The sequence below is a fragment of the Canis aureus genome, chromosome 18 (genome assembly GCF_053574225.1).
Source record: "Canis aureus isolate CA01 chromosome 18, VMU_Caureus_v.1.0, whole genome shotgun sequence".
NCBI classification, from domain to species: domain Eukaryota; kingdom Metazoa; phylum Chordata; class Mammalia; order Carnivora; family Canidae; genus Canis; species Canis aureus.
In genome coordinates, this window is record NC_135628.1 from 41279562 (window position 1) to 41380812 (window position 101251).

General features: G+C 37.1%; 2 long non-coding RNA genes across 2 annotated transcripts; one reads left to right on the forward strand and one right to left on the reverse strand.

Moving 5' to 3' along the window:
- Positions 1–9297: 9297 nt before the first annotated feature.
- LOC144288903 (uncharacterized) lies at positions 9298–78826 on the forward strand. Its single transcript, XR_013356965.1, has 3 exons — positions 9298–9419; positions 10738–10880; positions 76753–78826. It is a non-coding gene; the product is annotated as an uncharacterized LOC144288903 (long non-coding RNA).
- LOC144288902 (uncharacterized) lies at positions 25363–53373 on the reverse strand. Its single transcript, XR_013356964.1, has 3 exons — positions 53242–53373; positions 52644–52817; positions 25363–25435 (listed from the first exon to the last, which is right to left on the reverse strand). It is a non-coding gene; the product is annotated as an uncharacterized LOC144288902 (long non-coding RNA).
- Positions 78827–101251: the final 22425 nt, after the last annotated feature.

The following is a 101251-nucleotide window of genomic DNA, read 5'->3' on the forward strand; positions in this document are numbered from 1 at the left end:
AATAGCACAGACAATAGCTCCTGAAGTCAATCCGTTTTTCAAATGACATTAGTAAAATGACTTGCCGTGACAATTCTGTGTGCTGTGTGAGAGTATTTATAAAAGAAAACGCTGGCATTTTTCTGCAATCTATCTATGTGGTGCAAGGATGCACCGTCCCGAGAATTATCTGAACGAATAGTAAACAATTTAAATAACACCGGTCAGAGTTATCAGGGGTGCAGAGACAATATAAACTTGCCTCGTTTTCAGAAATGAATTTACCACACTGGTTAGGATTATCTGACTCTATTCACAGACTTTTTGGGTCATACAAAGAGGAGAAGAGATCTCCTGCATCTTTTTTTTTTTTTTACATTCTTTTCCTGATGCTCCCTGATGTTCAATAAAAGGAGTATGCTATCCTCATGTTTTTCTTTGACATTTTCTTCTACATTCAGACATTTATTAAACAACTATTCTATTCCAGTCACTGAAGATAACAAAAATGATAAGATAGAGTCACTTTCCTCAATAAACTACGTAATCTCACTAGTAGACAGCCTCTTAAACAACAACAGTAAGGATGTAGACAAAGCACCTGAGACTCATGGAAAGCAGTATTAATTATTAGTAGTAGTAAGGAGGATGAGATATTTAAACTGAGTTTTGAAGAAGGAGCAGGATTTAGGATCCTCACATTGCAAGCAGTTCATGGTTCATTGGTCTTTGATTGACCCCCCCAATTCACTCGTGATTTACAAGGAAAGCCACAGCACACTAGGCAGCTAGTCCTTGGAGCTGTGCAATCATAGTTTCTTGTGCAAATCGCCTCTAGGTTAGTCCAGTTTCTGTTCTGGTGGCTCCCATTCTTCCCATTAAACAAAAAGAGCTATGCCACAGGAATGCTAGCTATCAATTTAAAGAACAAGAAATACAATTTGAAGCATCAAAAGGGTAGGTATTCGGACTGCTGCTATTGCTCTGGATTCTTTTTTTTTTAAGATTTTTAAATTTATTTATGATAGACATAGACATAGAGAGAGAGAGAGAGAGAGAGAGGCAGAGAGAGAAGCAGGCCCCTTGCTGGGAGCCTGACGTGGGACTGGATCCCGGGCCTCCAGGATGGCGCCCTAGACCAAAGGCAGGCGCCAAACCGCTGAGCCACCCAGGGATCCCTATCTCTGGATTCTGAGCAGGAAGAGGTACTGCAGAAGCAGAGCCAAGTGAAATACTGAGGGTAGGACCAGATCCATTGTGTGTCTAGAAACAGGTCCCAATTGAGGAAGTTTGGCTATACTAGATGATCTCTAAGAGCCTTTCCCGTTGTAAGAGCCCATGAATCAATTTTCAGAATTATTATCAAAAGGGCTGATTGCCCCAGAGAGTCTAGGTAACCGCATAGCCACTCGAGGCCCTACTACAATGATATTTGCATCAGACATTGTCTAACAAGTTCTTCTGTAAAAGGGCCCCCAACTGACAAGATGGTATTAACAGTGATGTTGATAAGAAAGTTCACTGGCTGGAAAATACTGAGGTAGTTTTCAAACATTTTTGACTTTCTTGGCCTGTAGAGATCATTTGATTCACTACATAGAACGTATGATCTGCAGTCATTGTATTTACATTTTATGTATACAGTTAAAATGAAATCATAGTCATAGAGCTAAAGGCATATTGAGGGTCTTAAGAAATTGTACAATGCAAAATTGTGCTGTAATTCAATATGAATGTCACTATAGTAAGCAAATTGTATTTTACAAGCAGTTAAAGTAACAGTATTATTATTTTGTAAAGAATGAACTCTAGTATTTCAGTAGTTCCCTAATATTATAACAACACTATGGTGTCAGAGTATGCATGTGTGTGTGTTTATATATATATATATATAATATTTTTAATATATATGTGTATATATATATATATATATATATATAATAAAATTACTCAAGTGTAAAATGCCATGAGAGGCAGTGTTGAACCACAAACTAAATAGGAGAATTGAAAACTATAGATTTAAGCCAGGCATGCTTATTTCTAGTAGTCCTTAGAACATAGAGTGTTTCTTTTTTTTTTTTTTTTTTAGGATCGTATTTATTTATTCATGAGAGACACACAGAGAGAGAGAGAGGCAGAGACATAGGCAGAGGGAGAAGCAGGCTCCCTGATAGGAACCCTATGTGGAATTCAATCCCAGGACCCCAGGATCATGATCTGAGCCAAAGGTAGACACTCAACCACTGAGCCACCCAGGCACCCAGTGTGTTTCTCTTATAAAACCTTTTTTCTAGATTCTGAGTTGACATTGGTATATTGAGATTATCCCTATGTCTTCAGCCTTTTTATTCCTGCATTTATCACAATGCACATTGTTCCATTCATCCTGCCAGTGTAAGATAATTTTCATATATGCTCTCAGAAGAAATGGAGTCCCAAATTAATTTGGGAACCAAAACGCAAATATTTAGGAAGAAATATGTGTTTTGTAGTGAACAAATCCATTAATTACAGAAGGGGTGTGGCAAATGGAGAACACAATTACTAAATTGGGCACAAATATATTAGGCCCTTGAAATCTAAGAATATCTAAACACCTGACATTCCCTGGGCTCTATAACACTTTGCAGATGAATGAGGTCATATCAGTGGTCATGGCTCAAATTTCATAGGTTCATTTTATTTATATGAGTGATACTGGATTCGAGCAGTTCAGTATGTTCATTCTTCTACCAAATATTTGAAAAGTATCTCAAAGGGATTTTTCGTATGTGTGCAGGGATACGCAACTTCCCTTGAAGCTGCTACACTTCTGTACACCACAGCCTCTGTTTTGCCTGGCATTACATTTCCCCATCCAGAGATGCTTATGTTATCCCAGGTGCATTAGCTACTGTGTCTGGCGTGGCTAATTTTTAGTGGGCACTGACACAGGTTCTAGGCATGCCAAATTTGGGTAGGGAAGGAAGGGAGGGAGGGAGGATGAAAGGAAGACAACATTTTTCTCTCTGATTTTGTTTTAGGGTTAAAAGTCCTGCTTCCACCTCGGTGTGTCACAAAGCAAAGCAGCCATTGAAGAAGGCTTTAGTTAGAGCTCTTTCTCCTTGAGATTCAGGCATATCTATATACATAGGGGAAAAGATCCACAGGTAGGAAATCTGGGAGTCTAAGTTATTTTTTCTTCCCAATACTTGATATTTTTCTTTAAAAAAATTGGATAGGTGTTAATTTTACTTAAGAAAGAAAGAGAAACATCTATAACTCAGGGTTCTAGGCTTTAGCATTATGTCCAAAGACTGCAATGCAGCAAGGAAAACCGGAGTCCACAATTTTATCAATTATTTATTGATTCATATCCCGTTTATGTATAAAGAAGATTTGATGGCACCTCAGATAATTAGAGAAAAGCCAAGGTTAAAAATGAAAGACGAAATCCAAAGAAAAAGATGGTAGAGAGAGTGCTTGGAGAAGAAATGAAGGAAATTTACTCTGATAAAAAGGAATTTAAAAAGACTAATTGAAAAAGACCTTGCCACTGAGGAGAATAAGGAGGGAGGGACTGTTTATATCAATAGGTAGTTCTCTGTCTTTATTTTCCATGGCACTAGACTGTTAAATCCTGCTAGCTCTTTGATAGCTCACCTCGAGGGCTAAACTAAGAAATCCAATTACTTTTCTAGAATCTGTAGTGATGACCAACTAAACTGTGGCCCTTGGGGACAGTATTTGTATCCTTTGACAGCAATTAATGAAACCAATAAATCAATTAGTTAAATTAAATTAAGGTCCACCCAGCTGTTTCCACAGCCCATCCATGTGTAACTAAATGTGATTATAAGGGTGCCCTTGACGTGAAACGGATACAATTCAAGTGATCTTTGCTGTCTTTATGTCCTTAACGTCTCCCCTTTACAAAATTATAGTTATTCTACCTTTGTCTTGACTCTATATTGGATGAACTTTGCTTGGGGGAGAGTTCTTGATAGAAGCAACGGAAATACTCTTTGTACTGCTGAGTGAAAATGAATAACACTGGGGACTGCAGTTCTTTCTATTTATTCTTTTCTTGGATTTAAGAAATCTCATTTTTCTTCCAAAATAATCGTTCTATCCAGACCTATTTCCTATTTCTCTTTCTTGACAATTCTAACCCCTCCAACTTCCGCCTTCTTCTGTAGGACCATTCTGATTTCACTTCTTGCCTTACTGGACTAGACTGTTCCTTGCGGTCAACCTCATCTCATTTTCCTACTACCCAAAGAAGTAAACTGTTTCTCTGTCTTCTGCTTCATTCCCTCCTCCTCACATAGCAGCATTTTAACCTCTCTAGCCACTCTTCTTCACATTATGAATATATCATAACAATTGCATCATTATTGAATTCAATGAGGTTTCCCCACCCTTGATTCTTTTTCTTTCTTTCTTTCTTTCTTTCTTTCTTTCTTTCTTTCTTTCTTTCTTTCTTTCTTTCTTTCTTTCTTTCTTTCTTTTTCTTTCTTTCTTTTTTTTCTTCACTTCTGTCCAGTCTTGGATACTGTTGACCAAATCCTCCTTCTTGGAATGTTTTGAGATTAACCATGTTACATACCAGGTCCTCTCTATACCTCTCACTCAATGTCTTCTTTATTGTTTTCAGTAATTCTTACATTCACCAAATCCTCTGCATATTAATTAAATATTTACCAAGTATCCACTTTTGGAAGGCACTGTATTAGGTCTTAAATATTAAGATAAAGAAATAAGACATAATCTTGAGTAGCTTATAGAATAGAAGGGAAGTAGAGGTGAGCAAATAGCTATACTGTGTTGAAATGTAATAGAAGGCTCTGCTGCAAGAAAACAGGATGGAGAGAGCAGTTTTGCCTGGATAGAGCAGGGAAGGACAACAGATGATACCTATGTTGAATGATCAGAGTAAAAAGAAAAAAAATATATCATTTCAAACAAAGAGGGCAATGTGTGTAAAGACCTGGAGTCCAAGACATGATCTGAAATGGAGTCTGGTCACTTTGAGTGTATTATCTGTGATTGATAATGTTGGAAAGGTAGATTGTGGTCAGACTCTGAAAAGCTTTGAATGCTGGACTGGAGAGTTTAGATTTTTTCACTAGAAATGTGTGCGCTATGAGTTTTGAGCTGATGCATATGATCTTATACAAGTTGCAAATGATGCTTGTCAGCCATGTGAGGAATGGATTAGAGGCTGAAGTTAGCTCATTTCAGTGGTCATGAGAAGAACGATTAAGACCTGAATGGCTTCAGTGGGAATGACTTCAGTGGGAATGGATACTAGACATCCTGGGCAGATAAAATGGATAAATTTTGATTTAATGTCGAAGACTAGAGATAGAGAAAAAATGTAAAGACAACTCTGATGTTTCTGAAATAAATTTTAGATAACGTCATGTTTCTGTGCAAACATTTCAAGACTTTCGCACTGCCTCATTTCAGTGTTTGAAATACAGTTTCTATATCAAGGTTCTTTCAGTTACAATGAATGAAATCAACTCTGGCTAGCCAATCAAAAAAAAGAGAAAAAAGGGTATTGTAAGGATACTGAGGTTTATCTCACAGAATTCAAGAAAAATTTGAACAATTTAGCGCCATGAAAAGCAGAAATCAAAGTAGTGATAGATACCTGAAAATAAGGAATTCATGAATATTTTGTCTAGAGTTCTAATTCCCATACCCCTGCCTCTGGTTTTCTCAGTTCACATCTGTATACTCTTCCGATCTGATTGTGTCAGCCTGGATCAGTTGTTTGCCTAGCTTCCTTCAACTGTGACCATTGTGGCAAGGTCAGATTATATAGCTCTGGCCACTAGAGGCCATATCCTTGTATGTCAAGGTCAGTATCCAGAAAAAGAGAAGACTTTGTAAGCTGGGCAGATACCCTAATAGAGATGTCTTCTCTATGTTCTCAGTTGTTTTGAGCTATGGATTCACTTGAGAATCCGATTTAAAAAACAAACACAAACAAACAAACAAACACCAAAACACCAAGAAAACTAATGCCTCTCTTCATACACACAAAAAGCACAAACAGCGTGATACAAATGGAGTTTTGTGGGCCTCCTTAAAAGTTATGCACAAACCCAGATTTAAGAACTTTTGTTTGTAAAACAAAGTCTACACCTCTTAGCCTGACTTTCCAAGGCCTCCATGATTTGGTTTCTAAGAGCCTCTCACCAGTCAGACATCCTACTCCTTCTCTCCTCAAGCACTCACAGTAAAAACAAATTATTTTCCCAACTCTGAACCTTTAATCATGTCATTTCTTCTTTCTATGAAGAATGCCCAAATCCTTTTATTGAAATCCTACTCATCCTTTAAGGGTCAAACTGAAAATCTGTCCCTCTTATGAGGTCTTCCTTGATATATCCATCAACACAGGTACAACTCCCCTTCTTCTTGTCATGTGTAATACTTGATACCCATTTCTGTCACAACATTTATTACTTTCTTCTCTACATTATAATTTCCATATGGTGTATTTCTGCTCTTAGATATGAAGATTCCTGGAAAACGGACCTGGTGCCATTCAGCTCTGTGCCTGTACTTCTAGTGCTCTCTGTAAGTGCAAGGCGCTCAAGAAAAGCTTGTCAAATGACTGAAAGGCTACTTACTGGGTGAGAAAGGGTCCCTGTATAATTTTATCCTGCTTGTATTTTTACAAGCACTTCTTTTCGGCGGAACGAGTCCTTTCCTTATTTTCCTTTTTATTATACTCATTTTCTTAGGCTTTATGTTCTATCTCTGCTTCCCTCCTGGCACATTCCATCTCCTTTTTCTTTTTTTTCATTTTCCCTTGGAGATAGATTTTCCCCTTCAGCTTTTTATTATTATTGTTGTTGTTAATTTGAATGACTGTCTTGTTTCCATTTGTTCTCAGCCCCTAGTCTTTACTTTGGCCTCATTATTCACCAGAGGAAAAGTTCTGATCAAGTCAAGAAGCACCCTCCCTTCATTGAGATGCATTGTTTTCAGATTCACTAATGGGAGCTAGAAATTCACAGAAGAGAAAACAGTGGCTGATATTTATATTTTAGGCAGCCGCATTTACTTCATTTCCACTTCCCTCCATTATTTTCATTTTCTTACGAATGACAGATATAGAAATCACCGCTAAAATATTTAAATTAACTTTAGCAGAGTGAAAGATTCTCTTCTCTTTGTTTGAAGTGCAAAACCACAGTTACAAAATGGCAGGCTAGGAATCTCTTCCTGTGTGGAAGGTTTTCCAGATGGAATTGGGATGAAGAATGGGGGGGCTTGCTTTGTATGGAAGAACAGCATCCTCTACTGGTGAGAGGGCCTCTGAGGCTTAAGAAGCCTTCTGAGTGTCGATAGCCAATGAAGCTTTGGAAAATTCTTGGCTGGGATATTCACTAAAGATTGAGAATCGATTCAAGATTTCTCATACTCATCACTCATGATGTAACTGAAACTTACTTAACTTCATACCTTTGAAAATCAGCACTAAATCTTCTATTCCTTCTCTCCCTTCTCCCATAGGACTCTTCTAACTATTAAGAATTGCTCTTATTCTTATTTCCTTGAAAATGATTATGCAAAGTTCTTATTATGGTTCCATAACAATGTATGTTGGTTCAAATGGCAATACTTGATGTCATCATTATTGTCAAATATTTCACTAGAAGCCAGCTCTGGTGGTGTTCTTGGGGTCTCTGTGTGGCTGCTTTATTAGTGAGGCCATCATATACAATAATGTCTTCTTGGTATTTACAAGCCCTTGGCCAGGGTCCACAACCAGCCATCATGAAATGAAATTTCCATCTGCAGCAAATATGTGTGAAAATGAATATGTCTTGTGTTTACTTTAAAAACATGGTACTTGACATTTTCTTCTATCTAAGAAAGATCATGTTGGCTCAGTCTGTCCTCTTCCACCTTGGATGCCTAATGGTGAGCTAATTCACCCCAAGTTATCAGCTTTCTCATGCTATTCATAGAATTTTTACAAAATGGTATCTTTCTGGGACAGAAGGAAGAGTAAGGTGAGAGTTCAAGACAAATAATCACTGGACAAGTATGCTGACTTTTTATAATAAGATTTATGAATTGCAAAATCTCACCTATCCATCTCCATAATTATTAAGCACATATATTTCATTGTCCTCATAAGACTGACAAGTTCCCTAGAGCTTGTAGGAATAGACATGAAAAGAGGAGAGTGCTTTAGGAGTCTTTTCAATAGAAATGCCCTCCAGGAAGTTGCATTTGTAGGTAGTTTTATATGATCTTGATGGAGGGGCAGTTTATTTCATTAGTGGACTTAAAGAATTATGGTCCTTTCTCTAGCCCACTTGAAATTAAAGAAGGTTTCAATATCTCATCAAGACATTCCCGAAATCTCAAATCAGTCTCAGTGTTAATATATTTAGTTTCAAGAATGATTTTTTCCTCAGGAGACCTAAAGCAGATCTGAACCAAGTCTGGATTCACCAAAATTTTTCTTTGCTCCAGTTTCCTGGAGAAGGCTAATATCTAGTAACTAATATCCATATACATTCTTTTGCATTACAATCATAAGTATATTCACTTAGAGTTCTATATTCTCATTTCTTTATGATGGAGTAATTAGCATTAAACTATCCTCGAGGTTATTATGATTACAATGACTACTATAATCACAGTTAGTCATAACTATAATTATCATCACAAATATAGTGGCTATTAAACTAAATTTTAATAACTCACTCTATTATTAATGTAATTTTTATTGTTAACTTCATGCCCTCTTAGAAGCTGTGTAATAATGAATAATTGACAGAGAAGTGGAAATACAAATCACAAAGAACAGAACAAGAATTCCTATTTCCTGTGTTAATGGATGAAATACTGAAGTTTACTTATAAATGTGTAGTTTGAAACTCAACACATTTTTCTCAATACTGATAGTTTTATGAATGATGCTGTTTTCCAACTAGCTTCTGCCTCCAAATCTCTTTAAACCATAATATAGCTGAATACAAAACTAATAGGACAAGCAAGAATTGGAGGTTCAGGGCAGAATTGATGCATGCGGTGCAAGAGGGGAGATAGTGAGTTTTCTTTTCTTTCTTGAAAGACAGGCTGATTACAGAGAAAATTTAGTAAAATGAAGTTTTCTCTCACCTCCAACCTTTGGCATAATGCTTATACTATCTTCAACTAAGTCCTCTGTGGTGGAATCCCACCTAAAAGTAATGCCAGGATGATGGGAAAATGGCTATTTGATGACCACATGGGATCACTGGGCAGAGGAGATGAATGTAAATGTTGTGAACATGCTTCTACTCAAATGTCTGCAGCCTGTCCCTGCCTATAGGTGGCCTCTTCCTCATCTGTCTCACAGTATCTGAGACTGCCAGGAGCTTGCGATGTACTTCTTCCACTTGTTTTAAAAAACTTCAGGGTGTCAGAGAAGAAATCTGGAGGTTAGTAACCTTTTGTGCTTCTGTTGATGCTTCTTCACCTACTTGCCATCAACAATTCTGTTTCTACAGCCCCTCCTATAGCTTCCCTCTACTGGCCATTCTTAGTACCACAGTTTAGCACATGCTCTCTACCGAACTAGTGCCACGGATTCCCATACTTCCATACTTTCCCCTTGACCTTCCCAGTCTGTCACCCATATTGATCTTGCTTTTGTTTTCCCGGACACATTTATTAATCATATACTGTATCTCCATCATTGTGTTTACAGCTTTCTTTTGTCCATAAAATAAATTCCAAGCTTCTTAACAAGAATCTACAAGATCCAGCCTTAAACTACTCTGCCAGGATCATCTCCCACTGTGCTTCATCATTTACCCTGCACCTCACTGACATAGTTCTGGTTCTGTAAACATAACACACATTTCCACATCTTTTTATATTTGCTTATGCTGTTCCCTCTGCTAAGAATGTTTCCCTGTTATTTTTCTGTCGAATTCTTACTAATCCTTCAAAACCAAATTAAAATTTTTTCTCATGAAGTAATTAATGAAGAATTGCCCCCACCCCCATCTTAAATTTGGGATTAGTGACCCTTTTCAATGTCCTTTATGTATAACTCTATAGCAGTACCTCACTCTGCATGCATTTGTCAGTTCCCCTCTATATGCCAGGCACTGTTGTAGATGTGCAAGGTAAACTGTACAAAGACCCTGCCCCCAAGGAGCTTATACACTTACCTTTTGGCCTGAGTAACTAGAATAACAGATTTGCCATTTACTGGACAATGACAGTGAGATGAGTAAGTTTGAGAATAAAATCAATAATTTGGTTTTGGATTTGTTGGGTTTGAAACACTATTGGATATATACATGGAGGCATGTTGTAAGTAAATGAATATATGAGTCTAATATACAGAGGGAAATGTATATATTGGAAATTGCCACCTTAAATTAAGACACCTTAAATTCCTTAATATGGAGTGAGACCAGAAAAGGGAAGAGGTTTAAGAACTGACCCCTGGGGATACTTGATGTTGCAGAGATGAGAAACTAGCACATGAGACTGGAGGAGCAACCAGTGAGAGGGAAGGAAACCCAAAAGTCAGAGCTAAATGAATAGGATGTTTCAGGAAGGAAGGTATTATCCAACTATGCCAATGTTGCAGACTAAGAATTTGCCTTTGGATCAGCAATGATCTGATCACTGGAGACTCCACCACTGGTGGATTCATGGGTTCAAAAGCATGACAGGAGTGAGATGAATGAGAGGAGAAGAATTGGAGGCAGCAAATACAGACAAATTTTTCTAATGTCGTAGGATATGGAGAGGCAGAGAACTCAGAAAGTGGCAAGAAGAGATGTGAGTGGGCATTTCGTGATGATGCACTGACCCAGTAGAGACAGAAACCATGATGTCACATATGAGAAAGAGGACAACTACAGTAGTGGTGTCGTCAACAGGTAAGAGGGGGCTGGTCTTAGATAGGACCATTTATCCACTGTAATGGGAAGAAAGTCAGAGTAGATGGGCCCAGATGCCAGTATCTTGGTAGATGGTGATAAAAAGGTGGCGGTGTTAGTGCTTGTGGAAATTTGATTCTCATTTCCTGTTATTTTTTCCACCTGAATGAAATGAGAAGTTAGTTCAGTTGAGAGTGAGAGATTGGGAAGGTAGGTAGAGAGTTGAGGAAAAGGCAGAAAGAATGAAATAGTGATCTAGGAAAAAAGAAGGAATTCTTCTTGCTTCTATTCTTCTATTGGTTTTTGTTGATCTTTTCCAAATGAACTCCTTTCATTGACCTTCCAGCAGGAGGTCTTCCCCAGAGAAAGGGCTTGAAAAATGTTGGCCTCATTAATTGACTGGAAACTCTTTTCTTTATAGCCTTGGCAAAGGAGGTCATGGCTCAAGGCCATTTCAGAGGTTTTAACTAATGAGACTACTCTCCCTTTTCAAATTTACCCACAACCCCTTCCATTTCTCTGTATTTTAAACTAGGAATTCAGCATACTTGCACATGAGCCACATTCTGCAAAAATATGTTTCTGTTGACATCAGATAAAAGTTGAGTTGTGAAATACATCTCTTTAGAGGATTAACCAAGCTTCCAAAAAGGCTCTTTGTTGTGGGATTTGCTACCAGATGGGAAACTCTAGGCTCTGGATGTTAACAGTATTCCGGTGATTGCAGAAAAATAGCTTCATTTTGTGTAAGCAAAATGAACATATATATGTAAAACACGATGACATTGTAAGTAGATATGCAAATAAGAGTGGAAAAACATAGTTAAATTGCTTATGGTTTAGAGAAATGGAAATGGAAAAAGATTGCTTGTTAATTAACCACAGCATACCTAGAAAATACTCTCTACTACTTACTTTTGTCAAATGGTTTTGGGCACTGGGCTGGCACGTATAAGAATATTTGATGCAGACCCAACTCTCAAAGATGTTAGTCTTGAAGAGAAGTAGTCTTTGTTTTAAAGCATTGGAAAACTGCTAAGTGAATAAGGTGTGGCAACAAGAAGGAAAGCAATACAAACCCAGTTTGGACTAGATCAGTTAGGGAAGGCTTGCTGGAGGAGGCAAGCCTTGTACTCCAGAGAATTCATTTCTCTGAGTGTGACTTTTGCTTTGAGGGCTTAGATTAAGTGGGGAGGCTCTGGTTTTCAACTCCTTTCACGCTGGGCTGGCTCTCCAGTTGATTTTATATGTGTGTTAATCATGTCTATGTGTGTAAATAATTGACTAGAAGCTCTTTTCTTTATAGCCTTGGCCAAGGGGGTCGTGGTTCAAGGCCATTTCAAAGGCTTTAACTAATGAGACTACTTTCCCTTTGGTTGACCTTGCCTAATGATGTCAGTCAAGATTCTGGTGGGTAAAAGTAGGCAAGCAATATCCTTAAAGAACTCTACCTTACAAAGTGTTATTTCTGTCTGGGTTCTACATTCTATCTTCCAGGTTTGAGCAATTGACCTATTTCTATTCCAACGGAGAGGAATAATCTGGTTCAGAATATTTTTATTTTAATGTCTAACTCTAGTATGTCTGAATGAATTAATGCAGACCCACTGTGGAATTGCTTGGGGAAAAGGTACTGGCATTTTGAAGCTGTGAGACTCAGATTTTGTTTAAACGAAGCATTGTTCAGACATTCATCATATGACAATATGAGGAATGATTGCTGCAGCCTCTGCTGTCAGGTGGCCTGATTCCTGATTCACTGAGATATGAAGGGGGGTGGGGAAGGCTACACCTATGCGGAAAGAATTGAACTATGAATGCACTGGTTTCTCTAGAATCAGGTGAAAAAATGAACTCTGATTTTGTGTTTATTCAGTCACTGAGAAAGAAGACAGCTGTAACATAATCCATTAGAGATAGACATTTGACTTGAATACTTTCTCACTTCTGTGAGCTGTGACTCGAAGGGAGGACTTCTCTCTGGTCTGTCTCCTTGCCCCAGGCCTCTTTCCCTTTGGAGGTGGGGGGGGGGGTCAATTGACTGGCAGGTGCCCAGGCTTTCACCAGCAGAGATGGGAGAGGAACAGAGCCCAGGAGAAGACGGTGGTCTGCTTTAAAAGTATGTGAGAGGAAACAAATTGCAATTCATCTTTCAATTATCCTATTGACAGGAAAAATTGCTACATTAGAAAATCACCTGTTTGTAAATACCAAGATGAATGTAAAATAACTTATGAAGACAAGCAGAGCTTCTGTTTCAGTGCAGGTAAATAGCTACGCAGAGAACACAGATATCGTCAACTGTAACTCTTTCGCCTGCATATTATAAAGATGAGAACAGCCATTTAATCAGCTCTAGGAGAAAACTACAACAACAAACAATAATAGAAGCCACAGGATCTGATTCTTTCTTTCTTTCTTTCTTTCTTTCTTTCTTTCTTTCTTTCTTTCTTTCTTTCTTTCTTTTTCTTTCTTTCTTTCTTTCTTTTTCTTTCTTTCTCTTTTTTTCTTTCTTTTTGAGTGAAAGCTCTTCAGCTTCTCACTACTCTTGCAAATGGTGTTTAAGCTTAAATGAAAGTTTTGTCATTATCATAGCTCAATTTTTGTTAACCCTAGGGCCTTCCCTCCTCATCTATTGCTGTAGATTACTGTACTATCTGATATGGTAGCCAGTGGCCACATGTGGCTATTTAAATTTAAATTAATTAAAATTTAATAGAATTAAAAATTCATTTGCTTTTAACACTATCCCCATTGTAAGTGCACTAGAGCCCCAAATGGCTACTGGCTATTGTACTGAACAAGGCAGATACAGAATATTTCTGTTATCACTAAAAATTTTATTGGAGTGGCACTGCTTGAGAAACTAAGGGCATATGTTGGAAGGAAGTGTAATATAGAAGACTTTTTCAATGTTTTTTTTTTTTTTAGCAAAAAAATAATTTCTTAAACCAAGCTATGTATGAAATGTCAATATATACAAATGATCGTTGTATAGAGCTGTTCTTGCTGAAGCTAGAGTGGAAGGTTCTAGATCCCTACTCATTTGCCATTTCCATCTCCACCCCAATACCTTGCAGGTGACCACAGAGCACAGGTTGAAAATCATTAGTACAGAATGTTAACCTTGATGGTGAGCTGAACTGAATTTTGAATTTTGCCCTCCCCCCCCCCCCCCATTTTTTACTAGCTTTGTGAACTTTGCAGTTCTTGGAACTTTCTGAGAGTTAAATGTTCTTGTCTATAACATATACTGACTATCTCAGAAGGTTGTGAGAGTAGGTTTAGTTTTCTCATTTTCTGATGGGGAACTGCAACTTGGCAAGGCCACATGCCCACTAGGCGGCTACTCTGCCAGCAAAGACCAGACCCAGAGCAAACTCAGTCCCTTCTCAGTGATATTTTACTCTACTGCTGTATAATTTCCTGTCCAGATTGAAAGTTTTCAAGCCAAACCACTTTTTAAAAACCAGTTATCTAGATGTCACTTGTGATTTTTTATTTCTTGGATCAATATGTGTGAATACTTCTGAAAGCATTTAAGCAGAAGTGGCCACCCTTGAACTAGCAAACACTGTTTGAGTAAGTGAGATCTCCTATGATGCCCTTCATACTTCTTTATATGCTTCATGCTCTTCTCTCTGCAGAGGGTGGAAAGTAAAACTAGCAGCCAAATAAAACTCCTTAAGTTTTCACACTCACTAAAAAGAGAAGGGATATTTTTCAAAAATCCTCATTTTTGGTGGTGGAATTAGGAACCAACCTGAATAAAAGTTTGGAGAACAGGCTCCTGTTTCCTAGGGTGGAGAACAAACTGAGGCTGTCTGTGACCTCAACCATCCCTAACCACGGATATCTACGTAGAGGAAGTTTTGACAGATACAGCCTAAAGGTTAGTGGCTTGCTTTCTTTCTTTCTTTCTTTCTTTCTTTCTTTCTTTTTTTTTTTTTTTTGTTAGTGGCTTTCAATATTGAAATGATTATGACATGATTTTAGCATAGGATATCCAGGAATTGCAGGAACTTCACGTTATCAGAAAAATCTGTGTAGTAACTGAGACACTGATGGACTACCGCTTGATACCCTTGAGTTCCTCCTTCCCTTATCTGAAGGTGAGAATCTCTGTCCCAAAAGGACGTTAGAAACTTTTGTCACTGGAAAAGTGCAACTTGCTGGCAGGAAGAAGCTCTGGGTGGAAGCCTGAAAATGGCCCTCAAGGGAAGCCAGGAGGCTTAGGCTCCTTGTTCTTTGCATTGTGTGACTTTGGACAAGGCTTTCTATATCTCAGTGACTCAGTTACCTCCTCTGTACTTTGAGGACAATGGCTCAAATAATTGCTTAGGTCTTTCACTTACCATTTTGTCCTTTTGTTCATTATGATCCAATTATGTCACTGTGAGCAGAAATTGGTAAATAGTAAAAAAAAAAAAAAAAAAAAAAAAAAAAAAGCTTCTCTGTTGGAGCTGAGATCTTCACATTTCCCATGTGTCTCCTGGGCCTGCTTGGCAATACTTTTGAGGTCTACCTGTTTCTGAGGCAGACCAAGCAAAAATAAGTGCAGGAAACAGAGATAGTAGGAGTAGCAAATACCGGAAAAACACAGATTCAGAGAGATGCCTATATCACACTCATTTCTGCTGTACTCCATAACCACCAATCTGTTCAGGGTTCCATGCTATCTTTGAACCAGGTGGAGAGGGCAGAGGCAAAGCTAACTTGTCTTCCTACTTCTATGCTCCTAAATACAACTCATTTTGTACTCCACTCCTGGATACCTTCCCTAGATTATAACTCTTGGTGATAAAACTCTTCTCAACCAAGCCTTCAGCTATTCGCCTGTGACCACAAAATGAAGCTCCAACTGTGTTGTATACATTTAACATGCATTCTACTTTGCTTATGCTTTAAATGCCTAGAATTCTTTGGCTTTTCCTCAATGTGGAAAAAGTCTGTGTTCCTTGCCACATTTCCCCCTCCAAGTCTTCAAGAAGAGGAGGCTAGAATTATAGCCTTCTTTAATTTGATCCAATGCTCCTTTCTCTATACCCTCAGCCTCCAAACAACAACTGTTTTTGAATCAATTAAATAAGTATAAATCTTTACCACCTTAGTATAAAATATTTTATTAAATTATATAGCCTGGCCCCAAAATGTCTCAGGATAGGAGACGGGAACAAGAATCTTTGACAGGGCACTGCCAAGAAGTGTACAGCCAGCAAGACACTTGCGTAGATGGATCCTGTGTGTCCCAGGTATGTGCATATAGTTGGAGGACAGGATGTGGCACTCAATATGAGTAGAATAGTTCAGGAAGGAAAGAAAGGACACAAGCTATGTTTCCTTATGAGATTTTTCTCCTATGTGGAACACTGCATGCCCAAGACATTTTAAATGTTGCTGTTTTGCTGAGTATAGCTAGAAAAGGGAATTTCCAGGTACAGAAGCAGAAGAATTGGGGAAAGTCCTTGCAATCATATATATAAGACAATTTTGATGCAGTGTCATCTGCTGGGGTCCTAAAGGAAAAGAAGTGTCTGTTTCCATGATTAAAATCAAATGAGTCTTTATAAGTTTCTCAGAAGCTTATGTTGGTTCAAAATCTAGAAAGAACAAAGAGCTAGAACTTTCCCAGGACTGAGCAGAGAAATGGGTGCATGGAGTTGCGAGTTATTCTGGGAAAAGATTAGGGAAGTTTACTCTTCTAAAACATAAGGATTATTTAACTTCTTTTTCTATCAGCTGGCTGTGTAGATATTACACATTATATGGAGGGTTATTCTTTATTTTTTTAAGATTTATTTATTTTAGAGATAGAAAAGAGAGAGCACAAGCCAGAGAGGGAGAGAAAATCCCAAGCAAACTCTGCACTGAGCACAGAGCTTGATGCAGGGCTTGATTCCACATCCCCAAGATCACAACCTGAGCCTAAGCCAAGAGTCGGATGCTTAACCAACTGTGCCACCCAGAGATACTTCCCAGTATGGATAGAAGGAGTAAATACTTTTAAAGTCTTTGTTATCTCTGTCATGAGGACTACTCAGGTATAAAAAGGAATTCTTCACAATGTGAATTAGGGGACTTGGGCTTCACAGTATAAGCAAAACAAAAATCAAAGTTCTACCATGAACAAATTGTCCTACCAGTGGGTGGCACCATTATCCACATCCTTTGTTAAGTGATGGGGTTCAGGGCAGTTCATCCTAGAATGTGCCACTTTGGTATGTGGATTATTTTGAGCTGAGGATGATCAAGGCCCAAGAGACTCAAGAAGAGTTTTTTTATCTCCCCATTAACTGCCTAAAAGAATTTAGATGAGGAGACTATATCAGAAAGAGAGCTACTACCAGAAATAACTTTTTTTTTTTAACATAAGAAAGACTCTTCCCTTGGCATAGCAAACATTTGTTTACCAAACATTTACTCTTCCCATCTTCCTATAAATTGGAAGCCCCAGACGACTACCCCCTTCTGTTTCACTCAAGATGCCATATGGACCTCAATTGACTGACTGTCAGGAGCCTCTCATGTCTTTGTGGGACACATGTACATAGGTAATTAAATTGGCTTTTCTCTCATTAATCTGTTTTATAAAAAATTAATTATTAGGCCAGGCAAAGAACCTAGAAGAGAAGGGAAAATTTGCTTCCCATATATCTCTAGGGCAATATTGATAATAATGCAAAATTTAGTGAAATTTGGTGAAAGTGAATATTTTGGGGCTTTTTAAAAAATATTTATTCATTTGAAACAGAGAGTACATGTGCACAAATGAGTGCATACAAGTGAGGGTGATGGGGGGGCAGGGGGAAAGCAAGACAAGTAGACTCCCTGCTGAATGGGGAGCCTGACATAGAGCTCAATCCCAGGACCCCAAGATCATGACCTGAGCCAAAATCTAGAGTTGGATGTGTAACTGACTGAGCCACTGAGGCCCTCACCCTGTTTTGGGGCTCTTTATAAACTACTCCTACCCTTTAGTTTGTTTTTAGGTCGTAGTAGTTATATAGAGCTTTAAAGCTAAAGAGTTCTTGTCTTCTTACATAATTATTTCCAGTAGTGGTAGTAGTAGTTATCATAGTGGTGGCAGTACTGATAGCAATAACTACTCTTGTACTTCTGCTGTGACTCTACTAAATCTACTATTGCCACTTCCTTCCACTGCTAGTTTTGTTATATCATTGATTGTGCTGGTATGGTATACCAGAGGCTTTAGATACGTACATATGCTTACAAAAATTCCATAAGGTCAGTCTCATTTTGTAGAAGAGGAAACCAGAGCTCAGAAAAGTTTATACACCCAAGCTAGTGAGTTCCTGACTTGAAATTTGATCTTAGATGAATCTGTCTCCAAAACCCACACTTCTGCATCATTCTTTGTCCCTCATTTACTACTCACAGTATGGCCATAGCTCCACAATGCCTACCTATATAGAATATACATTAAGATATGCATAGCGCAGGGAGTGTGAACTTCAAAAAGCTACACAGGAAGTCCAGATGGTTGCCCAAAAATGGTCTGTTTCCTTTGTGTTCACTGACTCTGGCTTGTCTCAAATGCTTCAAAGTTATCTTAATGTCATTTCAAAGGCAATTGAGGGAGCATCCATGGAGATAAATTGCGTCTGCAGCCTGTTGCTGAATGCATATTAAGTTCTATTCATGGATTTCCTAGCAACCAGAGCCTGATGACGCACGGAGTCAGTGAGCTTGCGTTATACTCATCTAGAGAAATTAAATCACTTGGATTTTATTATTAATATTTTTAGAAAGCTTCACTAGATTAGCTGTTTGAAACACATTGTTATCTGAGTTACTATCAGCAGCTGGTCCCAGTCACATCGGAAGTCACTGAGGACTCTGTAATTTTCACAAATGCTCCAGTGAGAGATTATCTCCATTTTAATATTTTTGACAATTAAGAATTTAGTTGGGGAAAGAAGGAAATTAAAAAGAGAAAGGTTGTTCTAGCAGCTTGTGATCTTGGCAAAGTTCTCAAACTCGAGACAAACATATTAGAAATAAGCAGTAGGCCTCCTGGTGAGAAGAGACAAGAGGCTACGTAGTCAGGCTCATTTGCATGAAAGGGACATATTGAAACCAAAGAACATAATTTTAACAAACTTGGCTCTCCACAAGACATTCTATAAGGTTAAGGGCATAATATTTTCATATTAGGGTTCCCTGAATACACTGTTTTGTAGACTCAAGGAACATTTGGGTTTGTTTTTCATAGTTCTAAACAGCCTGGAGTGATGAAGGCTTCCCACAATTTTTTTTTCAAGTTTTAATTTGTGCTCATTGGACCTACAAATCAAATATATATGTGATCTGCTGTAGTGTTGAGAGCATGGCATGCAAAGTCATGGTTAGGTTAGATATCCAAATGAGCATGATATATTTTAAAGGAGTCAACGTGAGAGAATAGATACTTAATCCAATGATTCTGTTTTGCTTAGAAATTTTTTTTTCACTAAGACTGTTTTCTAGGGCAGTTTAGGTTCACAGCAAAATGAAGAAAAGGTCCCATATATCACATATTTCCCCCACACATGCATAGCCTCCCCATTATAAACATCCCCTACCAGAGTGGTAGATTTGTTATGATCAATGAACCTACACTGACATATGACAATCACTCAAAGCCCATATTTTACAGTATGCACTATTCTATGGGTTTGGATAAATGAATAATGATGTATACCCATCATTATGGGATCACACAGAGTATTTTCAAAGCCCTGAAGATCCTCTGTGCTCAGCCTATTCATCCTACCCCACTCTCTGAACCCTAGCAACTATTGACTTTTTATTGTCTCCATAGTTTTGCCTTTTCCAGAATGTCATATAGTCATACTCATATAGTATATACCCTTTTAGAGTGGTTTCCTTCACTTAGTAATATGTATTTAAGGCCCCTCCATGTCTTTTCATAGCTCAATAGTTCATTTCTTTTTAGTGCTAAATAATATTCCATTGCCTGGATGCACCACAGTTTATCCATTTCCCTACTGAAGGACATCTTGGTTACTTCCAAGTTTTGGAAATTACAAATAAAGCTGCCATAAAAATCTGTGTGTAGGTTTTTGTGTAGACATAAGTTTTCAACTCCTTTCGATAAATAGCAAGGAGTATGATTGTTAGATTATGAGTAGGTTTAGTTTTGTAAGAGTCTGCCAACCTGTCTTCCAGAGTGGCTGTACCATTTTGCATTTCTGCCAGCAATGAATGAGAGTTCCTGTGGCCCCAGGTCCTCATTAGCATTTGGTGTTGTCAGTGTTCCAGATTTTGGCCATTCTAATAGGTGTATAGTAGTATCTCATTGTTGTTTTAATGTGCATTTCCTTGATGGCATAAGTGGTGGAACATTTTTTCATAGGCTTATTTGTCATCTGCGTATCTCATCTGATGAGGTGTCTGTCTTTGGCCCATTTTTAAAACAGGTTCTTTGTTTTCTTATTGTTGAGTTTCAAGAGTTCTGTGTATATTTTACATAATAGCCCTTGATAAAAATAAGGCATAATGCAAACCAGAATTCAACGAAGGCATAGATCTAAATTCTTCAGGATAATCCCTGATTTCAACTTGTGCCCCTACCCATTTTCAGTTTGAATCATGGTTGGCTAAATATGCTAGATACTTGGACTCATGATGTGTGTAAGAGATGAAGCCACTGTTCATTAAAGCTTTTCTCTCCTATTGAGTTGAGGGTATGAGCTGCCTCCTGCCTAATTTTCCTTGCTACCATATTTAGAAGCCTAGTGAGCCCATAAGGTTTTGTCAGAAGAGTGTCTAATAAAATGTGCCCCAGAGAGCATCCACTAGGGCTACCATCATTGTGGTGGACCATCACAGTGCTTACTCTGCTTTTAACCAGAAGGATTCCAATTCTACATATCACTTTTCCAGGTGATTTAAGTGCTACAAAAGCAAAAAGTTTGTAAACCACTTCATTATAGCTGATGCCTATGGTCATTTTCTGTTTTTGAAGAGTTTGGAATGAAGGCTTGCTTGTTTAAAGCAATGAGCAGTTTTCATACTTTCAAGCACTCCTGCACTCTCCAAAATCACTGATTATGCATGGATTTCATTTCAGTGTTAGTATAACATTTCATATTAATGGCCACCTGTTGCCAGATGGGAAAGCAATGATGATGCCCAATGAAGTATGCCTTTACCAGTGCAGCACATGGCTCATAGGGTTGCTTTGGGAAAACAGACCTCTGAGTGTTTTCAGCAAAAATTAATTATTTTGGAATGAATCTGCCAGTTTTCCTCCAAGTGGCTAAATGTCAATAAACTTAAAATAACTTCTTCTATGGACTTTGATTATTAGTGCAAATCCACATGTATGTTTGTGTGTGTGTGCGTGTAAAATTAGGTTTACATATACAGATTTATATTAGATTTGTATATGTTTATGTATATACTTTCTTTGAGGCTAAAACAAATTATCAAGAATATTAGCCCCTTTCTGGCAATGTGCCAATTCAAAGGAACTTAAAAAAAAAAACTCAATGAGAGACTGATCTCACATAAAATGTAATTCTGGATCTGAGCCATCATAGGGGCTATCTCTACAGCTGTCCTGTGGCTTTTATCTGGCAGTATGTATGGGAATAACTAGAATCATGATTCATTGCTGAAAGAAGGAAATCTAGGAGATGGAGTCCACGTGGTCTTGCTGATGGCAAGAGAAACTTGACCAGTGTTTGCTACCCAAAGCTAATGAAAAACTCTAGGGGAAATGGTAAAATCCAGTGTTTATTTGACTTCTAAAAATATATCTAGACATTTTGAAAAATATTTCTGAGTTTCAAAAAATCCTTTAGAATAACTCAGAACTTCAGATCTTAATCTAGACCTTACAAAACTTATTATCATCTTTTCTCTTTATATGTAATACTACCATTCATTTGAATATATAGATTGTTTTATAATTTCCATCCTCTAATCTTCATATTATTGACATACTGAAATTATTTCATTGCTTGTTTTAGCTTGTGAATATACAGAATTATGAGCTCTTAAAAACTTGTCAAGTAAATAATTTAATTAAACATCTAATATTCACACACTGTTATTCTTTTATATCACTAATCCCTTCAATAATCTTTGATAATCCCTACATCTCTATTTAAAATTGTAATTAGGTTATTGTGTTTTGCCATTTCCACCTTATGTTAGTTTTTATAACTCTTTGAATCATTTTGACCCACACATATGAGATTAAAATATCTATAGAGTGTATGTTCAGGTTCAGAAATCTTATTTGCTCAGCCATAATGAGGTTTTCTTAAAACGAGGATTAAATGGTAATATTCATAAAGGGCTGAGTATTTTATCTCTCACAGTAGTGCTAAACAAACATTTATTAATAGATAAACCATCTTATTGTTAATATTTTTTGTTGTTTAATATTTTTGTATTATAAATAGTACTTCACTGCCTTTAAATATTAATGTTAGAGTTAATACTCTAGAATACTTCCTTGGGTTATGATTCTCCCCAAAGAAATACCAGGCAACAGATTTTGGTTGTTTTGACAGTTTCTGCTGGGCATGTTACCTATTTTATAGCAAATTCATAGTGCAATTAGTAATGTCCCTGTTCATAGTCCCATCAACTGTGGGTTATATAATATTTTCTTATTTTGTTAACTTATCAGGCATGTTTTGGGACTATCAAGCAATTTTTCTCAAAACACGGGACATGAAGCTTCTGCATCAGAATCACTTGGGATGCCTGTTAAATATTTCAGAAATCTAGCTTTCTTGCAGATCTTCTCAAAGTGTCTCTTGAGATGGGATCTGGAAATCCCCATGTTGAACAAACTTCCAAGGCAATTCTTAAGCACTCTAAAGCTTCAGAACTACTGCCTTATAATTATCTTAATTTGTATTTCTTTAACTGAGAATAAGGCTGAGCATAATATCCTAGACCTGCAGGTATTGTAGCAGCTGGCAGGTTTTCCTAGCAGTAAACAAATCTCTTAAATCCTTTCTTGCTCCTGCTCTCTGATTTGTTGGTTGTGGTCTGAAACGCAATTTTGAAGAGGGCTGCATGTTAGACAAGTCTAAATGTTAATATTTTAGGGAACACACAGATTGCAGTTGTACCTGCTGTAGCTGTTACAGTCTTCCTGTTATTATGACACTTGCATAAGCTAATGTTGGAAAAGGAAATGGATGGTGTGGTCATGAGTTTGAAATAACTGATTGGCTGTCTTGGCAGAAGGAATAGTAGTTTCCTGAGAAAGAAAACAGGAACCTACTACCCCAGATAAATAAAGTAACTAAGACAATGAAATTAACAAAAGGCTTCTCATGTTTTTATGTACAATGGTATATTTAACCACTTTGTCCATTTCAATTTGCTTACCTTTAAAATTTACTCTATCTCTGAAACTTTAATTTTTTATTAAGAGATCAGTTAAGGGACACCTCGTTGGCTCAGTGGTTGAGCATATCTCCCTTTGGTGCAGGTTGTGATCCCAGGGTCCTGGGATCAAGTCCCACATCAGGCTTCCTGTGGGGAACCTGCTTCTCCCTCTGCCTATGTCTCTGATTCTCTGTGTCTCTCATGAATAAGTAAATAAAGTCTTTAAAAAAGAGAGTGAGAGATCAGTTAAAAAATTAAAAAGAAAGAAAAATAAAAACAAAGTATAGAAGGACTGAAGACTAAGTGTGTGTATGGGTAAGGGGGAAGTGTTAGAAATACAGTTTAGCAATAAGAAGTAGATTATCAGTGGACTCATAAAAATGCTTAATGACTTCAAGAAATATAGATGAAAAAGTGAGTTATAAAATTAATATATTGAGTAAACCTATTATAGGCACAGCTAAAAAGCAGTGCTTTCCTTCATATCTCATACACTCTTTCTCCCAAAATGTGTCCAGATAGTATATTTGTATTGTTAAACCAAAACAGAGTTAGATAGGCATGGAGTAATAAATTATTGTTTTCTATTTTTAGCCTCTACCATCAGAAGGTAAGTGGATTTATCTGGAAGTCTTCTTCAGAAAGCCATTTTGAGAAAAGAGATTAAATTATGGAGCAAGAATGCAGGATTCCTTTTTTTTTTTTTTTTTGGCCTACTAAGTAGAGCCTCACACAGACAGAGAGCGGAAGGGAACTAGCTCTCCTTCAACACTTAGTGTGGACAGGCACTGGGCTGGAGGCATTAGTATGTATTTTCTCACTTAGTTTTCTCAGAAAATTGTTGAGCAAGCAATAACTCACATTTACAGCTTTCAAACAAGAAGAATTAGGGAACTCTGCACCTGTAGAGACACACTTACCTAAATCTGTTAGCCTGACCCTCAGAGTTTTTAATGTATTTTCAATTCCTTACTATATCCTCTACCTGATTGAGTCTTTGTGTCCTTCTATCTCAGAAAATGCCATTATTACTAATGTCTGGACTGAGTGTGCATGTGCCTGTGTGTGTGTCCATAATGGATATGTAATATGTTCATTTTGCAACAGTTTTCATCAGTATCTTTATATCTAATTAAAAGTTTTCTACTACATCATTTTAATGAGCCTATTGTATTCCAATGCAGGTACCATAACTTGTTTAACCAGGAGAATTTTAAATGTAGAATTAGTTGAAAATCAGTGGAAGAGCATATTCATGAAATGGGCTTAGGCCTCTCTTTTTCTAAGGCCTCTCTTTTTCTTAGGTCCTTCACCACTGACCTTTGCTGGACTGGGGACTGGTCACACAGAATTTCAGTTTGCCCATCTCTAAAACATCTGTTGACTACTCATCTCCCTCTGAGATATACAACAATGTTTCATATCCATATTCTCAGGCAAGAAAGAAACATTCAGAATGTATAAATAACAGTGACATAACTTATACAATATTAGGCACAGAATCGATTTGAAAAATGATCTAGGCTACCACCTTATTTTCAAGAAAAGATGACAGAGGCCCAGGAAATTTATGTGCTTCGTCTAGGATTAGAATGGTAAAACCAAGATTAGAACTGGTTCTCAGATCTGAGTCTGATGCTCACTCTACTTTGTTACTACTGCTTTCCTAAGAGACTACGTTTTGGACAGTGAAATAGTAGCATTTGTACCTAGCATTTGTATTGTATTTTCACACTCACTATCTTCTCTGAATTTTTTTTACCCCTCTCAGGTAAACCTCATGACCTCCCTTTCTTCCACTGGAAGCCAGGGTAAAGAGGGATAAGAAATGCGTTGAGGCAACATAGATAGAGGTGGGGCAACTCACGGGAGTAGTATCTTTGATGCCAATACTGTGCCACGTCTTTTATGTGCATTACCTCATCCTTTCCTCACCTCAGTGAGATACTGTTACCAAACCCGTTTTACAGATAAGGAAAAGAAATTTCAGTGAGATTGTGGTCACTCACTAGGATATGACCTAACTGGGATTTGAATCTGTGTTGCCTGACCACAAAGCCCACACTCTTAATCGCTTTATCAGGTTGAATTCATATGTTCAGTCTTTTCAGTCAATTTTTTATTTGCTCACCAAACAATTGTGAAGGTCCAGTTTATGTCAGCCTCTGTGTCAGGTGCTAAAAAGAAAAACAACAACAAATGAGACATGTTCTAGGGCCTGGGGGAGAGAATTTTATATGTAAAAATATAATACTATGTTGCAGGAAGTTTGATAGAAAAATGTCCAAGGTCAAGGTGGTAGGGGTAATTCAATTTGTACCACTGCTTCTTTAGCATTGAATGCCCTTTCCAGAAATCTATGACTCATAAAGGATGAGTTTGAGTGAGCCTAAAGAAACAAACTTTAACCCCCAAGTTGAAGTCTGTAGTTGGCTGAGTGGCTAATCTGGCATAGTATCATGATATTTCAATAGCCCTGTCTGCATCAAGTTTCTTTACAAAAAGGAGGTGAGACTCTTGACATGTTACTTGTGACACTGGTAAAGACTAATAATGACAATGACCAGTAAACATTTGCTAAATGTAAAAATAAAACACAGTCCTAATCATCTCATCAATAATGGACTAAATACAATTTAGATTTTAAATTAAAATTGTTGGCGCATGGCTGTTATAACAAAATACCATAGACTGGAAGGCATAAGCAACAGACATTTATTTCCTCATGATTCTGGAGGCTGGAAAGTCCAAGATCAAGGTTCGGCCAGTTGGATCCTGGTAAGAGTTCTATTCCTGGCTTGCAGGTGGCAGCCTATTTCCTGTGTCCTCACATGGTGGAGAGAGAGTAGTATCTTTCTCTTCTCATAAAGCCACTAATTGCATCATGAAGATCTGACCCTCATGACCTTATCTAACTGTCTCTCGAAGGCCCCACCCTCAAATGTCACCACAATGGGGGCTAGGGCTTGGACACATGAATTTTTAGGGAACACAGTTCAATTTACATCACTGGGATTCTGCATTAACACTATAAAACAAATAGTATGAGCGCACATTTATTATTCACTGTATGCCTGAGGAAACCACATTACCTTCCATGTATATGTCTTACACCTTGATGGATTCTTATTTTTACTCTGATATTTCTAAGGGGTTTGAATGAAAAATTCAGTTATTTGTTTAGGAGCTAAAATGAGTGATGTGGAGAAAGTGGCAACAATAAAAAAGTAAAGAATCATGTCCCTTTGGTTTGAGTTGCGAATGAGAAATTTCTGCTCTTGGAAACAAATTAAGAATTTGCATGAAAAGTTAAATACCAAAGTCATGCCTTAAAGCTGCTAGTAACACTCAACAATGTTGGTGTAATTTTGGGAAATGTTTGCAGCTAGAGTTCATGTTTCATTACAGTGAGTGGAATACTAATAAAAATTATCAGAAAAAGAGACTGGTAAAGAGGGACGCCTGGGTGTCTCAGTGGTTGAGCATCTGCCTCAGCTCAGGGTGTGATCCTGGAGTCCTGGGGCTCGAGTTCCACATCAGGCTCCCTGCAGGGAGCCTGCTTCTTCTTCTGCCTGTCTCTGCCTCTCTGTCTCTCTGTGACTCTCGTGAATGAATAAATAAAATCTTAAAAAAAAAAAGACTGGTGGAGAAATGAATACAAATGTTATAAGTGAACAACAATTTGGAGATCACAAATAATAATATCATGATTTTCTAGAAAATGGAAAATTTTATTTTATATACTAGGCAGAGCAAAAGTCATTTTGAGTAATAAAGGATGGTGGATTTAAAGACTCTGGGTTATTCCTGCAGCCCAGTATGCCTTGACAAATCTCCAACTCCTCTGAATTTTCTCATATGTAAAATGAACCTTTGTCTCTCTCCTTTTTTTAATGATTTTATTTATTCATGGGAGACACAGAGAGAGGGGTAGAGACACAGGCAGAGGGAGAAGCAGGCTCCCTGTGGGGAGCCTGATATGGGGCTTGATCCCAGGACCCCGGGATCATGACCTGAGCCAAAGGCAGATGCTCAACCACTGAGCCACCCAGATGCCTCTCTTCCTTTTCTGCCAATGAGTATACTTATTAAGACTCTATTATATACCCACTGAGGGCACCTAAGCTAAGGGAAAACTCTCAAAGCTAAAACAAAAAACAAAAAACCTTTCTCATAAGATAGGTTTAAATAAGACTTTGTATGAGAAAGGCCTGTAAAAATGTTCAACATTTTAAGTATATTAAGTACTTTTCCCTTTGGAGTTGACTTCTGATTTCAGGATTAATGAGCCAGGGGAGTTTTGTTCATGCCCTTATTAAAGGAAATAAGATTAGTGACTTAGATAAGTTGAAAACTGAGTTCATTAAACCAAATAATTTTGTATAGTTCCTCAAGTCCTCTATAGTTTCAGAACAATTAAAGTAAGCAAGGTAATACTAATTATACATTCTGAATTTTAGAAAAAGTTGAAAGCTAGCTCCTTCAGCCTTATCATGTATTCTGAAAGTTAACCATAAAAATCAACTGAGCCTCAGAGGGTTTGATGATTTGGCGGGTCAATAGCAAAATGATCAAAACGACACACATTTCGTTTTCTTACTCACCAGCACCGCATCACATTAATTGCGTGCCTCCCAGGCATTGCAGTGCCAGTCACTGGACTTTTGGTTTCAGGGTACTGAGTCTTCAGGGAGGGTGTGATCACGGTGCTGCGCAAAGCCCATGTCTTTTCCAACCCTGCCCCTGTTTTTGCTCCTTGCAGTTATGTGATTTAGCATATTGGATGTGAAAAGAGAGCATGATGGAATGACTGAAAGAAATCATACCTTCCAGTTTCCTCCAAGAAACCTCTTGGGAAATGGAGGGAGAGAGAGACTCTTTGCTTATTAATATGTATTTCCTATAAATGCCTTAGAAATGAATGCTGTTTCTGAATCACTGAAGCCAATTACATCAATCTATCACAAAAAAGTTCTAAAACACATCTCTTCTTCAGAAACACAAAGGGACACATCCCAAATGTATACTAGAAAAGCCTCTCCTTCATAGCAGAGTTGCTTAGAATGAAGAGCCTCATAAATTGAATTTCAAATTAAATAGGCCTACTAGTAATTGCTCAAAATGGGTTTCTAGGCTTGAGGTTGGCAATGCTATGGCATATTTACAAGGTCCGAGCTTGTCCTTGACATTTGACTACTGTTTTCTTTTAGGAGATCAAAGGGCCAAAAATATGTTATAAAATCTATGTCTATTTCATTCAGGTTTTGACAGTTCAGAGGGAACAAACATTTCTAATAGGATAGGACTACTTAGCCCAATATTCAAAATTGTAAGACTGGCTTATTTACTAATAGGGATTTGGATCATTTTTGGAACTTTGCTGGGAGAAGAGAGGCTTGAATAAACTAAATTCAGTTTAAGTGGGAAAACTGCAAAATAAGGGTTTTGGTTTATTAGCTCTTTATATCAAGCTTTTGATTAAAGAAAACAGTTGTATAAAAGAATTCCATTTTAAGCAAACACCTTCATTATTGATAGCAGTCTCAGGAGAATGAATCAGTGTGTTTCTTTGAGCAATTGGTTTGTTTTTATCTCAATGGACCCTGTATATTTTATAACTGATGTTTCCTTCTGCATTTTATCTGCTAGAAAGATTAGAGTCCAAATTCATAGCTCATTTTTTGCAAATGTATCAGACTTTATAGCAAGTACTTTGAATACAAACATCACTCCTAATTCTATCTTTTCTCCTTTTACTTTTATCTGGTTCATCCCACATACACCAAATATATTTTATCTTACTGCACGGTATCTTTTTATGAATTTTCCTAAGCATTTTTCTTGAAACAAGGCGGAGTGCACATAGATAACAATTATTCATAATAATGTTTGCAGGGTCAGTGAATGCATAGAAAATGACAAATATTAATATTCAAAACGAAGTGCCATTCTGTAATACTAGAATAAATTACTCCAAGCTGTAGTTTAGAAACAAAGTCCTGGTGATTTCAACTAATTCTAAAGTACCTATAAATTCTGGCTACACAAAGCTAGGAAAAAGGATGGAGAGTTCTATTTTTTTTTTAAACCTCCACATATAAGAGGGTGGCTTATATGTGGTTCAGCGGTTTAGCGCTGCCTTCGGCCCAGGGTGTGATCCTGGAGACCTAGGATCGAGTCCCACATGGGGCTCCCTGCATGGAGCCCGCTTCTCCTTCTGCCTGTGTCTCTGCCTCTCTCTCTTTCTCTCATGAATAAATAAATAAAATCTTAAAAAAAAAAAAACTGGACTGGATTCCCTGCAAACTCTGCTTGATAGTTGTTTATTTTCCCTGCTTACAATTGTTGCTTTTGAAGATTTCAGGGCCAGGCCAAGGTTGGTAATTATTAGTTTGCACCATTCTAACAATACTAGTTGTTAAGCTATTAAAAACTATTAAACTACTTTCCATATCTGTTGGTAAAGAGACCTTGCCCTGCTAGTTATCCTCCAATTGTTCTGGCCATTTTGGCCATCCCCTTACACAGCTGAGCCCTGCCTGTAATTCGTCAACTAAAGGGTTAATGCCAGACACAACAGGTGGCCTCTGATAAACTGCTTCATTCTGATTGGTCTGTACCCCAACATAATGATTTTAAATATTTTGAATATCATCCTTGCTCTACATGTACAAACCAAGGTAAAATCTTGTACAACTAATGAGTAAATTGGAAAGCCAAAATGGTAAAGGAAAAAACCCAGATCATCTCTGTAAAGAAGAAAGATTGGAGGTTGGAAGAAATATTTAAAATGATTTTGGATAAAACCTTCAACCAATTGATTATCTAATCAGTAAGTATTTTTGAGTTCTTACTATGTCTTTATCACTGTGCTAGGCATTTTAGAGGATATAAAGAAATTTAATACCTGGTTGAGGAGGTGACAATATGTCTTTGACAAGATAATTGCCAACCCAGGCAAGTACTATATGTTATAGACTTCAGAGGATGAAGAGAACACTGATTGAGTATAATTAAGAAGATTTGTTTGGGGGAGGTAGAACTTGAGCTGAGTCTCAAAGAACGAGAAAGATTCACAGAGGTGAAGATTAAAACTTAATTCCATTCTGCAGAATCAAAGCTAAGAATGCTGTGCCACTGTCTTTACATGTGGCTAATGTATTTCTTATCAGATTAAGAACATTAATGATTGCTTTCAGCTTGCATCCTTGTGGGACATCAGGTGTAGGTCCATGGACACAGGAGTCTCCAAACTGGTCATGGTAGCCTAATGTGTCAGTAACAACTCTTAGGGAAAGCAACAACTGCCCTCCAGTTTAGGTTGGCTTTGAATTCATAGGCTACTCATATAAGATTCCATTTTTGCTTAAATGAAGAGATGTAACTAGCAACCCACTTTTTTTTGAGAGAGAGCACATAAATGGGGATGGGGGAGTGGAGTGGGGGAAAGGAAGGGGCGCAGATAGAGGGAGAGAGAGAATCTTAAGCAGGCTCCATGCCTAGAACAGAGTCTGACACGGGGGTAAACCTCATGATCCTGAGATCACAACCTGTGCTAAAATCAAGAGATGGATACTTAACCAACTGAACCACCCAGGTGCCCCTCTAGCAACGCATATTCATAACAAATCTGTGGAGGTGCTGATTATATTCCCTCATTTTGCATTTAGCTATATTCTGCTTTTGGTATGCAGACTTGACTTCTTGACTGAGGTCTCCCAAATCAGAATGTGGTGCTCTCAGGGCGCCTGGGTGGCTTAGGTGGTCAAGCGTCTGCCTTCCACTCAGGTCATGATCCTGGGTCCAGGGATTGAGCCGTGCATCGGGCTCCCTGCTAAACGAAGAGCCTGCTTCTCCCTCTCTCTCTGCCGCTCCCCCTGCTTATGTTCTCTCTCCTTCTCTTTCTCTGTCAAATAAATAAATAAAATCTTTTTTTAAAAAGTCGCTTTTTTTTTTTTCACGCTTTCTAGGCAAGTTTAAGGGAAACTCAAACCTGAAGCCCACTGTGTTAATAAGCAAAACAAAACCAAATCAAAACAAAACTTCAAAGAGCCACCATAGGCAATTATAGAGATGTAGAAGAATCTGTTTCCCAAAGATGAAGAAGCTGTGAGACTTCTTTGTAACACACAATATGTCAAGAAACAGCTGTTCAGAAGTGACAGTATAATGCTGATTCTTGGGATGGGTCTTGTTACATTTGCATTAGTAAATACTTTTTGGGTGAAAAGTATGGTTAAAATTGCACAGAGCAGGGCACCTGGGTGGCTCAGTGGTTGAGAGTTTGCCTTCTGCTCAGGGCATGATCCCGGGGTCCTGGGATCGAGTCCTGCATCAGGCTCTCCACAGGAAGCCTGTTTCTCCCTCTGTCTATATCTCTGTTTCTCTCTGTGTGTCCCTCATGAATAAATAAATAAAATAAAACAAAAATCACACAGAGCTTTATCCTTACGCTCTGGGGTTTTTCAACTTTAGCTGTTTCCCATTACACTTTTTTTCCCCCATTGGCTCCTGACTGTGAAAACTGAAACTTCCCAAGAGTTTTTCAGGGGGTAGAAATGTTTCCCAAAATCAAATGAAAGGCCTATGATGAGCATATATTCTAAAAATCACAGCACTTAGAGAGGACTTTAAGGGGACGATAAGAGAAAGACAAAATGGAAAGAAGGCAAGATGTGTGACTTTTTCCTTCCCCTTGTATCTGTGTTAATTACCTACATTCAGAAACTTACCAAGAGGCAAACATATGACATACAGGTAGTCCTGAAACATTGAAAATACTGTTATTGGGGCTTTTATAACTAATTACTTTTGCTTCGAAAGCCCACTGTTACTTGGGATACTCTGAGAATTTTCTGGGCTAAGAGGAAAAAGCCAATCAAACTTGTATCATAGGACTTAAATGTTAGATTCAGAACACTGCATGGATTTGGGGAGAAGAAATGTACGGAAATGAGAAGTAAGTGTGGTATACATATACACGATGGAATGTTACTCAGCTATCATAAAGAATGAAATCTTGCCATTTACAATGACAGGGGTGGAACTAGTGGGTATTGTGCTAAAGCAAAATAAGTCAATCAGAGAAAGGCAAATACCATATGATCTCACTCATATGTGGAATTTAAGAAACAAAACAGATGGACATAGGGGAAGGAAGGGAAAAATAAAATAAGATGGAAACAGAGAGGGAGGCAAGCCATAAAAGAACTCTAGGAAACAAACTGAGGGTTGCTCGGAGGGGAGGTGGGGGGAGGGAGTAACTGGGTGATGGACATTAAGGAGGGCACTTGATGGAATTTGCACTGGGGGTTATATGCAACTGATAAATAACTAAATTCTACCCCTGAAACTAATAATACACTATATGTTAATTAAATTGAATTTAAATAAAATATTAACAAACAGAAAAGGAGCAGCATGCAGGAATACCTGCTGACTAAAAGGTCTCTGTATTTCCATTTTCACTTTTCTGTTCTATTATAAACTTGATCAGAGAGTTAGTCTCCCTCAGCTACCTTTGGATATTCCAGACTGGAAGTTTACATAAATGCAATATCGAGCAAAGAAATCTCAGAATGGTGTTAGACTAGAATATTAGGAGAATATTTTTTAAAGAATTGTGCTTCCAGTTTCCAGAGTCTTTGATATCACATATTGGCTAGTTCACCTCCCTGATGACACTCCACTATGGAAACAGTTGGTGCCTCAACCCTGCATTAATTAATTCTTAAAATTACTTACTTCTCACGTTGCTTTTGGCATATCACCTAGGAGGCCACTACATTAGTCAATTATAACTTGTATCTTTTTTCCAGGCATTTTAGAGATCAATTTCTGGGTAATCAATTTGATCTCACAGGCAATGGGGTTGGTCTCTGTTGCTTCTGGACTCTAAGATTAAACCTAGCATGAGGATGCTCCAATGCACAGCTCTCTTTTACCTTTCTATTTATTGCCAGCTGTTGCTAGAAGCATTGAATCTTGGTATTTGCAGAATACTAAATCGAATCTCTTCTACAATAGTCCTTTTTCACTAACCATCCTAGCGAAGGATTCTGCTAATTGTAAGAAAGTTCTTTGCCACGGAAAATGAAGTTCGGCTTTGCCATGCTGTCATGTTCTGGACCGCTTAGTTCTACCCTCTTGGTAACTACTAGTAGTATAGACTCTCTACCACATGGTAGCTCTTGGAAGACTCAAGACAGTTGCATTTAAGAAAATGAGATATTTCTTCCCTCATTTTCTCATTAGACTTAAAGTAATAGTCATAAGCTTTGTGCTTTAGTTTTCCTCATTCCAGTTTCTTTAGGCCACCAACTTTACCTATTTCTCCACACGTGCTCTCATTTTTACTTTGATGTCAGGGTATAGTTAGGAAAACCAAAAACACAGTAAGGCCTTCCTTCCCTTCCTTCCTTCCTTCCTTCCTTCCTTCCTTCCTTCCTTCCTTCCTTCCTTCCTTCTTTCCTTCCTTCCTTTTCTTTCTTTCTTTTTTTAAGATTTTATTTATTTATTTGAGAGAGAGACCACATGAGCCTAAGCAGAAGGAGAGGCAGAGGGAGAGAAAAAGGGAGAAGCAGGCTCCCCATTAAGCAGGGAGCAGATGTGGGGCTGGATTCTAGGACTCTGGGATCATGACCTAAGCTGAAGGCAGACATTTAACCCACTGAGCCATCCAGGGGCCCCAGGCTAAGGTATTTCACAGATAATTTAATACAGGGAACTGGTTAAACCGGAGTTGGAGGATTACAAAAAGCAAAAAGCAAACACACTGAGGTAATGACAGCAGGATGCAGCTATCATTCTAGGGCTGGTACCCTCAGGGGAATCCAGTGTTTGGGAGCTGGGATTGAAGAGAAGATGCTGTCTGGACTCCTGGTTTCTCAGGAGCCTGAAGAGGAACTTCAAGGAGTAGACCTCAGACTTCTGAAGAGAGACGCTAGGCTGCTGCTACACCTCATTGGCTCGAAAGAGCCCTGTGACTCTGGTGATCAGACAACTGGGAAGGCAGTGATGCCCACTGGTGCTGGCCTCCCTGCAGCTTGGAGGAGGGCCTCTGTTAAGCTGGGGCTCAGCGCTTGAGTTTGGGGAACTGCCTGCCTCGTGGCCTTATCCCCGAGGAGAAGGTAATAACCCTGGTTCTGAGAGTGCCAGAGGAAGTCTGAGGCTGAACCCAACAGGAAGAGGAAATAACGGCTCCCCTTCTCCGGGGAAGGGGAGGAAGCCAACTGGCCAAGAAGAAATACATTTTGCAGACCTCCAGCCCCACTTTTTGCAGACAGAGCAAAGAATAAAGAAGGATGCATTTGGAAGTGAGAAACTGGCCCAGAAAAATTACTTTTAGAAACTCCTTTTTCTTAACTTTGCTTAGAAACTCAAATAAAGATGGATCAATTTCAATTACATTTTCAAAGTAGAAGTAAATTTCTAATATGAATGTTAGCCTATTTATTCATATGTAGCCATACAGGCAGAGTTGCTCCTGTCATCCCTATTTATTTTACTTGGGTTTTTTGTTGCTGTTGTTTAACTTTCTTATAAATCAAATCTTCTCTAGCTTGAAGATTATGAATTTCTTCTTTGGAGACTTCTTCATGTCTCAAATGTATTCCATCTAGTGTTTAATTTCATGGAATACAGAATATCAGAGTACAACTTAACTGCTAAAACTCAAAATTACCAAAATAGAAACTCTACAGACTAACTCACTTGGGAAGGTAAATTGAAGTAAAATTAACACCACTGACCTCATTCAAAACTTTCCTTGTCAGAGAGCTAAGGATGAAAAAAAAAAAATATTGATGTCAAAATATAGCCTGCTCTGAAAAGTGACACATCTTCTCATGTAATAGCTTTGATTTTCTCTGTCCTGGGGGAAAGCACTAACTGTAAATTCATGCTCTGGGTGTACAAAGAAAGAGAACTTTGCCATTCTCCAAATTATTCTAAGACTTTCTGGAGTGAGGACCATGGAACCAGGTGAAAAATGAAAAAATGCTTTCATTTTTTTGGTATGAAATTAAGAGCATTGGTCTGGGAATGTGTACTATTTCTAGCCCTAGTTCTGCCATGAGAGACTGAGACCATTTATAAGCAGCTCTTTGGGCCTCAGTTTTCTCTATTTGAAAGAGGAATATGGGCAATGATCTTCAAGGTTTTTCAGTTCTAGTAGTCTGAGCAGAAGTCATTCATTCTAGAATGTTCTTAATTTTGTTTTCTCTTTTAGAAGTTGGGGTTTGGGGAAAGAGAAGGAAGGACTTCAATGCCTGATTATCAGTAGTATTACCATTTCAGTATTGGTCTTCTCTCTTCTTTCCAAGTTACAATGGACTCTGGAGTTGAAAGTCTTTGTGATGTTTTAGAGTCAGACTTTGGTTTTAATTCCAATTCTGTCTTATTAGTTGTGGTCTTCACTATTACCTGACGTTACTGAGCCAAAGTGTCCCCTCTCTGAAAGAGGGATAATAAAATCCGTCCCAAATCTTTTTGGGGAAAACATCAGATGATAAATGAAAGGTCACCAACGTCATCCTTCATACCAATACTATTAATAAATGGTTGATAGCAATGACCAACTGATTGTCTTGCCTGTGCTTCTCTGGTATACTGGCACAGTACTATCAAAGCTATTCTTTGCCTACTTATTTCCATGCTGACATGTGGCCAACTCATACAGACCGCAGGCCACAGCGTGCATAGGTGCTGCTACATTTACATCAGCCTCGACTTCTGTTCACATCTCTGTGTGCGGGCATGTGTGCACAGGTGCGTGCCCACAGTGGAGAACTGGCAAGGTGGTCTTCCCACTCTGTTGTCTTTCATCTTCTAATATGAAAGAATTTGATGACAAAACTGGTCTTTTTCTCATGTCGAACAGAAGATAAGCCCAAATGCTTCTTAAATCAGACTAGCTCTCCACATGTAAGGATAGAGGAAAAATATTATTGACATTGTCATTTTGGAGATTGGTGGGGCTATGGGATAAGTTATGGGAGTTTAAGAGTAAAAGGTTCACTCTACCTCTTGTCAATGACATCTGCAAACAACACAAAATTCTAGGATGATTTACTGATGAAGCTTCATTAGGAGGCAGCTTCTTTTTCTTTTCTTTTCTTTTTTTTTTTTAAGATTTTATTTATGTATTCATGAGAGACACAGAGAAAGAGAGAGAGAGGCAGAGAAACACAGACAGAGGGAGAAGCAGGCTCCATGCAGGGAGCCCGACGGGGGACTCGATCCCTGGACCTCGGGATCACGCCCTGGGCTGAAGGCAGATGCTCAACCACTCAGCCACCCAGGCTTCTTCTTCTTTTTTTTTTTTCCCCCCTTTCAATTAACATCTAGAAATAGCATTACATAAATATTTAGGAAACCACGACCAAGAAAGTTGAAGTGTCCTATTCCCGGACTCTAGCGAGTTTAGGGGACACTCAGAACGGAGAGTACTTCTGGGGTTGTTTTTCAGGTCCCAAGGGCTTAACCTTTTCGAGAGCAGTGGGATCTGTCCCAGCCACTTCTGCCCCGGGCCCCCAGGCTCCCAGCCCCCTGTGTCTGGGCGCAGCAGGTGCCCCCCCAACATGCGCCTTCGGGGCGCACCCCCTTCCCCTGCGGGTGCCGGGCTCCAGAAGAGTGGTGCAGCCGGGCTCCTGGTTTCCTTCAGGCACAAGGTCTCTTGTCCCCACCCCCCATTTATTCTGAACCCTTCAGCAGCTCAGCACAGCAAGCTTGACAGGACCTGTCTTCCTCGACTGTTAATTTCACAGCCGGATGAGTAGAAAGGTAATTTATATGGGTCAGTCAGATTTAAAATGCTGCTGTGTCTCCTGACGAGGTGGAATGAGAGGATTTAAAAGAATTATTAGTGTGGTCCAGAGCGGCAGTCTGTGGTTTCTTCGACACAGTCCTATACCTTTTCCATTTGGTAAATGCCCCACGTGGCCTCCACATGTTGACTGTGGATTACAACCAAGATGAGAAGCGAGCCACTGGGGGAAGATTTTTGTTTTCATTTATTTTTAATTAATTGCAAACTTCCTCTTTCATTTGGCTTGCCACGCTCTGCAGATCCTGGTGACACAGGAGCTCTGCCAGCATTAGGAGCCACTGTGCCGAACTGTGAGCGGCTTAAAAGTACCAGCCAGCTGCTTTGCACTCAATCCTCAGGGAAGGTTTGAAATAAATTTGCATGCTTGGAATTCACCTTCAAAAATGATCCAATTGATGTTGTTGAAATCCATGCTTCTCTTTCCTTCATCCGCTCCTTAAATTATAATATTAATGATTATAAATTATTATTATTTAAACATAGTTATTAAATTTTAGGGGATAAAGGGAGTGTCTAGGGGGCACTTTAAGGCAAAAATCAGAAAGAGTTTTTCCTGCCCTTCAGATTTTTACTGAAACCCCTGGAACTAGCAGGTTTGTATAAGGAAGGGGTGATGCTTAACAACAGAAGAGCTAAAAAAAAAAAAAGCAACCCAAGGGGGGAGAAAACCCCAGGGGCTTGAGAACCAGTTACATCTCTTTTGAGGTCAGACAGATGTGAGTTGAATAACTGTGTGAACTTGGGTGAAATGATTTAACAATCCCAATCCTCAGCTCTTTCACCTGTAAAACAGTTGTTTCAAAAAGTAAATATAACAATCAAGATGAAGCATCTTGCACCCACATTGCATGTTCTATAGATGGTAGCACTTATTAATACAATCTAACAGAAAAATGGAAGTATGAGTTCTTTAAATATTGAATTCATGGTCTTAAAATGTAAATTGAAAACTTCCTGTTTCAATAAGCTGGTCAACTAAGGTAACAGACATACTCCCTTGAGTTAAACAGTTAGAAAACGGGAAGAGATAAAATAATGACAACAAAATTATTGGATATCTGAACCCCCAAAACAGAAGTGGAATTCTCCCCCCATGAGTTACAACTGAAGAAAGAACTAGAAATTTGAATGGCAACTGAAGGAGGCTAATCCTGCCTCAGGGAGGGGCCTACGAGGCCCTGGGAATCCCCATGTTTGGGTTCTAACACCTAGCTGGAGTCAGGAGAGAGGGCCTTGGGTCCAGACAAGGAAAGGAAGGTAACACTGAGAATGCTGCCTAAAGTCCAGTGCCTTGGAAAAATGAAAAGGTGGCCTTAAAAAAACTCACCCAGGCAGCATGGAGAGATAACAAGAAAATGCAGAAGCTGAGTGAAAATGAAGACATCTCCCCTGGAAATCACAAGCCTTTGCCTTTGCTTCACTGGAGCTTAGATATGACTTTACAAAACTCTGTTTGGGAAACTCCAAGCCTAGAAATTTGTATATAATTTGTCCCCCAAATGAGTAAAATGCAGTGAATAATGAAGAAAATGGGGGAAAGAAAAAAAAAAAAGGAAACAATATTGCTGATAAAGCCAAAGAGCAGCAAAGAACCAAATTAGGAAGATTTTGATCAACAGTAATAAAGAAATAAAGAGTGTTTATAAACAGATAAATCATATTTGGAATAAAAAGGACAATTGCAGATCGAATGTGTGTATGTATGTGTACGTATGTATTCAGAAACTGTATGGAGATAAATTTGAAAGCTTTAGTCAAAAAATAAAACTTTTTAGAAAAATTACCAAATTTACCAAATGACTACAAAAAAGATGAATAATTTTATAACTGTTAAAGAAATTGAATCAAAAAAAAAGAAATTGAATCAGTAGTTACAAATAAATCCAAATGAAGTCATTCAGAGGGTTTTAAAGCCAAGTTCTCCACATTTAAGAAAGATAAGTAATTATTTTTTCATAAAACTCTTCCAGAGTAGAAAGAAGAAAATACTTTACGCATTCATTTCTTGAGTGCAGGAAAATCTGAAACTCCAACTTGTCAGAACTGTAGTACCACAAAGGAATACTGTTGGTTAATATCATTTATGACAATGATGCAAAATCATAAATAAAATACTCATAAAACAAATCCAACAGTGTATTAAAATTTATAGCATGACCAAGTGGGTTTCTTTTTAGAAATACCAAGAGGGTTTAAATTAAACAAATCTACTAATTTTATTCATTCTATAAAGAAATTGAAGATGAAAACATAATTATCCCAATAGATTAAAAAAGTGATTTGATAAAATTCAACACCCATTCAGGGTAGCAACAAAAGAAGAGCAACCCACATGTTTATGCTAAAATTAGAACAGGAGAAGAATTCCTTAATCTGCTTCAGAATATCAACCAAAATCTTAACAGCAAAATCATATTCAATGGGGAAACATTAGAGGCTCCATTTAAATCCCTTGTAAATGATGCTTGCAATCACAACTTCATTTTAATTTTGAACTGCAGATTTTAGCTAGTGCAGCAAGAGAAATTAATTAATTAAAACTTTTAAAATGTGAACAAATCAGAAAGAAAAATAAGACATGGCTGATGATATGATGGTCTCATAGAAAAATGTAGGAAAATCTACAAACTATTAGTACCAATAATAGTTCAGCTAGATCTCCAGATGCAAGACCAATGTACAAAATCAGTAGTGTATCTTAATATCCTCCATAAAATGTAGCAAATGTACCTAAAGGTAAATATAACAAAAGAAGTGTGATACTTTATGAAGATAGTCACAAAATTCTATGAAGGACCTAAAGAGTTAAATACATGGGGAGAAGGCATGTCCAAAGATTGGAAGACTTTTTTTTTTTTTAAAGATTTATTTATTTATCCATGATAGACAGAGAGAGAGAGAGAGAGAGACAGAGAGAGAGAGAGAGGCAGAGACACAGGCAGAGGGAGAAGCAGGCTCCATGCACCGGGAGCCCGACGCGGGAATCGATCCCCGGACTCCAGGATCCCGCCCTGGGCCAAAGGCAGGCGCCAAACCGCTGAGCCACCCAGGGATCCCCTGGAAGACTTAGTATTAAAAGGATGGCAATTTTCTAATTAATTTACAAGGTAAATTTAATTTCACAGGACTGTATAAGATGACCTAAATGTCATACAAAAGTAAAAAGCACTAAGGATGAACTAAAATAATTTTTTGGAAAGAGATGAAGAATAAGGCTCAGGAAGAAAAGAAGGAGAATAAAAAGCGGAGACAGATTCCACGAGGAGTAAACTTTGATATAATCATATTAAGTAAGGCAGTGTTATTGACATGGGGAGAGACAGAAAGGTCAACAGAAGAGAACAGAGAACCCAAAGACAGACCCATCTCTATGTAGGAACTTTGTGTAAAGTGGAGTGGCCTTACAAATGCATGAGGGAAAGTTGGTCTGGTCGGCAACTGGTGCTATGACATCAGGCTAATCCATAGAGAAGAGAATGGCAGACTCTTACTTATTACCATACACAAAAACAAACTGCAGATGGATTGAATACTAAGTGTAAAACTTGAAAATTTAAAAATTTCAAGAAAGAGGGATGCCTTGGTGGCTCAGCGGTTGAGCATCTGCCTCTGACTCAGGGTGTGATCCCCGGGTCCGGGATAGAGTCCCACATCAGGCTCCTGCGGGGAGCTTGCTTCTCCCTCTGCCTGTGTCTCTGCCTCTTTCTCTGTATCTCATGAATAAATAAATAAAATCTTTAAAAAAAAATCCAAGAAAGAATACGGATAATATTATATGACTTCAAGTGAGAGGTATTACCTAAAAAAACAAAACAAAAAAAAGCAAAATGAAAGAAAATGCTGATCAATTTGACTTCATTAAATTAAAAACTGTGCATGCACAAAATATACCATAACAAGAGCATAAAACAAAGTAAAACAGAACAATTGACTCTGAGAAAAGATATTTTCCATCTATATAAGTGCCAGAGGAATAGTATTCAGAATACAGAAAGTCTTCTATAAATCAGTAAGGAAAAGAAAAACAACATTTTAGAAAATCGATAAAGGATATTAAAAAGCAGTTCACAGAAGGGGAGACTGAAGTATTTCATACATATATGAACATATACTCAACTTTGTTGTTATACAGGGAATGCAAATCAAAATAATAAGAGAAACCATTTCATCCTCAACAGATAAGAAAGACAAGTGTGATATCAGGAAATGTTGATAAGGATGTGGGGAAATGGGACTCAGGGAATGTTACCAGTAGAACAAATTGGCACAACCATTAATGAAATATTGAAAGCAATATTCAATATTTCAAACATTGCTTTCAATATTTCATTAATTAGGATGCATGGAAACACATATCTTAAAATTCTATCTCTAGTTATACATCTTAGAAAAACTTTCACACGTGCACAAGGGGCCATATGTCAAGATTTTCATTGTAGCACTGTTCACAACACAGTCAAAACAATGTAAGTGTCTCTTAGCAAGGGACTGGGCAGGTAAGTTGGGTTTACTTATACAGCAAGTCAAATGAATTAACTAGATCTACATATATCGATATGAAAAAACCCTCATGAATAGTATATGTAACGAGAAAAACAAGTTGCAAAAAATATAGGCACTAGTAGTATCTTTTGAATAAAATTTAAAAATATATCAAACAATAATATACATTATTTATGCATCCATGCATATGTGGTAAAAGAGAAGGCAAAAATATTTACATACTTGATCAGGGTGCTTGTTGCTCAGAAAGAAGGGAAGGAAGGCACACTGTTGCTGGATTTTTATCTGTGCCTGTACATATTACTTCTTTCAAAAGGTTAAACAATAAAGAGATGTATTAAGCAGATGTGATAGAACAATGTGTTATAAACACGGTGGGGAGGAATGTGAAGTTATGCTTTTTCTGTATTTTTTTTTTTATCTTTGAAACATTTCATAACCGGAACCAACATTTTCAAAAGATAAATAGCCAAAATATCTTCCATATTTCAGATAAAGCTAGGTGCCTCGTTCTTCCTGCGGAGGGCCTGATGTGCCCCCAGGGCCTCCCCCCACCATCAGTCTTTGAGAATCACTGACATGGACAGGATGGAATTGCTACCTGCCGGTATCGTGTTACAAGTTACTACTGGTAATTCTTGCTATCAAAGCAATTGCATTTTCATTTCCCCAATTTGGAAGTATATTCTAATATTTTTTTGCTTCTTAAATCTGAACATGCCTTTTGGAAACACTTATATATGCTCTTTCCAACCCCATCTCACCTCATCCCACTGGAAATCACAGATAGAAAGAATTAGCAGTGCACGTATATTTTTCTGGAAAGCTCATTAACAGGGTCTAAGAGATAAGGGGACAAGTGTCAGAACTGGAGCCAGGAGTCCTGGCTTCTCTCTCTGTTCAGTAACTGCGGGATGGTTTTCTTAACTTTTCTGTGCTTTAGTTTCTTTATCTTTGCAGTAGAAGTGTTGACTTACCTCTAAATCCTTTCCAGCTCTAAGGTTTTGTAATTTTATGAAATATGAGAGTGAAGTCAGTTATAAAACTAAGTGGTAGGTGGAATATATGAACTGAGGAAGAGCCAAAGGGCTCCTCAGTGTCACAGTATCTCTTCCTCTGTCTTTGCCAGAGTGTCACTGTTTCAGATTAAGGTATTAAAGGCTGAAATTTAGCAGCAAATGTTTTCTGAGAAAGATATGCCACTGTTGTTCATGAAAGCCTTAGTAGAAATACATTTTAAAATAAGCATGTCAAATGGCTGGCTTCCTGAAAGATTCTGGGACTCAGGGCATGTAGTTTTGATGAAAAAATGATCCGGGATTGGGCTAGACTGTTGAAAGGACTGCCTTAGGAGAGGATCCTTGTTCCTTCAGAAGGATGCATGGGGCACCATACGCTTGGGAATAATGGACCCTAAAGAGGGGAAGGAATGGACAGAGGAGGGCACCTAGGTGGCTCAGTGGTTGAGCGTCTGTCTTTGGCTCAGGTTGTGATTCTGGAGTCCTGGGATCAAGTCCCGCATCAGGTTCCCCATAGGGACACTGCTTCTCCTTCTGCCTATGTCTCTGCCTTTCTCTGTGTGTCTCTCATGAATAAATAAATAAGATCTTAAAAAAAAAAAAAAGAATGGACAGACGAAGGTGGAGCAGAATTAAAGACTGAGCATTGTCACAAGTTCACAAGGGCAGTTCCCAGAATCACCTTTTAAGTTCCAGTTGATGAAAGAAGTGCTTCTTGGAGGCAGGTGGAGTTTACAAGACCACCCCCAAAAATACTGGCTTTACTGGAGTTGCAGGAGGCCCTAGCATTGGCAGGGCAGCTGGAAGAGGGGTGCCAGCTGACTGTCCAACTCCCCAAGTTCCTGCTGGATTAGCAGGCCTTGTCCAAGGGGTGGGAGGGCCACCCCAGTAGGTAATGACCCCACACAGAAGAGGCAGTAGCTGCTGCGGTTGCTGCTACTGCCAGCATTGCTGGAGCCTCAACTCAATACCCACCGGGAGGAGGGACCCCACCCAGTCCTGTGGGCTGGGCAATACCAGTCCAGGCATTATGACTCCTCCACCTGGTAGGAGACCACCCATGAACCTCCCAGTTGTGTCCTCTTACTCAAAGGATGCCAATAGGCATGCCCCTCCAAGAATGAGACCCCCTCCGCCAGGAATTAGAGGTCCACCTCTCCAGGAATGCATACCCCAAGGGATGTAGGATACTGTTGATCCTTCTTAAGTCACTTTTCCTCCTACAATGTGTCTTGTGAAACTGTGTAGAGTGTACGTTTTTGTTTCCTCTTTGCTACACTAATATTAGCCAGTAAACATACAGCTGTTTAGAAAACCCAAGGTGTTTGTTTGTTTGTTTGTTTGTTTTATGTAACGAAGCAGGATGTTTTAAAATCTTTGGATCAGTGATAGGGGTAGATTCTTATTTTAGGATGAAGTTGAAATGGAGTCATTATTCATCAAACTGCCAAAGGAAATGCCACAGTGGGTGTGCCTCTTCACCAGTTCAGCGATCCTGGAACCACACCTAACCACTTAATGCTCATTAGAGTTATGTTTAAGGCAGGTTAGATTTAATAAAAAGGTGGAGAAAAAGGAAATTCAAAAACTTTAACGATGAACAATCTATTCTTTTATCATATGGGAACTTCTGAATTGGTGTGGAAGTTTTCAAGGATGCTATGGGAGTGATTTAAATGTAATTTCCTGGAGTCTTAATTGCTAATTATTTTAACTAAGAGTTCTAAATTAAACTTTCTCTATTTTGAAGGCTTTAAGGAGTTTAAAGCAATTGCTGTCATTGAGAATGTGTTTAGTATCCGTTCTCAGGAGTGGAATCTAATCAGCCACGTAAGCATGGTGACCTCAGAAATACAGCCAGAAGCAGCAGCTTTAATTGTATTGAGAAATCAACATCCACTAGGGTGAGATATCACCTTTGACTGGTGGAAAGTTTTGGAACTTCATGTTCAGTGGATTCAAAAATCGCCTTAAAATTTATTTTTTTGACAGGCTGATCTGGTCTATAGATCAACTCTTAATAAAAAAAATGAGGTTAGTGATTTGGAGTTGACACAGCCACACAAGTCAATTCTTTTTTTTTTTTTTTTTTTTTGGCCTGATCATATCCTAAATGCCATTCTTATAGTTAGTTATGCCTCTTCTTTGCCAATCCTATATATGTATATGTATATATATATATATACATATATATATAAACTACTATTATGCTAAGCGAAATAAGTCAGTCAGAAAAAGGCAAATACCATATGATCTCACTCATATGTGGAATTTAAGAAACTAAACAGATGAACATAGGGGAAGGAAAGGAAAAATAAAATAAGATAAAAATAGGGAAGGAGGCAGACCGTAAGAGACTCTTAACTATAGGGAACAAACTGAGGGTTGCTGGAGGGTGGTGGTTGGGGGATATGATAATTGGGTGATGGGCATTAAGGAGGACACTTGATGTAATGAGCACTGGGTGTTATATGCAACTGATGGATTACTAAATTCTACCCCTGAAACCAATCATATACTATATGTTAACTAAATTGAATTTGAATAAAAATTTAAATAAATAAATAAATAAATAAATAAATAAATAAATAAATAAAGTACTTATAATAGTCACTGCTGACTAAGTATACACGTAAAAGCATAAGCATTTCAATACTTAAGACTGTATAGCTCAATTAAATGCTCTCAGAAGGTAGATAGCTAACCCGTCCTGCCATTTTTTTTAAAGTGTACTGCTACAATTTTATATTCCCATATTCAGGACTTTTTAGTCTATAAAAAAGAATTTTATAATAAAAAATTTGAGTTATTATAACAAGAGGTTGAGTGGAATTTTAATTTTTGCTCCAAGTAGCCAATCCCACATCTGTGCAGGAATGGTACCAGGTGCCCAAAATTCTGAATGCAAGGAACCAACCATTGCTGAGAACGAACAACTTTCTGCAGAAAATAAACCTTATAAATACAACTCCCTGGTACCCCCAATCTGTAGGAAAGGACTTCTGTGGGGGAGAGAAAGAGTTCCCTTTTGGGAAACTCACTGTTCCTGAAGACGGCTGCACTGCACTTAAATTTTGTTTCCCAGCTGGTCTTCTGCTTAGCCAGTAGACTTGCTACCTGCCTCTGTACTATTGCAAAGAAGGATAAGGCCATATGGGAAAGAAATGATAGAACTCCCAGGTAAAGAAAGGCCTGGGGCTAACGCACAGACACCCTAGTTTTCCCTAATTCAACATTTCCTGATTCTAAGAGTTGTCTGGAAAAAGATGAGATGGGAGCTGTAGGCTTGCCAGAACTGCTGTGCTGTAAGGGGTGAAAGGACTGGATCATGGCCAGTCTATTGGGCATCTGCCAGAAATCAGAGTCCCCCTCTGAGTTTTATGGAGAAATCGACCGGGGACTCACTGATCTTTAGTTGTGAGACACATTGGAACTACCGTGCATTCTCACGGAACCCATAGGCTACAAGCCGAAACAGCAGTCTTGGCCAAACTGGTATGAAATGCAACCTCCTCAGGCAGGTAACAGGGCATTTTCCCTCTCCCAGACATGATATCCTCCTCCTTTTCCATAGCCACTCTCCTAGTTTAATCTCTCTCTCTGTCTCGCTCACAATGCCAACAGATTTCTGATTGGTTTCTGTACATCTAGACCAGTTGTTCCATGTGTCATTCTCCAAACAGTGACTAGAATGATCTTAAGGAAGGCAAATCTAATCAAGTCACCTCCCAGATTAAAATTCTTTGATGGTTCTTGATGTCACCTTAATTGAGCTCCTGGTCTCCCCAGCATCATCTCTTAGCTATGGTGAACTTCTTTCCCTGGTTCCATATCACCAAAGTACTCTTTCACTTCTAGGCTCTCATAGTACCTTCTACTCTGCCGGAGACAGTCCTTCCTCAGACATTGTATCCTGCTTCAGACCTGCTAAATCTCATTTGACCTTCACTTGTGAGATGAAATGTTACTTCTCCACAATACACCTGTCATGAATTCTTGCATCATTTGTTGCTCTCTCCAAGGTACAGTTGAAAACCTGCCTGTCTTATTCATCAGCCTATCCTGTCCCAGAGTATATAGTTAATAGATATTTGCTGAAAAAATAAGAGTTAATTAGGGACCATTTAATCCTTGGGCACTAAAAAGAAAAAGTTAGTTACCTTAATCAGATCAAGCCTGGGGGGGAGGGGGAGAAAGATCAAGCCTGGGCCTTCTGCCCACGCCATATTAACATCTGACTCTGATCAGATGCTAACATTATATCAAGGTATTAACAAGAGAATAGTGAATATAATCCATCATTTTTTTTTAGACAATGAGCAAAAGCACAAAACATAATTCTTACAACAGTTTAGCAACTCCTTTCCTCAGGCTGTCCAGGTCTTTCCTAACCAATCACTTCATGCAAATATGTTCCCTTAAGCTCCCCAGGAATATTCATATTTATTTTATTTTTTTAAAGATTTTATTTATTTATTCATGAGAGACACACACACAGAGAGAGAGAGAGAGAGAGGCAGAGACATAGGCAGAGGAAGAAGCAGGCCCCATGCAGGGAGTCCGACATGGGACTCGATCCCAGGTCTCCAGGATCAGGCCCTGGGCTGAAGGCGGCACTAAACTGCTGAGCCACCTGGAATATTCATGTTTAAAAAAGAAAAGTCAAGTTGGGTCTTTTGGTTGCCCCGTTAGTTGGCTAGGGATGTTGTGATCAATTACCACAAACTGGGTGACTTAACAACAGAAACTTATTGTCTCCGTTCTGGAAGCTGGAGGTCTGAGATCAAGATCAGCATCTTGGATTTCTTTGGCCTGCAGAAGCATCACACTGACCTTTGCCTTCATCCTCACATGGCATTCTTTCTGCATGTGTGTTTGTGTCCAAATTTCTCTATTTATAAAGATACCCAGTCATATTGGATTACGGGCATATCCTATTCCAGTCTGACCTCTTCTTTATTATTTTTAATAAAGATTTTATTTATTTACTTGAGAGAGTAAAAGAGAGAGCAGGAGTGGGAGGGGAGGGACAGAGAAAAAGGGAGAAGCAGGCTCCCCACTGAGCAGGGAGCCCATTGTGGGGCTGGGATCATGACCTGAGCCAAAGGCAGATGCTTAACTGACTGAACTACCCAGGCACCCCTGACCTCTTCTTAACTAATGATATCTACAATGATCCTATTTTCCAAATAAGAGCATACTGAGGTCCTGGGGATTATGATTTCAACATACGAGTTTTGGAGGGACATACTTCAACCTGTAACTGTTTCAAATAATGGAAACTTTTACTTAAGTGAAAAACAGAATTTACTGAAAAGGGAGCAGTTTTGAAAGGTCTCAGTGATTGGAATTGCTTGTCTCTATCCCAGTCACTGCAGCTGTGAAGAGTGGACTCTATTTTTTTCTATCTTTGGACAACTTGACTCAGGATTCAAAATCCCAGGAAAGTTCAACTGGCCAATCTTGGGTCATTGACCCACTTCTTGGCTGCATGGTATGGTGGTACAGTGATGAGAGAGTTTTGGCAGGAATCATCTCTTTGGTTTTCATAGCAGGAGAGCAGGTACTTGGGCTGCTGTTCTGCTCACAAAGAAGGCGTGAAGTTAATTCCTCTGAAGAAATCTGAGATCTGGGAATGCCAGAGGGAAAATAGATGCTAGGTAGCCAAAAAGAAAGAGAAAAAAAAAATGCCTCCAATTTCTTTTCTTTTCTTTTCTTTTCTTTTTTTTTCCAAAAAGAGAAACTCAAGAGGAATGCTTCTTTCTTTCTGGTGTGAATGTTAGACTCGATAATAATCAAGTATGGGGATATTTCTAAGCAAATATGAGTTGGAGCTTTGGAAAGCATTATGATCATACTACATGGTGACTTTTTTTCTGATGATGTCCCTTTAGAACAGATTCTTTTCTATTAGAATAAGTCATCTTTAGTGGGGCTCAGGATATTTCCATCTTTTATGATAAAGATTTCCTGGAAGGGGACAAACATTAGGCTTTTGTAATTCATTTGATTTTTGCCTTTTCTTTTTTCTTTCTTTCTTTTTCTTTCTTTCTTTCTTTCTTTCTTTCTTTCTTTCTTTCTTTCTTTCTTCTTTCTTTTCAAGATTTTATTTATTTATTCATGGGAGACACACACACACACACACACATAGAGAGAGAGAGAGAGAGAGAGAGAGAGGCAGAGACACAGGCAGAGGGAGAAGCAGGCTCCATGCAGGGAGCCTGATGTGGGACTTGATCCTGGGAGTCCAGGATCACACCCTGGGCTGAAGGCAGACACTAAACCACTTAGCCATCCAGGGATCCCAACTTTTGCCTTTTCATACTAATCATTGGACCTAGACAGTCTCTTGTGTGCTTATATATAGGAAGCAGAACCAATCCTAGGTAAAATGCAATCTGGTTGCCTTTCAGCCCCAGTGACTCAAGGTCTTTACTGTGACTGCTAATTTACCCACACCCTGCTCCCTGAAAGTAAAGGCTCTAGCTCATCTTCTTAAAATAGCAGTGAGATTAAGAGTACAGACTTCAGATTCCCTTGGTTCCATAGGATGGTCCAAGCTGAGTAACATATTTCTTCTCTCTGAACCTCAAAACGCTCTAGTGTGAAATGGCAATGATACCTCCCAGGGGATAATACTCTCACAGGGTTTATGTGAGATTACAGGCAGACATATTTGCCAAGTGTAACTCAATCAACCTGAGAATGTGCATTTCTGTGGTGTCAAGTCAGCGTGTGTTAACATTTATCATTAGATTTTGTTGGCTAGCTACTTGCATCTTAAAAACCACAGTACTTCACACCTTGCTTTCTTCCCTCCAAAAATCCATCCAAGTGTTTCTAGAATTTCCAGGGCAACCTCTCATATGTCCACAACAGCTGCCAGTTTCTTCTTCAAGGGTATCTTTTTTTTTTTTAAAGATTTTATTTATTTATTCATAGAGACACAGCTAGAGAGAGAGAGGCAGAGACACAGTTAGAGGGAGAAGCAGGCTCCATGCAGGGAGCCTGACGTGGGACTCGATCCCAGGTCTCCAGGATCACACCCTGGGCTGCAGGCGGCGCTTAACCGCTGCGCCACCGGGGCTGCCCTCTTCAAGGATATCTTGATGACATTTGTCTCTCACCTTCTTAAGAAAGACATCTCTCCCTCTGCTGCTTTTGCTGTAAAGACACTGCTTTCACCCTCTACAAATACACTGTCAGTCTGAGCCTTAGAGTCTTTGGACATCTTGAATCTGGCGAAAAGTATTAAATATTCTCCATGGGATTCTGGATTTGGAAAGTGAAATCAAATATGTGGTTACAGCCTCTTGTATTGCCATGCTGACCATGTAATGAACACTGGGGGTTGTTTGATATATCATTGGAGGAGTACCATCAATACCTATAGCTCCCCAAAATGTGACTTGGCAAGATTGGAAGGTTTATTGGATTAGCTCAAGGATCCGTAAATTCGAAAATTTACTTAGGAGATTAAATAATCTTTTATTGTGACTGCTCTTACCTTTCCACTCAAATCTTCTCTAATAAAATTTTGCAGCCGGTGAAAGTAGCAAGGAAGATTATAGTTTTGAGAGTTCTGGAAATGTGTTCACATTAGACATTCACTACACACATCAAAACTCAAGACTTGGTAAATAACAGTGAATGATTTCATGAGGCTCTTGACTTTGCCCAAACAGAAAATCTGTGCCCTCTTTCCTTGTTTGTGCTTTCCCTAACAAAGGCCTGATGAGCCCAGACATGGCCTTTCTTCTCTTTGCCCTCATACTACCATGGCCCTCTCTGCTTATTTAGGCTACCTTCCCTATGTACATACCTCTGTTCTGTACATCTCACTCCTCATCTTGTCTACCCAGTTAGTCACTTTATCTGATAATCTTTGTTAGGAGGACATTAGATGCTCCAGGATAATACTGGAAGCTCTACCCATTCTTTTTAATTTTTATTTTGAAAATCTAACCCCTCACTTCCCAATCATCCCTCATTCACCTACCACTTTCACAATTTTGTCATATCTAAGTAACGCTTGCACCATGTTTCTTTGAACCAACTGTCATTTTAAACTTGTGTCTATTTTAGCTTTTGTCCTCAGCAATAATACCTATGAAAAAATGGCTTTAACCCATAAGTTATATAATTTCTAATACATTAGAAACATTAAATGTATTAACATACATTAACATACATTAAATAACTTAATACATTAAGTTATTTAATTTCTAATTAAAATAATAGCTGTTAAAAAAGATCCATTGTATACCACCTATAATCACATAGCACTAATAGCACCCTCCTTATTCTATATCAGTGCTATCCAACAGAACTTTGTGATGATGGAAATGTTCCATATTGTTACTGTTCAGTATGGTAGCCACTAGCTTCATGTGGGTATCGAACACTTGAAATGTGGCTAGTGCAAATGATGAACTGAATTTTAAAGTTCATTTAACCAATTTATATTTAAATAGCCACATGTGGCTAGTGGCTGCTATATTGGAAAACATGGGTGCATGTTGGGAGGTGGTTGTATTAAATTATCACTCAATTTTCTTTCATAAGTAAAGAATATCCACATATAATAGAAGGGAAGGGCACTGGAACTAAAACTTTTGGGTAAGAGGAACTTTGTCAATATGGCTAGCAAATGTCATAGCACTTGATAAAAAAAAATATCAAGAGGTGGTAGCTTTCATCAACTCTCAAGTCACCTCATCAAGATGGTGGCCTTGATGATAGAAACATAAGATTTAAGGGGCCTTGAGTAATTAAAGTTGGAGTTTTTTTTAGTCCCCTTATCACAACAATTTATCCAGGGCTCCCTGGGTGCAAAGCAGTTTATAAGAAAGTGATGCAGACCTCAGGAGCATAATCCCTGGTATGTGGTCAGGGCCTTCCGGTCAGGGACACACTTTAATGAAAGTTGTAGTTTGTACAGCTTAGAAAACTTTCAAGCACAGTTTTTCCCCCAACTTAGTTTCAACTTGAACAAACACAAGAGCACTTGTAGAGAGAAATTCTCCTCCAAAGTGCACTCTTCTGGTGATTACCAGCAGGTCCACTGGCAGCAGCTGGATTGAGTGTCTGAATCAGACTGGCTGATTACCTTAATCACCTTAATCATAGAATCTACTCTCCCTGGAATGGTCTCAACATGGTGAGTGGCAGAAGAGCCTCTTTAAGCTCAAAACTCCTCGTTAGAACATATTCTGATGCTTTTAATGAAGAGCTTACAATTTATATTAGGGACAAGATAATTTCAAGGCTTTGTCAATCTTTTGCTAGGTCTTTTGTTAGTGATGAAGAGTTTTCCAAGAATGTCTTGCTTAGAATAGTGGGTACAACCTTCAGAGGTGTTGCTGAGGTCACAAGGTGAGTGTCTCTTCCCTGACTGCTCATTAACAGTTTAAAGCAGTACATGGGACCTTTTCTTCTCTAGTCCTACCTTTTGAAGCCCCATTAATCCACATATATTTGGGAATGGGGGTTGGAGCTTGATACCCACTCCCAGAATTAGAACATTCCTTGTCATGAATCCTTCTAAGTAGGTCACTCAAGAGACATCACACTCCAGCGGGTCAGGCTACCTGAATATTCAAAACTGTGCTGGGTTTACTATTTTTTTTTTAAAACATGGTACATAGGGATATAAGGAGTAGTAAGTATAAAACAATATAATACATTCATGCCTGTAACAATATCACTGGAATTTTCATATCTTTTCATGGTTGTATGGTTTTGAGTTTGTGAGAGAAAGCCATCAGGGGCTACTTTCTCTCCTTCTTTTGGTAAAAGTCACCACAAAAATATAGTGACAGGGCTATGCAGCATTGTTCAAACAACTAGACGTCGAGTAGGAATGACAAACATTTGATGATTGCTTATAATAAATGAACTCTTTGCTGAAATAATAAGCAATGTCAACTGATCCTTAATTACTAGTGTCCAGACAAAATTTTAAAGAATATTACAAAATAAATTATAAAATGAACAATATTTGAGTTATAGCTAGGACTAATTTACTATACTTACCAGAAAGGTTAATGGCCCATAATGATTAAGGACATTGATCTTGGAGTCGGGAAGGCCTGATCTGGAATTCTGGTGTTTGACTTCCTTCTTCTGCAACCTTAGGTTTCTCAAACTGTGTCTTTCCAGTTTCCTTGTCCATAAATGGGGATAATAATGTATAACTCATCACGTTTTCTGTGAGGATTAAATAAATATATGTAATGTGATAAGGACAGTCTCTAGCACAAGGTGAAAACCAAGTAAATGACTTAACTAATTAGCAGTGTATTATGCTTTTAAAATCAGTCCTCGGGGCACCTGGGTGACTCAGTTGAGTGTCTGTCTTCAGCTCAGGTCATGATCCTGGGGTCCTGGGACCAACCCCTAAGCCCCATGTCAGGCTCTCTGCTAGAGGGAAGTCTGTTCGGCCCTCTGCCTCTGTATCTCTCTCCCCTCCCCCCTGTCCCCAGGGCTTCTAGGCTTGCTCTTTTAATTAAATAAATAAAATCTTTAAATCAGTCATTGGGAATCTCTATTATCCAAAATTGGTTCTAATTTTTAAATTTTAGTCCCCTAAGTTTTCAGAACTAAACACATATATTTAGAACAAAATACTTACAGTGACTTACACAGCACTTCCTATTTGGAAGCCAACTGCTCTGTACCCTTCACATACTTCACTCATTTAATCATTGCAACAATCCAACGATGTAGATACTCTGATCACCCCCATTTTACAGATGAGAAAACTGAAGCACAGAGAGGATAAATAACTTAAGATTACCCAGATAATTTCAACAGAGCCAGAATAGGAACCAATGATGTAGATACTCTGATCATCCCCATTTTACAGATGAGAAAACTGAAGCACAGAGAGGATAGATAACTTAAGATTACCCAGATAATTTCAACAAAGCCAGAATAGGAACCAGACAGTTGGCTCCAGAATTCGTGCTTTTACCCACTCATCTAAATATCCTGTCTTTTAGGGCCAGAAACAGAGATTGATTTATGATTATAATTATATTATAATATATAAATTATATAATATGTAAACATATACAAAATTATATTATAATTTAAACAAAACATATTGTTAAAAAATTTTAAAGCCTATATAAATCAACAATGAAATCCTCAGTACTCCTTCAACAGGGATTACCACAGCACAGTTTGCTCCTCCTAGCCCCTTTGAATGAATATTCTTATTTAGTGGATGCTCTGCATTTGAGATTTAAAATTCAACTTTTTCTAAAACTTTTCTAGAACAAATTGAAGTTTGCTTCTTATGAAGAAACTCTTTTTCTTTCCAATCTCTTAGCTTTTATAGAGTAAGAAAGTTCTTGTTTGTTTGTAAAAATCATCCTGAAAAGAAAACAAGCATCCAGTGCCAGGAACATGGAGAGTGGACAGTATGAGAAATTATGGTCATTCATTGGAAAAATAAAATTTTATTTATTTTTTATTGTTTTTTTTTTAGGGGTGGGAGGGGCAGAAGGAGAGAGAGAGAGAGAGAAAGAATCTTATGCTGACTCCATGCCCAGTGCAGAGCCCCATGTGGGGCTTGATCTCACAACTCTGAGATCATGACCTGAGTCTAAATCAAGAGTCAGACACATAACCAACTAAGCCATCCAGACACCTCTGAAAATTAAAATTTAAACCAAACTAAAAATAGACTGGGGAATTTGGCAGTGACTTGACACTGTGATAGAAATGGGTCTAAGAAACCCACCCCCCCTGCCCCCCCCGCTATGTATATACCAGACTAATGAGTTCTGGATTGTAAAAAATGAATTTGGGGGAAAGTATATGCCATTGTACAATTTAAAAATGTGGGGACTTCCAAAGTATATATTTCTGAAGTAACAGATCTTGTGAGTAAATATATTTATGATCCTATCATTAGGATCATAACTGTAACTGCATATACTGTTTATTTTTTATTTACTTAAACAATATCATATACCGTATTTCTGTTTAAAGCTTATTGTAACAGTTACCCTTAGGAAAATTAGAGTATTTCTGTTTTTCATTATTCCAAATAATTCTATGAGAATTAATTATCCTTGTGAGTGAATCATTTCACATCACTTATTGCCTAGGATAGCATTAACTACTGAGTGGAAAGCTCTGAACTTCAGTGCCTATTACCAAATAATTTTTCACAAAAGTTATGCCCATTTATACTTTTGCTAGACATAAAATTGTTTGCCTATATCACTGTACCTTGGCTGGTCTTAAATATTCTCGAGTAATTATATTTCATTTTTTAACTTGCAAATTATTATAAAATTAAATTGGCCATTCAACCTATTCAAAATTAGTTTTCTTCTGAGGATTATCTGCTTATGCCTATATTTCAATTAGGATGTTAACAGTATTTCTCAGTAATTTGTATTAGCTCTTTCTATATTATGGGTATATATATTTTAACTTTGGGAAATATTCTTCTAAGTTTGCCATTTTTTAAAGATTTTATTTATTTATTCATGAGAGACACAGAGAGAGAAAGAGGCAGAGACATAGGCAGAGGGAGAAGCAGGCTCCATGCAAGAGCCCCCACGTGGGACTCGATCCTGAGACCCCAGGATCACGCCCTGGGCTGAAGGCAGGCGCTAAACCACCGAGCCACCCAGGCATCCCAAGTTTGCCATTTTTTAAAGATTTTATTTATTTATACATGAGACACACAGAGAGAGAGGCAGAGACACGGGCAGAGGGAGAAGCAGGCTCCCTGCAGGGTGCCCGATGTGGGACTTGATCCCAGGATCCTAGGATCATGCCCTGAGCCAAAGGTAGATGCTCAACCCCTGAGTCACTGAGGTGTCCCACAAGCTTGTCATTTGTTATTTAAGTTTGCTTATGACATTTTTTCACATGTTTCAAAATCAAGGTATATAGTCCTTATTCATAAACATCATAACCAAATATTATATTTGCTTTAACAAGACAGATATTAATTTATTTTAATATATTTGTTTCAATAATGTATTTAATAAATTTAATTTGAGAGAACAGGTATAGTCTTCTAGACTACTATTACCAGCAATTAGCATCAAGGTACTGAAGGAAGAAAACATGGAGTTCTTAGAAGTGGTCAGAAGTTATTATTGTGATAAAGCCATCATATTATGCAAAAGACATATATATTTTTCTTCCCATCACCATTCTTACTAATACCTTATTACTTCTTTCTTTTTTTGTTGCATCTACATTCAAACTGCATTAAAAATCTTTTGTATCTACAATAGAATACTATTCAATCTTAAAAAGAAGAAAATTCTACCATTTGTGACATGAATGGAACCAAAGAGCATTATGCTAAGTGAAATAAGCCAGACAAAGACAATACTGCATGGTATCACACTTATATGCAGAATTAAAGAAAAAAGTCCAACTCCCAGAAACAGGAAATAAAATGGAAGTTACTAATGGTCAGGGAAGGGGGGAAATAGGGAGAGGTTGGTAGAAAAGTACATGCTTTCAGCTATAAGATGAATGAGGTCTGAGGATCTAATGTAAACCATGGTGACTATAGTTGATAATACTGTATTGTATAATTGAAATTTGCTAAGAAAATTAAATGTTCTCATAAAAAATGATAAATATGTGAGGGGATGGATGTGTTAAGTAACTATATGGGGGAGTCCTTTCACAATGTATGTGTATATCAAATCATCACAATGTACACTTTAAATATCTTACAATTTTATATGTCAATTATACCTTGATAAAGCTGAAATTGAAAAAAAAAAGATGAGTAGGTTCTGGGAATGTAATGTACAGCATGATGGTTACAGTTAAGAATAGTGTATTATATATTTGAAAGTCACTAAGAGAGTAGATCCTAAGTGTTCTTACCACAAAAAAAGAAATTATAATTATGTGAGGTGATAGAAGTATTAGCTAATGCTACTTGGTAATCATTTCTCAATATGTAAGTATGTCAAATCAACACATTGACTTAAACTTCAATAAAGCTGAAAAAAATCTTCTCTAGAATATGTCTATATTAGATTGTAATGCTGGAACTTCAATACCCTGCTTTTTCTGTCATTTCATTTCTTCTGTGCTATTTGGGTTAGAAGAAAATACAAAGGGGAAAAAATCCCTCAATGTTTCCATTGCATTTGAAAAGCAAATTAAGTATCCTGAGGGCTCTCCACCGTGGGACAGCATGGGGGTATTGTTAGCAGAGTGCATGTCACTCTGTACATGAACCTTGCATACATAATTCCCCCACGTGCTTAGAGAATAAGAACTTTTGACATGGAAAGGTCTGCAGAGACTGCTCATTATTTTGTTTCTGTTTGAAAATTAGGTAAGGGTCCTGACCAAAAGAAGATAGCACTTTGAAAAAAGAGCAGTCTCAGCAGGACATGATCTGGATCAGCTGGAGAGAGCAAGAGTCGTAGTCTTGACAAATAGGATCTCTGAACACAGATGAGCACTGTGTCCCGCCAGAGATGGCCAGAAGGTGATAGATGTTACTGAGAGTTGTTGCCATCTTGTTCTACTCTCGTCCAATCTTCAAATCCCAACTCAAATGCCCTTCTCTGTCCAGCTCTCTGCTCAGCTGTTACTGGCACACTTAGTCAAGGGAAACTGGGTGGTAAGCTCTCTAGAGAAAAGTGCAAATGACACCAGATTATCCCCTTGTTTTAGACGTGACTCCAAGTGCTTCCTTCAACTTTCCCTTTAGATTGCTTTCATGAAGGCCCAGGATAGATATACTAATGTCACTTCCTAATGGGGAAAACTGGGCTGATTAAAATAATACTGCAGATTAAATTTTATTCCTTTGAGATACTTTGTTTTGCATTGTTCAGAGTTTTAAAGGAGCATTTTTAATGTTGATTCACTTGGTGCATAGCAATATGTTTGGGGCACCTGGGTGGCTCAGTCAGTTAACTGTTCAACTCTTGATTTCGGCTCAGGTCATGATCTCAGGGTTATGAGATCCAGCCCTGAGTCTGTTTGAGATTCACTCTTTTCCTTTGCCTCTCCCCCTGCTCACGCACACTCTGTAAACAAACAAACAAATAAATAAAATCTTAAAAAAAAATTTTTTTTAATTTAAAGTAAAATTTTTTACTTTAAAAAGTAAACCTGGCAGTATCATTATATGTAATATTCATTTCCTCATCCAGATTTTGACCTACTGTAGTCCTTCTCTACTGGGATAGGGCTGAGGAGACAGAAATTCAACTTTAAAAAAAGAGTACTTCTGTAACTGTGTGTCCAGGGCCTCACTGTCATGTTTAGTCTCCAGTCCATCCCCAATGTGGTGATTTTTGCCTACAGAGCCGTTCTCATGCTCTGCAGATTAATCTGCTCTGATTGCATTTATTCTCTCATGCCAATCAGCAAGAACGTACTTCCACTATGCTTTACCAGTTTTCCAGGTAATAACATTCATTAAGTAGCCACCATTAGCCTAATGTACTATTACCATCAGGAACCAAAATAGAAAAATAGTCTAAAAGGCAACTCATTAAACACTCACTTCTTCCATGAAGCCTCTCTCCTGGTATCACCATCTATGGGCTATCCCTTAACACATTTCTGAAACTGCTAGATCATAACCATCATTTGGGGCTCTCTACTGAAAAAACACATAGTTCTACCCCCATCCTGGACAACACTGTTTCAGAGGGTTTGCAGAGGGTTTGCAGTGGGTTTGCCCCGGAATTTATATTTCAAAAAGGCCCAAACACATTAAACATATTGTATTAAAAAACCATCCCAGGTTGGGTCTTATGATCCAGCAAACATAGGAAACTATTTTAATTATTGCTTCACATGTTCTGCCTTAAGGATCTGATGATTTAATTACATCTTAAATCTCATCACTGAAGTGTGCCTTGTGGAGAGATTTCAAAGAAACAAGAAGGGCAGTTGGATTTTTTTTAAAGGTGGTCATAGGAACTGGAGTGTGAAAAGATAATTAAGTAGGAGAGACGGGAAAAGTGCTTCACAAAAGAAAAAGGGACAAAGTGGGAGCAAGTGGGGAGATGCAGCACTCTAACAGCCAAGCAGCATGATAATGACCTCCTTATTGGTCTGCCTGCCTCAGCCTCTGCACCCTCAAATCCCTCACAGCTGTCACAGTCATCTTCCTCTGGCCTCTCTTTGATTGCATTATTTCCCCTCTCAGAAAGTCCTGTACCAATGCCCAATTACCTCTTAAGCCAAATTAGCACTCTTAATCACAGGTGTCAAGGCCCTTCACCCCCTGGTTTCCTGTAGCTAATGGCCATCCTCACCCCCCACTCACCCCCACCTCCATCCCCCGCTCACACTGTCTCCCAGAGCTCCCAGGCTCTGTTTACCAGTCCTTGGATGAAACTTGTCAGCTTGCTCTTGGCAGAGCCCCATCAGGGCTTCATACCATTTCCCCTTCCTTCTCAGAAGACTATGTGCCTTTCTTATTTGAAGATACTGTTCAAAAGTCACTTTTTCATTGTTAGATTTCCCCTTCTCTTGTTCTGGACCAAGATGGCGTTACAGGTTCCCTCAGCTTGATGGAGCTTTAATCTTCCTGACTCTAGGACCATGATCTCCCTTTTCTTAGAGCATTTACTTTAGAAAACTAAAGTTATAAATTCTTTCTCAACTTCTTTGAAATGATGTAAATTTTCTCCCAGCTTCTTGCTGGTTTTACAACTCAAGAAGTGTCTTTCTTAAAGGACCAGGGAATCATGTCTTTGAAATGTAAACATCAAAGGAGATAGCACCCTTGTCTCCCAGTCTCTGTGTCAGATGAGGAGTAAGGAGTAGGAGCTTAACTTGATGGGCTAACAAACACAGATGGCCTCATCACAGAGGAAAACATTTGTAAGCTCAGCACAGTCCACAAATCCAACTGATCGACCTTCCACTATGTCCTCTAGAACCTTTCGACTAGCTCACCTTGATTCTCAGCAAACTCCCAACTTTTCTTTCTGTAGAATTGAGTTCAATCTCTCTCCCCTATTACAATAACTTGAATAAACTCTCCGTGACCTGTTTAGCTTTGTCCAGTGCAATTTTTGCTTGACATCACTTAACACCAGAAATGCAATAATTTGTATAAATACATAACCAATACATTTCAGAAAAGACAATGAATGTATGTCTATCACTGTATCTGCATATCAAAGGTGTAAAGCTTTTGAAGTTGGTGACCATCTCTCTCAGTACTACATTCTTCTGAACAGAAATCTCTGTTAAACCAAGGAAAGGGATAATGGAATCTCTCTATATGATTGGACTGTCATAGAAATGATGATAAGTTTTAAAAATTCTGAACACGGGCAGCCCCGGTGGCTCGGCGATTTAGCGCCGCCTTCAGTCCAGGGCCTGATCCTGGAGACCCGGGATTGATTCCCATGTCAGGCTCCCTGCATGGAGCCTGCTTCTCCCTCTGCCTGTGTCTCTGCCTCTGTCTCTCTCTCTGTCTTTCTCTGTCTCTTTCTCTATCTCTGTCTCTCATGAATAAATAAATAAAATCTTTAAAAAATAAATAAAAATTCTGAAGACATATTAAAACTTTTCTAATAAAAGACCAAAAAAAAAAAAAATCCATTCTCTTCTTTAAGGTCTGGAAAAAATTTCCTAGGCCAGAAAACGCATTTTCTTCTCAAAGCTACATGCTTCTGTGATTCTAAAAGTAGGGAAATTTGGGACGCCTGGGTGGCTCAGCGGTTGCGCACCTGCCTTTGGCTCAGGTCCTGATCTCGGGATCGAGTCCCACATCGGGCTTCCTGCATGGAGCCTGCTTCTCCCTCTGCCTGTGTCTCTGCCTCTCTTTCTCAGTCTGTGTCTCTCCTGAATAAATACATAAATCATAAATAAATAAACAAACAAATAAATAAATAAATGTAGGGAAATTTGCCCCATATGTGTTTTGGTGCACATCTGTTGCCCAGTTAGTAGAACCCCAGATTCTAGGTGTCTTGTTAGGAGAAAGTATTAAACAGAAACAGAATAAGGGTTTTAAAAGAGAAAAAAAATCAATATAACATACATACCTGAACATTTTATATGCAACATATGCACATAAATATAACTGTAGGCTTATATTGATTTTGTTGATTCATCAAGAGAAAAAATAAATAAATAAATAAAAATGCTTCTGTACCCCACAGTTTCTTCAAATAAACTTGGGAGAGGAATGTTATAAGTGTGAAAAATGCCCATCAACAGGAATATATATGTGTTCTTGTAAAAATATCTTTTGTAAGATTGTGTCAAGTTTAAAAATTTTTCATTTTATACCTTATCAATATGGTTTTTCTGTTAAATATGTGGGAAAGTTGTTAGTTAGGTAATTTGACTTAGAATGATGAAGATCCACAGTGTTTCTTTTCTGATATTCAACTTTTCCCGGGCCATCCTTGTTTTCTCCCAGTAGAGGCAAAGGACCACATGACTACATTTGCTATTGAGTTGGGAATGAGGGCTCATTAGTTTGTGGGGGACAGAGATTTTTCTTGGCAGTGCTCAATTGCCTTGGGGATCTCAAGTGCTCTCTGCAGCCAAAGGTGGTTTGAAACTACATTCTCTAAAAACTCCAAAGGGATCTCTGTGCCTGTCTTCCTTTTCCTGGGAATGTGAAGAATCAAACTCTACAAAAAGTATAGCCAATCAATTTATTTTTAACCTGAGAGCCTCTTGGGTTTTTTTGCTTGTTTGTTTTGGTTTTAGTTTTGGTTTTGGTTTTTTTTGTTTGTTTGTTTGTTTTTGAACACAGAACTCCTGGATTTTACATAAGTATAATTTTGGCTTCTAGGTATTGAATTGAAATGAAAAGATTGCCACATGAGTTGAAGAGAACCCTGGGATGTTGATTCAGTATCAGTTAGTTAATTTTCAGGACTTTGGTAAATCTTTAGACCCCGTTCTTAAACTAAAAAAGAGAGAATACTTAAGATCACTAAAAAGCTGTTGATGACATTTAACATTTATTTGCATATGGATGTGAAAGTATACATTTGAAAATCACTTCCAAAACTAGGAAGTGCAGGTCAAATTTGAACCAAACTGCTAATCTCTTGCATCAGGCCAAGATTATACAATTTTCTGTTATCATGTAAAATAGTCCCCCAACAATTTACAGAATAAACTGTTCTATGGCCAAGTTTATTAAACCTCTTAAAAAAAAAATGACCTCTAGTAAAAACTATTTCTGTTCTTTCCATTTCCTACCTAGAAATACAGATGGGAAATTGATTTTGTGGATGCATTTCATATTTTAAAGCTTAGTGAAAATCAAGTGAATCGAACTATTTATGAATAAGCTTAATATAAGAGATTGCAATTTATCACTTTGGGGGGGGCGGGATTTAAAAGATTTCTTTTTCCCTTAAGTTAAAACGCTGCTTATTTGAGGAGCCAAACTCCGATTGAGCACACTTTTTATATAGACATTTTAGGCCCTGTGAAGAGCTGAACCGTGTAAGCTATATTCTAAATTGTTAATGATATCACCTACCTCCTACCCCATCTCCTGCTGTGTCAGCCCCTCTTTGTTCTTTTGTCCCCTCTCCTTTCTCTAACTATTCTATATTGAGTCCACTGAAGCCTGACCACTTCAGGTGTGTTTCTAAGCCAGTCTTCTAAGTTGACCTTCCCTGAGTCAAGGCTTGAACTGGGTCTGTAAGAAAGGTTATATTTTGATTTCAAAGGTAAAGACCAGGGTGTTCATACGGGGGTTCAGTCATAAAAGCAAACCTTATCCCAGGAAATTAATGTGACCTGGGCAAAGCCACACTAGAATCCTATGCCTACTGCCCCACATTCCTTGCTACTGTACATATGCCTTCTGTAACACCACATTTCAATTAATGTTTTATAAAACTATGTAAGTAATTAATTTAATGGAATGCAATTGGGAGGACATATTTCTCCATTTCAAGAAATCTTGAGAATTTCTCAAACAGAAAAAATACTTTATATCAGGGATCTCTAGAACCTGAATATTTTTATTATCTTTGTACTGTTGTTTTCCTTGGAGAGAAGCTGTTGATTTGAGGAATTTGAAAGTTTCTGGAGGAGGAGCTTGTAAAATTTGCAAGAGAAATATTTCTGGGATTAAAAAGGTACCACAATACCAGTTTCTTCTTTCAGAGAATGGGGATGATGAGTTATAATCTTGGGAGTAAACCCAGGTGCTCCGAGGTCCTTGTGGCAGAGATAGACAATTATAGAGAAAGAAGATATTGCATAACTTTTCTGTTGCTGCTGTAACAAATTACCACAAATGCAGTGGTTTAAAACAACACAAATTTATTATCTTAGAGTTTTGTAGGTCAGGAGTCCCACATGGGTCTTACTGGCTAAAAATCAAGGCTACGATCAAAGGACTGTATTCCTTTGTGGAGATTCATTTGCCTTTTACAGCTTCTCAAGGTCCTTGATTCACTGTACCCTTCCTCCATCTTCAAAGTCTGTAATGACAAATTGAATCCTTCTCACACTGCCACTTCTGGGTTTCTGCAGCTACAAAGAGTTCTGTTTTAAAGGCTTTGTGATTAGATTGGGTTTACCTGGATAATCTGGGATAATCTCCCCATCTTGAGTTTCTTGACCTTAATCATATCAGCAAAGTCCTTTTTGCGGTCTAAAGTATTCACAGGTTCTGGGGATCAGGGTGTACACATCTTTAGGGGTCCATTATTCCATCTACCATCGGGATCATGGGCTACAGTTGGTTGTTAGGCAAGGATGAATGTAGACTCTTCATCTCTAGGACAATGTCCAAGGTGAGGTGAATGAGGTACTCTCTTCAAGTGAAAACTCTAAGCAGATGCCAAAACACAGTAATCAAAATAAATAATACTTTAAAATAATATTTTAAAAACTCAAAATTGTTAAGAAAGGTAGTCTCATGCATGCAGTCTTTGAGCCTCATCCAATCACATAAGAATGGGCCTTTGGCCTTGAATACATCCTTACTAAGAAATAAAGAGCCCACAAAGTCTGTGCCAAGGTTATCAACTTGTGTGGAAATATCTTTTCATATTTCAGATGTATGCTCCTTTGTTCTTCTTAAACATGTATGTCAGTGGCCTTAGGGACATCCCCAGATTCCAAAATTCTACAGGGAAAGGGGTGGGGTGCTACTATGGTATGAGAAGGGTACACAAGCTAGCTACTAGCCACGAAGGACTGATGGAACTGATAGAGCGTTGTTACTTCCAGTGTTACACTGTGTTGTTTTCCTTGGCAATTCCAAAGGCAAGATGCAATGGGCAGAAGTCTGGAGTTCTCCCCAGGAATGGTAACCAATGTATTGTATTCTGCTCCCTTAGGATTGATTCAGTGCACAGTGTTTGGTTTGACAAAAGTAAATGCAGAAAATCCAAGATGAACAAAATATCAAAATTTTAGGGAAACCTAGGTGGACAAAAGTAAATGTAGAAAATCCAAGATGAACAAAATATCAAAATTTTAGGGACACCTAGGTGGACAAAAGTAAATGCAGAAAATTCAATATGAACAAAATATCAAAATTTTAAGGACACCTAGGTGGCTCAGCTAGCTTTGCACCTGCCTTTGGCCCAGGACATGATCCTGGAGTCCCAGGATTGAGTCCCATATGGGGGTCCCTGCATGGAGCTTGCTTCTCCCTCTGCCTATGTCTCCGCCTCTCTCTCTGTGTGTGTCTCTCATGCATATATAAACAAAATCTTAAAAAAAAAATTAACTAAGGATGGGTTGTTGTTTGTTTGCTTTGTAGCCTTATATTATTATGCAAAGAGAACAGTCACCTCCACTTAGCCCACAGGTGAGGGTCTATAATAGTGTATAAAAAGATTAGGCAGTCCAGGGCTTTATGTGCCATCATGTTTTTGTCTGTAGAAATGTTATTAATTTTTTCTCACTTGGTTCAAAATATGGAAAAATATTTTGATAAATGTATGAAAGGGTGCACATTTTTCCTTTTGCCTCAGGCTATGGTAAGGTTTTGTGTGGCCCTACCATAAGCACCAGTGTTTGTGCTTTACCAGGCACTGTGTAGAAGCGGCCATATTAAAGTGGTCTTAATTTGTGGAAGCAAATCACAAGGCAGAAACGCTGGCTCCCAGGTCAGTTAAGTGAGGTATCCTTGAATAAATGAGATAAAAACTTGAAGAACTCCTGTATTCTGATAGGACTATGCATCAGTATTAATATCATGAACTATAGCAAGACCATCCCACACCGTAAGACTTGATTGGCAAAGCCATATTCCATGACCAGCAGTTATAGTAGCAGGTTTCCTTATTAACACCACATCAAGTCTCTGGCTTCCTATTTTTACTGTTTGGGGGTATTCTTCAAGCTCAAGAGCTCAAGATACCTTATCTGATTTATAGGCCCATCAGCAAAGAGGAAAACTGTGAAGATAACCCTTTAAAAAGAATTTTGAAATTCCTATCCTAGAGAGTTCTTGGTATCTCATGGCATAGTGATAAGAGACTAGAGTTATTAATCTTGTGTGATATGATTTAAGAATATTGCTGTGGAGCATTTCTTGCTTTTCAGGCTGGTATATATAGACCCTGTTTCCAGTCCTGTAATACATTTGTATCCAATTGCACAAAGACAAAAAGCAATAATGGGAGACATCAGCCTGTAAATCAATTCACCACTGGGACTTTTGAAAATTTTTCTCAATTTTTTTTTTTTTGTGGGTGAAAGGTAGAACAATTTATTATTTACATGTATAAAGAATGTGAAAATAGAAACCAGGATGAGTCACAGGCAGGAAGATGATTCCAGCTCAGTTGGTGATGATGACCTTGTCTACCCTGCAGTCTTCATAGCTCCCATCTGGCAGGTAGTGGCAAATGGTGACAGGGATCTTTTGGACTTTGAGCTTTTTCATGGTAATGAGCAAGGGATCTGAATCCCCCTCTAGCTCCACCATCACAGGTGTACACATTGCTATCTGGAGGGCTCAGGTGCCCAGCATGTATATGCCCATATATGGTCATATTTGGTCATATACGGTGTGGTGATTCACTTCTGGTTGGTCTGTGGTTGCTCTCCAGAGATGAGGATCTCCAGAGATTGAGGATCTCAATCTCTAAGCAAACACATAAGATATGTATTCAGCCTATCAACAGTTCCTGGAATTCTGATATGTGCACCAAATCTTCCTAGTCAATCTCACACTTCCTTTTTCTAAGGCACTTTCTCTTTATCCTTTATTTCTCTGTTAAATTTGTCTTGTCTTTGTTTTTCTGCAATTTGGTTATAATATGCTTAAGAATGATTTTCTTTGTATTTATCCTGTTTAGAGATTGCTGATCTTCCTGAAGCTGACATATTTCTCAGACCTGGGGAAATTTTTGCATTATTTTTTCTTTTTTTTTTCCCTATACCATTCTTTTTATTCTTTTCCTCTAAGGTTATCAGGTATCAAGACTATCAATATACTTGGTATGTCCTACAAGTCACAGATGATCTGTTAATTCTTTCAACCTTTTCCCTCTGTGTTCTACAGTGCACATAATTTTTATTGATCTATCTTTAAGGTCATTGATCTTTTATACTGCTGTGTCCAAGTGCTAGCAAGCACACCAGTAAGGTTTTTTTTTTTTAATTTCATATATTGTGCATTTTAACTCTAGAATTTCTTCTTTTAAAAAATGTTTTTCTCCTGAGATTCTGCATCTGCATTCTCATTCCATTCCATTCTTTTCCCTCTAAGTCCTTAGACATATTTATAAATATATCTTTTAAAGTCTTTGTCTGCTATTTCTAACACCTAGGGCATTTTGATTTTCCTTTCTATTGACCAACTTTTACTCTCGATTATAGGTCAGAGTTCCTACTTCTTCACTTGTCTGGTAATTTTTATTGTATGCTGGACACTGTAGATTTCATACAGTAAGGAATCAGTCTCCGTTTAGAGACTGTTGAATTTTGTTGTGATAGATAGCCAAAATACTGGCACAATTTCTTAATACTCTCATGGTTGGTCTTTTAATGTTTTGTTAGGGTGAGTCCATTTCTGTACTGTCCTTAGTGTTGTCCTAGGGTATGACCTTTCATCAGGGCATGATATTTTTGAATCCCCAAGTGAATGCCTGAGGTGCTCACCGAGATTTTACTTTTGCTGGGCCAGAATTCCAACATCTCCCAGAAATGCATGACCATCAATATCTCTGCTCAGCTTTTAGTCTGATTGCAGTGATTTTCTGGTTGGCTTCCTGATATTTCTCACTTTGTATGACATCTTAGTTCTTAGACATCGACCTAAGCAGAAGCCCCATGCAACCTTTTGCTATTTTTGCCCTAAGCAAAGCTTCCTCCTAATACCCTGCCCTGTAACTTTCAGCCAACTCAGCAGCACTGAACTCCTATTTCTGTTTCCTCAGCTCAGTGAGACTCCTGCTCTCCAATTCAGCTTCACTATTCTGTGCTGAGGCCAGGAAATTGCCCTAAGACAGAAAGCTTAAGCTAGCATGGGGCTAATTTCATGCACTGACTGATATATAATAAAAGTGATGAGTTTTATAGTTGTTTATGGTGGTAGGGTAAGATGAAAATCAATTGCTCACTCACAGCCCAAAGCAGATTTCTGTTGTATTTGGACGTTATTGCTTATCACGTAAACTTTGGGAGTCAGGAGCCTGACCTTAGCTCTCGACTGTGTTGTCTACAGCAAATGCACAACCTGGGAAAAGTTAAGAATTATAGGAACCATCTTTGTACTTAAGAATAAAGAGAAGCAGAGAATCAGATGTGAGAGAACACAGCAAAAACTTAATTCCTTTCACTTACCGTCACTGTCTTTTCTTTCCTTTTCTTTCTAGAAAATCCTATCTTCTTCATTCAGAGCTCTCTGCTGATCTCCCTACTCTTCTACAATTCCTACACTAGAATCTTATTTCCCAGATCTTGGTCTGAACTAATTTTCTACTTCTTACATTGACATCTTAGATTTTAACTATTTTGGCATTTGACCTCTGACCAGTTTACTGCAAATTTTCTTGCACAGTTAAGCTTAAACCACCTTTAAACCCTCAGGTAATGTCTTGGGGGGTGAGCCTATGCTCATGTGTGGGTTCCTGTACTCCAGATCCCTGACTCACTCTCTCGGAGTCTTTGTTGTTTGTTTGTTTTAAGACTTTATTTATTTTTTTTGAGAGAGAGAAAGAGTGAGAGAGAGAGAGAGAGAGAGATATCACAAGCAAGGGGAGGGGTAGAGGGAGAGGCAGAGCAGGGAGCCCAATGTGGAACTTGATCCCAGGACCTTGTGATCATGACCTGAGCTAAAGGCAGATACTTAAGGGGTGGGGGTGAATGGGTGACGGGCACTGAGGGAGGCACTTGATGGGATGAGCACTGGGTGTTATTCTGTAAGTTGGCAAATTGAACACCAATAAAAAATAAATTTATTATTTAAAAAAAGGCAGATACTTAACCAACTGCGCTTCCCAGGTGCTCTCTCAGAGTCCTTGTTAACATCAACTCTTTTCCTTGACCACATTTGCCTGTAAAGTTGGATCCTCTAAAATGATACTGTCCAATTTATAAAATGCAGCTAAATTTGGTATGTCACATGATTTTTTTCTGGGGCAGTCTGTATGGCTGGGGTAGATAAAAGGAAAACAAGCCCTTCAGATCATTCTAGTATACCCTAAATCTTGAGAGCTATTGCTGTAGGCAAAAGTATACAAGACACAGTCTTTCATTTCTTTATATCTGCTCCCAATCCCCCATGCTAAAGAGAATATTACTTGGCTTCTTCCAGGTTATGACTTGCTTGTTTCCTTCCATACTCCTTATTGCTTTGTACTGATCACTCAAATTACTCTAAATTAGAATGAGAGGTTGTTAGCTTAGTATATGTAATTTTATTTATGTAAAACAATTCTATGAATGTGTACAGAATTTTTGAGAATTATGGTACCTTAACAATCTTGAATCTCTAAAACTGTTAGCGTATGCTTTATTAATGATTTCTCACTATTACCTGTCACATAGATAAGACACCCTAAAGATGTGGACAAGTTGATAGCACTCTCACTGTAACTTTACATATTTCTCTGAATTTAGAGAAGTATATCAGAATATACATGATTAAGTGAGACATTACTATAAGGATATTCCTAAACTCATTACTATTTACATGAAGATAATTTATAAAAGTCATTATTTTAGCATTAGTAACATATTGCTTACCTCTAAAATAATGTCAGGCCAGTTTAGCCTGACATCAAGGTTGAGGACCAGTCCTACAAAGAATCTTTGTAGAGAACCATACTGGGAGCATTTATGGACTTTGCAATGTAATACTGCTTTTCATCTCCTTTCTGAAAGCTACTGCAGTTTGTCCAGGGAAGTAGGAAGAGGAAAATCATGCCTTTTGTCCATGCTTTTGTCTATAGTAATAGTTCTCAAATGTAGGGTGTACTACAATGACCTGAAAGGATTGTCAAAATACAGACTGCTTGGCTCTGCCCTCAGTTTCTGATTTAGTAGGTGTGAGATAGGGCCTGAGAATGTGCATTTCTATCAAGGTTCCTGGGTGATGTTGAGAACCACCATCCTAAGATTTTCAGAGTCTCTAACGCCTGAGAATCCCCTGGAACTGATTCTTATTTTAGATACTTATGAAATATATTGCTAGTGACTCAGCTTTGGCTGACCTTCTGTGGCATTGCCAAAATCACTTAATGCTTCTGTGTTTCTATATCAATGTCTGCAAGATGGAATATGTCATGTAAGGCTTAATGACGCTCAGGCTCACATGAATAGTGCTATGGATTTGCAAGTGCTTATTCTAAAGTATTATTTTGCAGACTTGGAAAATTCCCTAGAGAAGTTATGGTTAAGACTCCATACAGAAATTGAAATCCCTCTTTGGCTTCAAAATCACTTACTGTGGAGCATTGGCTTATTTGGAGAAAAAAAAAAGTCAGCTTTTTTGTTATCTCAGCCTCCATGAAGTTATAGCTAAAAATAATTTTTAAAGTTAAATTGTCATTAAATCCTAATGCTTATTGATGCATTTGGTCAAATTTTGCAATATTTGAGGAATTTAATTAGGAAAATTAAAACTAATTTTTTAAAGTAGTAGGTATAAAATTTTTTTTAAATATCAAGGATATTATTAATTATTAACTGGAAAATAGTTTGTTTCATTTGAAAGCAAAACACTGATTTGATAACGTCACATTACATTGTAAGTTTCTTTGGGTTAGAGTCCTGCAATGCAAAAATTCTATTTTATCTCCAAAGTACCAGCCTTGACAAATGTTTACTCTTAGCATTTTGTGTCCTTAGAGTAATAACTCACTTGAGACTTAACTTTCTTATCTGATATTGTTGATAATGCAGCACCATACTCAAGAAAATTGTTTTAAAGCCTTAACAGGGTTATGTAGTGAAAGTATTTTGGGACAATGTGGGTCATTAGACATTTGAAGTCTTATCCATTAAGTATATATTTAGGATCTGCAATAATTAGACAAACAGAATTTTTAATGGATTATTGCTCTTCTTAGGAAGTAAGGGAAATCTCCATGCCAGATCAACAAAACAAAATGACAGTTAAAAAATAAAACAAAAGAGCAGTGAGCTAAATATAAAAGAGGGGGGAAAACCCAGAGGTGAAATTCAAGGTTGTCTAGGCAAAAGTAGGTATCAGTTTTGTGAATGAGAATAAGCCTTGGGTAAGTAGCAGTAGAAGAGATGAACCCGAGAGTCTTATTATTTAGGGCCCTTGAAGTGGGATAAGGTGTCCTAGCTTAGTAGTAATTTTTGACTCTCTGCAGACATAAGTACAAATCTCCTCTGAATATAAATATGCCCATATTAGACACTTAGCACTCCCACAGAATAAATTCAACAAAATAAGTTCATAGTAAAAATGTCCAAAGAAACTAGCCACCATGAGAGATTTGGAAGGACAGCAAACAACAGATATGTGTTCCCAAGGACTTCAAACATTAGAATTTGCAAATATGCCAATTGTATATATGCAACCCTAAATTTTTAAAAGTAAAAATGGAATAAAAAATTAGGAAACAAGAATATATAAAAATAGCCAGGCATATTTGAAAATCATCCAAATAAAAAATGTAAATGGTGAAATTAAGAGCTCAATGGATATCTTTACCAGAGTTAATGCCACTTAAGGGAGACTGAACTAAAATATAAATCTAAATAAGTACTCCAAAAAGCATTACAGAAAGAAAGGGAGGTGGAATTTAAAAGTTCCATAATTATGGAAACTAGAAGAAGAAAAAAACTAAGATGTATCTAAATTGAAGAAATAGTTAAAAACATAATGGCTAACAAAATTTCACATTTGATAAAATACAGAAATCTACCAACACAGTAATCTCATTTTATTCCAACTAGGATAAATAAAAAATAGCATGTAAATTTTTTGCAATATGGTAGAATATTAATGGCAAAGAAAGAATCTTGATAATAGCCAGAAAGAGAATACATATTATGCATAAAGGAGGAACAATTACATTTATAGCAGATTTTTTTTTATAGCAATAATAGATGCCAAAAGGTAGTAGGGGTATATCTTCAATATGCAGGGAGAAATTAAGACTTATCAAAACTAGGTTTTATTTTATTTTTATTTTTTTAAAATATTTTACCCATTTATTCATGAGACACACACACACACACACAGAGAGAGAGAGAGAGAGAGAGAGAGAGAGAGAATGGCACAGGCAGAGGGACAGGCACAGGCAGAGAGTCCCCAGGAGGGACTCAATCCTGGGACTCCAGGATCACGCCCTGGGCTGAAGGTGGCGCTAAACCCCTGAGCCGCCCAGGCTGCCCAAAACTAGGTTTTAAACTCAAGAGTAAGGGACGCCTGGGTGGCTGTGGGTTAAAGGTCTGACTCTTGGTTTGCAGTTGTGGATCGAGCCCCTTACCCGGCTCTGTGCTCTCTTGCTTCAGATTCTCTCCCCCTTTTCCTCCCACTGACGCGCTCTTCTCTCCCTCTCTCTCTCTCTCTCTAATGAAGAAATAAAATCTGAAAAAAAAAAAAACCAGAGTAAAATCAAAGTATTTAAAATAAATAAAAACTGATAGAATATACCATTAAAGGATCTTCACCTTTTATTAAGCTATATTTTAGGGGAACAAATGAAGGCCTGAATTGGCAGAAAAAATAATGAGCAAAGAAAGAAGAGCTATTTAAAGAAATCTAAAAGAAAAGATGAAAAACAAGATAAAAATACCTGTATAAAATATTAATTTTTATAACACCTAATTTGGGAGTTAAAAAGATATAACTAACCTACTACAAAACAATGGTATGTTAGGAAGAAGTGATTGAAATCAAATTAATTCTGAAACTCTTGTTTGTTTGGTTTCTTTGGAAAGGATAAAATATTAAATTTAGACTTTAATATTTATGATAAAAATTTAAAAATATTTATCAAAAAACAGAAGTGGAACATACAACCTCCAAACAAATAGAGGGAGGCATTACAATGAGAAAAATAAATAAACAAACCAACTGAATCTCAATTATGACATATTCTCTAAAGGAAAAGAAGATAATGGGACAAATAAGCACAAAGTCAAAATAGAAACAAAAACTCATACACTAAGAATTTTATCATTCAGCTATTGCCACAAATTTCTTAACAAATCATTCCACAACTCAGTGAATTAACGCATAAGCATCCATGCTCATGGGTCTTTAGATGGATTGAGGATTGGTAGTCAAGGCGTGCCTGAGCTAAATGGTTTGGATCTGCTCCATATGTCTCTCATCCTCCTCCAAAACCTGCTGGCTAACCTAGGGATGTTTTCCTCATGGCTACAACAGAGAAACACACAAGCATAATTCAGTCCTATGCTGCATTAAATCAGCTACATCCTATTTGCCAAATCATATTGTATGGCCAATGACAAAATCAATGGAATGGGCAAGTATTCTTCTTCCATGATATGAAGGTAACAACGTAAATATTTATAAACAACAATCAGATACAAAGAGCAATACATGTAATTACATTAAATTCACAAGTTATTTACATCTTAAATAAAAATGTAATGATTTCCCAGTTATAGCAATTTAACTACTACCAGTTAAAAGAGATTATCAGATTGAATTTAAGAGAAACATAGGAACCTGGAGAGACTGACCATAAAAAAATGGAAAAAAAAAAAAAAGATAACCAGGAACATGCTAAACAAAATAAAACAAGAAGTAGTGAATGATTACTTTTGGGAGTACAGAGGGATAGTGATTGATAAGGAATACCAAGGGGCTTCTGGGGAACTGGTAATATTCTATTGCTCAATTCAGTGAATGTAATATAACCAACTCTTGATTTCATCTCAGGTCATGGTCTCAGGGTCATGAGATTAAGCCCCATGTCAAGCTCCATGTTCTGCAGGGAGTTTGAGATTCTTTCCCTCTTTCTTTCTCTGCCCCTCCTCTGCTTGCCCTTGCTTTCCCTCTCTCTTTCTCTCTAAAATAAATCATTCCTTTTTAAAATGGAACTACAAAAAAGTAAAACATGAAGCATTAATAAGGATAAAGTAGATCCCTGTAGCACTGTAAAGAGTTCAATTTACCAGAAAAATATAACAGTTTTAAACTTTTGATGAATCTGTCTAAAGAGCACCAAGACATATAAAAACAGAATATGACAGAACTCCAAGGGAAATTTACAAATCCACAAATTCCTCTTATCTTTGGTTATTTTTAGGACAAGCAGAAGAAAAAATGTAACAATATGGAGCATTTGAACAAAGCAACAGCAAGCTTGATTTAATGGGCATTCATGGAACCATATTGCCAGTAACTGGAGAATATACATTCTTCTGCATTACACATGAAGCTTTACATATGAGGCCCTTATGCATTTCAAAGAATAGTATCATCTAGATCTCATACTCTTAAGATGGAGATCATACATTAAAGGATAAAGTTTGCAATCATCATCTCTTTGGAAAGTAACAAATACCTAGAGCAGAATAGTAATAAAACTACCACATAATAAAGAATACTGAATATTTTGAAGGTGATATGTGCTAAAAATAGAAAAAAAAGGAAAGGCTGAAAATTAATTTGCTGATTATTAAACTTAAGATTTAGAAACAAATCAACAAAATAAATCCAAAGAAAGCATAAAAATTAGATAATGAATTAAGAGAAATTAATGAAATAGAAAGCAGATATAATGCAGAGAATCAACAAAGAAAAAAGTTAGTTATTTTAAAAGACTAGTAATATAGATGAACGTCTGGTAGAATTTCTCAAGCCAAAGAGATTACAAGTAAGAGTAATATTTTTTTATCAAAAATTTCACTGAAACATACATGGAATAGATAGATTTATAGAACACTATCACTTATGGAAACTAACTCAATAAGAAATAGAAATCCAGATCAGTAGCTAAAAATCTTCCCATACTGAAAATAGCAAGTCCAATTCTATCAATGAATTCCTTAAATTTTTAAGGAAAACAGGAAATTCTAAACTTATACAAATTCTTCCAGATAACAAAAAGGAAACTCTCCAAGACTTATTTTCTAATACAAGCATAATCCTTTTACTAAACGCAGATAAGGACTGTATGTGAAAGGAAAATTATAGGTCAATCTTACTTGTGAACATTAATGCCAAAATGAAAAACACAGTATTATCAAATCCAATCCAATGGTTTTTATAAAAATGATAATATATCATTATCAAATTGAACTTATCCCAGGAATATAAGGGTGTTTTAACATTATAAAATCAATTAATATGTTTCACCACATTTGCAGATTAGACAAATACCATTTGATCATCTCAGTTGAAGCAGAAAATCATTCCATATAATTGAACATCCATTCATGATTATCACCCTTTCCAACCTAGCAATATAAATATTTACAAAAACTGCATTCAAACATTCCTAATGATGAATTTTGGAAATACTCTTTTTAAAATTAGGAACTATACAAGGATTTCCATCACTACTCCTTTTTTCCCCTATCATTGCATTGGAGTTTCTGGCCAGTGAAATTTAAGAATGAGAAATAAATATAACTTTTGGAAAGAAAGAAACAAAACTGTTATCTACAAATAAATAATTGTATATAGAAGCTAAACAAAGTAGATATAGTTTATTATAATTAATAAGAAAAATTAGGAAAGTTACTAGATATGAGATCAAATAAAAAATCAATTGCTTTTCTAAATACCAGCAACAAATAGAGAAAACAACTTTAAAAAAAGAAACTATTTTCAATATAAAATATTATAAAGTACTCAGGCATAAGTGCAACAATTATATTGTTGGTGGAATTTTAGTATGGAGAAAATTATAAAACATGATTGAAAGACATGAAAAAAATAAATAAATGCAGAGATATCCTCATATCAGGGTTAGGAAGAATCAATATTGCTAAGATGTCAATTTTCTCTAAATTAAATGAGAGTTTCAGGGCAAATCCAATCAAACTCCCAAAAGGGGTTTTTGAGGAACCTGACTAGCTTATGATAATATTTGAATAGAAGATCAAGGGGTCAAGAAGAGTCAGGATACTCCCGATGAATAAGAATAAGGTTAAGAGAATTGCCCTACCAGCTACCAGATCTATTAAGCTAAGCTAATTAAAAGAGTGTGGTATTTGTGCAAGGGTAAAAATTGATCAGTGAAATAGCCAGCCTAGAAATAGATCTTATATATGGAAATAAGATACATAAGTGAGCTGGTGTCTTATAAGTGTTCAGTGATAATTATTTATCTATAGAGGGAGGAAAAAGAAGAAATTAGAATACTCTCTTGTAACATACACAAAAATTATTTCCAGATGAATTAAATATATTAAGAAAGGTAAAATTTTACAATTAAGAGAAAAAGATTTAAAAGTATATCTATGATTTCAGGGTAGGAAAGTCTTCTTAAACAAAATGTGGAAAGGATTAACCACATGTGAACAGTTTAATACATACATTTAACTATAGACACAAACTCCGTTAACTACAATCGCAAAATCCATATAGCCATGAAATACAAAAGCTTATTTATTTTTTATTTATTGTTATAGAGAGGGAGGGGGTTGGGCAAAAGCAGAGGGAGAGAGAATCTTAAGCACGGTGCGGGCCCCGACTGGGGACTCCATCTCAGGACCCTGAGATCTCAAGATCTCAACCTGCACCGAAATCAAGAGTCAGATGGTTAGTGCACTGAGCCACCTAAGCACCCATGAAAGTTTCTATTTTTTTTTTTAATTTATATTGAGAGAGAGAGAGAGTGAGAGAATGAACATGAGGGAGGGGCAGGGGGACAAGGAGAAGCAGACTCCCCGCTGAGCAGGGAGCTCCACGGAGGGCTCTGGGATCATGACCTGAGCCAAGGCGGACCGAGTTTATTTTCATATGCAACCTTCTTATTTAGTGGCAAAAATCAGAGATAAGGCTATTCATGGTGTTTCTTTATAACAGATGTGAGTATTTATTCATTTTGCCTTCCATATAGTAATGAGCTTGACTACAAATTCTCTCCAGATTCTGTTGAGAGTGTTCATAATATACAGAATATGACCTATGTGATCTTCCTGGGTAAAAAGAAAAAAAAAATTGAACCTGAAACACATCTGATTCTAAGGGTTTTCAACTAAGTGATTGTGGTCCTGAATATAAAGAATGAAAAACACATACTTCATAAGAAATTACTGTTGGGTAATGATGGGGTGGCAAGAGATGGGTTATGAAAGGACCACAGGTAATTTGAACACAATATAGGGATAGGTAATATTCAAGTAAAGGGTTTGGGGTGGGTCATGATTTAATTTGCTTCATAACTTATGTGTATATGTATATATATTATGTTATAATAAACGATACATGGTTAGAAGATGTTTTAATTCATCTCTCTTCTGTTTTCATTTTTTTTTTAAACAGATGATTTTCCCTCTCACAGAACTGATTTCATGGTTCACTAATAAGCCATAAGCTACTTTCTAAAAAGCTGAACAACCCTCACCCACGTACACTGGGAGTCCTGAATAAGGATGTCAACTGTCTTTATTCTTAAGCGCTAAACTGGTTGATGTTTAGTGGACGGATTTCATGTTCTAGAACAACTTGAACTGGACCTACTGGAAAGAAAATCTTCTTTGTTGTTCTGAAGGTTTTGATTTATCTCTCTTTTTTTTTTTTTTTCAGATGTGGACTGATTCCTCTGTAGATAACCTCACTTCTTTCCTAGCGAGGCCCTGACTATCACGCCTCCTGTGTTGTGAATTTAATGCCCTAACAGAGAACAGGCACCTCAAAGCACACTATCTTGCTAAGAGGCAAGAGAGCCCTCAGGGCAGCAAGGTGCTGGAGTTTGACAACCTCGATTTCCGCCTCAGGCAGTCTTCCTCAAGGTTTGGGCACTTAGGCTGGGAGCAGGGGGTATTTAAACAGACAACATCTGCCACCTCAGCCAGCCTTCCTGCCGCCTCTCAACGGGGAGGACATTCATCTCCCTCCCATCTCCTGTGCATTAATTTAGCAGAACAGTCTTCCTGCTGGTAAGCCAAAATAATCGGAACACACAGGAGGTAAGACTTCAAAAAGATTGTTTGGAGCCATTGGAACAACTCTATGTTTCTCTGGTTGGTTGAGACTTTGAGGAACATGCTTTGGGCATATGCACTGAACATGTGTAGACAACCCTTTGGAAGTTGGGATTTTTACCCAGATCATCAGAGATTGTATTTATCTGAGGACTCTCCAGCCTCCAGTTTGAAAAGCGGACAGGAGTTTCCATATGACGGGCGCCCTTAGGGCAGCGGAGATTCCACAAGATGGGGATATTCTCAAAGGAAAGTAGAGTAGCCCTCTTCAAGGGAAATCTACTCTGTCCTTAGCTCAAAGCAACTAGTATCTTGTTTCTCTTCTCCAAAGGAAGGACATCACAGTGGATGCTCTTGAGTTTATTTATAGGCTTACTATAGGAAATCAAGCATTACTAACAGGAAATCTAACACTTTGTCCAGTTTTCTTCTGAAAGGGTCAACATATGTTATATAATTTGCAATAATCTTCTTTGTTAAAAACATTTACAGTTAAATATTCTGTTCATTTTAAAAATTACTTTAATAAAAAAATTACTTTAATAATGTGAATGATGAAAATGAAATAGAAAGGACTATTAGCTATCATGAAAGAACAACTAAATTTTTTAACCTTCTAATCATCAACTAATAAATTCTCTAGCCTCTATGGAGCCTAATGTATTTTATTTATATTTGCATAATTTTACATTGTTACTTCATGTATCCTTCTATGGGTTCTTCTCTTTATCAAAACCATATAAGATCTTTGAATATTTTTAGGGACGTATTTTTAGACTTCAGACTCTCTAGGTTCAAATCCCAGAAGGTCTACTTACTAAACTATCAACCTTGATCAAAGTACTTAACATTTTTGAAGTTTTCTCATTTGTAAAATAGAATATCATAAAAAGCATTTGATTCCATAGCACTGTAATGGGAACTAAGTGGGCTAACCCAGAAGTGCTTAGAACTATCTGCTTGGTACATTACTAGATCCTCAGTATTTATCATTTATTATTATTACTTTCCCATAATTACAGCACTTAAAAATGCTTGATCTTATTACATGGTGCTAATGAAATATGGCTTTGTGAAAGAGCCTTGCAATAGGAATTCAGGCCTACTTCTTTAAAATCTAGTTTTAAATAACCAGCGGAATGAAGCCACTAATTAATAAAGCTATTAAAGGTTCCTTCTTGATTTATCACTTCATCTATCAGCAGTTGCCTTCAATCTTTGCCTGATATGGTTTTGAAGAACCTTGAATTTGTATTTGGGGTCATAGAATATTAACAGAAATAACTGTGAGGTGGGTGCAGTTCTGCTCCCAAACCAACCCTAACTTCAAATGGAATAGCTTTTAATAGTTGAGTTTCTGGGAAATTTTCATTTGAATGAACAGCATCTCATCAACTGAAACAATAAAAACTTTTGGAACCTGCACACTTAGTCTACTCATCTTATTTATTTATTTATTTATTTATTTATTTATGAAAGACAGAGAGAGAGAGAGAGAGAGGCAGAGGGAGAAGCTCTATGCAGGGAGACCGACGTGGGACTTGACCCCAGGACTCCAGGATTACGCCCTGGGCCGAAGGCAGGCGCTAAACCACTGAGCCACCGAGGGATCCCCTTCTCATCTCATTTATTAAAAGACAGAACTGAGATGTTGAAATGTGACATGGCTTGTTGGCTGAAGGAGATGCACCTTCCCTAGAAGGTATATAATAAAAAGGGTCTAAACATTATTTGTGGTGTTTTCTTGTTCTTTATCCTGAATACTCATGAAATCCCAAGCTATGTGCATTTTTTTCTAATGTTTCTGCAAATTGTAGAGAAGAAACATATTGATTTTTAAATGGGACTGCTCTCTATGTGATAATATTTAATACTTATCTTGTATATGTTATGTCTTTATGTGGATTATTGCATTTACTCTTTGAACAACCTTCTGTGTAGGTTTTGTTTTTTTTAAAGGTCTCATTTACAGATGAAGAATGTGAGGTCCAGGATCATCCAGTTAGAAGTAAGCTGTAATTCAAAACTAATCTGAGAGGCTGCAAAATATATGCTTTTTATCAGTTCTGTGCTAAGAGAAAGACCCTTAACACCTATGTCATTAGTAATGAAATCATACTAGAAGCTTCTGATGGTTCATTAATTATAATCCAAAATTATTAGGATTATAATGAAGACAAAAACATGCAGTGGGAAATAAGTCATTGAAAAAATATATAAAATGTACGATATAAAACATTTCACTCACAGGAATAATCAGTGATGGGAATTTTAGGTACTACATTGTCCTAGTGATAAAAGCTCTTTTGAGTGCTCTTTACATCCTATCACTGAAGCTGTTGCTACTCCACCTACTTCCTAGTGTCTGACTAGCCAAATACCACCTAAACCAGATGTTTGCAAGAAAGCCTTGGTAAAATGCTCCTTTATAGGTGTAAGGTTTCTAACACTTGCCATCCCATTAGTGATTTTTTTTTCCTTTCCCTGGAAACAAATGGAATTAACAAATGGTAATTTCATCTGTGGTTCCAGAATTAGTCACACGAAGATCATTGTGCATATTTCCCAGAAGATATATTTTACATCTTGTAATAAATGAACCATTTAATTCTTAAGATTTTCCAATGAGAAGTTTCTCTCTCAAGTTGCAGCTTAGTGTTTAATGTTATGAGAGAAAAGAAAGGCCTAACTATTGCATCTATCCCATAAAAGATAATCGAATGTTGAGGTTAACTGAGTGATTCATTTCTGACCTATAAAACTGGGGCCTGCCTTTTTGAAGTAGTCAGAAGGTATAAGCAAAATACACTGTCTGCAACCACTTGTCCCCCTACCTGCCAAAAACGGGAGTGAGGGAGTTTTGATCTATTCAAAAACTTGTCTTCTTGAGCAACTGGTAATTGTGAAAAGCCTTAACTCCTTTCCTCATCACCACTTTATGATAATCACATCCCCCCACAGCCCAGTCTCCCCAACATATAGAAAATACTACTTTCTTTTATGTGAATATTTCTTCAGTTTTTACATTACCTTAACAATGTCCCAAAGTTAGTATATTCCTATTATATTCTGGTAACCCTTTCATTTTTAAAAAAGGGAAAACATTTCTATTACACAGATGGATAATGAGTATACAGTTGGACACAGAATTAGCAGACTAAATGAGCTACTTACTGATCATCGAACATACATCCAGGGTTAGGAGGTAATCCAGCCTTGAAGCTTTGGAGCAGTCACACTGTTTTGCAGTGTACCTTCTAAGGAAGGGATGAATAACCCTATGCAGATAATGCTGGAAGTGGGATAGGGGACTATAGAATATCAAGAATTCAGAATGCCTCTTGCTGAATTATGTCTCAGAATTTTTCTCAATTCTTGAAATCTCTTTTGAGTCTCTTGTCTGTCCAAAATACTAAACCCTAAGGGCTGCACCAATTGCAAATTGCACAAATATCCTTTGATATAGCATATGAGTCTCTCTCTCTCGTTAGGACTAGGTTATAGTCATGACATGACTTTTCTCCACAGTGGAGAACATTGCTGTAGTATGTTTACTAAGCAATTGGCCTGCCTGCCAGTTATACAAGTGTTAGACTCTTTGAGAGGACATAACAGGAGATAGCCATTGATACTCACCTTTAATCTGTCATTAATACTAATTTGATGGTGTTTAGGAAATGGTTAATTTTTTTAGGAAACAAACGTGGTTCTTAACGTTAATATTCCTTATGTTTGGGAAGACAAATATAGTTTCAGTTTTCAGAGTTCAGCTAGAAATAGACTTTTCTAGGAAGTTTCAAAAGTTTTTCAAACTCAGTTTCCTCTAGGGAACAGTGCCATAACTTCATCTAGTATTTAAACAGTAGATTATTTTTTAAGAAGTGGTACATTATAAAATCTTTTTTTATTATACATGCAATTGCTGCCAGTTTTGGCCTACCTAGAGGAAAATTGCCATTCAGCAACAAAAGGAGCAGTTTATCTGGTTTACTCATTGCAGGCACTGGAATCATAACTACAGTGATGATTGAAATCAGGTGCTTGAATCCCATCTATAATAAGATCCAAGGGTTCTTCTATTATGAACTTCATCAAGATAACTAAATGAGATTGGCTGAACAATGAACTCTATACAAGTTGTACACATTTAATGTGCAACATAACAAATAATATACAGTGGAGCTCTGATAGTAACTTTCAGTCATTTCTCAATAAGAATTTATAAAATCACAGCCAGATAAGGGCAAGACACATATTGTCCTCATTTTGTCTTCTTTCCAATTTATCTACTGTTTCCCTCCTTACTCATATGCTTTAACCTCCTATATCAGGCAGTAGAATTGTACCTCTATGGATATGCACACACCTGTTTTGTTTGCTATTGTACCCACAACAAATAGCACAGTATTTGGCACTTTTTAAGTTTTCAATAGGCAAGTGTGAATGAACAAGCAGAATTTCTTCATTGACGCTAATGGGCAGGCCATACTGGCTTTCTTGTGGTATATCTCCAGTGCTATAGCCCCAGGTCCTCTCTGGTTACTTTGCATGTTTCTTAGCTGATACTGACACTTGCTGTGGTGGTGGGGAGATCTTTAAAAGTTAATTTTCCTGTTTATTTAATACTATTTGACAATAGTATTATTTTTTGAAGAATGTTTTAAAAATATGCCAAGGTATATTAAAGAAAATAAATATCCTCCATGACTTTACTGCTTACACATAAATAGTACTTTGGGGATTTTCCTTTCTGACACCTTATGTGCATATATAATAACATATCTTTTATTAAGCTAATATAATTATAACACTTGATTTTTGAATTCAGTATTATATATGTTATTTTCCTAAGTTGTTTTTGTTCAAATGAATGGTTTTCTAACAATTGGCTTTGGCATTTTATATTTATTTTATCATCTGCATTTTCATAATTATTTCATAATTATTTTAGCCACTCTCTATTTGTTCCATTTGTTTTCCTTGCTATTATAAATCATGCTTTAATGAGAATATCTGGACTTTTACCTCTGTATTCCTCCTGCAACCCTTCCTTAAGACAAATTCCAGAAATGAAAATTGACTTAAAGCCTAAGAATATTTTATTTTTTATTTTATTTTTTAAAATTTACTTATGATAGTCACACAGAGAGAGAGAGAGAGGCAGAGACACAGGCAGAGGGAGAAGCAGGCTCCATGCACCGGGAGCCCGACGTGGGATTTGATCCCGGGTCTCCAGGATCGCGCCCTGGGCCAAAGGCGGGCGCTAAACTGCTGTGCCACCCAGGGATCCCCTAAGAATATTTTAAAGTCTCTAGATGATGCTGCTACACTTCTTCCCAGAAAAACAGTCCCAATTTCCACTAGTTGGTGGCTTCTCTTTCACGTGAAGATTAGCTGGTAACTAGAGTTGGAAACGAAAAAGGATCCACCACAGTGCAAGAGTTATGAAGCCCAGCTTGCTCCCTACATCCTTCTCACGTGCTGTTTCTGTTTGCAGCAGGCTGGGGTAGTGCTAGTTCACCGTTTCGTACCCATTTCTTCTTGGGCTTTACCTTGTTTTCTTTTTCTTTTTTAAAATTTTTTCTTTATTTATTTTATTATTTTTTTGTTTTCTTTTTAAATTAAAGATCTTTCCTGTGAAATTTCTGCTAGAAATGGCCGGTTCCAAGACTGGGATGTTGCAGGGTTAGCATTTGGCCTCTTTTTGGCTGCTTGAGACTAACTGCTCTACCAAAGAGCACAAGGACTATATAATAAAATTCAGAGATAGGGTCATGGTTAAATTACCAGAGTCAACATTTGTGCCTAAAAAGCTATTGGGACTGTAATCTATTGTGTGTGCTTAGAGAAAATGCACATTTACTCTTTTGGAATGTCATCCAATATAATGTGCTAAATAGACTAAAGCAGACCATGCCCATCAATAATGAGTAAAGTAGGAGTGATGATTGGCAAAGTTTAAATTCATGCAATGTGAGTTTGCAAATATGTTAGATAAACAATCAAATCTGAGAGTCCCACACCATATCATAAGGACAAATACTGATGAGTGTTTCGAGCTTATTGTTACCTAAAATAATAGATTAAACTATGCCATGCATGGATTTTCATTCAGTTGTCCCCCAGAATGGAGTAATAATTTGTCTATAGCCCAATTGAAGCCCAAAGCCTCTAGTGTCCTCTGGCATGTACCTGAGTACAGATTGAGTAGATGACATTTAATTGGGTATATAGTAAAATTAACTTTTATATTATTAACAGAAGAGTAAAGGGGTGATCTTCTATTGATTTTTTTTTTCTTTTTTTCCTCACTTATCTTCTCTACTGATGAGTGAGTGCAGAGAGGGGAATTGCCTGCTTCTGGGAGGAGGGATTGAATCACAGGTCACAGAATTCCAGAACTGAGAGCTGAGTCTGGGAGCTCTTTGGTCCCTGAAAAGGTTCTTTGGGATAAAACAATGCTGCACCAGAGTCAGGAGAGTTTCAATTCTCTTCAGGCAATTGACTGATTCAACCAATATTTACTGACTGCTTGCTATTAAACGCTGTTCTAAGTCCAGAGGTAAAATAATGGGCATAAAACAGAACTTTACTTGCCTTTATTCACTTGCCATTTAACACGGGGAAGAAAACATTAATCACATAATTTCACAAAGTGTATAAATGCAACTGTGTAGTGGGCCAAGATAGAGAGATGATAGAGGGAATTAACCCTGCTGAGAAGGTCAGGGAAGGCTTCCTTGAGAAAGTGACATTTGAGTTGAGAAGTAAGAGATACATAAGCCTTAACTATGTAAGGAGAGGGCACGTGAGGATTATAGAAGAAGAAACTGTGTTCAAAGGCTCTCCTCAGCCTGACGGGCTGCAAAGATCAGTGTAACTGAAGGAGAGAGAGAAAGGGGTGTATAGTATGAAATACAACTAGAGAGGTAAGAGGAGCCAGGCCACACATGGCCTCCGAGGTCATATTACATATTTTTATCTTGATTTTAAGAGTAACTGAGAGAGGGCATTTGGGTGGCTCAGTCATTTAAGTATCGGCCTTGGGCTTAGGTCATAATCCCAGGGTCCTGTCATCAAGCCCCATGTCAGGCTCCCTGCTCAGTGAGGAGTCTGCTTCTCCCTCTCCCTCTGCTCCTCCCCCCATTCATGCTCTCTCTTTCTCTAATAAATAAATAAAATCTTTTTTTTTAAAGGAAAAGTTCATCAAGAGGTGAAATGTTGAATATACAGGAGAGAGGAAAGACAGTTAGTAACAAAACCCTAATCCTTCAAGAAAACAATGAATCCAAAACAGAGGTGGTAGAGAATTTGGATTTAGCCAGGGGAAAAAAAGCCAGCTTTTAAATTTTTTCGGAAAAAAAATGAAAGCTTAGAGGATTGAAAATGTATGTGGATGTTTGTCTGATGCCAAGGAAATGAGGTAAATCCCCATGTTCTTGTAAAGTTCCTACATATTTATGAAAAGGTGATTTTGCTGAGCTGGGGAGATGAAGAGGAGTGGTTTCAGTAGAATGGAAAACTTCGGACATAATCATTGAGGTGAGCATAAGAGTGAAGGAGCCAAGCTGAAGAGAGGTGATAAGATGAGGTGGTGCTGAAGACTGGTGACTATGGGTTTATGATACAGACAATGTGGTCTATTGTATGATTTTCTCTAATTACATGCACCTGCTGAGAGGTGGCATCAAGAAAGCAGATAGTCACACACCTTCAGTTTTGGAGTTTCCTTAGAGGGAGGTAATGAATAAAGCAGAAAGGCAAGTTTCTAGCACTGTCAAAAATATTATTGAAACAATGGAGCATGTATTCTAAACAGTCTCAGAAGGGAAATAAGGAAGGAAGAGGGACATAAAATGGAACGAAATAGACAGAGTATTAGATTGGAGATCATGACGAAGTCAAAGAATCATTGTAACAGAAGTAATTAAGGAAAAAGGAAGAGGAGAATTAGTCCTCAAAGAATATATTTGAAATATATTTGAATTACTGCTCGGGACGAAGAAAAGTCCAAGGCAAGATCATACTCATTGGAGATGCAGAGACTGAGGAACTAGATCCCAAAGTATTGGGCCAGGTGACCCAAGGGGACAAGGATGGTGTTTTAGGAATGGTGGGGGTTATTGCAAGCCAAGAATCAAATTATCTAGTGATCTACAGACAGTGATCCTGACTTCAGAAGATGGCAGCATTAAGAGGTAGAGAATTTCTTTCTTTTCTTCTACCTTCCTTTCCCTTCTTCTCTTCCTCCCCTTCCTTCTCTCTTATCCCCTTTTCTTCCTCTCCCCTCTCTCTCCTCTCCTTGAGAATGAGGAGCTAATGAGCTAAAAGTAGCAATGAAGAACAAGAGAACATCAATCCTACTTTCTAGATTGAGGGTATTTGGGATGAAAGAAAATAATGCGATGTTATTACTTGAGAAAACTTGAGGGTATTTAAAGTTAAGAGCAGGTTACAGAGATAGCAAATTCAGAGAAGAGGCCAAAGATATTGAGGAATTAGCAAATTCTGAGACAATAATTTGATAAGGCTCACTGGCAGGGTATAAAAGATTTAGGATAAGGGAGAGAGGGTGGGTCCAGGCAAAGAAGTAGACAGTATCGTGAAGATTATGATGAGGTGGAGGACTGCGAATACCGGTTTTGCATGTTGGGAATTTATTTAACAGTTTTAACCTCAAGAAACCTCAGGTGGTGGTGAATACTGGGCTCAGTGGCCAGGTTAGCTGTTGCGGTTTTTTTTTTTTTTTTTCTTTTCTTTTTCATGTTGAAAGGGTCATAGTGGGAACCAGAAAATCTATTCCACATGGCTGATGACTAACTTAGTCAAGTTTGTTGGCTGATGACTAACTTAGAACTTCTGACTACAAACAAGAAAGCAGATAGTCACAGGATCCAAGATTCCTCTTTCTATTTCTTCTTAGAAATTACTTCCAGGGTCACCTGGGTGGTTCAGGGGTTGAGCATCTGCCTTTGACTTAGGTCATGATCCCAGGGCCCTGGGATTGAGTCCCACATCGGGCTCTCCACAGGGAGCCTGCTTCTGCCTCTACCTATGTCTCTGCCTCTCTCTTTGCGTCTCTCATGAATAAATAAATAGATCTTTTTTAAAAAAGAAATTATTTCCTATTAAGTGTTGTGAGTCTTTCTTTACATGTGATATTTTTCAAAAACTTTTGATTTTTATTGACTTTGGCCTAATCTTTATTCTTACCTGTCCCTGTGTGTGTGTGTGTGTGTCCTCTGACTCTACTGTTGTCTTTACTGAATATTTAGTATGATTAGGTTGATTGGACTGGTTTACATTAGCTCTGTCCCTGGCGGAGACTTCAAAATATGCAGGCTCATTTGAGCTGGATTTATGGATATCTGTTTTGTGTGTGAAACCAAAACTGAAGTTAATTTAAAGACCATGTGGTATCAATGGAAATTACAATTAAAAGCTGACGATGGATGATTAAGTCAAACCAGGAATGATGAAGAGGCCAACAGACAAAAGGGAGTTCAGAGTTAGGCAGCATAATCATGCATCTGTTTTTCTTTTCTTGGGGCCTCGCACAGTGGAGGCATGAACAACTATGAGCTGACGGGATGTTGGCTTGGCTCACGATGTAGAGCATTCCCAGACAGCTAAGGGCACTCATTTCCTGCCATGCAAAAATTTGGGATTACCCTGAAGTTTTGATACCCCCTTATTTCAGTATATCATTATCATTTCTCTTAAAAGTTTTAAAATATATTCAATAGTATATTATGCCACTGTATATAATAGTGGCATAATATACTATTGAATATATTACATATGATATATTAATGAGTCCACAATATATTATTGAGTGAAAAGGGTAGATTACCAAATTGATGTATGATACCATCTAAGTAAAATAGTGTGTGCATGGTGTATGTCATAGGCACAGCAGAAGGAGTCTGGAAATGCATGCCCAACTGTTTACAGTGGTTATTGCAAGGTGGCGTAATATGTAGTTTAATTTTCTACTTTGATTTTTTTTGTCTTTTGCATCAACCAAATAATAGTATATACTAGAATATTTATAAAAATTTATATATTTATACACATATCTATCTTAAAATGAATGAATCTTATATTGAATTTGTGTCACCTTTTAGGATGACAAGCCCACCTATGACATTGGAATCACTGATTTGGAAGATATGATTTTATATCATAATTTTGAAAAAGGAGCAAGTTTATTTGGCTTGCTTGTAGAACTGACACACACATAAACACATATGCACACAGCTTCTTTAAGTTATGCTGTCTTTGAGAGTTTGAAGCAGAATAATATTTTAAGCCCCAAAACAGGCCAATTCATGCATTTCTTTTTGTGAAAGTATGTGATGTCACACATTAGTTGGTAAAATCTGAACCAGTTTAAAAGATAAATTGTGTGACTGAAATGCTTAAAGCTCTCCTAACAACAGGGCCAAATAAATAAGAATAAAGAATACAGAAATTTGATAATTGCTATGAAGGAAAAAGCAGAGAATTCAAGAAATGAAATAAAGTAATTAAGATATTTTCCATGCCTATGAACTATTAAGTAGGCACCATGAAACCTAGAAATCTAGAAGGCAGTTTTCAATTGCATGCTATGGGTGCAGCAAGGAGGAGCAAGAGAGGACTACCTAGCTAAGTTTAGGCTAGAGTAGCGAACATGGAAGACTTATAGGAGAAGAGACTCTTGAAGTGAACTGGAAGGACAGATATGAGTTAGCCAGGTAACAAATTCCATTACGAGTGAATGGCACAATTGGGGTTGGTGGGAAAGGATCATATCAGTTGGGGAATTTACATGCAGTAAAGAATAATAAATGGTATTATAATAAACAAAGATAAGCCTTGGAAGGGGTTAGAATGCTCAGCAGATATGAAGCAATATTAATCACCATGGCTTTGGGTGTGAGGTTTTCTTTATGGTTAGTGCCCTCTTCAAGTCCTGCCTTTGGTTTAAATTAGCTTGAAGACATTATTCAACTTCCTTTTGTTGCATGTCTACACAAAATTATAATTGCTGGCATTTACATTTGCTTTCTGGTGATTCTGTTGGACAGGAATTTCTCAACAGCAGACACTACTTACATGTATTCACTAAGTAAAATTTAGTGCCTGTCATATAATATGTGGGCTACATGGATATAGCAAAATGAGTCAGTATTGGCAATTGTGTGTGTGTGTGTTTGTGTGTTCAGAGGGCAGTTTTCAACTTCTTTGTCTTCCACTGAGAGATGCAGTAAGCAGCAAGTGAAGCCCTGTACCCTGATGTCTCTATACCTCTAACAACATGGAGAAAAGGATGACTAATCTTTAGGGATAGACTACTGTCAGTCAAACAGTCTGGGAATGGGCTTTGAGATAGGTAGATAATATAGAATTGAAAGGAGTCTTCAGCTAGTTTTGGAAGGAGAATAAAATACTGGTGTTCTTTAAGATGTTGAATTGTTTATTCCTCAAACTACAACTCTTCACTCTTGTGGTAAATTCCTTATTTTAGCACTTCACTAGAAACTTGTGGGATAAAAAGGACCATTAATTGAATTCTGGAGCTGTAAGCAGATAGGATGCCTCCTCTTGGTCTAGTTCATGGCAACGATAACACATTAGGGATCAGGAAGTCAGAGACTTGGGAGTAGAGTATAACCTCATGCTTCTTAACAAGGGCTGCACACCAGAGTTGCCTGGATAGCCTTTTCAAACTAGTTATGTTTGAGCCCATTTTCAACACTTAAATGGAGTCCAGGCATGTGCATTTTAAAGCTGTTCTACTGTGGATGTTTATGCATAGCCCTGTTTGAGAAGTATGGATAAAGCATATACAAACAGCAAGAACACAATGGCAGCAAAAACAACAGCAGCTGCTTTACAATTTATAAGTATTTTCACTTGCAATATTTTGCCCAATCTTCATAATAACCCAGAAAGAAATATAACATTAAACCCATTTTACTAAGGGAGGAATAGGTTTGGCGAAGTCCAGTAAATTTTCCAAGTTTACTGCACAGAAATAGCAGAGCTAAACTCAATCCCAAATCTTCTGACTTTTCTAGTATTAAAATCCTTGGTATTGAGTTCTTTACATCGTCAGATCACGTCTGAGAATTTCTTTTTCCCACCCCATTCACCACAGCTCCTTCATTATCTATGTCCTAGTCCATGCAATCCCATTCTTGAACACCCTGTTTCTACACAGATGTATTAGGAGGAATTTGGATTTGGCAATGTAGCTTTGGGATGAACAAATATTGGCAATTATAACACTTTGATAACCTCATCATAATTTCCTGACTTTTTCACAGTGCAAAAAATATACAGGGGATTTCCAATGACATTTTAAGGGAATTCCAGACATTAGATTACTGTCATACTAATATTGGAGAAGCGGAATTAGTATTAAAGATCTGATTCTTTTCTTGCCTAGAAATTACACAATATATCAACTAGCTACTAACTTCTGAACTCAAAGCTTTAATAATACATTTATAGATATTCTTATTGAGCAAGATCAATTCCCTGGGAAAATTGTTCAGAAACATAATTTTGCATTTCTGAATTAAGAATTTTCAAATATCAGTTGAGGATTTAAGTATGTTTCTATTTATGGTGTAAAGGAGTTTATAATAATTCCTTGTTTGGGGAAGCTTTCCAGTACTTTCACCTTTATCTTCCCTCAGAAGCTCTTCCTTTTAAAGAAGATTCTCATTCACTCACTTTATATATAATAATAATAATTATATTATATATATATAATATATATATAATCTTGACCTTAAAAAATCTTTTAGACAATTCTCAAAGTTTCTGTAGGTAAAAGAGAACAAGTTCACAACTCAATCACAGTGACAACCTAGCACGAAAATCATAGAGGCAGCACCTTTGAATGAGACATATCCTAAAGGATCTACTGGAAGACTTTCTTTTTAGGTAAGGCATTATTCAGTGGCAGCTTTAACTTAGAACTAACATAGCTCCCAAGTGAAGTCTCAGATTAGCCTGATTTGTTTTTTAGCTCATCCATCTAAGGAATAGAAGAATTGAGTCTATTTATCAGCTCCCAACTCCTTTTTAGATTTTTTTCCAACCTATTATTCAAGGTGGCTAAACTCAGGATTGTCCCCACCTGACTTAAGCACTGAGAGGTGAATTATGGAATGATACCATTTAGTTCCCATTGTTGATGTGCCTGTGGGAAATAATGCTTGGTAAAGCAAAAAGAGAAGCAACCCTGATACCTATTTATCTAAGTGCCCTTTCTGATACCTATTTATTTGGATGCACTGTCTAAGGAATGTCCTGTAATATAAATGTATTTTCTAAGTCATGGTATAAATGAGAGAGAAGATGGGATACTTCTACTTTGTCAAATGAAGACTTTCTCAAATACTTCGTTGCTAATTTATTCAACTTATTTTTTACTGGAAAGCGAACTTTAAAATCTTAAATTCTGCTATATTTTGTTTTCCTTCAGCTTTTGGTGGTCTTTGAGGACAATTGCTTAAGCTACCTACTGGGATAACAGCCCCACTATCCACCAACAGCACATGCTCTTCTTTGAAAGTTAGAGTCTGACAGAATTGAGCCAGGAAATTAGCGGTCTGCTTTGAGAATGGAGCGTTTGTATGGAAATCAAAAGCCATATGAGTGTTTAGCCAAGACCATCATTTCTGTTCACTAAGTAAACAATAGTTGATCTGCTGAAACCAGTTTATAAGATAAATTATATTAGGAGCTATATTCATCATAGTGCAGATGCTTGATAAAAACATTTGTCAGGATAGCAACCATATAGAATATATTTCTTTTTAATGTAATCCTTATATCTAGCTAGAGATAGACCATGATGGTTATTATTCATTTTAGGACAAGCCATAATCACCTTAGAATGATAAGATCCTTGCAACTCTTTTGTGAGGAAAAAACTGTTGTCTGTATTTTAAGAGATGGAAGTAAAGCAAGGTAAAAATTCTCCTTTTATGGGGAGTGTGTGAAATGCCCTTGAATGATGCTTTATCATCACACCCAGATGTGGAAAGAAAAGTGCCAATGCATAGTCCAAAAAGCTATAATAATCATAGAAGCAGCATATACTACAGATCTTTGGTTATGGTGACTGTAAGACAGAAACAGGAGAAGTTAAATAACACCAAAAAGGTTCGGTGAAAAATAATGACTATAAAGAGGCATGTTTCCATTATAGACACTTTAGTGGTTTATTATATGCTCAGCAAAAGGCAACTACAAGTAGGTTGAAAACTGCTCAAATACCTTCCAAAACTACTCAGGCAGGAATGGAGAACAACAGCAGCTGTGACAACTGGACAGTAACTATGTGATAGGAAATCAAAACACAAAATAATAAAACCCATAAAAAACTTATGAGAAAATTTATGAGATTACAAAAGTAAGGCTAAATATGTTTGTCCTAACAACAAATAAAAATGGGATAAAATCATTAACTAAAAGAATAAGACTGAGTTTGGGGGAAAAGAAAGAGAAACCTAAGTGACTTTCAAATCTAAAGTGAAAGGATGAGAAAAATATATAGCATGCAAATTTGAAATGCAAGAAAGAATGAATGCCAACATTATGAATGAATGAATTTGAGCTTTAAGAAAAATGAAATGAGCCTAAAAGTATTATTTTATTGTAATAAAGAATTCTAGACATGTAAAAGGTATTAATACAATGATAAAGTAAAAAAATAACAAAAAAGACAGAGAAAGAGAGAGAGAAAGGAAGGGAAGGGAGGGAGGGAAAAAAATCCAAACCCAAACAAAAGTAGTTAGGAAAGCCAAGAGCTTGTTATTTAGGTAGGAACTCCAAAAATAATAAAACATCCAATCCTCTGTTAATTAATGTTATGGGCTGAATTGTGTTCTCCTCAAATTCATATGTTGAAGTTACCTCAAATTCATAATTAACCCACAATATCTCAGAATGTTATATATTTGGAGATAAGCTCTTTAAAAGAATAAGCTAAATGTAGTTCATTAAGGTGGACCATAATGCAATATGATTGGTGTCCTTATAAGAGAAGACTAAGATACAGACCTATACAGAAGAAAGACCATATGAAGACAGAAGATAGACATCTGAAAAACTAACAAAGAGGCCTCAGAGAAAACCAATCCTGCTCACACTTTGATTTTGGACTCCTGCTTCCAGAATTGTGAGAAAATATATTTCGTTGTTTAAGCCATCCAGTCTGTATTCAAAAAATCTGTTGTATTTCTGTATTTCAGTCATAAACATAAATTGAAATTAAATGTCAGTATCATTTTCAATAAAATTGAAATTAAGTATCAGCATCATTTTCAATATCACCAAAAATATTAACTCTTGGGAGTAAATTTGATAAAAGATATGCAAATCTGTACACTGAAATCTATGAAACATTCCTAAAAAGATTAGAGAAAATCTCAATAAATGCAGCATTATACTCTGAGTCAAAAGACTCAATACTGTTATCATTCTCCCTAAATTCTCTATAGATTAAATGGAATTACAATCAAAATCCCAGTTTTTTTTTTTTTTGTAGAAACTGACAAACTGTTTCTAAAATTTACGTGGAAATGCAAAGGACCTAGAATAGTCTAAACATTTTTGAAAAATAACATTATATTTAGAGAACTAAAACTAGCTAATTTTAAGACCTATTTTTAAGTCTATAGTAATCAAGACAGCATGATATTAGAGTAAAAATAGACAAAACAATCCATGGAACAGGATAGAGCATTCTGAAATAAAACCATATGTATATTGACAACTGATTTTTGACAAAGATGAAATTTAATGGAAGAAGAATAGTCTTTTCAACAAAAGAATAATTGAATATCCTTATGGAAGACAATAATAAACAATTTGTGATCCATACCTGATAAAATATATAAGAAATCAATGTCTTAAAACAGGTCTTGGACCTAAATGTAAAATCTAAAATTACAGATATTCTAGAAGAAAACAAAGGGAAAATCTTTTTGACTTTGGGATAGACCAAGATTTCTTAAACCCAGCGATATTGACATTTGGAGCCAGGTAATTTTTTTAGTGTGGAGAGCTCTCCTGTGCATTTAGGAAGTTTAGCAGCATTCCTGGCCTCTCCCCTTTAGAAGCTAGTAGTACCTTCCTGGTTGTGACCACCAAAAAATGTCTTCAGACTTGCCAAATATCCCCTGGGAAGCAAACTATCTCTGGTGTAAAAGTTCTCTGGTTAGGAAAAATTTCTTAGATATGAAAATCAAAAGCATGATCCATAAAAAATAATTTGGTAAATTACATATGAACAAATATAAAGCCTTCTGCTCCTCAATAAGGCACTGTAAGGAGAATGAAAAAACAAGCCACAGATTAGGAGAGAATATTTATAAATGTCTGAAAAAAGACTTACCTAGACTACACAAAGAACTCTCAAACTCCAATAACAACCTCCCCCAAAATGTAAAAAAGATATGAAAGATGCTTCACTAAAGAAGATATGCAGATGTGAAATAAGTACATGAAAAGATGTTCAATAACATCAGTCAATTGAGAAATGCAATTTAAAATGATACAGTATTACAGCCATAATTATTAAAATGGCTCTACATAAAAAGAATGGCCATCCCAAGTATCGGTGCAAATATGGAGGAACTTTTATTTTTTTATTTTATTTTATTTTATTTTATTTTATTTTATTTTATTTTATTTTATTTTTTTAACTGGAACTTTTATACACTGCTGGTAGGAACATAAAATGACACTACATTGGAAAATAGTTTGACGATTTCTTAAAAAGTCACACATACACCTACACATGATCCAGTCATGGTATTCCTTGGTATTTACCCAAGAGAAATGAAAGCATACGGCCATCCAAAGACTTATATAAGATTGTTAATAGTAGCTTTATTTGTTATAGCCAAAAGAGGAAACAACTCAAATGTCCATCAACAGATGAATGGATAAACAAAACATAGTATGACCATATGAGAAAAAGTACTTAGCAAAAAAGGAAATGAAATTTTGCATCACCTAACGACATGGATAAATCTCAAAAAATAATGATGCTGAGTGAAATAAGTGAAGTAAAAAAGAGTATACTACTATATTTTGGTTTACAGCAAATTTGAGAAAGTGTAAACTCATTGATAATGACAGATATCTAAGAGTAGTGGTTGCCCGGGATGAGGTGTAGGGGGAGGGTGAAGAAAGTAAGCAGTACAAAGAAGCACAAGAAAACTTTTTTGGGGTGATAAATATGTTTACTATATTGATTGTGATGTAGACTCATAGCTACAAACAAATATAAACAATTGTACACTTTAAGTGCAGTTTATTATGTACAAATAAAAAAGAAAAAGGTGTCATATACAAGAGCAATCTGGATAAACAGCAAGTTCATAAACTAGCAAGAAATATCAAGGACATTTATGGAGAAACTTTAAGACTCTACTGAGGATATGAAAGGAAGATTTAAATAGAAAGGGACTCATATCATTATTATTGAATGAAAAGATTCATTATTATAAAATTGTCAATTTTTCTAAATTAATCTATTGTTTTAATTCAATGACAGTATGGATCCCAATGAAACTTTGTTAACTATGACAAGTTTATTCCAATCTCCATGTAGACAAAATATGTGAGAATAATCAGAAATTGAAAGAAAAAGTTCTAAGAAGTCACTCTTACCTCCTACATTTTAAAACATTTAATAAATCCAAAATAATTAAAACTATCAATTGGATGCATAAATTATTAAATAGATCAATCAAGTAGACAAGCATCCAGTAATAGAACCAGGTATAAATGGGGAAAAAGCATATGGTAGAAGTAGCATTAAAATGAATAGAAAAAAGATGGATTATTTAATAAATGGTTTTGAGAGAACTAACCAGCCATTTGAAAAAGAAAATAATAAGGCTAGAACATCACTACAGTCCTTACAAAGATAAATTCCAGAGATGCCTGAGTGGCTCAGTCAGTTAAGCATCTGCCTTCTGCTCAGGTCATGATCCTGGGATTGAGCCTGGTGTCACGTTGGGCTCCCTTCTCAGCAGTGAGTTTGCTTCTCCCTCCCCCTGCTCTTGTGCAGGATCTCTCTCTCTCTCCCTCTCTTTCTCTCCCTCTCTCCCTCTCTCAAATAAATGCATAGAATCTTAAAAAAAGACAAATTCCATGTTGATAAAGATGAAATGTTAGAATTATTAATGAAACAGAAGAAAATATAAAGGGATACTTTTATAATTTTGACAGGTAAAGACTTTCTTAGCCTAAAATAAAAGCCAGAAAGGTATATAACTAAAGATTTAAAACGTTGAATACATAAAAAGTGAAAACACTCCAAAAAACACCATAAACAAGGCTGATGAAAAGAAAATATCTGCAATTAATGTGACAGAAAAAAAGAGCAATTGTAGTGTACAAAGCACTCAGAATTGAAAAGAGAATAGATGATTCTTGAAAAGAAATATAGGCAGATGTATATATTTTTTGTTTAAAAAAACAGGTCCTTCACCAAAGAAGAAATATAAATGTCAGTGGATTATATACATATATATTTCAGTCTTATTAGTAACATAATGAACACAGGCAAATACAAAATTGAGATATTGCCCCCTTTCTAACTAGCAACTATTATTAAAAGACTGATTAAACTCAGATTGTCAAGAGAATGGAAATTGACTTTCTCATGTATTGTTGGAGGGAATATATAAACTGACATTTTTTTCCAGAACACAACTTAGAAACATATGTCAAAACTTGACATACGCAATTACACTTCTAAGCAATTATCCTAAGTGGATAAGTATACACGAACCCAGAGTTTATGAACAACGAAGTTCACTGTTGCTATATTTCTTCTTTTTAAAAAAAGTAGGGTTCTTTATAGAAAAAATTTAAAGTTACAAGAGTAGAGAGATTATGATATAATGAACCGTTAACTAAATCACCTAGTTTCAAAAATTATTAACATTTTGCTAATCTTGTTTCTTTGTCTACCCCTATACTATTTTTTGTGTGCCCTTTTATTTGGATGTGGAGACCAAGGATAGTAAAGTAAGCCCAAAACAATATAATAAATTCCACAAATACTTTGGTATCTATACTGAACAAATAAAGACTTTGTCATAAAACATATGGAATATGTTTTATGACAATGGAATAAGGAATTAACATTACCTAATACTCAGCTCATGTTTGTTTCCTGAAATTTTTCAGAAATGTCTGTTTAGGATTGGTTTGTTTGTAGTAAGATCTTAAGTTTCATATATTACATTTGGTTCACTATGTCTTTTAGTTTCCTTTTTAAAATATGGAACAGGTCTTCCACTTTTTTAAAATGCCATTTATTTATTGAAGAAACTCAATCATTTGTACTATAAAATTTCCCACAAAGAGCAGTCAGTTGATTGCTTTCCAATATGCAATTTAACTTGTTCTTCATTTCCTTATATTTATTGCAAAATGGTAGATATATAGGCTTACTTAAAATTTTTGACAAGAACGTTGCATAAGGGATGCTGGCAAAATGCCTGATTGTTCTGTTTAAGCGGTATTAGGATCCAGAAGGATCCAGATGATGTCAACATAATACATCCATTATAAAGTTCTCCGATAACTTCTCACTAATTGTTTTATATCTATATTGATATTATACAGATTCATTATTTCATTAGGAATTGCAAAATTGTGATATTCTAATTCTGTCATTCCCTTTGCACTTACTAGCTAGAATTATTTAAAGGACTTTCCCTTGCCAGACTAATTGATTACACTGAAATAGATTTTGTACAGCAAGGACTGGCTTGGTGTTGTCCCCTTTTTTTTTTGTCATATTTTTAGAATAATGAGTTGGTTTCCAAGAAGCCTCTAATGGTGACCATTGTGTGTGTGGTACTTATGTCATTATGAACTTGTGGATTTAATATTTTTAATGTATTTCAATCTATTGCAGCCATTATTCTTTTGATGTACTCAAATAGACTCCAGTCTTCTTCTTCTCCTTCTTCTTCTTCTTCTTCTTCTTCTTCTTCTTCTTCTTCTTCTTCTTCTTCTTCTTCTTCTTCTTCTTCTTTTCTTCTCCTTCTCCTTCTTCTTCTTTCTTTCTTCTTCTTCTTCTTCTTCTTCTTCTTCTTCTTCTTCTTCTTCTTCTTCTTCTTCTTCTTCTTCTTCTAAAGATGTGCTTTGGGGCACATTTAAATGTCCTAGGCTTGCTTTCTACATTTCTAAACCTTGACTTAGATTCACCCATTTTCCCAAGGAGATTTAGTATTTTGGGAGAGTGGAGGTGGGAAATAGTACTTAGAGATCAGAATCTAGCCACTGAGGATGCTCCATCCTCCTTAATTATTATTGTTGCTAGGGTTTTTCCTTGGTTGGACACAGCTAGGAATTAGACATTTTTAGTAAAGACAAAGAACATTGATATTTTCCATTTAAATTAAACATATGGGGTATTACTTTATTTCCTTATTTAGACTTGTATTTCTTTTTCACTGATAATCATAGTTCCTAATGATATTAATATACTTATTGCTCAGTCCTATAAGAGCTTCAAAATAACAAAATATTCTTACAACTAACTGAGTATAGTTCAAGATCACTTGAGTCCTTAGTCCTTAGGCTATAATAATTAAGGATTTACAGTCAAAATACTACTATATTTTGGAATCACTGGCAGTAATTAATTCTGTATGGTTATATAAACAAATTGGAATATAATTAGATTTATTTAACTTTTTGTGATTTTTAACATTTTAATTTTTTAAAAATTTTTATTTATTTATTTATTCATGTGTGAGAGAGAGAGAGAGAGAGAGAGAGAGAGAGAAAGAGAGGAGCAGAGACACAGGCAGAGGGAGAAGCAGGCTCCATGCAGGGAGCCCGATGCGGGACTCGATCCTGGGTCTGCAGGATCAGGCCCTGGACTGAAGGTGGCGCTAAACCGCTGAGCCACCCGGGCTGCCCCATTTTAATTTTTTAATATAAATATGTACATGGTTTGAAAGGTAAACTGTAAAACCAGGTAGATTTTTAAAAGTCTAGCTTCAATTCTGCTTTTTATATCCTGTGTTGCTTTCATACATTTATAGGTATATCATTTTTGTTAGGTTTTGGTTTGTTCTTTTTTTTAATATTTTATTTTATTTATTTATTCATGAGAGATACAGAGAGAGAGGCAGAGACACAGGCAGAGGGAGAAGTAGGCTCCATGCAGGGAGCCCGATGCGGGACTCGATCCTGGGACTCCAAGATCACGTCCCGGGCCAAAGGCAGACGCTAAACCGCTGAGCCATCCAGGCGTCCCTTGGTTTGTTCTTTTAATTACATTATTTTAAAAATATAAACAATATGTGTGTAGATGTATCCTTACACTTTTTATACATAAACCAGAATATAAATGCTTGGAGTAGAGCAATGAATTAGGAGTTGAAAGAACTGTGTCTTGGCTTTGCCTGAACGAGCAACTAAATGCAAGATTTTGGAACACTTAATCATCCTGTGGTTTGGTTTCCTCATCTGTAAAATGAGAGAAATCGTCCACATTACTTCATAATATTAGCATTCTGTACTTTGAGATATTAACAGTGTCTGTGTCTTGAGGTATACAAATACAGGTAAATAGAATTGATCACACACATAAATATATAACTTCACCTCTTGGCACAGTCAAAAACGTATATCCTAATCTAAATACAAGGACACAATGGTAGAAATATGGGCAACCAGTGTCCTTAAGTCTATTTGAAAAAAAAGAAGTCTATTTGAGGTACTTGTATTCTTAAATCAGTTTTTAGTTATGCAAATGACTGTATTATTACTACATAGTCTTACTCATGCAAAAGTGATAAATCTTACTATCCAGTTATCATAATTAGCCTGTCTTTCTTCCCTCCTTCCAGATGACTATTTTATACTTTTTTCCTTCCCCTTAAATTCATATCTCTTTCCTCAGTCTCATATCAATGGATAATCTTGCTTTTTTTTTTTTTACGTTTCCCTGCCTGCCCTCCCCCCAATTTTAAGCGAATTTCTAAAAACTCCCACCACAACATCTACTTATTCATTTGCATCGATGCCTATGAACTTTCTCTTTCCTCCTGATGCTATGGAGGGAACTGTCCCTCTTGCTAGCTACAGCCAGCCTCCACATATGTGCATTACAGCCTATCCTCTTTCACCTATTCATTGATCATGCTTTTCCTGAGGGACCATCAACTTCACACTCTCTATTGGTTTATTCCTACCAGATAAAAAATATGCAATTACTTTTCCCCTCTAAAAACATTCTATTAAATCACCTTCCCTCTCCACATACCACTCCATATTGTGCTCCCTTTGATAGCAACACTCCTTGGAAGAGGAATCTATGCTCACAACCTATAATTTCTCTCCTCTCATACTTTCTCAAACATATAGGAATCTAATTTTTGCTCTCTGTATCGTTTCTCTTTTGCATAACCCAGATGCAATCCTATCATCTCTACCTTCAGAATGTACTAAGAATCCCAGTACTTCTTACCTTTTGTCATTAGCTTGACTCAAGTCATTATTATTTCACAACGTAGCAGCAAAACATATATAGTTGAGACATACCCAGATTATATCTCTCCTTTCTCTGATTAAGGCCCTCTAATGCTTTCCCATCTCAGAATAAAAATCAAAATAACTACCATGAGCTACAAGGCCATTTATGATTACTTTTCTGACCCTATATCCCACTGCCTTCTCTGTTATTTCTCCAATTCATCCTCTTTTCCCCAGGGCCTTTGCACTTGCTATTGCCTGGAATGCTCTTCTTCCAGTATCTGCACTGTTTACTTCTTTCACATCTTTACTTTCTTGGCTACTCTATCTAAAACTTCACTCTTTGCCATTGTGTAAGTCAGCTCAGACTGCCATAACAAATACCATAGACTGGGTGACTTAAAGAACAGGAATTTATTCCTCACAGTTCTGACGACTGAAAGTTCAAGATGAAGGTGCCATCAGAGTCAGTGTCTGTGAGACACCTCTTCCTTCCTGGCTTGTAGAAAGCTGCCTTCTTGCTGAGTGCTCACATGGCTTTTTTTTTTTTTTAAGATTTTATTTATTTATTCATGAGAGACACAGAGGCAGAGATATAGACAGATGGAGGAAAAGCAGGCTCCATATAGGGAGCCCAATGTGGGACTTGATCCAGGGACTCTGAGCTGAAGGCAGATCTCAACCACTGAGCCACTCAGGCATCCCTCACATGGCCTTTCCTTGGTATATGCACTTTTTAAGGGCACTAATCCTATCATGAAGGAACCATGCTCATGACACCATCCAAACTTAATTACCTCCCAAAAGCCCCACCTACTCTCACATTGAAGGTAAAGGATTCAACATGTGAATTTGGGGAATACACATTCATACCATAATTTATCCCCACTTATACTTTATATTGCTATCTTTATTTTTTCCTATACACTTGTCACTTTCTAAAATAGAATATTTTTGGGACGCCTGGATAGCTCACCAGTTGAGCTCTGGACATGATCCCGGGGCCTGGGGATCAAGTCCCCCATCAGGCTCCCTGCAAGGAGCCTGCTTCTCCCTCTGCCTATGTCTCTGCCTCTCTCTGTGTGTGTCTCTCATGAATAAATAAATAAAAATCTTTAGATAAAATAAAATAAAATAAAATAGAATATATTTTGCTTATTTTGTAGATTGTATTCCCCATTAGAATTATACCTCCATGAAAGCAAAAGTTTTCAGCCTTTTATTTATTGATCTTCTAGTACCTCAAAAAATATCTGGCACATGGTAGATGCTCAGCAAATATGTGTTGAATAAATAAGTGTCTAGAATATCTTAGAAGTTCAAGTAGGTCATAAATACAAATGAGATGTAGCCTTATGAGGAAGAATCTGCCCAACTCTGAAATAAGCAAAGTGCTATGGGAAATCATTGTATTAGGTTCACATCCATAATTGTGAACATTTTAACAGTCACTCAGTGAATTTATGAATTAAATCCCTCTTTGGAAAAGTATCTAATTGATAAAACTACAATGAATTAATTAGGCTATCTGAAAAAGGAGTAGCAAAGTAATTTAAATTCCAATGTTGATATGGGCA